General features: G+C 39.3%; 5 protein-coding genes and 1 long non-coding RNA gene across 13 annotated transcripts; 3 read left to right on the forward strand and 3 right to left on the reverse strand.

Annotated features, from left to right (window-relative positions):
* Positions 1-2,165: 2,165 nt before the first annotated feature.
* LOC134800338 (cyclin-dependent kinase 1) lies at positions 2,166-25,829 on the forward strand. Its single transcript, XM_063772839.1, has 7 exons — positions 2,166-2,585; positions 3,707-3,851; positions 4,785-4,919; positions 6,338-6,447; positions 6,935-7,048; positions 24,303-24,405; positions 25,626-25,829. The coding sequence occupies exons 1-7, from the start codon at positions 2,437-2,439 to the stop codon at positions 25,827-25,829; spliced, it is 960 nt and encodes a 319-aa protein (XP_063628909.1). The 5' UTR covers positions 2,166-2,436.
* Positions 25,830-35,676: 9,847 nt separating this feature from the next.
* Positions 35,677-43,973, reverse strand: LOC134800031 (oocyte zinc finger protein XlCOF8.4-like). Of its 6 annotated transcripts, XM_063772472.1 has the most exons (11): positions 43,902-43,973; positions 43,715-43,751; positions 42,526-42,703; positions 41,703-41,896; positions 41,307-41,449; positions 39,815-39,934; positions 39,047-39,265; positions 38,452-38,529; positions 38,039-38,104; positions 36,797-36,880; positions 35,678-35,826 (listed from the first exon to the last, which is right to left on the reverse strand). In XM_063772472.1, the coding sequence occupies exons 1-11, from the start codon at positions 43,962-43,964 to the stop codon at positions 35,710-35,712; spliced, it is 1,299 nt and encodes a 432-aa protein (XP_063628542.1). In that variant the 5' UTR covers positions 43,965-43,973; the 3' UTR covers positions 35,678-35,709. The 6 variants fall into 6 exon arrangements, with proteins under 6 accessions (XP_063628541.1, XP_063628540.1, XP_063628539.1 ...); XM_063772471.1 differs by lacking the exons at positions 43,715-43,751; positions 43,902-43,973 and adding an exon at positions 43,343-43,615 and having other exon boundaries at positions 35,677-35,826; positions 39,047-39,244; XM_063772470.1 differs by lacking the exons at positions 43,715-43,751; positions 43,902-43,973 and adding an exon at positions 43,343-43,615 and having other exon boundaries at positions 35,677-35,826; positions 39,047-39,250.
* Positions 43,974-44,883: 910 nt separating this feature from the next.
* On the forward strand, positions 44,884-46,514 carry LOC134799801 (dnaJ homolog subfamily B member 13-like). The gene is made up of 2 exons (XM_063772208.1): positions 44,884-45,184; positions 45,698-46,514. The coding sequence occupies exons 1-2, from the start codon at positions 44,941-44,943 to the stop codon at positions 46,468-46,470; spliced, it is 1,017 nt and encodes a 338-aa protein (XP_063628278.1). The 5' UTR covers positions 44,884-44,940; the 3' UTR covers positions 46,471-46,514.
* Positions 46,515-57,445: 10,931 nt separating this feature from the next.
* On the forward strand, positions 57,446-62,919 carry LOC134800032 (Golgi SNAP receptor complex member 1). Of its 2 annotated transcripts, XM_063772474.1 has the most exons (7): positions 57,446-57,609; positions 58,413-58,588; positions 59,599-59,688; positions 60,007-60,085; positions 60,242-60,326; positions 60,755-60,871; positions 61,450-62,919. In XM_063772474.1, the coding sequence occupies exons 1-7, from the start codon at positions 57,579-57,581 to the stop codon at positions 61,568-61,570; spliced, it is 699 nt and encodes a 232-aa protein (XP_063628544.1). In that variant the 5' UTR covers positions 57,446-57,578; the 3' UTR covers positions 61,571-62,919. The 2 variants fall into 2 exon arrangements, with proteins under 2 accessions (XP_063628544.1, XP_063628543.1); XM_063772473.1 differs by lacking the exons at positions 60,242-60,326; positions 61,450-62,919 and having other exon boundaries at positions 57,450-57,609; positions 60,007-60,152; positions 60,755-60,997.
* A 7,769-nt stretch (positions 62,920-70,688) lies between these two features.
* Positions 70,689-80,347, reverse strand: LOC134800083 (zinc finger protein 761-like). Of its 2 annotated transcripts, XM_063772551.1 has the most exons (6): positions 80,213-80,347; positions 79,002-79,160; positions 78,215-78,334; positions 77,406-77,477; positions 72,605-72,721; positions 70,689-71,465 (listed from the first exon to the last, which is right to left on the reverse strand). In XM_063772551.1, exons 1-6 carry the CDS (start codon positions 80,345-80,347, stop codon positions 71,214-71,216), a joined length of 855 nt encoding a protein of 284 aa, XP_063628621.1. In that variant the 3' UTR covers positions 70,689-71,213. The 2 variants fall into 2 exon arrangements, with proteins under 2 accessions (XP_063628621.1, XP_063628622.1); XM_063772552.1 differs by lacking the exon at positions 77,406-77,477 and having other exon boundaries at positions 70,690-71,465.
* Positions 80,348-94,667: 14,320 nt separating this feature from the next.
* On the reverse strand, positions 94,668-98,071 carry LOC134799802 (uncharacterized). Its single transcript, XR_010145466.1, has 4 exons — positions 97,533-98,071; positions 97,009-97,071; positions 96,868-96,927; positions 94,668-94,680 (listed from the first exon to the last, which is right to left on the reverse strand). It is a non-coding gene; the product is annotated as an uncharacterized LOC134799802 (long non-coding RNA).
* Positions 98,072-110,144: the final 12,073 nt, after the last annotated feature.

Below are 110,144 nucleotides of genomic sequence, written 5' to 3' on the forward strand. Positions count from 1 at the left end.
GTAGAGGTAGGATTTGGGTCAGGGGACAAACTTTCGTTGTTTCCTGTTTGAGGTGGAGGGCTCACCAAGGTGGAGTTAGGAGTGGCAGATGAGATTCGCGGCGGCCCAGGACTAGAAGTGGCATCGGGCGTACGAAACATATGTGTTGGGGGGGATGAAAGAGATTTGTATAAAATTCGTGAAAATTTAAATCAGAGTTGGGAGCAATGTTGCTGTAGAAAAATGTATTTATTTTTTGTTACTCGCAACTTTTTCTAGGAGGCCAAAGCAAACATAGAAGCTTTAGGCGCACACATGCGCAATTATATGGGGAATGATGGGGACATAACTTTCTTAGGAAGTGAACAGGCCTTGGTCTACTTACTCTTGAAAATGTTACGTGCATTAAAAAAAAAGAAATTAGCTCTTCTGCTATGTATTTTCTTGTTATTGGATAAAAATAAAAAAGAGTGTGGGAAAAGAAATTTGTTGGAGCACGTTGGAGTGACTGGGTGATTTTTGGTCACACAAACAGCGATTTTCTTCATAAATTTCAAAAAAATGGCGCGCACTGTTGTCATACGTCAAACACGGTAGTCCGTAACGTAGGACGACAACCCACACACAATCCTACGCGGCGGACTACAGCGGTGGGCGGGGCTTGTAGGACTTGTAGGACCCAAGAGGCATCCTACTTGGGTGTTGTAGGACGGCAAGTAGTCCGCAACCCCCATACACAATCCTACCCAACGAGGCGGACTACGAGGCGGACTACAAGGTACAAGGTAGAAGTGTGAATGGGGGGCTTAAGTCAATGTAATAGTAGTAACAGACTATCGCACCGCACCAAGGTCATTGTGCGACGCACCCATAAGTAAGAACGAGAAAGCGATATCTCTTTCTCGCTCTTACTTATCGGTGCGTCGCACAATGACCTTGGTGCGGTGCGATAGTGCGTTACGGCCTTAAGTTACGAACATAGATATATAATATTTAGAGATGACGTCAAAGCGAGCTGTCACTGTTACCACTTTTGTTTAGTATACGATTAACAATTTAACAACACCTTGCTGTAGCCATGTCGATAAAGGCATATCGATAAACTATCGACATTTCTTGCAATTTTAATTTTACTTTAAAGGTTTAACGATACTTACCTAAAATGAACAAAAACGCTTTTATTCTTTATTGTGGTTATCAGATCACAATTTTATCATCACGCCCCAGCAGGGAACGAAGGGAAAGTTCAGATATTTAATTAAAATACATAAATACCTACTAAAATATGTGTTCCGCAATAATTGAATTATTTTATTATATTCTAATATATTATTATTCATTAGCATTTCAATTATGTTTATGTTTAAAGAAGATATTGAAGCTTCAATTAATAGCTATTTCGTTCCGCTGTGTAGTGTTTATCGATATATAACATGATTAAAATCGACTTTTCACATCGCTAAAAGAGCACACATACACGTTTTTACGCAACATACACAGCTGCATGCAGCAAAAAAAGTTACACTTTGATTTGAAGTTCATCTTGTCAACAGTATGGTTGTCCTTTTTTGACAAATGGCATTTTTAAAAGAGCGAGGAGAGAGAAGTGATACTAGTTGCTGCGCCGTCAAAGTGAACAGATAACGTTGGGGCCTTGGTTTACGAAGTTACGACGTTAAACGGAAAAACAAGCAACATTGGTACGATTAACACCATGACACTTGCTCGACCAATGACGAGCTTTTTGCCCGGTGTTGCCAGCTTAAACTTGTAAAAAAGTAACTTTTGGTTTTATGAAATCGGGCCGCATAATATCGATCAAATAATCTTTCAGGATTTTAAACCGTTATTATTTATACAAATTGAAATGTCTAAAACAGACATGCAGGTCTTTGTCTTACTGACTGGTCTGATCTTAATGGCTTAAAAAATCTGCGTAAAAGGGATTGAATTATATGACATTATTGCCAGTATGGTTATGATCGAAAATGGATCGAAATGAGGTAAATTAAATGTCCAATGTAGTATTATGCATACGTATAAAAATAGTTTATAATCTTTCATTTCTAGATATTACTTCTACATTAAAATTTAAAATGCACTCTAATTTTCGTAATTTAAGCCATGAGCCATGACCAGTACAAAAACTATCATTAGTGTGGTATTTGTTACGGTTTATATGGTAACATTTAAGCGTACACAAACCAACTGCTCGTCAAGAGAATTTTAAAAAGTTTTCGTTTGAAGTCGTTACTCGAGTACGTTACCACAATAATTATCAGAAACAATAAGAATTGGCGGGATATTAACCATAAAAATAGAATTGCAGTTTGATCAATCGAGTTTGTGTACTAAATTATCCATGTGCTCGTAAAATTAAAAGAGATCTATTGCTTTGCCTCTAGATCTGAAGCTGACAACGTTTTTTCATAGGCTTAGAATTTTTTATTTAGCAAAATGGAAGATTTCATTAAGATAGAGAAAATTGGTGAAGGTACTTACGGTGTGGTGTACAAAGGAAAAAATAAAGTGACCGGCCAGTTTGTGGCTATGAAGAAAATTAGGTTGGAGGCAGATGATGAAGGCATACCCTCTACCGCGATCAGGTTAGTTTTCATCCCCTAGTTACATTAAATACATTCAGAGAACAATGTTGTATTACGAATGTCTACATCTAAAACTAAACCGTAGAAAATTTGTGTTGTGTTTTCCTAACCTAACTCATTTCATTTCCTGTTCAATTCAAGGATTTATCTATATCTTATTTTATCCAACAAAATTCAGACAATTATTTTAGTAATAAGCGTTAGAATTAGATTGTTATAAGCAAAATATTTTTGTTTATGCTTAATTTGCAAATGAAGCAGGATTAAATGATTAAGCTGACATAAGTATTGTTTTAATAGCTTAAGAAATGACATGCAATATTATGTTTATATGTTTACACAACAATATTGATGAAACGTGGTTTAAAATTGCTTTTAATGAGTAGTGATTCATCCATAATCCATGTACACTTAGGCCATAGTCAACTAAAAAAAACCACTACTGTCTTTGCCTTTAAATCTGCCAGTAGTAGGACTCCTATCTAGACAGATGGCAGATGGACTGCCATCTAGATGGATGGGATGGTATCCTTGTATTTGTCCTAGTATATTTTGTCCAGGACATGTCTAAGGTCTAGGAAAACTAGGTATTAACACATTGACTGCCAAAAACCCGCTGCGTGGGTTCATTTTGTATTGGAAATGGGGTGTTTGGCACTGAAAGTGTTAAAATCACCTGGGGAAAACTTTAATGTTTTCCGCGTCAGAAGTATGTGTAAAAGTATTAAGTCAGGGAAATTGTGATTACACTGTAACATCTGACTTCAATTTTTTTACTGGCATTTAGTGGTTACTTCGTTTAACCTCTAGCCACACAGGGGCCTATAAAAAGGTCTCAGATTCCATTCTATTTTGTATCTTATTTTGACTAATCAAAATTGCATTTGTGTTGGCAAGTTTTGATGTGGCTAGCGGTTAAAGGAACTTTACATTGCTTCTTCTTCTTCGTTACACTCTTAACAGAGTGGTCATGGCCGTTATGTAAACCTTTGAGTGACTTGTTTACCGACACATCACCATTCCTCCCGTAGAGCTGCTTTCCTGGCTAGCGGTGTGGTTAGCGGTTATTATATTGCACAATATAATAAACACATGTCAACTCTAACAAATGTTATTTACAGAGAAATATCCCTACTGAAAGAACTGAATCACCCGAACATTGTGAAATTGGAAGATGTGCTCATGGAGGAGTCCCGGCTGTTCCTCATCTTCGAGTTCCTCTCCATGGACCTCAAGAAATACATGGACTCCCTTGGCTCCGGGAGGGTAAGTACCTGATAATAAAGCTAAGATAAAGATAGTTTATTTTTCAAGTAGGCATATTACAATGCGCTTATAAACGTCAAATAAAGCTACATGCCTACACGGGCTCTAAGATTTAAGTTCTTCCTCAATTGGAGGATGTATGCCAACATGGGACTGGCAAATAATCAGCAGGGCACATCTTTTTAAGACACAATTAACATGCATTAATTTAAAAAGTAATTCTATAACTATTAAACATCCAACTGACTCTTATTTCAAATTTTTCTATAACACAAATACATTTGGTCTCATTTAGACATTAGACATATCCTGGGGTTTTGGGTGCAGGTAAAATCTAGTAGTACTAGGTAAAAACTGTAAAACCAGAAACTATATTAACATTTCTAAGCGCATTTGGAGCTTACTGTTGTTGTTGTTGTTATCTTATGGTACCTCAGAGGTGCAAAGGGCCTTCACGAGCTCGTGGCACGCCTTCCTATCTTCAGCGACCCTTCTGGCCTCGCTCCAGCTCAACCCGACCGCTCGTAGCTCATTTTTGACGGACCGCTGCCAAGGATGTAGGGGCCCCCAAGGTCACGGCTTCCGTCCGGCGGTTTCCAATCGAAAGCGATGGTTGCGTTATTAGTTTCCCCTCTTCGAATAGTATGGATACATCTCCATTTCCGTGTCGCGATTTCTTCGCCAATGGGTGTTTGCCGGCATATACGCCATAGGTCTTCGCAAGGAATAGTTTTTGGCCAGAAAACGCGAAGGATCGACCTGAGCGACTTGTGGAGATTACTGTCTGTTTTTAATTAATAGTTTGGTAACTTTTTTACAATAAACAAAGTTATAATTTACACGAAATCATTCCCGCACACAAAACCTCGGGGTATGGTCAAACAAATAACACCTTTAACATGCTCATTAGCATGACTTTTTTTGTGTAAACAGATGATGAGCCCTAACATAGTGAAGAGCTACCTGTACCAGATCAACAGTGCCATCCTGTACTGCCACTGCCGACGGATCCTTCATCGTGACTTGAAACCGCAGAATCTGCTTATTGACCAGACTGGGATCATAAAGGTATGCTCATTTTCTATATTGAAACATTTGAAACCTTAATACCCACACTGGCTGACTTTCTGCCTTCCTAATAAAGCAAAGAGAATAGAGTGTATAGAGGCGGATTGTCAAAGTAAATTATGTAGCCACAGTAAATTTACTCCCATCTTTCGACAGAAGATTAAAACTGTTAGAACGCCATTTGACTTTGATACTTTCTTTCACTGATATGTGTTAATTTGTTAAATATTGAAATCAACGCCATCTACTCGACAGTAGGCCAAAAGTATGGTGCAATCTTTTGGAGCGATGGCGCCATGACCTTCAGCCTTCTCTCGAGTAGATGGCGTTAATATTAAAATTTAACAAGGTAACACATATCAGTGAAATAATAATGATCGAAGTCAAATGGTGTTCTAACAGTTCTAATCTTCTGTCGAAAGATGGCAGTAAATGTACTGTGGCTACATAATTTACCATGACAGTAACTCTCTATTTCAAATTTTCTTTGTAATATAGTAAGGAAGCTAAGAAGAATTTCGTACATTGACCTGCCTGTTCCTATCAGACATAGGAATATAAGGGGCAGAATTTAATAACAGGTAGAGACATCCTATTTACGCCACAAGATGGCAGAACCTGCAGCGCGCATGGTTCCTATAGTTCGCGCGAATAAACAAGGAGCTCACGCTTCGTATTACATAGCACGGGAGTTGGCAAACTTTTGAGAAGAGCCAACTGCGGTTGAAATCGCCAGTTTAAGGAAGCTTTAAAGAGCCGAAAATGTTATTTTACAGTACATATGGTGCTACTTTACCGCCCTAGGGCGCGATTAAGGACAATACGTGCCTGGGTCAAAAATTTAAAGGGCCATATGTACTGTACAACGTTGTACAATACACGTGCGAAAAGGTAATTCGCAACTCGTGTTGATATAAAACAATCCCTTCGGTCGTATTTCAATGTATCGCCACTCGTTGCGAATTTCCTACTTTTCGCACTTGTATCGTAATGTACTATTTCTATAAGAACTACCAAGGGTAAATTTTATGGGTGACGTAAAGAGCCGCAATTGTACTTCTAAAGAGCATGCGGCTCGGGTTTTCCGACCCCTGACATAGCATTATATGTTGTGATTATGAGTATTATGACATTGTACAGACACAGGTGCGTGAATTTGAAGCCAGGCGACGCACAGAGCTCGACGTTAAGTGTGACGAGCTAAAGGCCAGACCAACTATGGCCATCACGTATAATTACGTCGGAGGGGTGCTGACCTGCAGCGAGTGCGGCCGCACATTTGCTGCAAAGATTGGCTACGTCAGTCACCTGAGAGCGCACCAGCGACGCTCTCAGCGGTAGAAAAGCAGTCGTTGTAGCCGAAAACGGCTAGGATATGATGGTGATGTGTTGTGATTGATGATGTGTTGTGTGTGCAGGTGGCAGACTTCGGTCTGGGGCGCGCGTTCGGCGTGCCGGTGCGCGTGTACACGCACGAGGTGGTCACGCTGTGGTACCGCGCGCCGGAGGTGCTGCTCGGCAGCCAGAGGTGAGCCATACCCTACCCCCCCACTACACTACACTACACCAGGGAGACCAGGGGTTGCCTCCCTGTCACACTTAAGTACGAATTTACAAGTGCGACAGAGAGGCAACACGTCGAACATGGTTCGCGGTAGGCCCTCAGAGACCAGAACACGAACCGGTAGGTGAGGCACGTCCGAGGCAAACCCGCATACGGCCGCGATGCCGTATATGGGCGGTAAGCTGTTAGAGTTAGACCAAGAAAAGTCTGCAGCGAATTTGACAGCCCTCGTAGTGCCAGTGTTTTTTTAAACGTCAAACTTCTATGAAATTATGACGTATAAATAACACTTGTACTGCGTGGGCTATCAAAATCGCTGCAGACTTTTCTTGGTCTAACTCTATCTCTCTAGGCGCATTTAAATATTTAAAAAATGCAGAAGGAAGAAACAAGCCTATGCGGCCATATTAAAATAGTTTTTTTGACATTTCTTGTTTTTTTTTATTTTCAGGTACTCGTGTCCAGTCGACATGTGGTCAATCGGCTGCATTTTCTCAGAGATGTCCTCCAAGAAACCTCTGTTCCAGGGTGATTCTGAAATCGACCAGCTTTTCCGCATCTTTAGGTAAGGTCGTTTTTAGGAATCCTAAACCCACTAGATATGTTCTATACGAGTAGACCTATTCTGACCTAAACAACAGTAAAAAAGTGGCAAATTAAAAAAATATCTAAGAAATATTTTATTTATTTAAATTTTATTGCACAAAATACAAAATAATTTACAAATGGCTGACTTATTGCCTAATGGTATTCTCTACCGGTCAATCATCGGACTAAACTTATGTAAAAATAGTGCAAGGAGAAAAGTAAGAAGATATTTTTTAGTAAATTGTTAGATTAGTCTGTCAAACAACTTTGTCAGTAGAAACAGGCGCGAACGTCAGATTTTCTATGGTACGAAAAATGCAGGAATTGGCCTGATGACAAATTTTGAAATCCCTTTTAATATTGTCGGTACACTTGTATTGGTTCCGAAAAACACAATATTTCAGCTATACTCATAAGATTTCACATAAATAATTGCATTTTATTATATAGTTCAGTGAAATTAGCTAAAATTACGGCATAATTAATAGAAGACTTTTTTTAATTGGGATATGTACGTTGTCGACCGAAGTTATTTTTCATCAACCCTCCCCTCCCCTCCCCCCTCTGCGTCACCCCCCCACACCCCCGCAAAGGGTCCAAAACCTAGTTTTTCTCAATTTTTAAGATAACCATTCAAGATACAGAAAAAGGGTGTAGGAACGAAGTGATCCATATTAAATTTTATATTTATCTCTTATACACACTATATTGCTATCACTTATAGTTTTTGCGCAATGTGCAGTCAAGCGTGAGTCGGACTTACGTACGGAACCCTTGGAAAACGAGTTCGACTCGCACTTGACCGGTTTTTTTTATTTAAGTAAATAGTTAATATGTTATTTAAAATGGGTATTACTAACATAATATGGGACTAGTCCTGAAATAAATATTATTCATTCATTCATTCATTTATTTATTGAAAGAGTTTGTGTATCTGGGAACCTTGTTCACTAAGGACGGTAAGCATGATAAAGATATTGAAAGGAGAGTGAATGCTCGAAATCGTGTGAATGGGGCACTTAACGCTTTTATGAGAAGCCAGAAGGTGTCGCAAAAAGCACGGTTGGCTGTTCATAGAGGGGTGTTGGTGCCTACACTTATGTATGGTAGCGAAAGTTGGGTATGGCAGAAGAGGCATCAGAGCCAAGTGAATGCAGTGGAAATGAGAGCGCTGAGAAGTGTGTGTGGTGTGAGATTGCAAGATAGAATTAGGAACAGTGTGATAAGGGAAAAGTGTGGACTGAATGTAGTGACTAAAATTGAGAAAGGTATGTTGAGATGGTTTGGACATGTGGAAAGAATGAGTGAAAGAAAGCTAACAAAGAGAGTGTATAAGGGAGAAGTGGAAGTGGGAGTTGGAAGGGGTAGATCTCGGCGGATTTTCTCTGATCAGATCGGGGAAATCCTGAAGAAAGGCCAGGTCAAGAGCACCCTAAACCGGCGAGCGTGTATGAGGAATGTAATGAAAGTGAAGGAAGCGAAAGAGGTATGTCAGGATCGTAGCAAGTGGAAATCCGTGGTCTCTGCCTACCCCTCCGGGAAATAGGCGTGATTATATATATGTATATGTTATTTATTATCAAACTACTTCATTTGACGATGCTATGCCATTTTTAAAATACATCGTCTTCAAATATTTTCAATGTTAGCTAATATCGTTATTAACCACTTGTCTGTATATGAAACGGATCCTGACCGAAATTTATAGGTAGGTACAGCACAACCGAGGGTGAACCCACGATTTTTGATCACCACACACATCTTCTTCCTCGCGTTAGTTGTCGCTTTTCGGTAAAGAAAAACATCGTGAGGAAACCGGACTAATCCCAGTAAGGCCTAGTATCCCCTCTGGGTTGGAAAGTCAGATGGCAGTCGCTTTCGTAAAAACTAGTGTCTACGTCAAATCATGGGATTAGTTGCCAGCGGACCCCAGGCTTCCATGAGCCGTGGCAAAATGCCGGGATAACGCGAAGAAGATGATGAATTTTTCATGTGTGTGGTGGTCAAAAATCGTGGGTTCACCCTCGTTTGTGTTGTATAAAATTCGGTCAGCGGGCGCAGCACGGTTCCATTTTTATCGCCTATCACTATGCGCGTCCCTTTCGCACTTACATACTTGTTAGAGTGTGACAGGCATGGTGAGGCAACATAGAGGTACAATAATAGAGAGGAAACGGGGTAGGGGCCAAATGACCGAACGAGACTTAAACTTATAGAACTTTCAGTAGGAGTAACAGAGAAAGCGGTACTATTGCTTGTCCTTGTCACAGTCTCACTTTTTGTTTGTTCCCCACCTTAAATTTTGTATGGGTTATGGTGGGCAACAAATAATCCGGCCGAATTACGTAGATTGTTTTTGGTATATTGTCAGGAATGTTAAAACGTGTTTTTAATATTGTCGCATTACGTATATTTTGTCCCTCACGGAGGCACGCGCACACCACTTCTATAGGCTACCTTCTATGTGAGGCAAGCTATAAAAACGCGACCGTGCGATCTGTTTCACAGTCAAGTGGTTAATATAGATGGCAGTGGCGGCGCGTGGAATTTTTCGCTAGACAACTCGGAGCAAAAAAAAACACCTACATGAAACACCTACATTATGTACTTATTTTTTCATGATAAGCGAAGGTAAAGTAAAGCGCTAGGTGTGTCCTTGGGTGCGTTCTTTTGCAGTTAGTGTATAACCACCTTTGCCATACTTGTCATCACTGACGTCACATAAACAGTGTGTATGTCGAGTATGACAAAAGCGGATTCCTACTCCTAAATTCCTAACAATCCTAACTAATAAGTTTTTTGCAAAAATTTCATTTTTGGTACAAGATTTTATCGCTGACTATACTTTTCTTACGACAGAAAACTAATACTCATCGAGACAATTCTAAAAACCCCTAACACAATTAGGTTGCGTTGTTTCATCACAGAGTTCTTATGGCGACCTCCTGTCTCCATCATCAGATCAGTTCGACAGTATGATATTATTGTATTGTCATCAGAACTACATACAGGTGCCTATTTTCATGACGCTACCACGGACTAGTCTACTAGGACGAGCAATCGCCATATTGAGTAGCGTACCCCGGAAGAAAACATTATTTTTGTATTAAACTTAGATGGCGTTTGTCATTCAGCGGGCTGTAGGTTGTGTAGTGTATTCCGCAAGAGGTCGCTGCCACTAGAAGAGTTGTAGACGTTGTAGTTGTTAGGTGTAGTTGGTGTAGTTCTTAGTTTTTCTTATACGAGCGGATAGATGGCGCAATAATTTGTATACTACCGCATCATTTGCGTTTCTATGTGTGAACAGCGCATCTGTACACGTGTCATTGTGTGAGTTAGTTGCTTTGCTTTGCAGTAAACATTCGATGTTTTAGATAAAAATGGTCTTCACTTCACAGCAAGATGTGTTATTGTTAATCGTGTAAACACTAGCAGAAGTAGTGACTGCAAATTTTATAGATTTCCAAAAGTAGTGAGGAAACAAGAACAGCGCAATAAATGGATAATTGCCGTAAGGACAAAAAAGTAAGTCACCTAACCTAACCTCTAAAATCATATTACCTTTCTTAAATACGCAATCATTTGATTTATGTTATAATCGTATGAAGTTTTAACGGTGAATTATTTTGTTACAGTCCCGATGGATCTCTATGGCACCCAATTTGCAGTGCTCACTTTATCGGTGGTAGAAAGGCTGATGAACAAGTCAGTCCCAGTTATGTTCCAAGGATATTTCCCCCGCAGTAAAAAACAAAACGGTTTGACGAAAATGCGGCAATATCGAGGTTTCAACGTTATATGGAACGAAGAAACGCGAAAAAAATAGAAGCAGTTAATGCTATTAATATAACTAATACAAGTGACTTTGAATTGCTGGAAAACAGTGTCAAGAATATTCTGCTCGTATGTTGAAGAAATAGCAGCTGGTACATCAAATTAGGTTTTTTGGCCAGACAAAAATGTTGTGCAGCAGACAATGCCAGAATGCTTCCGTCCGGAGTATAGTAACACTAGTCATTATTGATTGTACAGAGTTTCCTATAGAAGTACCATCAAGTGTTGATAATCGTGTGTATTGCTACTCACTCTATAAAAAGTGCTTATTAGTATTACTCCAAGAGGCTTCATTTCGTTCAAGTCAAAAGTAAGTGGTGAAAGAAAAAGTGTCTCCCAAATAACGGTAGTCAGGATTAGTCGACTACTTAGAAAATGGGGATATTGTATTGGCTGATAAGGGATTTCCGGCAATAAAGAAGGTAATTGATGAAAGTGGAAAAGAAATTGCTATTATTATGCCACATTTTCTCCAGAATAAAGGTGAATTTACAAGGGAAGAGACCGATGCAACTTATAAAATAGCTCGAGTCAGAATTCATGCCGAAAGAATAATGCAGCACTTAAAAATTTATCAGATACTACATAAAATACCTGTAAATTTATTTTATCATATTGATGATATATTACATGTTTGTTGTGTACTGGTAAACCTGCAACCACCTATATTTTCAAACAAATAAAACAACAGTTATTTTTTACAATATTTACATTATTTAAAAAGCTATTAAAACATTTTCAATTTAAATTTGTTTTTATTTCACACAAAACCTGTAAATGTTATGTGACTTTTCATGTCTGAAGGACCCTTATTGCACATGGAGCATAAGGAACCACAGACATTGACCGCCACATATTTATAACATGGGCCCGTGGACCTATGAAAATGTGTCAGTCAGGTTAGGGTTTAATATGACCAAGCACTGGACTGATCAACATTTTCATAAGTCTAATGTACAGTCAAGTTCATAAATGTGTGTACATTTTTTCACCATATTACAATGGATAAAGGTAAAGAAATTTATACATATTTATGAACTCGACTGTACATACCATTTGTCATATATTTCTTTATTTCAGTCACATGCATAAACTTACAGCTAAGGATGCCAAAACGCTTATGCGATAGGGACAATACATACATCAGAATCAAACATAGTCTAAAGATTCAAACATTAAAACAAAACAAAAACAATCAAATAAGGTCAGGTTAATATTTAGGTATGCTAGGATTCTAAGATATTAAAATGTTGAGTTCCTTACTTACAGCTAGGTATGTGTATTGCTAATTTTAACAAAGTGTGATACTGCAATATTCGGCTACTTTACTATACTTACATATAAAAAAAAAACAGTAATAAACATTTTGAGTTAACAACATTTAAACATATAAATTATTATTTTTAACTAAACTTAATTAATCAGTATGCTTCATGCCTGTATGACAATGATGCTAACTGTACTTATTGAGATCAGTAGTACCTTACCTTTTATTACATATTTTAAAAGTTAATTACCTAACATTGTATTGATTATATTTTTACCTGTAAAACTATGCTTTGGCTGGTTTTTCTCACTCAAAGTTTGGTTTGTTCTTGTAGAATACAAGAGCGGTAGATAATGAGCGAAGTAAAATTCTTCACTTTTTAGAATTGCTGCTTTAATAAAGTCTTCGTCTCTGTCTGCTCTTACTATACAATACAACTACCTTTTGGTGAATATATAAAGAAATCACACATATAATAGTCATACCAGTGTCATACACTTGCACTTGAATTTGGGTATAATATAATATGGTTTGCTTCTTTTTAGTTCTGGTTGATCATTCACAAACTGCAAATATTACACTAATTATATTGTTGTTTATCAAAATCTACAATAGGTTGGTTTTTACAAGATACAGGACTTCTACTAACATTCTGACACATTCATTGCATATGTATAACAACACCGTCTACACTAGTGCACAACCAAGGCTTTCTTAGTCTCCTCGCCGAGTACCACTCTTGACACATTGATTGTTCTATTGTGTCACTACATAATTTAAAAATTTCTTTATCTGCCAACACAACATTAGCTTCATAAAAGTTTTTTAATGTTTTTTCTATAACTAGACTAGCTTCACTTTGGTACACATCAAACTCTTTTCTAAAAATACTAAAGTTTTCAAGACATGTAACACAATCTTCTTTTTGAATATTAATATCAGTGTGTTCTACTAAATTTTGGATAACTTTGCTAACGGAAATTTCAATATCTTCTGTACAATTTATTTCAGCAGCTTCCAGTAAGTACACGTTTTAAGGCACAATCTTCCTTTAAATCTGAGACATCGAACTGAAAAGCTTCACACTTGTGTTTCTTTGATGTAGGATACATTTCGTGGAAGTATCTCCCTTTGGATTACTTTTCGTTCGTAAATTGTGGGACACTTGGCTTGCCCCATTTTTGTTCCTGGCTGGTTTTAGTGGTGGTGATTGATGTAGTAAATTAGTGCTGCAATGTGCTTGCATTTGCCACTTTTTTAATAAACACAATCGCATGTTACACTAGTAACATGACGATTGATATTAAGAATTAAGGCTGCCTTGTACGCAGTCGCCGTCACAGAGGCTTGACGAACCACTAGGGCTTTGATTATGTAGCTCCTGGCCTGGCGCCTTGCCAAATGTCTTGCACCTCCAGTACGTGCCCAGCTAACACCAAATTTTTGCCCTTATTCATTGTCTCGAGCTGGAACACAATTTCATGGGTTATGGCACGAAACCCTGTTCCCGTCACAAGCACGTTCATTTTAACTGAAAACCACAATGCTAATGTAATTGTCAATACAGCCATCGTCCAAAAATGTAGAATATACTGTAACATCATTAGATTTCATTGAAATTATTACGATGTTTACTTACTTCTCGTTTGAAAGTTTTGTGACAGAATATCTCGCGAAAGAAAGATAGAAAGTTGCGCTCGCTAGGTGGCGCTGTGGTCGTGCATGGTCGGTCCCAAATGTCCGAAAACATGACTACCTATTCGATTTTTCGAAGATATATTTGATACGTAAAGGTGTATCCAGATTAAACAATTTTTCGCCAATCTGATTAAATTGCCCGATCGAATCGAGAGGTGCGGACGCAAACGCCAATTTGGCTCGTCGAATTCACCCGCCGATAATGAACGATATTACCGATACAATGAGGTGCGGACGCAAGAATACCAATTTGTGAGGCCAGTATTTTCGTTCTGGGGCATTTTTTCAATTTAGAGGGCTCTAATATCACCATAAATCTAAACTTGGAGATTGACGCCAATTACATTTCTGATCAAATCGACCAATTTGATCAGGCCCGACAGGATAAATCACTTTTTGAAGATGTCAATAGGTATTGTAATTTGTGATGAATTGTATACATAAGTACATATTGTATTCATTTTCTTTAACATGACTACCTAGAGTCAGACCGAGAAAAGTCTGCAGCGATTTTGATAGCCCATACAGTGCAAGTGTCATTTTAAGGCACACAATAATTGCACACCGGCTCACAGTGTGGGATTTCCGATCAGTTTTGACTATCTTCATTTTTTAATTCATCGCATTAACCTCATCAAATTAATGCTCAAAGTGAAGGTCCAAAATTTTATCATGCATAGTTTTGGAGATAATCAAAAACTCGAGAAATGTCCATAGAAACCTAAGAAATGTAATTTCTCATTTTACGTGCATCTTTTTTAAATATTCTATTTTAGATCTATTAGGGCTGTTCTGAGGTATTCCATTCATCAAAAAAAAGTTTAATCTATGATCCAGAATGGCGATATATATTTTTTTTTACATATAGAAAAATATTTTTTTTTCTCGATTATCCTACAATTTTAGCATTTTATTTCTAAACAAAACGGTTCTATGCTACGATAGGCAGTACTGAAAAAAAAATTGAACGAAAATAACGCAGGATTGCCGAAATATGTATTTTTTAAATATTTGGGTCAGGGCTGTCACCTTTATCTCCGGTGGTGTACCTACATAGTTAAAATGTCTGTAAATCCAAATGAAACACAAGCGGCCGTATCTGAAAACCGTAGTAACACAATAAAATATTTATTGTTGTAATAATTAAGCATTTATTTGGTACATCAAGTATTTAGATTGTTTAGTGTGTTTTCGTTGTTGTTTGAGTGTAGAGTATTTTGTTGTTACGCTTGCCTGAAAAGCATTAACTCTATAGTAGAACGAACGGCCATATCAGGCCACTGTGACATATCTCTGATGAAGAATATGATGTGGTGTTGGGAAGGCGTCCCTCGTATATGTATTTTTTGATGTGAAACGTAAGTGAAATGTCTTTAAAAACCCGTAGGGGTCAGATCAAAAACTAAGTAATTAAGTCCGACTTACGCCTGACTGCATATTTCTAATAGGTTTTTCTGCCATCTATAGGTAAAGACCTATTTTGTGTATTTTTTTTTCAAAACTTTAGACCCAGTAGTTTCGGATCTAAAGGGCGGGGGGAATGGTCATTTTTTTAATCGTCTCATTTACCCCCCAAAAGTGCCCCCTATGTTAAAAATTAATTTATTTACGTTACATGTCCGTCTTCGGGTGACAGACTTACATATGTGTACCAAATTTCAACTTAATTGGTTCAGTAGTTTCGAAGAAAATAGGCTGTGACAGACGGACAGCCAGACACACGAGTGATCCTATAAGGGTTCCGTTTTTTCCTTTTGAGGTACGCAACTCTAAAAAATTGTTATCAAGTTCACACACGACTGTGAAGAACGTTACACAAATTGCTGTCGAAACATGTCATGGTTTTGTCAAAAGCAGCAAGATAGAAGAAGAAATTCTTATTCATTCGGATGATGATGATAATGATGATGAATTATGACAATTCTCAATAAAGAGTTAAATTCAAAATTTTCTTTGTCAAAAACTATACCTATTGAAGTATTATTTCTTAACTTCAAACTTGACAACCCTATTTCCATAGAAATCGGAAAAAAACTTAGAAATGTTATAAATCCTAAATCCCGCAAGATTAGCTTTTGAAATTTTGAGGAATTATAGTTTATAGTCTATTTTAGTTTAGGAATTATAGTCGGATACGTCATTACCAAACTCAAGTGGAGCTGGGCGGGACATGTTGCCAGGCAGAGTGATGACAGGTCAGAGGCGTATTTACAAATTTGGCGCCCCGGGCCATTTTGATTTGCCGCCCCCCTTCATCAGTGACGATAAAGTATTTTATTTAAGAAATAAAAAACCTGCAATAACAAGTACTTTTGGGGTGTGAAATAAAAAAAAACTAAACATTTACCATTTACTCACATAGGCATTTACATTGTTTTCCTATGTACAAATTGGTTGACAAAATCATCAATAACGCTGTCGTAATTTAAAACGTTTGTCAGCTCAGCTTCTATATTAAGAGCTAAGCTATTCAGGCGCTCTCCGCTGATAGTGGAACGTAGATATTTTTTTATTCTTTTGAGTGCAGAAAGGTGACGTCACTAATGTCACTATTCTAGATACAGATTAATTATATGGGCCGTTTTTGTCACTCAATGACGATGCGACCTCGTTATATTTGCCTGATCAGATCGGTGACCGGTGGGTACTGCTGGGTTTTGGCCATTGAGAATCAAGGTGAGACATGGCAGTCAGGCTGGATATAGCTAAGGAGTTCGGTCGGGTCTGGCATCGAGTCTGCTCGAGGGACTATATGTTATATAAATGGATCGCTTTTTTTTCCGGTAGACGCACATGAGCCGTATAGTAGACGGAAGCTGCTCCGATAGTGTGGACATTACCGCTGGCGTTGCACTAGGTTCTGTGCTGTCATTGCTGCATATCAATGATAATCATTGCTATGCAGACGACAGTAGTAGGGATGCGTATTACACAGGCTGTACCATTATCCCTCATTCTGTGGTGCTGGAAAGTCATGAAAAGTATTGTATTTGTACCTGATATCGAGAGCACTCTATCTGTACTGAGTTTCGGCATGGGATCGGAACAATTTAGTGAGATTTAATACCACGAAGACACAAGAACCGCCCGTATGTATATAGTCAGGTGGGTCACAAATAATGTTAGGTACGTAAGTGGAAAACGCGAGCGTAGCGAGCGCGAAATTATTCCAGAAAATAGTAGGTACATTTTTAGGGTTTCGTACTTTAAAAGGAAAAAAACGGAACCCATATAAGATCACTTTGTTGTCCGTCCGGCCGTCTGTCTGTCTCAATATAAAGGGTCTTGACATGACAGAGGGCGGCAAAATCGACAAGGCTTGTTATTTAAATTTTACAAATAAATAGGGGAGCGACAAAATTCTGGTCGACCCTATCTGAACAGCTAATAAAATATTTTTTTGACCCAAATTTGCCGCCCGCTAAAATCTGCCGCCATAGGCTTCAGCCTACTCAGCCTAGTGGTAAATCCGGCACTGCGCCGTACTAATACTTCTTGAACGAAAATGTTGCTTAATTTAGGTACTTGTTGGTAGATATTTTTAGCAATTGGTGGGGTTTGAAGCGTTCGTTTGTTTATTAATTTAAATGTCAATTAAAATATAATAAAAAATATAGCTAAGTTTGATTATAAAAGGCGCCCAGAAAAAGCCGCAAGGGGGCGGCTTCGCCGCCCCCCTGAGGCCTGCCGCCCCGGGCCATGGCCCCCTTGGCCCTATGGTAAATACGCCCCTGTGACAGGTGCGCCAAAATGTTAACGGAATGGTGGCCGCTTACAGACGAAAGGAGTGCCTGGCGTCCGTTGGCTCGTTGGGTGGATGACATCCGGAAGACTGCGGGTCACTTCTGGATGAGATTGGCTCGGGACCGGGATAAGTGGCGTACTCGAAGAGAGGCCTATGCTCAGCAGTGGGCGATAAAAGGCTGATATGATGATGATGTATGATGATAGTTTACCTTATTTTAATTACACTCTATAAAAAATAAAAGGCTAATATTGGAAAATATATGAGAAATAAAAAAAATGTTAAAAAACTTTAGCATCTTATAACTTTTAATTCAAAGGCACTATTAAGATGCTGATATTTTGTACAATTATTGAGTATCTTTCACTTAAACTCAGTAATAAAACTTGCGGCCACATTGACAATACTTTAGGAAATAAACCGATAAACATGATTTCTTAAGGTCATTGACCTCATCTACAAAAAAAAATATTTTACGTAAACTAAGCAAGATAATCACACGGGAGTTTTACAGTGGGATGTAAAATATTATAAAGCATATAATAAAAATATAAAACGAAGGTGGTCAAAACTGATCGAAAATCCCTCACTGTGCGGCTGCGTGTGCGTGACGAGCACGTGCGCGTTCGGCGTTGTAGTATACAGTAGGGCTACCGCCAATACCGAAAATCGTCAATTGCGGGCATTTTTCTCTGTTACTCTAATTACGCCTTCATTGGAGTAAAAGAGTAAGATCCCCGCAATTTGCGAATTTCGGTTTTCGCGGTAGCCCCTCTGATCCTTATGAGAGACGGCACACCGCTTGCATGACGTGTGCGTGTGCGCGGCGTACGCGCACGTGCACGTCACCATAGATATAATATACTTAAAGATTACGTCTAAGCGAGCTGTCACTGTAACCACTTTTGTTTAGTGTACGATTAACAATGTAACTCCACCTTGCTGTAGCCATGTCGATAAAGTCATAACGATAAACTATCGACATTTCTTGCAATTTTAATTTTACTTCAAAGGTTTAACGATACCTAAAATGAATAAAAACGCTTTTATTCGTTATTGTGGTTATCAGATCACAATTTTATCGTCACGCCCCAGCAGGGAACGAAGGGAAAGTTCAGATATTTAATTAAAATACATAAATACCTACTAAAATATGTGTTCCGCAATAATTGAATTATTTTATTATATTCTAATATATTGCGCTGACACGCTAGCGGCGTCCTACGTCCCATCGACCAGCAGGCGTGCTGGCGCGGCGGCGGACACTCGGGAGCGTCAAAAGGTAGCCAAGTACAGCTGTCTCGGCGCCCAATACGACTTCGTCGCGTTTGGCGTCGAGACGCTTGGTTCGTGGGGCAGAGGCGCACAGATGCTCCACAGGGAGGCAACGGGCGACCCCCGCGCGGGCAGCTTTCTCGCGCAGAGAATTTCAATTGCAATCCAGCGCGGGAACGCTGCCTGCGTGTTGGGCACCCTCCCGAGGGCACCAAATTTTGATAGGTATTTTTAATTTTTAGTTTTAGTTATTTTAATTGTAGTTAGTTTTAGTTGAGGGAGGCAACGGGCGACCCCCGCGCGGGCAGCTTTCTCGCGCAGAGAATTTCAATTGCAATCCAGCGCGGGAACGCTGCCTGCGTGTTGGGCACCCTCCCGAGGGCACCAAATTTTGATAGGTATTTTAAATTTTTAGTTTTAGTTATTTTAATTGTAGTTATTTTTAGTTTTATATTCTTATTGTTTGTCTTCTAATATATTCAGTATCCATTAGCATTTTAATTATGTTTATGTTTAACGAAGATATTGAAGCTTCAATTAATAGCTATTTCGTTCCACTGTGTAGCGTTTATCGATATATAACATGATTAAAATCGACTTTTCACATCCCTAAAAGAGCACACATGGGCCATTTTATTTAAAGTTGTCCCCTACACTTTTTTTTCAAAATTGGGATTTTTTGTGTTATTTCTACTCAGAATCATGTGCTCTTTTGATCCTAATAGGAGAAAAAAGTGTCCAAAGATTTCCATACATTTTTCGATCTTTCCATTCCGAAACCGCCATACAAAGTCTATGAAAAAATGGTAACGGAATGGGAAAAAAACCTTGGGACACTTTTTTTCTCCTATTAGGATAGAAAGAACTCGTGATTCTGAGTAGTTCATCTTGTCAACAGTATGGTTGTCCTTTTTTGACAAATGGCATTGTTAAAAGAGCGAGGAGAGAGAAGAGATACTAGTTGCTGCGCCGTCAAAGTGAACAGACAACGTTGGGGCCTTGCAAGTCACGCACACGCAAGCCGGTGTGCAAAGGCCTTTAAATGTCAAACTTCTATGAAATTATGACGTGTAAATAACACTTGCACTGCATGGGCTATCAAAATCGCTGCAAACTTTCCTTGGTCCAACTCTATTCGACTTTTCGAAGATATCTATCACTTTTTTGTAGGTAGTTAACTGTTACTATATCCAGCATTACTTACCTTTTTATTACATAATTAATATAATTATGTTACGAGTATAATATTTGAGGTTGTCATGGTACCCAGTGTAAATAAATAATTATGTCAGTAGAAAAATAGAACTTTAATTTGCGAAAAATTATCAAATATACTTGGTCAAGCAGATCTTGTCAGTAGAAAAAGGCGACAGATTTGAAAAATGTAGGCGCGAAGGGATATCGTCTCATAGAAAATTTGAATTTCGTGCCTTTTTCTACTGACAAGATTTGCTTGACCATCTATATATTACAAATAGGTAAAAATACTTAAATGTAATGTATCGTGTTACCGCGCGTCGGTAACATTAATATTATGTGAAAGAAAAATGTATTACAGTTATTAAAATTAATAAGACATCGCTAATGCTATTATCCGTATGAATATATTTATATATTTTTTTAATATCAAACAGCTTCAAAAAATATGCGTCAAACGAAACGCATTCAGAGGGCCTACTGCGAACCACGTTCGACGTGTTGCCTCCCTGTCGCACTTACGTACAAATTTACAAGTGCGACAGAGGGGCAACACGTCGAACGTGGTTCGCGGTAGGCCCTCAGTACGGGCAAGTACGGGTATGGTCGAAGCGCCATCTCACGAAATCTATTATCAACATTGAGGCAAGACGAGAGCATGACGATAGTTGTCATTCAAACCCGTCAGATGACATTAATACAGAATCACACTTATTGCAACCATTTGCAACATTTGACACTACTAGAGACATCTGCTGTACTTTTGGGAACTAAATATAAAGTCACGCTACTCAATATGGCGATTGCTCGTCCTAGTAGACTAGTCCGTGACGCTACGATCCTTGGAAGATGGTTAAATTAGTTACCTTAGATTCCATTACATAGTTACATACTTACAGATCGACCTAATAAAAGCTTGTTAAAAACAAGGACTGACCTTGAAACACCTGCACGAACAATACGCAACACTAATAACACTCAAAAATTCACTGCTTTAGTCTTTATATATAAATATATGCACAAAACTAAGTAAAATCTCATTAAAACCTATAAAACTCTAATAAAAACAACAATAACAACAAATCTTGGCAACAACCGGAACGGAAGTGTTGTCATAATATTATTCCATTTTCACCCACGACCTACGGACTTCCAAAATCTATTACTACAAATTTATAAACAGTACTTTCTTTGAAGAAACCCTCGTTATCAAATTACCTTAACTAAACTTGCGACTCCATAATATTCTTGGATTTTGTAATAAAATTTCTTTTTTTAAAGGTTTTTTGAAAATTTGGTATTAATGATAGCAAAATACAAAAAAATGTTACCCATTAATTCAATTCAATGTTTTGGTACGGCAACATTAACCACACGAGCGGCAAACGCGACTCGATTCAAAATTGTGAAACATTACACTCCAATATAAATCTTACCTATTTGTATTTAAGGTTTAAATTCAAATGAAGCAGCACTTACGCCACTCGCGGACATTGACTGTGCGTGCATTTTTCCAATATAAACCTTACCTTGTTACGTTTAAGGTTTTTATTTAAATGAATAACTCGATACAAAACCGTGTTATTTTGATGCGTAAATACGCGGACTTTCTTTAGCGAACTTTATGAGCGTGTGCGTGAGTTTTCGTATGTGTGTGGTGGCTCATGAGTGAATACTCAAGCTTAAACTTAGTCGCCCGCGCGCCCGCTATGATTAGTTGATTTAATCAATAGTGAAGCTTTAGTAAATCGTGTTATCGATTCCAAGGTAATACGTAGTGTTTTCATTATGGATATATATGTAGCAATAAATTTTAGGCAAGCCGGTGGGAATCGGGTTGTATGAAGCCGCCGCTACTGATAGATGGTCAAGCAAATCTTGTCAGTAGAAAAGGCGAGAAATTCAAATTTTCTATGAGACGATATCCCTTCGCGCCTACATTTTTCAAATTTGCCGCCTTTTTCTACTGACAAGATCTGCTTGATCAACTATAGTAACGATGTTCGGGGAGCTTAAAAATTTTTGAAGACAATGTATTTTCAAAATGGCATAGCATCGTCAAATGAAGGAGTTTAATAATAAATAATACACCATTTTAAAGAACATATTATCTATTTATTTAAATTTAACAAAATTTGGCGATATCGTAAGCATATTTTGAGAAAAATAACTTCGGTCCATGACGTACATATCGCAATTAAAAAAAGTCTTCTATTAATTATGCCAAGTTTTCCATATATTTTTTTCCAGAAGCAACGTACTAATAGCTATAGTTTAAACTACTTTAAACCTCGCGCGAAAACGCCTCGCACACCATTTGTGACGTCATAAATTACACTGATTTAAACTTTCACGATTATTGAACATTATCAAACTACACAACGGGACTTAATCGCGTATTTAAGTTTTAAGATTTACCTCCGACGTTTCGACTCAAACTGATAAACAAGACCAAGTGCGGGTAGTTCGAAAAACTCGCGCGGCTAGAAGATGTTGATGTCAACTCGAGCCAGTCTTCTCCGAGACCACGGGGACAACGCCGTCCTCGAAACGTCGGAGGTAAATCTTAAAACTTAAATACGCGATTAAGTCCCGTTGTGTAGTTTGATAACGTCATAAATTAGTTGGTGGTAGAGTGGTAGACATTGTTTACATACTTACAGTTACGAATTTCCCTTGAATCCGAATGATATTGTTAATTCAGCACCATATATTACGATTAGGGATGATAAATACATTACAAAAATTTATCACAATGACTCATTTTATACAAAAACTCACACGATTGCAATTTAAGATGAATTATTTAGATACATGTAAATTTTGAATGAAAATCACCGAGCGCCGGTTTTACTTTTTAATTTTTAATTTTTTCTGGTTACGACAGTCAACATGGCAATGGTAGTTCCATTCAGCCAAATAATTAATAGTTATTTGTTTTACAAGGGGGCAAAGTTGTTGTTTAACTGCTCGTGCTAATATTGATACCCGAGCAAGCGAAAGATTCCAAAATTGAACCACAAGCATAGCGAGTGGTTAGAAAAATGGAATCTTGAGCGTTGCGAGGGTTTCAAAGCACGAGGGTTAAACAAAATTTGCCCCCGAGTGAAACACAAAATTTTTCACCACACCAACCTGAAGCAAATATTAAATGTAAAATATCAAACAAAATCAAACCAAATCAAATCCAAATGAATGTAATTAAAAATGTATCATCCAAAATCATCATTTAAAAGTCATTTCTACCAGCAAACATAAGAAACCAACTCAAAATTTGCATTTGATTACTTTGTCTCACATGTGAATAAAATGCAACTTTGCTATCAGTTTTTAAAGTGCAAAGTAAGCCTTTCCGAGCTGGTGTGGTGAAAAAAAAATTTTTTGGTGAAATATCGTTATTATTTAGCATTTTATATATATAATAACAAATCAATATTTACTTTATATCGTGTAATAATATTTTTTGGACTTAATAAATGTTTAGTAGCGAAATAATAACTATTATTGAACCTCCAAACTCTTTGGTGACGACGTATGGATTACGGTCAATGAGGTTGTCTATGCTGGTTTAAGAAATATAGATGGTCAAGCAAATCTTGTCAGTAGAAAAAGGCGCGAAATTCAAATTTTCTATGAGACGATATCCCTTCGCGCCTGCTTTTTTCAAATTTGCCGCCTTTTTCTACTGACAATATCTGCTTGACCAACTTTATGTCATGGATTGATGACGTCAATCCTTAGCTCGCTTCTGATAGGCGTTTCAGTAAAAATGGCCGATTGGAGAATTTTGTACTTTTATTTTATTGAATATATGTATTAATAATCCTAATGTTTATACTGAGATTGGGCCATTTTTTTTAATCGTATTAACATATATGTTTCTTTGAAACCATTATTTCCATGATTCTTTGTTACTGTCATCAGGCCAATTCAAGATGGCGGACGGTTTTACTATTTTTGACCTCAGATTCATAATATTTAAAGGTCCTCTCGGTCTTTAACGGTCGGGTACCTTTAAAAAGACCGGTAAAACCGTTTTTAAAAGTACCTTTTCAGTCCCTGGGTACGATCGATAACCCTTCGCGCCTACGTTTTGCAGCTTTTTTCTACTGACGGAAATGACTTGACAGACTAGATATCGCGTCCGTGGGACTCATGGTGTTAAAACAAACGACCTATATATATAACCTGAATGCAAAATGTGTATGCTTGCAGGATGCTGCGTACACCGACGGAGGAGATCTGGCCCGGCGTGACGTCACTACCGGACTATAAGCCCACCTTCCCCAACTGGAACACCTTTAACCTGCACAACCACGTGAGTATTCATTCATTAGGGTGGTTCTATAGGTCGAATCTGTATTTTGTCTCACATTTTGCTTAATGAGATAATGAGACGCAAGCAACTATCGGCCCGCTGCGCTAAACAAAGTAGCCGTTTCGATCTCCGTCGAACAGAAATAGTTATTTGTTTTACAACGGGGCAAAGTTGTTGTTTAATTGCTCGGGCTAACAGCGAAAGATTCCAAAATAGAACCACGAGCGTGGCGAGTTATTAAATGTTTATCATTCAAATTCATCACTTAAAATTCTACCAGCCGACATAAGGAAACAACTCAAAATTTGCATTTGATTATTTTGCCACACATGTGGATAAAACGCAACTTTCTTAGTGGTTCTTGAATAATTAAGGGAGCCTTTACCAGCTGGTGTGGTTAAAAATAGTATACAAATATCGGGTAGTAAATAAGAAAGCTTAATTTGAGTAGATTACAGTTCAATGAATCCCTTATTCTTATATTATACAACAAGAATGCTTACTTTTCAACCAAAAAACATGACCTGGGGCCGATTGCATAACAAACTACAACTAATATTACAAGCGGAACTCCTTACTTAATAAGTGAAATTAGAAAAGGAGTTCCGTTTGTAATGATAGTTTAGGCGTGGCTCACTCTGCGATTTTGTTACGGCACCAATTTGGGTGTCTAGCCATAGTGGTTGCCGCGCACCGCTACGGAACGGACGCCCGCTCGCGTTTGCGCCACCTAGCGGTCATATTAGTCGTAATAGACGCGTTTTGTTAAACAGTGAATCTTCTGTACAGCCACCTGCAATAGTATGTTACACAACGAAGGCCGCAAAAATATGTGACACGCTTTTATGGCTCTAAAAATAAGATCGTGTTACTTGGTTGCAAATAAACATTGAATTGAATTTATTCTGTGAGCGTGTAAAAAGCTGTGGTGGCCGAGTGGATATGACGCCCGACTTTCAATCCGGAGGTCGCGGGTTCAAATCCCAGCTCGTACCAATGAGTTTTTCGGAACTTATGTACGAAATATAATTTGATATTTACCACTAGCTTTTCGGTGTAGGAAAACATCACGAGGAAACCTGCATACATCTGCGAAGAAATTCAAAGGTGTACGTGAAGTCCCCAATCCGCATCGGGCTAGCGTGGGGACTATAGATGAGAGGAGGCCTGTGCCCAGCAGCGGGACGTATATAGGCTGAATTGTTATTTTATATTATTAGGTACAAAACCTGGACGAGATGGGCATGGACCTCCTCCGCAAGATGCTGGTGTACGACCCCATGAAGCGCATCAGCGCCAAGGACGCGCGCCGCCACCGCTACTTCCGCGACGTGCGCCTCCCGCCCGGCCTGCCGCGCGACGCGCCCGGGGCTATACGGAGCGTGGACGCCACGGCCGCGGTCAACAGCGCCGTCGCCACGTAGTGACCACGGTATTCTGTACAGGTGCACCGGGTAGTCGGTCACTATCCGGTATCCGGCCCTTATTTTAATATCTATGCGGATACCGGATATTGACGTAACCATTATCCGACCTGATATTAACGTAGCCATTATTCGACTGGATATTAACGTAGCCCCTATCCAACCGGATATAAACGTAGCCCCTATCCGGCCAGTGACCGATAATTGACGTAACTTCTATCCGGCCGGATACTGAATATTGACGTGGCAACTATCCGGCCGAATACCGAATATTGACGTAGCCACTATCTGGCCGGATACCGGATATTGACGTAGCCGCTATTCGTCCGGATACCGGATAGTAACTTTACTTGATTTCGGGGTAATCAAATTGGATTTAAGAAACAGTCACTGTCATAATCGTACTCGTTCATTATTTTAAAACATTCCACTCTTGAACGCGCACTCATTTCGAACCTAGAAAAAAAACCGCGCGAACGTTCACTACAAAACAGGTCAAAACCTGCACCTGAAAAACCGAAATGTAAGTATAGTTCCGCCAGCTTAATATTCGACAGCCGAATACCGAATATTCGGCCGATAGTCAAGCCCTCAGGCCGAACATCCGGTATCCGGCCAAACAACTATCCGTTGCATCTCTAATATTCTGGACTAGCAATGATATTGTAGAAAATTGTCTTAGTGTAAGAAAAAATCATGCTTCAAAGACTTGATGTAGATGGCACTGTACGTCTCTATGTGGTATATAAGGGTCTCCCCACACCTACCGACGCGGAATCGGCAAAAGCCGATGGAAAGAACTTTATTGTCTACGCAACAAGAACGAAAGACGTCGTCAGGCGTCGACGGTGTCTTCGCTCTTCCGCGTCGTGGAAAAACCTTAAAGGCTCCGTCACACAGGCGCGATTAGCGGACGGCGCGTGAGCGGGGCGCGCCTCTTTTACATATAAAACGCTCACGCCGCGCTCACGCCCCGCCCGAAAACGCGCCTGTGTGACGGAACCTTAATACCGATGTAGTGCATAAATGTTTTCCTTCGTATTTTTTCGGAAACGTTCGTATTTGTCATGCTACTTCAATCAACCTACTTTTTCTACCGAGACTGACTGAAATAGCAAGACACGTTCGTACGTTTCCGTGAAAATACGAAGGAAAATAATTATGCACTACATATGTACCTACTGTCCTCTTAGTACTGATTTATCACATTTGAGCTGTTTTTGTCTTAACGCAAGACAATCCAGTCACAACAACACATGGCGCCTTACAGTGCCATCTAGAGTGGGACCACGGGGAACATAGGGATATAAGTACTTATCAATTTTCACTGCCTGCGGGCGCAGCATGGTTCCATTTTTATCGCCTGTCACTATGCCCGTCACTTACATACTTGTTAGTACGCGACAGGCATAGTGACAAGCGATAAAAATGCGACCGTGCTAGGGCAGGTTTGTGCAAAGTTAGCGTGGTCAAAGTCTTCATTTGTTAAAATGGCGGCATAATATTTTTCTTATACTTTACAACTGTTCTACAAACAATGGTGTTAGTAATAATGCCTTTGTCTCTAGGTGCTCTTGGTCACGCTGCGTACAGCGTCACACACGGGAAGCATAGAGTAATTTGTGACGTTATCTATGAAAAGGGACCTTATTGTCGATGGCGCTTACGCCATTATTAACGATGCTCCGATATAAATACAATGCCGCGCGACGCTGTGCGGCGTAAGCGCCATCGACAATAAGGTCCCTTTTCGTAGATAATGCCCCATATAAGTAAAAATGAGTGGTAACTCCATACATCAGTTTTCTTACCAAAACGCGCGTTATTTCGTAGTCGACATCTAACGTCAAGTAGTGGAACTATCAGTACCGCTACTTGACACCAGATGGCACACTTGTCGCTACTGACGAAAAATGTACTGCTAAAACAATTTACAACTAATATTAGAAGCAGAAGGAGTTGAAAATGGAGTTTCGATTAATCCGGTTATAATATTAGCTGAAAATTGTTGAGCATTACGGCTCCGCCACGACATCACGCGACTGGCGACGGCGGCAGCGACAACCATAGGTGGGAACGAAAGGTCCGATCGCTGTGTCTCGCTCCAACCTATGATTATCGTTGCCGCCGTCGCAAGTCGCTCAATGTCGTGGCCAAACCGTTAGTTTTTGTTCGCCGCGACATCTATTGTCGACTAGCAGTACTGATATTCTGCTACTTGACGCTAGATGTCGACTACGAAATAACGCGTGTTTTGGTAAGAAAACTGATGTATGGAGTTATATTACTCTATGCGGGAAGTTAGCAAAATGTCTTTGAAACGTGACGCTATAAGCAGCGTGAGACATTAAACGTATTCGCCGCGCATGCGTCCAGTTAGCGGCCTTAGCCTGACCGCACACGCACGGAATTTTCCGTACGGAATGACATGTGCAAGCGAGACAGCGCTATGCATTTGTAGAGCGACGTCCCGTTCCCACCTGTCAGTCCGGAAACCGAATGAAAATTTCGAACGTCTGCGGCCAAGCTTAAAGTCCGCAGCCAGCTCGGCCGAATTCCACCTTCCCATACAAACGGAGTTTCGTTCTCATTATAAAACTACGTGGTGGATTGTAATGAAACTGCACACACAATGACATGAGGTATATGGTAATTCGCCAGTAACTGGCCGGTTTTAGTAACTGGCCGCCCTAAACTAAAAATGTATTCTATTCACCTATAAACAGAATTCATTTTAGTATAAGGTTTCCATAACTGGCCACCTTATACTAAAATAAATTCTATTTATAGGTAAACAGAATTAATTTTTAATTTCGGGCCAGTTACTAAAAGTGGCCAGTTACTGGCGAGTTACCCTATCTAGTCCTGTAATAGGTACATAGCTCCAACTTATCAATAAAATAAACGAAATAGAGCAAAAACAAGTTTTGTATGAACTTAAATTCGCTGTATTTTTTTAACGATGGTATCTGAAGCTACATAAGCTAATTACGCATAGATATCATTTCAGCCTATATACGTCCCACTGCTGGGCACAGGCCTCCTCTCATGCGCGAGAGGGCTTGGGCTATAGTCCCCACGCTAGCCCAATGCGGATTGGGGACTTCACATACACCTTTGAATTTCTTCGCAGATGTATGCAGGTTTCCTCACGATGTTTTCCTTCACCGAAAAGCTAGTGGTAAATATCAAATGATATTTCGTACATAAGTTTCGAAAAACTCATTGGCATAGATATACCTTATCCTATTGTAAGTACAAAGTTTCAGAGCAGTCTGGCCATAAAATGGGGCATTATCTATGAAAAGGGACCTTATTGTCGATGGCGCTTACGCCGCACAGCGTCGTATTTATATCGGACCATCGTTAATAATGGCGTAAGCGCCATCGACAATAAGATCCCTTTTCATAGATAACGTCACAAATGAGAGCGTAACTAAGTTTGTTTGGAGAACCGAGCTTGCTGCGGACTCTTAACCACTTTATAAGACTTGAGAAATGTGTTCGGGCCGAAACCTTTGTAATCTTAATTTATAATTATAATTAGGGTGTTTTTGTTAGATGTATGGCTCTTTTTGACGGTGCCTCGTGTCTGGTACGCAGGCGTGTGTGTAGCAGCGACCGGCAACATGTTATATCGAGTTAGCACATTCAGGGCCAAGAACCCGACTGTCGGGTACACTGTTCGTAGCGACTACGCGCTCCATACGGCGAAACCGTGGCTACGCGCTACGAGCGTAACCCGTAGCACTTAGTGGCAATGAATGTGTTAGGGAACAAATCAAATTATTTTATGAAATATTTTTTGATATGATTTTTTAAAGTAGTCACACTACTATAAATAAATTATAAACTGAAACAGATATCATACACTAAAGAAAAAGTTACCAAAAGGTGAAAAGTGAGTGAATTTTAAAACTTTACGGGCCTGCTTTAGTTAAAATTTTATCCCTTTCTTACAAATACGTGAGTCAAAATGACAGATAAAGACAAACGGTTATTAGCGGTTGTACGTTGTTTCATATACTACATTTTCGTAGAATTGCGCTTCATAGAAAATGTTTCTCATATTATCATTTCATAGAATTATCAACTTCCAGTGCACTTACCTTGTAGAAGATGTACTTGTAGATTTTTTATAGTTCAGAAAATTAATGTTTCGAAATTCATGTCATAAAATTTCAGGTCATATATTATTATTCCTTATAATATTAAGTTTATATAAAACTTGTTTCCAAGCCTGCATATTCATAGAATTTTGTTTCACATTTTATTAAACTTAATATTTTCATTTCATAGAAGGCTCAGTAACTCAATACTTTGTCAAAAATTTAATCATAGATCTTTGTAACCTAACCTAACCTACTTTTCTGGCAACAGTTTGTTTCCGCAGGGGTCGCAGTTCTAACCTAACCTAACCTACTTTTCTAGCAACAGTTTGTTTCTGCGGGGGTCGCAGTTCTAACCTAACCTAATCTACTTTTCTGGCAACAGTTTGTTTTCGCAGGGATCGCAGTTCTTACCTAAGCTAACCTACTTTTCTAGCAACAGTTTGTTTCTGCGGGGGTCGCAGTTCTAACCTAACCTAACCTACTTTTCTGGCAACAGTTTGTTTCTGCGGGGGTCGCAGTTCTAACCTAACCTACTTTTCTGGCAACAGTTTGTTTCTACAGGGGTCGCAGTTCTACCCTAACCTAACCTACTTTTCTGGCAACAGTTTTTTTTCTGCGGGGTCGCAGTTCTAACCTAACCTACTTTTCTGACAACAGTTTGTTTCTGCGGGGGTCGCAGTTCTAATATTACAATTCTTTGCATTGAATTTCTTTTCAATAAATTTAAATGAAGTGCATAAGTTCTGAAATAATAATATTTGAAAAGAAAATACTCGAACTAAATATTATATTAAACAGTTCCTATGAAACAGCAATCTATGAATTCTGTGTCTACGAAACAAGAGTACACGAAACATAACTCTGCTGTTCGATAAGTTTCTAAATTTAAAAAGTTTGACAGTAATATACATTGAACTGAATTTCTGTGAAATATGTTTCAACCAAGTAAATAGTCTATGAAACAATAATATTGGAACTGAAAATAGAACCAAATAATATATGAAATAATTTCTATGAAACGACATTCTATGAAATTTCTGTCTGTGAAATAGGGTGACACCGTTATTAGCTAATTTAAATTTGTAGCGCGTTTATGAATAAGGGGGTTATTCTTAAGTGTATGATATCTATTTCAGTTTATGTTAGATCTAATTATGTGCCAAAGTGTGACCGTGGTCAAGCGTCTACACACTCGAGATAAATGAAAACTGATCAGTTCGTATGGTATTGGCACAAAAAGTGCCCTGTTTTAATTTATCCTGAGTGTATAATGTATATGTATAATTTTTGCCAGCCTTACAAAAATATTTTAGTTGAGATGTTAAAATGTCCGACGAAAGATAATTTTATTGTATAATGTTGTTATTCCATAGGACAGGAAAGTAGAGAAAATCGTATTTAGAGAAACAAATATAAAGACTGCTAATGTCCCTCTAAAAGCTGTAACACACTGGCGTACCGGACCGCGACCTTGGTCCGGTCATCATAACTCTTCTCGCTCTCGCCAGGGGTACGAAACTCCTGACTTCGGCCAAACTCGGCTCCGCTCGGCTCAGCATTGCTCCGAGCAATTATTAGGGTAGGGTTCCTTTGCGTGCACGACGGCACAGATAAGATAATGGGTTGAATTTTGACAACCCTAAATAGCCGAAAGGGATAGTGCCATATATTAGAAAGGGACAGCATGATTCGACCCTGAACCGCTGTCAAACTTCGGTTTTGTAGGAAGTTTCCTTTCTGTACGGTAGTACTATTATTTATTCTGTGCTCTCGCCTTATAGCTGCGTCCTTGACGGACGTACGGCGGGCCTTCCACACCTTCACACGATCTAACAGGCCTCGAGCGGACCAAGGTAGCCGTCCGGTACGCCAGTCTGTTATAGCTTTAACACTAATCTGAAGGATATTTCCACATTGTCTCTATTTTTAATTTGTCCCTAGATTTAATCAAATATGGAACAAATAATAATAGGTTTTTTTTTTCATGCGGGAAAATTGGTAATGAGAAATAATAAGATCCGGTCGCTGAATTTATGTTATTGGAATTATGGAATGAAATGCATTTTTTAACAAATAAGATTGATTTAATTTGTCGGTACTTGTAAAATATACTGTAATAATAATTGATATTTTTAGTAATCTGCTCTTTTATTTATATACCTATCACGTACATATGTATGTATAGTCAGCACCGGACAGGAGACATTTAGGGGCCCACAGATAACCGGTTCACCGGACGATATCAGCCTGTCAGTTAATCGCAAAAGGTGACAGTTCCGAACAACTGACAGGCTGATATCGTCAGGCGAACTGGTAATCTGTGGGCTCCTTTAACCGTTTTACCGCCAAAGAGGTCAAAGCCCAATCCGACCTTCCCACCACAACCTTCACGATGACGCGCTTCACCGATGGGCTGTTAAAGCCGTAACACACTACCGCACCGCACCAAGGTCGCCGTGCGGTGCGGTAGTGTTACGGTTATATAGTATAAAATAGTATCACACAACACTAGTTGTGCTGGTTCAATCGTAGCATATTACAAGTAAAATAAAGTTACACCCTTGGTGACCACAGAACAAAGAAAGCGCGGTGACCTAGGCTCGTTGCCATTTGTAATTTCTGCATTATTTGATTGCAGGTATTATAATTTAACGGTGTGTAATAAAACATACTGCATATTATAAAATATATTTATTGCTTCAATGAACACTACGTTAACGCATTCACTGCCAGGGGGCGTGGCCTAGGAACAAACTTGTATGACGGTGAACGCACATGTGCGTTGGGGGCAGTGAATGTGTTAAGTTATACTATGACTATGTAAACAGGGCATTTACTCCTAACTTAAACTACATAATCACGACCTCGTGTCAAATAAAACGTTTCCTTGTACTGAGAAATATAATAAATATTTCTTTAATAGAGTTGGACTAAGCTATGTTGGAAGCGATTTTGATATACCAGACTGTGCAAGTGTTATTTAACCTTTTAACCGCCGTAGACTGATATATAAAACATACAAAATCGGGCTCATTTCGCCGCGGTCTGATAAATAAGACAAATCTTCGTATAACTTCGTACCGCCGGCGACAGGAGCACGCTCGATGAAAAATTCTATGGCGGTTAAAAGGCGTCATTACTTCATAAAAGTTTGACGTTTAAAATAACACTTGCACAGTCTGGGCTATCAAAATCGCTGGCAAATTAGTTTGGTCTAACTCTATTAGGCTACAAAACTACTATAAACAAAATATCTACAATTTGGCAGTTTCCACTAGCTTTTTTGACAGGACATTATTAAGAATAGCTAACATTTTTTTACAGTGCATATGGTGCTATTTACCGCCCTAGTGCAGAATACGTGCCAGTCGAAAATTTAAAGGGCCATATGGACTGTAAAACGTTGTTCAATACACGTGCAAAAAGGTAATTCGCAACTCGTGTCGATTTAAAACACACCCTTCGGTCGTGTTTCCTACTTTTCGCACTTGTATCGTAATGTACTATTATCGCTGCTTGTAGAAATAGAAGGTGAATAGGTAGGAAAAGTCCTTAGCTCTAGACAGTGGACTACAGCCCTTGTAGTAACCGTTAATATGTGATATGGTTTATTACTAAAGTTATGTATATACTGATGTAAAAGGTATATTGTCTGTGTGTATGATGTATGTGTACGGCTTTGTGGTATATCAGTAATTTAACGCAAAATATGAACCAACGAAAATTGACATTCAGTCTTCGCAATAGCCAATAACTGAGCACGTGTAATAATGTTGTAGAGTCGGACCAAGCCAACTCTGCATGGCATTTGTAATGACCTAATGACAGTGTGACAATGTCATCATTAATGTCAAATTTCTATGAAAATATGACAACTCCATCACTGTTCTGTCCAAATTGGTGCAAAGTTAGTTTAGATGGACTCTATGTAAATAGGCACAGAATAGTCTTGATTAAATAACTGTTGTAATATAATATTGTAGTGACGGTATTACCCCTATTTTGTGATACTGTCGCTGTTATTGCACAAAAAGACTCTACGAACGGCTCTGTCTTATGGCATCTTTCTATTGTATAATATAAAAACCGATTCCAAGTAAAATGGTGTATCAAAAAGTGTTTAAACTAGTTTCCTGATCATGATCAGTGGTGTAAGCATACGGTAGAGTAGAAATTTACTGAGATGATTTTTTCGGCTCGGGCCCTAATCTGCTAAACAAATTTCTTTTATGCAAAGCCGTCTTCGGCAAGTGCCAAAGTAACAATGTTGTTTAAAAAGCAACTATTGCGTGATAAAGGTTGAAATTTATGTAACAGCTCATTCCGAGGACAATAATTACATTCGACCACACGTATTTGTGACGTTCCACGGCAAAGGGTACCGTATGGCGGCTGGCGCTTACGTCGCATAGTGCCGCAATAATATTGGAGCGGCGTTAGCGTTAATAATAGCGTAAGCGCCAACCGCCATAAGGTACCTTTACCAAACGTGTAACAAAACGTGTTTTCTCCGAATGGGCCTTGTCATGGATTTGAACCATATAAATAGGATAGTAAAATGCTTTGTGGGCTCCGTTCAATAATGATGGGGTTATTAGCCGTAGCCGTGATAACCACTGCATAAACGAAACAACACCTTTAGTTTTACAGATTAGGGGTTAGAGCTCAAGAAATCAACTCGGAGAATTTCAACTACAGCAGTTTGACAAAGTAGGCACGTGGGTGCCCCAGGCCCGAGATGATCGAGAGGCCGCAAGGTCGAGTCTCCATCGCTCTCCCAAGGGCTTCAATAGGGAATATTAGGCAAAGCTCTACGTAGGTGGCACCATTAGCACATACAGTAAACAAACCTCATTGACGTCATCAATGACACATCACACGTCACGTCAATCACATGGCCTACCACGAAACACGACAATCGAAACTTCGGTTTCTGCCTCTCTACCACTCTTGTTTATTCGATCGATAGAGAGGCAGATAAAGAAATCCCGATTGTCGAGTTTTGCGGTAGGCCACCTGTAAACAAACCGCCTTGGTGCTTGTCAAAAACTTGTTTAAGGCCTAGTATGTATAAGTTTACTAAACCAGTTAGTGCTGCACTCTGGCGGCAGAACATTGCAGTAATACTCCCTATTAGTATATTAAGATTCGATATGGTTTCTGATGACGATTCTAGCAACTGATCGAAATACATATAGCGATTACAATAGTCCGGGAGCCCAAGAATTTTTGTAGTTACTCGAGCGCGTTAGATTAATGTATGAATGATATCTTGCTACCCCGTGGAGTTTACCTTAACCACTTTTAGCCGTCTATGATGAGCAGTTGCTTGGTGGAGAGTTCAACAAATCGTTAATCACATTGTGGATTTGGTCATTTTAGTCCAAATTAATGCTATATTTGTGATGTTACAAAATCTGACAATTATTTGTACGCATTTCCTTAATCTGACGGAACTTGTGATCGTCAGATTAAGGAAATGTGTACAAATAATTGTCAGTTTATAAAAATTATAGCATTAACTTGGATCAAAACGACCGAATCCACAATCTACTTACCGATTTTTTTACCCTCCACAAACCCTCCGAAATTAAAAAAAAATCTGTAGACGCTTTCCTGCTCGCTAAAAAAAACTGTATAAAACCTTTTTTTCTTCCTATCATCTAATCTTTCGATTCCAAAGTCTCTACGACGCTCGAGTAACTACACATTTAGCATCGCCTCCCCGAGTACAATCATGGTTCATCATGTAGCCCTCCTGTGGCAGCCTAGTGGTGCAGCGTGTAGACGGCGGGGTGCTGCGGCGGCTGCAGGATGATGCGGTGCGCCACGCCGCCCAGGTCCGCGCCGCCCAGCCCCGACACCGCCACCGTGCCGCCGCCCAGCTGGAACACAATAACAGAGCGTTTTCACATTGTCCGATCCGACATCGGATGTAGGATCCTACCTCCGCGTAGTCAGGCCGCGGGGGCGCGCCCTCTATAGCGGTCACGCACACTACCCTCCTAAGCTAAAAGGACGTATTTTCAATGAAAATTTAATAATGGAAATACCGCTTTTAGGGCAGCTGAGCACACCACAATAAACATTATGCATACATATACGAACACAAACAAATATTATCGGTCCGACAGCTGCTGACATGGGGGCTGTCCATAAATTACGTCATCGTTTTTTAACGTTTTTGACCCCCCCCCCCCCCCCCCCCTAAAATCATCCAAAAATCATGCTTCGAATGACCCCGTTTCCTGCTACGTCATGCTACCATCATCCGATGTCCAGACCCCCCCCCCCCCTAATTTGAAATGACGTAATTTATGAATAGCCCCATGGCTAAATTTATCGGAAGCGCCTTTCGGATATCGGATATCGGAAGGCGCCTATGAAAAAAACAGCTGCAGAAGAGTGACATGTGGCATCAAGTCCACCTTTTTTGCCGTCCGCTGTTTTTAGTAATAATCATTTATAAAATTAATAAATATGTAAATACAGAAAAACACATGTCTTACATTTTAGTTCCATCCGACACCCGATACCGGATCGGGCAATGTTGAAATTGCTGAAACGCTCTCAGGTGTCTGATAAATTGATTGAGAGAGGGCACCAAAAAAGACGGGCGTACCGGCGTACCCCCTGCATAGAAATTTGTATGCAACGGTGTTAAGCTAAGGGTTCATCCACATATTACGTAACAGCAACAGGGGGAAGGGCGAGAGGGTCATGCCAAGTGTGATAGTACGTATTTAATACCTATCTCTATCCTATGAAAAAATTTGACAAGAGAACAGTCTAAAAAATCGAAATTTTATGTGATGTAATCAATGGATGACCCCTAATAAGTATTGGTGAGTGCACCTGCAGTATGTTGGGCAGCATGGTCTGACAGCTGGACGTGGCCACGTGCAGTTGCTGTTGCTGCACCTGTTGCACGCCCACCGCCTGCAACGAAATAAATCATTATATAAGTATGAAATTACGCTTTTTGCACTGAAAACTAATTTAAGTAAGTGACGGTGCAAAGTTTTGTTCAGAAGTAATAGTAATACTTTACGTGCCGTCGAAAATTTAAAGGGCCATATGTACTGTAAACCGTTGTACGTTACACGTGCGAATAGGTGGGGGTTTTCAGAAAAATTGGTACCATTTACTTTTAATCGAAAAACGCATTAACTTTTGGGTTATTTAGACTCAAAATCAAGAGTACTATTGAATTAGACAAAGAAAAAGTGTCCCCAGTTTTTCATAAAATTTTTGGGTGTCAGTTTTGTAACGGTCCATACAAAATGTATGTGAAAATGCGTTACAAAGCTGACATTTTTTTTGGGACACATTTTTTTCTTTTTAAATCGATAGTCCTCGTGATTCTGAGTGGAAATAAGTCAAAATAACCCAAAAGTTTATGGATTTAGGAAAAAAAGTAAATGGTACACTTTTAAGTGAAAATGCCCAGGTAGAGATGTAGTTCATAGTCATTTTCCATCGTGTTTTCACGGAAACGTACGAACGTGTCTTGCTATTTCAGTCAATCTCGGTACAAAAAGTACTGACGCTGACTGACTGAAGTAGCATGACAAATACGAACATCTCCGAGAAAGTACGATGGAAAACAATTATGCGCTACATCTGTAATTCGCATCTCGTGTCGTAATGTACTATTTTGATCTTCTTTATTAGAGAAATAATCCATAATTCATATATATTACATAATTCATATATTTATTGCATCCATGGTAAGTACACAGGTGTTACATAGGTAATAGTCGTTTCACATGGCCCTGATGGGGCACGGTAATATTCTTAAATCTAAGGATTGAGTTTCCAGGGTCACTGTCTAGCTTAACATAGTCACAGAATAAGTAATAGTATTATCATACAGAACGGCCACGCACCGCCCCGCCCCGACTCGCATTACCTCGCCCCGCGACCGGCCGCGACATGAATCTGGCGGACTTCTGGCGTCCTCTCAGTAAAGCGACTCACCCACACATACACAATGACGCGTGTACAGACGTGCCGCGCACACATATAAACACAAATGATTTTTGATGTATGGCGTGTCCGCCCTGTGACATTGTATTAAATGAAAGTTGCACTTACATGGATCTGTATCGGTTGGTGCTGGGGATGTATCTGTATGGTCTGCACCTGCAGTTGCGGCTGTTGCTGTAACACATTTTAGGTTGGTATTCCTGTCCAATTTCTTGGTCCAATCTGCATTGCGTCTCACTCTCTCACTAATCAAAATGTGAGACGCAAATATACATTGGACAGGTGGAATACCACCCTTAGAACCGTCAAAACGATTTGCCAATATGGGTATTTATATGAAAACTGCACAAGTGACGTCACGGTCAAGTCACCTACTTTTTTTAGTTATATCCGATTTATTAAATTCAAAATTGTGTCAAAAATAACTGCTGTCTTCGTCCTCTCGAACATTATTTACATGATAAAATTAAGGGCTAAGCAGTACGTATTTTTATTACTCCATAAATATGTAAAATGCGTACCGTGTTAACGTGTTGCTGCGTTTGTTGCAACTGCAACGATTGCACTGACGATATCACAGGGTACGGGGAGTGTCCAGCCTGTAAACAACGAGAAATAAAATCATTCGTTAACACAGTTTTAGTGCATAATTATTTTCCATCGTATTTTCACGGAAACGTACGAACGGGTCTTGCTATTTCAGTCAGTCTCGGTACAAAAAGTACTGGGGTTGACTGAAGTAGCATGACAAAATAAGAACGTTTCTGTGCAAGTATGACGGAAATTAATGCACTAGGTACATCTGTACTTGATGTGAGTGCAGAACTTAAGTTTAACTTTCTCTTTAGTTGGCGGCACACAGAATGAGCCGCCTCGCGAGGAAATGCATACTATAACGCGATTGGTTGATGAGCTCGCATCACGCGCGCGATTGGTCGCAACAAGTTGCGTTAGACTGCACGATTGGCTCGAATTCGTGAGTGACACCGTTGAACTAGCACCATTCTTAGTGCCCATAAGGCCCGTCCTTACATATATGTTAATGGCGGAGACCCCTAACATATTCTGTAACCTGTATTCTTAGGTTTAATACTTTTTACTATACTTTTACTTTACCTGGACGAATGACGGCTGCTGCGGCAGCGTCAGCTGCTGCACGCCGCCGACCTGCAGCACTTGCTGCTGCAGCTGCGCGCCGACTTGCTGCACCGACACTTGCTGCTGTTGCTGGACTTGTTGTTGTTGAACTTGGATTTGTGGGATCTGTTGCACTTGTTGTTGTTGTTGCTGCTGCTGCTGTTGTTGTTGTTGTTGCTGCTGCTGCTGCTGTTGTGACTATGGAATAATAAACGTAAATGAGATCAGATGGATGATCCAAAATTATAATATTTAATGCCCTTCCTGAAAGTATCAAACCCCTGCCTCGAAGTCTATTCAAAACGCGACTACATATACATGGCAAATAAAACAGGTGTTTTATTCTTTAAATGAGTTCCTCCAAATGTAGTAATATTAATTAGACACCACCTACGTATAGCTTTAAGTTAACATTTGCATACTTAACCAGCAAAATATGTCACTGTACGGGAAAATCTTATGCAAATAAAATAATTTTATTTATTTAGTAATCGTTGCGCATTTTTAAAAGCTATTTCCATATTTTAGGTTTCATGGAAAAACTGTTACAAATTTTATATCCCGATCCGAATTAATCCCGATGTCTGGAGAAAATTCGTCAGGTGACAAGCAAAACTCACTAATTACTAAAAAAAAAATAATTAAAAATCAACCTTATTTAGGTATTAATATGGTTCACTGTGGCTATTAACTTGTGGTAGTAATTAGTGAGCTTTGCTTGTCACCTGACGAAATATAAGTACTCACCTGTACGTGAGTAGCCATGTGTTTCTTCAAACTGTGCAGATACATGTACGTCTTCACGCAGATTCCGCACTTGTATCGTCGCTGCGCCTGCGGCACTTCTATTTCGATCTGCTCTTGAACCTGTACCATTTAATAGATAAGGGTTATCCATCTGTCTAATATCTTGGTCCAATGTCATTGCGCCTCACTCTCTCATTAAGCAAAATGTGAGACAAAATACACATTGGACAGATGGAATACCATCCTAAGTCATGTTTGAACGGACTTGACAGTGACATGAAGGGGTGTCAACGCAAAAATTCCATAAACGTCGAAATTCTTACGAAAGTATGACCAAAGATACATTGATTAAGGCCCACTTGCACCATCCCACTAACCCGGGGTTAAGCGGTTAAACCGTTAACCTAGTGTCAAATTGTACCGGAAACCATGTTAACTCCAGGTTTAACCGGTTAACCCCGGGTAAGTGGAATGGTGCAAGTGGGCCTAAGATGTGTAAAATCTAACTCAATTTCGTGCTTCGTATTTGACAAGTAAACGAGATGGCGCTGTACATCTCCGTACATTTTACGGAGTTAAAGTTGACGTTTGACAATTCAATGATCGCAAAACATATAGCGCAGTACAGCGCCATCTGTTTTGGGTGTCAACCTAAGGGGCACGTTTTTTTCTTAGAATTTACCTCTCTATTACAATCAGTTCTCTTTGGTACCTATTACCTACGTTTGTGGTGGCCCTGTAACACTTTGTCGCTGCCAAGTCTAATGTACGTGTGTAGGAATTGAACTGTTTTGGTGCCGCTTTCACACTCTGTCACCAGCCATACTTTATTTACTTCTAAATAGTTGTACAGTCACCTGCAATAATATATATGTTACTCTTCGAAGGCCGCAAAAATATCTGACACGATCTTATTTGTACAGCCATTAGAGCGTGTCACATATTTTTGCGGTCTTCGAAGAGTAACATATTATTGCAGGTGACTGTACATACAGCCGAATATGGGCGTGTATAGGTACAGTCACCTGCAATAATATGTTACTCTTCGAAGGCCGCAAAAATATGTGACACGCTCTTATGGCTCTACAAATAAGATCGTGTCAGGTATTTTTGCGGCTTTCGTTGTGTCATATATTAGTGCAGGTGACTGTACATATATATATACTTAATATAATGTTTAAGAACAAACAAGAAGAAGAAGAAGAAGTGGAAGTGGGAGTTGGAAGGGATAGACCTCGGCGGACTTACTCTGATCAGATCGGGGAAGTTCTGAAGAAAGGCCAGGTCAAGAGCACCCTAAACCGGCGAGGGTGTATGAGGAATGTTATGGAATGAAAGTGAAGGAAGCGAAAGAGGTATGTCAGGATCGTAGCAAGTGGAAATCCGTGGTCTCTGCCTACCCCTCCGGGAAATAGGCGTGATTATATTATGTATGTATGTATGTATAATGTTTAATATAAACACTTAAAAATATTAATTAATTCATACTAACGTCGGACTGAGGACTCTCCTGCTCTTCCCCTGTTTGGCTGTCTTCCTCCTCCCCCTTATCTATTTCCGTGGACTCTGAAGAATCTTCGGGCTTAACTTCGTGTGTTTTTAGATGCTTCTTGTACGAACCGGACTCCATAAAGCCTGCAAATTGTTTTCATTAGTATGGTTTCGGAATCTAACTTCAAAAACCACTTTAAACGGTGTATTCCCATTTTCCCAGGCACAGATGGGAATAGGTGCTGCATATAAATCATTCCCATTTGTTATATGGGGCGGAGACAAATGGGAATACACACTTTAAACCTAGGTTTAGGAGATAGCTTTTTTCGAAGTTTAAATATACTAATCTGTACACTCATCGTTGCAATTTCATGTATGTATCTATCGTACTAACCTCGACCACAAACGTTGCAGCTATATTTCCGTTCGCCAGTGTGATGCCGCCTGTGTACCGCGAGGTACGACGCCGAGCTGAAGCGAGCCGAGCAGAGCGTGCAGCCGAAGAGTTTCTCCCCTGTGTGTTTGCTGGAGTGCACGCGGAGCTCCGCGCGCGACGTGCAGCCCTTGAAACACACTGGGCACACGAACCTGAAAATAAATAGCAAATGCGTTCACACATGGAGAAATCAGTAGTTTATAAAAATAAAGATTTGCTCTACATGGCCAAAAAACAAATTAAAAGTTCGTTCAACTATGTACTTCAAAAATCAACATTTTTTTTCCAAAACCTAAATGATATGATAAGAATGAGGCAAATAAAGTAGATTTTAAAATAAAAATGAATATGATTCATTCGCTTATACATATTAGTGGCACATAACTGATGACGCCGGCTTCCGACCAAACTAATCAAACATAAAACATACTCTAGCTTCATAAGTATCCTGGTTACAGAACAAGAAATTGTAACTGAACCCCATGTTGCTATAGCATCCAACTTGAACCTTATGATTACACATCGGTAACTCGTGGCATTTAGGTAGCACTTAAAAGATTAGTGATGAGCACACATCGGTAACCCGTGGCACTTGACAGTTTCTAACAGACTAGTGATGTGACAATGTTCTTCCTATACGAGTCGAGAAAAAGAAACCACTAAAAAAAGGAATTAATTATACAAATCTTTTAAGTGCCTACCTACCTAAATACCTACCTAAATGCCACGAGTTACCGATGTGTACTTATGATAGATAAAACGTTTATTTGTCATTACTGACCTCTTGTTGCCCGTGTGTGTGACCATGTGGTTGTTCCTGGCCGAAGAGGTGGTAAACCGAGCTGCGCAGAGCTTGCAGCTGTAAGGTTTTTCACCAGTGTGCGTACGCCGGTGGTAGATCAGCGCGGACTGTTGGGCGAAGCGGCGTTCGCAGTATTGGCATTCGAATGGTCGTTCACCTGATAACACATAATTTGAATTTAGTTGAGTTTCAACAAGCTCAGGTTCGGAACAGCGTCCTATAATATAATTATATCTATTTATTAGGGTTCCGTACCTCAAAAGGAAAAAAAAGGAACCCTTATAAGATCACTCGTGCGTCTGTCTGTCTGTCCGACCATTCCCCCCCCCCCCCCCCTTTATCTCTGAAACTACTGGGTCTAAAATTTTGAAAAAAATACACAAAACAGTACTTTACCTATAGATGACAGGAAAACCTATTAGAAATGTGCAGTCAAGCGTGAGTCGGACTTATGTACGGAACCCTTGGAACGCGAGTCCGACTCGCACTTGACCGGTTTTTTTTTATAACTGTACTCATTAACTTTTTTTTAACTTTCTCTAATAAGATCACCTACAACAGTGATAAGAATGTGATATGGAATTGTAATAGTCTTTACTCAGACTCAGATACGGTCACAGGAGTTCATGGCATTTTTTTTTGTCAGGAGTTAAGTAATACATACATATTTAAATTTAGAATAAGTTAAATTAAGTGTGAAATTGAGAAAAGACATCCTATTAAGATAAGTTCCAAACACAAAAATGCGGGAGTCGAGAATTATGTGATTGGCTAAGTAATATAATATGTCACTTACCAGTATGAACCCTCATGTGCGCATTAAGCTTGGACACTTCGTAGAAGGCTTTGTTACACACATTGCACACGTGGTTACGGATGCCTCTGTGTTTCTTCATGTGTTGGCAGAGCGTTTTGTCAGTAGTTTTATACATTAAGAGCGTTATAGGATCTCTAGCTTACCAGTATGAACCCTCATGTGCGCATTAGGCTTGGACACTTCGTAGAAGGCTTTGTTACACACATTGCACACGTGGTTACGGATGCCCCTGTGTTTCTTCATGTGTTGGCAGAACGTCGATCAGTAGTTTTGTTATATTCTGAGCGCTATATCTATAGGATCTCTAGCTTACCTAGCTCTAGGTGAGTGTGTACAGCCGACATTACGTACCAGTATGAACCCTCATGTGCGCATTAAGCTTGGACACCTCTTAGAAGGCCTTGTTGCACACATTGCACACGTGATTACGGATGCCTCTGTGTTTCTTCATATGTTGGCAGAGCTTTATACATTAAGAGCGTTATAGGATCTTTAGCTTACCAGTATGAACCCTCATGTGCGCGTTAAGCTTGGACACCTCGTAGAAGGCCTTGTTGCACACATTGCACACATGGTTACGAATGCCTCTGTGTTTCTTCATGTGTTGGCAGAGCGTTTTATACATTAAGATCGTTATAGGATCTCTTGCTTACCAGTATGAACCCTCATGTGCGCATTAAGCTTGGACACTTCGTAGAAGGCTTTATTGCACACATTGCATACGTGGTTACGGATGCCTCTGTGTTTCTTCATGTGTTGGCAGAGCGTGGAGTGGCGGCGGAAGGTCTTGTTGCATTCGGAGCACTTTAGGGGCTTCTCGCCGGTGTGGAGACGGAAATGTACCTGAGAAGAATTGTATGTATCATCATCATCATCAGGCTATAGTAGTCCACTGCTGGACATAGCTCTCCCCTAAAGAGTGCCATAGCGCCCTGTCTTCAGCTTGCCGCATCCAGCACTGCCTGCAGTCTTTCGCAGATCGTCATCCCACCGATCGAGAAGAATATGCTTTTTTTTTTAAATATATAAGTAGACAAGTTTTTATCGCCGACTGTTTTGAAGCAGGTATATCGTCAGGTGACAACCGAAGGCCTATTGTATAATAAAATACAAGCTAATCCTATTAGTGATTTTACACATAAAATCACTAATAAATAGTAATTAGCTTTGTATTTTATTATGCAATAGGCCCCAAATCTCACAAATGACCCTATTTTTTTACATATTTCATAACCATTTATTTACAAACAATATATATACAGTGGTATTACTTTATTTTGGTACTAGCACTGTTCACTATGGCTCTTAACGCATTCACTGCCAGGGGGCGTGGCCTAGGAACAAACTTGTATGGCGGTGAACGCACGTGTGCGTTGGGGGCAGTGAATGTGTTAACTTGCGATAGAAATGAGCGAGTTTTGGTTGTCATCGACGTGATTATCAATTTAAAATAATTAAAAACCTTCTTATAAATTTTCAAACAGCTGGCCGTCACTACGAGACATTCGCTTGACATTTACGTCAGATTCACATAACACGTTTGACAATTTATTTTCCGTAATTTTTAACACATCGCAATGGGTTTCGACTACTACGGTATTTTAGGAGTAAAACGATCATGTACTCAATACGAGATCAAAAAGGCGTATCGTCGCTTGGCGCTGAAGTATAACCCAGAGAGGCATGACGGGGATGAAGGCATGAAGCGAATCTTTGCGCTGATCGGGGAGGCCTACGAGGTGCTGGTTGATCATAAGCATAGGGCAATCTATGACCAGTATGGTGAAGAAGGCCTTAAACGGGGGGTGCCGGGTCCTACAGGTATTTGGCAGTTTTATTACACACGTATACATGATCATATAACATTGCTTGATTGCTTAAACCATTGATTGTAAAAAAATTAAGCAGATATTTTTTAGGGTTCCGTACCCAAAGGGTAGAAACGAGACTCTATTACTAAGAATCCACTGTCCGCCTGTCTGTCACCAGGCTGTAATCTCATGAACCGTGATAGCTATAGACAGTTAAAATTTTCACAAATGATGTGTTTCTGTTGCCGCTATAACAACGACTTAAACAGGATAAAATAAATATTTAAGTCGGGCTCCCATGAGCATACAACAAACGTGATTTTTTTTCTGTTTTTTGCGTAAATTAAAAAGCGCTAGAGCCAGACCAAGACACATAACTTTGCATGGCATTTGGTAGCAATGTCAAATTCTATCAAAATATGACGGTTATTATAACGCTCCCTCACTTTGTTCAATTCCGTGCAAAGTTAGCTTAGACGGACCCTATTATGGCCTTTTTTTTAAATATACTTTAATTTTACAGAATACATCCAGCCTTACGCTTACCACGGCGATCCGCTTAAGACCTTCCACGATTTCTTCGGCACGGCCAATCCATACGCCAACTTATTGGACTACTACGAAAACCCGGCCCCAATATTCGACTCTCCTCTCGGTAGAGGCTACAAAGAAAAGGACGTCACTATTTTCAGACCCCTAGCTTTATCTTTAGAAGAAATTTACAAAGGAGGATTAAAGAAAATGAAAATTCAGCGTTTAGTGTTCACTGATGAGACTTGCTCAGAGCTTAAACTGCGAGAGAAAGTGCTTTCTATCCCTTTCGCGCCTGGTATCTATCCTAATACAGAAATGCTTTTCAAATCGGAAGGCGACCAAGGACCGACCAGGATTCCAGCGGACGTAATATTCGTAACGGAGGATCGTCCGCATGATACTTACGTACGATGTGGTTTGAGCGACTTACTGACCGTCAAACAAGTAAGTTTAGAAGAAGCTCTATGCGGTCTAGATATAACCTTAAAAACCTTAGACGATAGAGTGGTCAGAACTAAAATTTCTGACATCATCACACCGACTTATGTGAAAGTGATAGACGATGAAGGCCTCCCAGTGCCCGCGTGTCCTAAAAAAGCTAAAGGTAATCTGACCATTCGCTTTAAAATCGATTTTCCGATTTATTTAGCGCCGAATGCGAAGAAAAAGTTTGCGGAAGCGTTCAGGTTGAATGAGGAGGAAAATAAGAAATTTGACGACATACCGTGCGGCGCCCTCGCTTCTTCGGAGGTTTCGATTTAAAATAAGTTTTTTTTATCCATTATACCTGATTAATAACTGTATTTATAAAAATAAAAGGAATGTCTTTTTAAGGACATATTTATTATTTCTCAAGACGCTTTTGAGTTTGAGGGACTAGCCCAGATGACAATAGTATACATCGTCAAACGCCAAACAAAAATAATGTATCGGGATGACAGAGAGCCTACAGCCTACCCAGCCAACACCGAATTTCGCAAATTGCGGGCATCTTTCTCTGTCACTCTAATTGATTGGAGTAAAAGAGAAAAATGTCCGCAATTTGCGAACTTCGGTGTTCTTGGTAGGCCCTCAGATGCTACGTAAAGGCACCTATTTCCATACATTATTAGCCGGGTCCACACAGAGCGAGCATACACGCGAGGCAATTTCCTCGGGCATAGGCTCGCTCTGTGTGGACCCAGCTATTTAAGTTTCGGTTGGCATTTCGTGGCTGTTTTATAAAAGGACAAACCCACCTTTAAATCAGTCGGGTTGTAGAAGCTCTATGAGCACATGTAGCACACATACGGCCGCTCGCCTCGGTGCCGCGCCATGTGCGAGCGTAGCGCGTAGCCGCTGTAGAACCTACGAGGACAAACCCACCTTTAAGTCAGTCGGGGTGTAGAAGCTCTTTGAGCACATGGAGCACACATACGGCCGCTCGCCTCGGTGCCGCGCCATGTGCGAGCGTAGCGCGTAGCCGCTGTAGAACCTACGAGGACAAACCCACCTTTAAGTCAGTCGGGGTGTAGAAGCTCTTTGAGCACATGTAGCACACATACGGCCGCTCGCCTCGGTGCCGCGCCATGTGCGAGCGGCGAGCGTAGCGCGTAGCCGCTGTAGAACCTACAAGGACAAACCCACCTTTAAGTCAGTCGGGGTGTAGAAGCTCTTTGAGCACATGGAGCACACATACGGCCGCTCGCCTCGGTGCCGCGCCATGTGCAAACGTAGCGAGTAGCCGCTGTAGAACCTACGAGGACAAATTTACCTTTAAGTCAGTCGGGGTGTAGAAGCTCTTTGAGCACATGTAGCACACATAAGGCCGCTCGCCTCGGTGCCGCGCCATGTGCGAGCGTAGCGCGTAGCCGCTGTAGAACCTACGAGGACAAACTCACCTTTAAGTCAGTCGGGTTGTAGAAGCTCTTTGAGCACATGGAGCACACATACGGCCGCTCGCCTCGGTGCCGCGCCATGTGCGAGCGTAGCGCGTAGCCGCTGTAGAACCTACAAAAAGCAAGTACATTTAAAATAAGTATGCCTGCAACTCAGGTATGCTCCTGTTTGTGTGTGTGAAGTATGCTTCCTCATAGCCCACCCAAGGAAGGAAAAATAGGGGAACTAAGCAAATTTTGCTATAGTAGTAGGTAAAGCTTTTGCTTTAAACAACATACTAAAATTAAAGGACTGATGCATGGGGGTGAAGCTAACAGGTAGGGGTGTAAGTAAAGGTCCCTTTTTAGTTTTTAGGGTTCCGTACCTCAAAAGGAAAAAACTGAACCCTTATAGGATCACTCGTGCGTCTGTCTGTCTGTCCGTCTGTCACAGGCTATTTTCTCGGAAACTACTGGACCAATTAAGTTGAAATTTGGTACACATATGTAAATTAGTGACCCAAAGATGGACATGTTTTTTTTTATAATTTTAAAATACACAGGTTCGAAGTTATTTAAGAAAATAGCCAAAAAATGACCACCCCCCCCCCCCCCTTTATCTCCGAAACTACTAGGTAGCCCATAGCAAAAAAAGTATTATACATAAGTAATCTACATAAAATTTTCTAAAAAAGACTGTACGCTTTTTAGCTAGGACTAGGATCGAAGTGGCGACTGGGATGTGAGTGGGCTACATTTTATATGGTAAGGCTAGATGTTTAAGGCGGGACCAAAGAGAATATAATCACTACGTTTGCGGGACCTCTTCTCACAAACCGAGCACTGGTGTGTCTTCTGCTCGAAGTGGGTCTGCCTGTGTCGGTACAGCAGGGTTTTGGTGGAGAAGTTGCATTGGCAGACCGAGGTAACCTGCTACTTGTGTTTAGTTTCTTATATAGTACGAACCTTTTCTCACAACCGAGCACTGGTGGATCTTCTGCTCAAAGTGGGTCTGCCTGTGTCGGTACAGCAGGGTTTTGGTGGGGAAGTTGCGTTGGCAGACTAAGTTAACCTGCTACTTGTGTTTAGTTTCTCATAGTACCAACCTTTTCTCACAAACTGAGCACTGGTGGGTCTTCTGCTCAAAGTGGGTCTGCCTGTGTCGGTACAGCAGGGTTTTGGTGGGGAAGTTGCGTTGGCAGACTGAGCATGTTGGCTGCTTGGGCGGCCGCTGCTCGTGTGTTCGCATGTGCATTTTTAGCATCCCTGGGCCCTGCGAAAGAATGATTACATCAGTTGAAAGAATGATTACATCATAACACTTTAAACTCTCGCGTTTTGTACACATATTTAATTACACAAACGGGTCTACCGTGACCACAGCTGGTGCAACTCAGCTGAAACGTCGGAATTTAAGGTAAAAACAATGAAATTATATCGCGGTAGACCCGTTTGTGTAATTAAATATGATTACATCAGTTGAAAGTCGTCTATCGGTTATGAGCCCTGGTGGTCGTGTGGTAGTGATAGACTCAGACGTTTATAATGATATAAAAATCGATATAATACCGTTATATTTCGTTTGTGTTCAAAATTTTGTTCAAACCGTGTCGCTATTTATTCATAACATTATGATTTATTAGTAACATAATAACTAACTTTATGAATGAAACCGCCGTTACCATACTACATCTAACCGTAATAACTGGAGTAGGCAAGGCTCATCCTAGAAACTAATCATCTACAGCACGGTGGTCGCGATTGACGTTGTTAAAAAACTTCGCAAATGTGTACCTTGAAAGTTCTCTCACAGATGGCGGCTTCTTGCAGTTGGCCTTGATCCAGTTAGAGTGAGATCGCGTGTGTAGTTTCAACCGGCGTGCGTGTTTGAACTCCTTGTGGCACAGGTTGTCTCTGTCTCTCCATCTCTATCTATCTCTCTTATTATCTGCACGTACCTTGAAAGTCCTCTCGCAGATGGGACACATCGGTGGCTTCTTGCAGTTGGCCTTGATCCAGTTAGAGTGAGATCGCATGTGTAGTTTCAACCAGCGTGCGTGTTTGAACTCCTTGTGGTACAGGTTGTCTCTCTCTCTCTCTTATTATCTGCACATACCTTGAAAGTCCTCTCACAAATGGGGCACATCGGCGGCTTCTTGCAGTTGGCCTTGATCCAGTTGGAGTGAGATCGCATGTGTAGTTTCAACCAGCGTGCGTGTTTGAACTCCTTGTGGTACAGGTTGTCTCTCTCTCTCTCTCTCTTATTATCTGCACGTACCTTGAAAGTCCTCTCACAAATGGGGCACATCGCCGGCTTCTTGCAGTTGGCCTTGATCCAGTTGGAGTGAGATCGCATTTGTAGTTTCAACCAGCGTGCGTGTTTGAACTCCTTGTGGCACAAGTTGTCTCTCTCTCTTATAATCTGTACATACCTTGAAAGTCCCCTCGCAGATGGGGCACATCGGTGGCTTCTTGCAGTTGGCCTTGATCCAGTTAGAGTGAGATCGCATGTGTAGTTTCAACCAGCGTGCGTGTTTGAACTCCTTGTGGCACAGGTTCTCTCTCTCTCTCTCTCTCTCTCGTTATCTGCACATACCTTGAAAGTCCTCTCGCAGATGGGACACATCGGCGGCTTCTTGCAGTTGGCCTTGATCCAGTTGGAGTGAGATCGCATGTGTAGTTTCAACCAGCGTGCGTGTTTGAACTCCTTGTGGCACAGGTTGTCTCTCTCTCTTATCTGCCCTCCTAAGCTAAAAAGCCGTATTTGCAGTCAATTTGTATGAAAACTGAATGCAAATACGGTTTTTTAGCTTAAGAGGGCAGTTATAATCTGTACATACCTTGAAAGTCCTCTCGCAGATGGGGCACATCGGTGGCTTCTTGCAGTTGGCCTTGATCCAGTTAGAGTGAGATCGCATGTGTAGTTTCAACCAGCGTGCGTGTTTGAACTCCTTGTGGCACAGGTTCTCTCTCTCTCTCGTTATCTGCACATACCTTGAAAGTCCTCTCGCAGATGGGACACATCGGCGGCTTCTTGCAGTTGGCCTTGATCCAGTTGGAGTGAGATCGCATGTGTAGTTTCAACCAGCGTGCGTGTTTGAACTCCTTGTGGCACAGGTTGTCTCTCTCTCTTATAATCTGTACATACCTTGAAAGTCCTCTCACAGATGGGGCACATCGGTGGCTTCTTGCAGTTGGCCTTGATCCAGTTAGAGTGAGATCGCATGTGTAGTTTCAACCAGCGTGCGTGTTTGAACTCCTTGTGGCACAGGTTCTCTCTCTCTCTCTCTCGTTATCTGCACATACCTTGAAAGTCCTCTCGCAGATGGGACACATCGGTGGCTTCTTGCAGTTGGCCTTGATCCAGTTAGAGTGAGATCGCATATGTGTAGATTCAACCAGCGTGCGTGTTTGAACTCCTTGTGGCAGAGGTTCTCTCTCTCTCTCTTATAATCTGCACATACCTTGAAAGTCCTCTCGCAGATGGGACACATCGGCGGCTTCTTGCAGTTGGCCTTGATCCAGTTAGAGTGAGATCGCATGTGTAGTTTCAACCAGCGTGCGTGTTTGAACTCCTTGTGGCACAGGTTCTCTCTCTCTCTCGTTATCTGCACATACCTTGAAAGTCCTCTCGCAGATGGGACACATCGGCGGCTTCTTGCAGTTGGCCTTGATCCAGTTGGAGTGAGATCGCATGTGTAGTTTCAACCAGCGTGCGTGTTTGAACTCCTTGTGGCACAGGTTGTCTCTCTCTCTTATAATCTGTACATACCTTGAAAGTCCTCTCGCAGATGGGGCACATCGGTGGCTTCTTGCAGTTGGCCTTGATCCAGTTAGAGTGAGATCGCATGTGTAGTTTCAACCAGCGTGCGTGTTTGAACTCCTTGTGGCACAGGTTCTCTCTCTCTCTCTCTCGTTATCTGCACATACCTTGAAAGTCCTCTCGCAGATGGGACACATCGGTGGCTTCTTGCAGTTGGCCTTGATCCAGTTAGAGTGAGATCGCATATGTGTAGATTCAACCAGCGTGCGTGTTTGAACTCCTTGTGGCAGAGGTTCTCTCTCTCTCTCTTATAATCTGCACATACCTTGAAAGTCCTCTCGCAGATGGGACACATCGGCGGCTTCTTGCAGTTGGCCTTGATCCAGTTAGAGTGAGATCGCATGTGTAGTTTCAACCAGCGTGCGTGTTTGAACTCCTTGTGGCACAGGTTCTCTCTCTCTCTCTTATAATCTGCACATACCTTGAAAGTCCTATCGCAGATGGGACACATCGGTGGCTTCTTGCAGTTGGCCTTGATCCAGTTAGAGTGAGATCGCATGTGTAGTTTCAACCAGCGTGCGTGTTTGAACTCCTTGTGGCACAGGTTCTCTCTCTCTCTCTCTTATAATCTGCACATACCTTGAAAGTCCTATCGCAGATGGGACACATCGGTGGCTTCTTGCAGTTGGCCTTGATCCAGTTAGAGTGAGATCGCATGTGTAGTTTCAACCAGCGTGCGTGTTTGAACTCCTTGTGGCACAGGTTGTCTCTCTCTCTCTCTTATAATCTGCACATACCTTGAAAGTCCTATCGCAGATGGGACACATCGGTGGCTTCTTGCAGTTGGCCTTGATCCAGTTGGAGTGAGATTCGCATGTGTAGTTTCAACCAGCGTGCGTGTTTGAACTCCTTGTGGCACAGGTTGTCTCTCTCTCTTATAATCTGTACATACCTTGAAAGTCCTCTCGCAGATGGGGCACATCGGTGGCTTCTTGCAGTTGACCTTGATCCAGTTAGAGTGAGATCGCATGTGTAGTTTCAACCAGCGTGCGTGTTTGAACTCCTTGTGGCACAGGTTGTCTCTCTCTCTCTCTCTCGTTATCTGCACATACCTTGAAAGTCCTCTCGCAGATGGGGCACATCGGTGGCTTCTTGCAGTTGGCCTTGATCCAGTTAGAGTGAGATCGCATGTGTAGTTTCAACCAGCGTTCGTGTTTGAACTCCTTGTGGCACAGGTTCTCTCTCTTTCTCTCGTTATCTGCACATACCTTGAAAGTCCTCTCGCAGATGGGACACATCGGCGGCTTCTTGCTGTTGGCCTTGATCCAGTTGGAGTGAGATCGCATGTGTAGTTTCAACCAGCGTGCGTGTTTGAACTCCTTGTGGCACAGGTTCTCTCTCTCTCGTTATCTGCACATACCTTGAAAGTCCTCTCGCAGATGGGACACATCGGCGGCTTCTTGCAGTTGGCCTTGATCCAGTTAGAGTGAGATCGCATGTGTAGTTTCAGCCAGCGTGCGTGTTTGAACTCCTTGTGGCAGAGGTTGCACACGTGACGTCCCGGGGCAACGGAGGAAGTGGCTTGGAAGACTACTAGTTGGAGGTAGTTCTCTTCGTCGGAGTTGAGGCCGGATTCTTCTTTGCTTGGCTGTGATGTGTCAATCTGAGGAAATAAAAATAATAATCAGTTTTTTGTCAATGAACGAACGAATTTGAACAAATTAAATTTGATACAAGCTTTTGGGATATCCTTTCTACAAGCTTTTTTATTCTTCTTTATTTATTTTTCATCTTAGGCTAGGTCATTTATAATAATATGAATATAATTTGGTTAGAATTGTCTTGTTTCAACAGTTTCAACCAGAGATGTGCGAGGATGCTTAGCGAGGGATGTGTTTGTTAATAACCAAGTTTTCCTCGCTCATCGTGCATTGATTCTATTGGTTCTTAACAACACATCCCACATCCCGCGCTACGCAGCCTCACGTATGTCTGGTGGAAACGCAGCCTTAGTTGCCTGTGGAAAGAAAAGTACAGTCAGCGATAAAACCTTGTAATGGATGTACTGGGCGGCGTCCGGCACCAGGCCCAATACTTTGAAAAACAAATGACTACCTGCTTGTTGGGATCAACGAACTCCTGTTTGTCGGGCATCGGTTCAAACAGTCCGGCCAGCAGCTGCGGCGTGTTGTTCATCGGCAGCTCGATGTACTGGGCGGCGCCCGGCACCAGGCCCACGACTTTGAAAAAACAAATGAGTACCTGCTTGTTGGGATCAACGAACTCCTGTTTGTCTGGCAGCGGTTCAAACAGTCCGTCCAGCAGCTGCGGCGTGTTGTTCATCGGCAGCTCGATGTACTGGATGTACTGGGCGGCGTCCGGCACCAGGCCCACGACTTTGAAAAAACAAATGAGTACCTGCTTGTTGGGATCAACGAACTCCTGTTTGTCTGGCAGCGGTTCAAACAGTCCGTCCAGCAGCTGCGGCGTGTTGTTCATCGGCAGCTCGATGTACTGGATGTACTGGGCGGCGTCCGGCACCAGGCCCAAGACTTTGCAAAAACAAATGAGTACCTGCTTGTTGTGGTCAACGAACTCCTGTTTGTCGGACATCGGTTCAAACAGTCCGTCCAGCAGCTGCGGCGTGTTGTTCATTGGCAGCTCGATGTACTGAATGTACTGGGCGGCGTCCGGCACCAGGCCCAATACTTTCTCCTGCAACAATGTAAAGGTATGAAAACATTCTTTGATTTATGGCTTTTCTTCGGAGGTTTCTAAGGCCCTTTGTCGACTTGCGTGCATGGGGCGAGCGCAGGCATACTGGTGCTATTGTAGGTAAAATCCGTCACACGCGTTCGCGCCAGTTAGCGTTGCAAATACTATTTTTCGTTTACCCGTTCACCCGCCCCGTGCGTCCGCTCAAGTCGGCGAAAGGCCTAAGCTTTTGATCCTGGATAGAAGTTGGCATCAAAACATTTCTTTGTTAAAATTGATGATTAGGTTGCTGACTTGGCTGTACATTTTCCAAAATCTGTAATTGCCAATCGCCGTTAATTAATAACTATTACTTAAATTAAAAATTCATAAAAACATTAAACCATTTTATACCAAAAATGCCTTAGAATACATCATAAAGGAAAAGAGCTGATACTCTATTGACTGCTGGATCGATTTTCATGAAACATAGCTAAGAACCACCGCAAGGAAACTCGCTTTCACGTGAATAAAACCGCATCGAAATCGGTCTGCCCGTTTGAGAGCTATGATGCCACAGACAGACATTGGTGTCAAACTTATCCCTTCAAGAGGCAGGCCGCCGGCTCGTGGTTGATTATGTTAATTAAATTTGAAATTAAAGTTCCAATTACTCTAAAATGAGGTACCTTTGCCACTTTAAGGGCTTTATAACACCCCTCTTTTGCGTTGACCGTTAAAAAGGTAGGAAAGGTATTATTTTCGCGTAGCAGCACAGGATCAGGTCAGATAGCTGCCCTAGTGTCCCATTTAAGATCAGTATACCAACCTCATTGTTACGCGCCTCCTCAGCAGCATTCTTGGCGTGCTCGCGTAACGTCACGTCGTTCCGTTCCACGAGCTCCTTGAAGGCGTGACAGCGAGAAATCTGGTGCACGCACTGCAGGCACAGTTGGGATGGCAGGCCGTCGCCGACGGATACCTGGTTAAAAAAAATTATAGCATGGAAGTTGAAGGGTTAATAGTTATTTGTTTTATAAGGGGGCAAAGTTGTTGTTTAACCGCTCGTGCTAATATTGATACCCGAGCAAGCGAAAGATTCCGAAATTGAACCACGAGCGTAGCGAGTGGGTCGAAAAATGGAATCTTGAGCGTTGCGAGGGTTTCAAAGCACGAGGGTTAAACAAAATTTGCCCCCGAGTGAAACACAACATTTTTCACCACGCCAACCCGAAGCAAATATTAAATGAAAAAATATCAAACAAAATCAAACCAAATCAAATTCAAATGAATGTTATTAAATATTTATCATCCGAAATCATCATTTAAAAGTCAATTCTACCAGCAAACATAAGAAAACAACTCAAAATTTGCATTTGATTACTTTGCCTCACATGTGAATTACTGATAGCAAAGTGCAACTTTGCTATCCGTTTTTGAAGTGCAAAGTAAGCCTTTCCGAGCTGGTGTGGTGAAAAAACGTCAGGGTTCCCCAAAAGTAATAATAGAATAAGGTTTAGAAACCCATTAACATTTTAAAAAATCTCCACAAAAACTCTGATTACTCTGAGCCCTGACCACTGTGTATTTACTTAAAATTTTTTTAGGGAAGGGTAAGGATGTCAAGGTCCAACATTCTCTTGCAGAATTATTTTTCCGTTTTGTTTTTATTTTAATTGCCATGTAAAATTAGAATAATACGCAAAACTCGTGATATTTCTTCTATTACAGTCCATTTTATTTTTTAATGGAACTGTCTGACGCGACACCTCATTTCTAAATCCGAGTTTATGTTTTGCAACATCCATTTACCATTTAATTTTAACATATTTACCTAAAAACTGTATCGAAAACGGGATATTTTACTGTTATAATTATAATATACATACATAATTTCATTTAAAATGGTTTTACCTTCCAAAAGTTTCAAACAAGTTAATTCCCGCCATTCTTGTTATCAACTTATCACTCAGTTGTGATAAGGATGACAACAAGACATAAGTTACTCAATTAAATACCCGTCTCGGTCTCCCATCTCCCAGAAAATATTAAGTTATCATACATCGACGTTATACCATCTCACTCGCACCAATGACCACGCTCGCGCCAGACAGTGACAGAAAGATATTTCTCAATCGAATTTGGAGAATGAGCAATGCTGCCACAGTAGTACAAATTGGTTACTGAATTCTAAACAAAGATGACGCGATGCGTCGACTTCTGTCGGTCAACCAACGCTATACACTTTCCCCACGGGTGCGAAAGAGAGCAACACATTCCCAAAATATCACAATTCGTTATCTCACCTGCACTTTAGAAATGCCCATCAGCATCGTTGCAGTAAGTTGCTCGAATAAAGGCCTCATGTCTTTCTTGATTTGCAAGCACGCCCGACATATTCTATCAAATTGCAAAGGTTTGTTAGCAGCAGCCATTTTGGCTGGCTATTACGGTGATTTCGTCCTTGCCACTAAAACTACTGAAAAGTCAAGAGAACATTATGTATTACAAAAAAAGAAATGCCAAATCTTAGCTAAAAAGTAATACAGTACACAAAATAAAGTTTATCGTAATAATTACACTTTAAAATTGAACACACACCTCACTATGTATCGCACTACACTGCACTGCTTGCGAAACAGCCAAGGGGAAATCGACGTCGACGAATCGAAAACAAAGAACACACGGGTGGGTGGGGGAGATAACGAGTGAAAGGGAAAACGATAATTAGCAATATTGAAAAAAATATCGGTAGTAATGGTACTTTTCCAATGATTTTTTACTGGGTGTTTGCTAAATTTAAATCATATAAAGTGCCTGTGTAAAAAATATGCCTTTTTCATAACAAACCTAACAAAACTTTGCTAAAAATTGAACGAAGAAAAGAGATAGACAATGACAAGTTGAATCAGTTCAATACAAGATGGCAGGGGGTCAATGGTACATACATTTTTTAACCCTAAAAAGATCGTGGAAATCGGCTTTTTATCAATGTTTTGGTCAAGTTAATAAACTCACGATATGTAGTTAATTCAGAAGCAGTTGTTTCGTAGTTCAAAACATAAATTAGGTGAAAATACATATCGCTCAGTTAAGTTTAATATAAAAAGATGTTGTTGTCTCTTGTGTGTCTCTTTCGCACTACCATAATTGTACCCTTTGGTACGAGAGAGATATCACTAGGTATATCATTATAAGCAATATACGTACAAAAATACCACTCGCAAATATTATTCAACTTTTATTTACATTGACTTAAAAAAAAAATTTCATCCTGTTGATGATTTTTTAATTAAAAGTAGAGTAATAATAAAATAAAAATAAAATGTAGGTTAGTCAAAATATCTTTTTTGCTGAAATTACGATTTATTTCATATAAGGCAACATTCATTTACGAAACGTCATTTTTGCACTTTGTGTCTGTCAAAAAAATTATATATGAGTACTTTCTTCAGTTACTGGAAATGAATAAAATTTTCTCCTGAAATCAGATTAAAGTAATGTTTAAGAAAGATAAATCAAAGAATAAGTGATAATTGTGTTATTAAAAAGGAAAAATGGCTACTCTAGGAGGCTCCTCATGGGAAGGTACCGTTGTTCTATATTGTAATTTTATTGTTGTAAACAGTAATAAGTTGACATTATCTTATGACGTTGCATGAATCACTTTGGTCGTTTGATGAAATCTTACCGGTTCAAATGATTTTATAAGAATATTCAGCACAAATATTACAGAACAACAATTTTGTTGTTATATTTAGGCACCGTATGGTTTATTTATTTGTTTTGATTTTAGCAAAGAGTAAACATTAAAAGCTGTCAAAGTAATGGCCATCAAAAAGGTTTCATTCTCTTAACACTGGTGTAATCTCCCTTCGAGTAGTTCACTTGATAATTGATATGATAGCATTTCAACATACTTGCAAAGTGTGTCATCACCGAAACCCATCAATGTTGCAGTAAATCGAAAATAAGGGTGGCCAAAATTACGTACCCTAAATTCGCTTAGTACTGTCACATGCAATAATATGTTACTAATAAAATATGTGACGCGCTCCTCAATAGGAGCCAATGCTCTACAAATAAGATTGTGTCAGATATTTATGCGGCCTTCGCTGTGTAACATACTATTGCAGGTGACTACATAACTTTGCCATAACTAGCATGAAATGAAGTGTGGCCCACGACAGACCCCAATGGAAAGAGCTAGAGGAGGCCTTTGCCAATCGGCACACTGAGCTTAGATACATACTCTAACTCAGAATAAAAGGGCTTAATTGATAATAGATAGATAGATAGCATGCAAACTTAATTCCTCTACCAACATATTTCTATGTTAATCATAGCGGAAAAGTTATAGACAATCATGTAATAACATTCTAACCTTTCAGAGCTTCGTAAACAAGCTCGGACACTAGAAAATGACATAGACATGAAGCTAGTGGCGTTTAGCAAGCTGGGCATCAGTCCGGTGACCTCAAGTCTGAGCTCTGAGTCGATGCCACTAATAAACAGTGAGGACATGTTTGACACCATGTCTATGGAGCTGCAACAGTTGTTGAATAAGGTACGTACTGGCAGTAGGTCTCGACTGATGCAGATGGCGCTGCAATGGTTAAAAAAACATGTCTTTAGAGACTTGAGGTGAATGATTACACACACAAGAGTCTTCTTCTTCAATTTAAGACATCGGTTACACGCTAATTCTGGCGTCAGTTCAGTCCATCAGTCTGGTCAGACGACGGGAGAATTATCGTGTAACACGCGGACTGATGGACATGGTCTGGACTGATGAAAATTTAAATTTTTAGATAATATTCGTCAGTCCATTTTGAATGACATAAAACTGATAGGAGACTGATCGTGTAACCTGTTCGTGTCATTCTCGCGTCAGTCACCATATTAGACAAGACTAAATTACTGTGTTGCGTTCTGTGTCCAAACGGCGATTGTGTCGTAATTTTATCAGTCTGTTGTCAGTCTGGACTGATCGTGTAACCATGTCCATTTTCAATTATTCTGGCATCAGTCAAAACTCGAATGGACTGATGGACTGAACTGACGCCAGAATTAGCGTGTAACCGATGTCTAAGAGGTATCCTCTTGTCGGTGGAGTATTTTTCATTTCGCCCTCTCATAACATAATGAGCCATATTCTTGCCCTCTTCATACGACACAATACCAGCTTTTTCTTTTATGCACAATGCACACGAGTACTAATCGCAAAAACCGTCCTACTAGAAATGGCTTGCTATACCATTGACGAGTTCTTCGATAGCCACGGGTCATTGGCTCAATCGCTTACCTACTAAATTATATAGGAATATATGTATTTAATAAAATGTTATTATTAATTGTAATGTTTTGTAATGTTATATGTAAGATAATTGTAAATAAGATGACTTGTAAATGTAAATATTTACCAATAAATATCATATCATATCATATCATATCAGTATTGAAATATTGAGTTAAATACGCTATGGAATGTCCAGTTTAGCTAGAACCCTAAATGGCGTTACATTCCCGTGTGGTGACTGTACTTTTCACAAGTTAATTTTGTGTTATGTATTTCAGCTATCATCAATAAACGACAAAATGGGTGAAATAGCCCCAAATAGCACGGCGACAATGCACACTATCAAGAGGCATAGGGAAATCCTTATGGTATGTATTTTACCTACCATCGCTCACACTGCTAACTGTACGTCGCTGGACCGTATGCCTTTAGTAATAAGTTCCACCGTGGGTCCACCAATGTACAGTCAGCAGTTAGGAGTGTTGCTGTTTGAACATATTCTAATGAAATAATTTTTACTAATTTTGATGTTATTTTTTAAGTCTGTGTAATTGAATTTGATCTAATTCTAGCTTTTTGTTATTGTCGGCTGTCGCCTGATAAATAGATTCAATCTTATTAGTTATAGTTCCTCCTCTTATTAAGTTAGTTAAGAAAATTATCAGTAATAAAAAAAATTCTCTCAGGACTACCAGCAAGAGTTCTCCAAAACCTCAGCGCGAGTGAGCGCGAGGCGAGAACGTGAAGAATTACTGCGAGGCTCGAGTCCGCCTCCCGCCGCCGGCCTCAGCCGCCGCGACCAGTACACCAAGGAGGCCAACCATCTGCACAGGTAGCTGTAGATTATCAAACTGTCTCTTAACGACCAGCAAGAGTTCTCCGAAACCTCAGCGCGAGTGAGCGCGAGGCGAGAACGTGAAGAATTACTGCGAGGCTCGAGTCCGCCTCCCGCCGCCGGCTTCAGCCGCCGCGACCAGTACACCAAGGAGGCCAACCATCTGCACAGGTAGTTGTAGATTAATAAACTGTCTCTTTACTACCAGCAAGAGTTCTCTAAAACCTTAGCGCGAGTGAGCACGAGACGCGAGAACGTGAAGAATTACTGCGAGGCTCGATTTCGCCTCCCGCCGCCGGCCTCAGCCATGACAGATGCAACGAAAAATCACGTCACGATTTCCATAGATTACTTAAGTTTTCATTGGCGTTTTCCGTAAGCGATTGACAGTTGGTTAGGGTTAGGTTAATCATTGAAATATAGTCTGGCAAACCCAATCTGTCAGTAGGTAAATAAGAACAAAAAAAATTATACTCATCCATTTCTTTTGGATGCTCTAGTACTAGCGTAAGGCAAAGACAGTATGATTCTGTCTATGCTTGAAATGAGACAGTCCTTGGCCAAACTAAATATAATAATGTGCTTCTTCCTTGTTCTAGTTCTCACATACTAGTTGACGAGCAGATCAACATAGCCATGGAGGCGCGGGAGCACCTCACCTCGCAGCGGCAGACCTTCAAGAGGATGCAGACCAGGTTCAACGACATCACCAACAGGTATCGATAACAACAAGATACTTTCATCCAGTTCTCACATACTAGTGGAAACAGATCAACATAGCGATGGAGGCGCGGGAGCACCTCACCTCGCAGCGGCAGACCTTCAAGAGGATGCAGACCAGGTTCAACGACATCACCAACAGGTATCGATAACAACAAGATACTTTCATCCAGTTCTCACATACTAGTGGAAACAGATCAACATACAGATGGGGGCGGAGGAGCACCTCACCTCATAGCGGCAGACCTTCAAGAGGATGCAGACCAGGTTCAACTTTCAATCTGGAGGTAGCGGGCTCAAACCAATGAGTTTTTCGAAACTTATGTATCATTTGATATTTACCAATCGCTTTTCGGTGAAGTAAAACATCGTGAGGAAACCGGACTAATCCCAATAAGGCCTAGTTTACCCTCTGGGTTAGAAGGTCAGATGGCAGTCGCTATCGTAAAAACTAGTGCCTCTGCCAATTCTTGGGATTAGTTGCCAAGCGGACCCCAGGCTCCCATGAGCCGTGGCAAAAATGCCCGGACAACGCGAGGAAGACGATGCAAATAATATTAATGCCGTTTTTCAGGTTCCCAATGCTGAACAGCCTAATGTACCGGATAAACGCACGGAAGCGGCGCGACTCTCTCATAGTAGGCATCGTGGTAGCGGTCTGCACATTCTTGATGCTTCTCTACGCGTTCCACTGATTCCACTGTCTACAGGCGAAGTGTTATTTAGGGCCACGCTACACTAGCGTCTTGAGTGTCGGCGTCTAGCCAACTCTATGGCTCTTAAGAGAGACAATACTATGGTCTGTATCTTTAGGTTATTTAAAAAAGAGTAAACAAAATATATCAAATGGCTTAAGAAGGCATTTGAGGGTAGACGAAAACATTACATGATCAAATAATGTAGGTTAAAGCACAGAATAAAGAATAGTACTAGGTACAGAAGGTTCACTCTCTAAAAAAACGCGTCTGTTACGATTAGGACAGATATGACCGCTAGGTGGCGACAGCGCCATGCGCGGCTTATGGCTAGCCATCAAAATTGGTGTGGGACGGATGTACTTGTAGCTACCTGTTGAAGCGACGAAATCGCGGAGAGAGCCACGCCTGGTTAAAGTCAGGTCGTTCAGTGACAGATCCAGGTGGTTTTGTATTTGGTTGGTTAATCAATAAATGTTTATGAGTACCGGAAAATGTACCAATTATTTGTTTACTTTTATTTAAGTACCTAAAGATACAGAGTATAGCCTCTTTTGAGCGTGGGCGTTTAGTCAGCGCCATGGAAAGTGGTGTTGCTGCGCAGTTGCGCCAACGTTGGGTCGAGCAGCAGCCATAGAATTTACTAGACGCTAACGCTCAGCAGACGCTGGTTATCTATCTCTTAAACTTAAAGGACAATTTCTTCTTCCATTGACTGCACTCTCTTCTACACAGTTTACCGGAAAATCATTCGTTCAACCTCGTAAGGTCTGCCTTGTTGTATAGTTCGTTTTTTTAGCATTAGAAAGAACTTGAAAGAAGGTAAGCGATTTTGAAATGTCTTTTAATAGAAAAACGCATTTTAAAAATCAGTAACTATTACTTATGCAAGCAGAAGAATATAAATGATCGTATTAGATTCATAATTGTTACATATTTGCCGTAACTTATTTTTAAAATGTGTTTTTCAATTAAAAGACACATCAAGATTGTTTACCTTATTTCTAATGCTAAAAAAAACGAACTATAGTTGAAAACAATCTTGACATGATTGATACTTTAGCTATGCCAATAAGAGAGTGCTGCCCCCTACAGTTCATGCAACCTTAACTTGACACTGTATAAATTGGGAGCTTAGCACAGGAGTGCCGCGACCGTATCTCGCCCGCGAGATAGACTACCTGTCCCGCTCTAGTTAATACGATTGGAAAAAGAGTCCAACGCTCCTGTGCTGCCCCCTACAAGTCCTATAAAAGACACGTTCGTACGTATCCGTCAAAATACGATGGAAAATAAATATGCACTGCAACGCATTTATATTATAGTAGGGAAAAAGGGGTAACTGTTTGCATACAATAGGTGTAACTGGTTGCATACAATACAATTGTTAATGCGTCAATTTTCCTTAAATATTTATATTTCAACTATACAATCTTGCACACACTTTTAAAAATATGCGACATACAGATCAGATATACCAATGTTTGCTATAATTTTTTGGCATAAATTAATTTGTCAATATTAGTTTGAGCAAAAAGAATAGATAGTATAGAGGGGTCCTGTCATTGTAAATTTTGTAGTCACTGTAAATTTACTGCCATCTATCGACACACGACTAAAACTCAAAATGAAAACGTATAAAGTTATCAAAAAATGTATATATATGGATAAATGATTTTATTATTTTTATATCATTTTGATCCATATTCATTCACTGATATCTATGTGTTAAAATTGTTAAATATAAAACGGGGTCGTCACGCCATCTAGCCGAGGATAGGCTAAAGGTGTGTGCGCCATCTATTCGAGAATGACTTTTGCTTGAATTCCGAGGCACGTTTTTTCCTTAGACTTTATTCGTCTTATACGAAGTTACATATGTCTTTGGTTTGAGTAACATTTAAATACAACTACTTAAAAAATTTAAATTATTATATAAAAAAAATTCGTACCCTAAATTAGCCTAACCTATCAGGTAAAAAAGGATAGTTTGCCAAACAAATCGCAATAAACCTAGCGTTAAGAATGAATAAAATAATTGGGCCAATAAGTTAGCTCAAACATATGGCATCCCTTAATAACAAGTATTTTTGTAGTTGTGCAGTTAACAAAAATTAGAAACCCTTGGTGGTAAACAAGAATCCGTCTACAGTGCGACATAAAATAGTAGAAATTAAATGAGGGCGCCACTTTCTACGTAACTGTCACATTTTTGACATAAAATGCTTAAACATGGCAACATTTTAGTATGGAATTTTGTTCCATTTTATTTGATTTCTATGGGTGGATGGATACTCTACCGAACACCGTCTATACATCACCGACGATCTATATCATACTGGCCGTGTGTTATCCAACCTCGACACTGGCAGAATCATCAAGCCCTGATGGAGCCATAATACACAAAAATGTATTGATTGGATTTGATTTCTACTATTATGTCGCTCTATACGTCAAGTCTGAAGCGATAATGTTGGGCAGCGCCACTATAAACCGATTTTTATTTTTGTGGGATCAATGCGTACCACGTGCAAGTGGCCTGCTGACAAAGTTTACACTTTGGCCCGCCGGCAGCTCACGTGGCTTGCTGGTAAAGTCAATTAAAACTTATGAAGAATTATAGTGGCTTGCGGCATTAGAACTTTTGTGTGGCCGCCGGCATACAGTCAAGGTATAAAATGTCGACACGGACGAAGTACCAAAAATATTGAAAATATCACCTTTATGGTGGCAGGGTCACACTTTGTCGCTGCAGGCTTGATTTAGATTTAGGCGGACTCTAGTTAAATAATTAACTCGTTTACCTCTTAATTTGACTTCAATTCTGTGATATCTTCAAGACAATTTTATAAAAGTGCAACTCTTACCATAAAAATTATCTATCCAATTGTTATAATAATATATTTTTCTCAAACATGCAATGAAATATTGATGTTATGTTCCTTATAATAGGCTGCGAAGTATGACGTTTCAGGTGCGGCTAGGACAAAAGGTCGTTAATGGAATTTCATACACATCTTGCAGGCCTAGGCCGGCAAAGTCCTCTTTTTTAATTTTCATTTCACAGATATTTGTGACACAGCATCGTGGCATTCATCCATTAAAAAAAACTAGAGGCAGTATTTGCTTTATGGTTCGTAATGACACTCTGCCACTACGCCTATAAAAAAAAAACAAAAAACAATGTTTGCTATAATTTGCAGTTTTATTTGTATAAAATCAACATGAACTTAATAAATAATACATTCAATAATTTTATAATTTTAAATTATAAATTTAACTACACAAATAAAAACATTTAAAATATTTCATCTAAACGTTAGCGGTAAAAAGGTCTACTCAAACACGCGTAGTTATATTTTTTAAATTGTTATGGAGGTAAAGTTGAAAAATATTCATTCTGTTTTATTGGATTTATGGTGCGTTGTTGATTTTTTGACTTTAATATGAGTTCCGACGAAATAATGAAATAAATATTAATTGTAATCGTAGGTGTTGGAATTGGCAGCGTAAGCAGAATTGATTTTAATAACTTGCTGCCTCTGCCGCCAAGTCTAAGACGAAGTATGTATATGGTTGCTTATGGCAATTTTATTATTTGAGAAACTAAGAAAAATGCCTTACAGTTTATTAGAAACAGTTTTGTGGCATATTTTAAATGAATGTAACTACAAACTCGTCAACACTGTGGAAATTATACTTATTTACTCCATGCATAAAGCAACGATGTATGTGAAACATGATATCAACATGAAAGACTATGTAAACTTATGTGACGAAAACGACAGTCAGACGGATACAAGGCGAAAAAATCAAAGATACATGAAAATATACCGGTAGTAAAAATACACGACTCGTGTAAAACATACGCGTGATAATGATATAGGTACGTGTTGGTTATATTTTGGGTGTAGTTTACTTTTAGTTTTTTCTATAAATAAAACTTGGGTTTCGTGGATTTTTTATTTTATTTATTTCATTGCATGTTTGAGAAAAGCACTATACATACCTCGGCGGGAAATGGGGTTGCCCGCGCTCAGACCTATCCGGCCTCGCTTCGCTCGGCCGTCTATATGTCTTCGGCCGGCAACCCCTTTCGTCCCGGCCTCTGTAGTAATGTACTAATACAGTTAAATGGTCGAGGTGTAGTAATAATTCAATGTATTACCTACATGTTTATCCTTTTGAACGCTTTACGTCATAAACAAAAACGCCACTGACACGCCAAGGTCCTGGGCGCAAGCGAGCTAATGTAAACCTTAAGCCCCGCATTCTCACTCCTACCTTGTAGTCCGCCTCGTTGGGTAGGATTGTGTATGGGGGTTGCGGACTACGAGCCGTCCTACAAACGGCTAAACGGTAGGACGGCTCGTAGTCCGCAACCCCCATACACAATCCTACCCAACGAGGCGGACTACAAGGTAGGAGTGTGAATGGGGGGCTTTACTCGAAAGTGTGAAGGTTACTTTGACAGCGTACCCCATAATACTTACTAGTTGTCCTTGGCGCTGTGTGCACGACTAGTGACAGACGACTTGAGGTGTTCTTGGCGTTCAAAAGGTTTTAAGCATTTTCTCTTTAACCTTTTCGACGCAGTGTCAAACACAAAAGCTGTCACGCTGACGCCACGTCACCAAAGTGTCAAAACTGAAATTGAACTTTATGCATATGCACGTAGGTCTATGTTGCTCTGTAGTCTGTGACCAATTAATCGGTCTTTGGCGTTGACCGATATATGCGCACCGCGCATATACCGGTCATTGGCGTCCAAAAGGTTAAACATTACCGCAATCACTGAAATTCAGAAATTGTCTATCTTTTTAGATTATGTTGTTGCCATCATATATCGGAGCGGTCGAGATGCTCAAAAATATCTGAAGACGCACTCTAGCGCCTTGACAATAGAGGCGTGTTCAGATATCTGTGAGCACCTTGGCCGCACCGATATATCTGGTGGCGACTGTAAATACTTACTTTAATACAATGCATTTTACCACTAAAAGTGGAAAAATAGGTATAATATTTTGAAGAAATATTGTAAAAACAATCAGTGATTATAGTGGGATACGGAATTGGGTAGAATGTTATTGTAAATATTTATAATATCTATGTAAACTTAATCACAGTACCAAAATAAAACTACATTATTTATTAAAGTGTTTTATTGAAAGTATATTTCAAACAGATTTCGCCTAAATTAATGAGATTAATAAAAAAATAATAACAATAAATGCCCACCACCATAATGTAAAAAATCAGTCAGTCATAGACTTGAGAATACATCGAATTGGGTACTTGGATATTAAGTGCAAAGAGAATTTAGTATAGAGGGGTAATGTCAGAGTAAATTTTGCAGTCAGGCAATTTTATTTAAAGTTGTCCCCTACACATTTTTTTCAAAATTGGTATTTTAAATGTTATTTCTACTCAGAATCACGAGCTCTTTCTATCCTAATAGGAGAAAAAAAGTGGCCCAAGGTTTTTTCCCATTCCGTTACCATTTTTTCATAGACTTTGTATGGCGGTTTTGTAATGGAAAGATCGAAAAATGTATGGAAATCATGGGACACTTTTTTTCTCCTATTAGGATCAAAAGAGCTCGTGATTCTGAGTAGAAATAACATAAAAAATCCCAATTTTGAAAAAAAAGGGTAGGGGACAACTTTAAATAAAATGGCCCAGTCACAGTAAATTTACTGGCATTTTTCGACACATGATTAAAACTTTTAGAACGCCATTTGAATTTGATGCTTATTTTTTCACCGATATGTGTTAAATTTGTTAAATATCAAAAAGTGTCGCCATCTACTCGAGTTTAGGCCAAAGGTATGGCACCCACTTTTCGAGCGATGGCGCCATACCTTTGCATCTTTGGCCTTCCAAATACAATTTACTTTGACAATACCATAGTCTAATAAAACATGGTCTTCCATTCCCAGAGTGACACGGGCCTACGTCACAACAACATGGCCGCTATATATAGCGCTATCGCATATTATCATATAGCGCTGTCGCATGATGACGTAGGCCCGTGTCAGTTAGATGACCTAGAAAAGACGGGAATGGAGTACCAGGCGGAGTATATTATTATACCATGGACAATACGCCTATATTTAAAGTTTCTTTGTTAAGGTCGTCCGCTAGATGGCGCGGGTGCACGGAGCGGGATGAGCACACGATGAGCAGTATGAGACAATAACTGTAGGCCAAGCACATGATTGGCGCGACAGTATCTCGCCGCGAGATAGACTACCCTTCTTTTTCTCACTCGCGGCGAGATACTGCGCGCCAATCATGTGCTAGCCCGACTGGCGCGGACGCGTGCGACGGATGTTTACCTACAATGGCACCAATCCTCAAGTCCATACAAAGAAAAAAATAAAAATGGCACCCGCGCGCGTGCGGCCGCGTCTGCTAGCGGACGTCCTTAAGAGTCACTTTAGTTTAGACCACTCTTAGACAAAGTATATATGACCAAATGGCAGGAGTGCGAAACTCCTGATTTCGGGCAAATTCGGCTCCGTTCGGCTCAGCATTGCTCCGAGCAATTATTAGGGTTGGCACAACTTGACGTCCCTTTGCGTGCACGACCACAGATTTGAATTTTGACAACCCTAAATAGCCGAAAGGGATAGTGCCATATATTAGAAAGGGACAACATGATTCGACCCTGAACCGCTGTCAAACTTCGGTTTTGTAGGAAGTTTCCTTTCTGTACGTTAGTACTATTATTTATTCTGTCAATTCTGTGCCAATGGGGTTGGTCGGTCAAAGTCTTTTACAGATGGCCCCAGCATAGGCTTTACCTGTCAGTCCTAAGATACATTTCTAGTTTCTTTTTTTTATATGGTTCAAATTCATGAAACAGCCCATAACGGAGATAACACGTTTTGTTAGCTAAAAAACAAGACCACCCTGATTGTTGTCTGAACGAGCTGTCCCATGAATTTGAACCTTAATACTATCACGATAGTTGCTTTTTAAACGAAATGGTTGCTTTGGCACGTGCTGTAGAGCGCTCTTAAAAGAAACAAAGGCTTTTGTTTAACGGATTAGCACCCGAACCCGAAAAAACATCTGAAATAATTTATACTATACCATCACGCTCCGCGATTGTTGAGCCATTCAGGGTCCTAGCTAAATTGGTTGTTCAATACTTACGCTATAGAATTTCCAATTTAGCAAGAATCCTAAATGGCATAGCAATCCCGCGTGGTGACTACAGTCGGCGTCAAAGATATATTTACATTTTTCGCCTTATTACAAAGGAATAAGGCGCAAAAGTCTTACATATCTTTGACGTCAACTGTACAACAACAACAATAATATTATACTCAATTACACGCGGCGTAAGTAGTCGAAAGTTTTCAGTGTGACAAGGTACGAAATGGGTCATAAATTGTGACGTCCCACGGGTAAAGGTACCTTATGGCGGTTGGCGCTTACGCTATTATTAACGCCGCTCCAATATTATTGCGGCGCTATGTGACGTAAGCGCCAGCCGCCATAAGGTACCTTTTGCCGTAGAACGTCACAATTAATACTTTCGACCATACTACTCTGCTATATATTTTGAACATGCAAAACATTCACATTTACAATAAAAGTTGGATTTCTCTATGATCACAGATTCTCTGATAATGTTACCTTTTTCCAGGTATAGGTAATAGTTCGTTTTTTTAGCTATAGAAAAAAGGTAAACAATCATGACGTGTCTTTTAATTGAAAAACACTTATTAAAAATAAGACACGGCAAATATGTAACAATTATTAATCTAATACGATCATATAATTCTTCCGCTTTCATAAGTAATAGTTACTGATTTTTAAAAAGCGTTTTTGAATTAAGACTTATAAAGACCGCTTACCTTCTTTGTCTTCTTCCTTGCGTTACCCCGGCATTTTGCCACGGCTTATGGGAGCCTGGGGTTCGCTTGACAACTAATCCCAAGAATTGACGTAGGCACTAATTTTTACGAAAGCGAGTGTCATCTGACCTTCCAACCCAGAGGGTAAACTAGACCTTATTGGGATTAGTCCGGTTTTCTAACGATGTTTTCCTTCACCGAATAGCGACTGGTAAATATCAAATGATATTTCGTACATAAGTCCGAAAAACTCATTGGTACGAGCCGGGGTTTGAACCCGCGACCTCCTGATTGCAAGTCGCACGCTCTTACCGCTAGGTCACCAGCGCAGTACCTAGCTTTTTTGTAATGCTAAAAAACACCGGGCAAGTGCGAGTCGGACTCGCGCACGAAGGTTTCCGTACCATAATGCAAAAAAAAAAACGGAAAAAATGCAAAAAGAAAACGGTCACCCATCCAAGTACTGACCACGCCCGACGTTGCTTAACTTTGGTCAAAAATCACGTTTGCTGTATGGGAGCCCCACTTAAATCTTTATTTTATTCTGTTTTTAGTATTTGTTGTTATAGCGGCAACAGAAATACATCATCTGTGAAAATTTCAACTGTCTAGCTATCACGGTTCGTGAGATACAGCCTGGTGACAGACGGACGGACGGACAGCGAAGTCTTAGTAATAGGGTCCCGTTTTACCCTTTGGGTACGGAACCCTAAAAAACGAACTATAGTACGATTTATCGACAACATAATTTTAACACGATTTAAGGTTCAAATTAGATTGTACTTTCTCAAAATGAGATCCGTTTTCAAATGAATCATCAAAACTTAAATAAAATAAATAATTATCTCTCACTCTCTCTCTCTCTCTCATTGATAAAAAAATACTTATATTATGCATAATTTGTTTACTGTGCATTTTTAAACATAGGTACATAATTAAATTATACATAAAGTAAACCCTAGAACTTTCCCCCTGCTGTTATTTTCGTACCTACTACAGGTACTTATTCCAAAGTTACAACGTGACATATCGGCGGCCGATCATTAAATCCGCCTGATCATGAAATTCCCAGGGATATAATAAAACGTCGCCATTTCAACTTTATTATACAGTTTATGGATTTGTTTAACAGAAAACACAATTCCCCTAATGAGGGCGCCACTGAACGGTCGGCGCCCTCTCAAGGGGTTGGCCGGTGGAAGTTTTTAGCAGATGGCGCCATCATAGCTTGCCCTGTCAATCCCTAGAATTGTGTCAAATTTTTGTTTTTTTAATACCCTGGATTTAAGCCAAATCTCATAGAAAAAGGGGCAAGCTATGATGGCTCCATCTATGCAAACCTTTGACAGTTGCCAACCCCATTCTTTCCTCAAATTTTAACAACCTTGGGCTGTAGTGACTATAATTCGTCATATTCTGTAGGTTCTACTTTTTTTTAAACCTTAATTTATTGGCACATGACATTAATTTTATCAGACTGTCTGAACCTCTCAACTAAAGAAAAGACGACTACAAGGATTTTCGTACATTGACCCGACTGTTTCTATCTCTATTGCACGCGCATAATTATATTGCTATCACGCTCGTACAGTGACATTGACAGCGGGCATCATGGGCGGGACAGCAATATAACTATGCGCGTGCAATAGAGATAGCAAGAGGCGGGTCAGTGTACAAAAATCCTTGTGGTAAGTGTCCAAGTCTTTAGACCGAAGTCTAAATCAACAAAATTGATAAAACTTCAAGTTTTCTCTGAATATAATAAATGTGATTTATCAGTCATCATCATCATCTTCATCGTGTAAGCTTGAAATATGCTGCCTTAAGCTCACGCGCTGCGCGAAGCTCTTTTTACACTGTTTGCACTTAAACGGTTTCTCCCCTGTGTGTGTCCGGATATGCTTCTCCATATCGCCTTTGGTGGCGAACTTTTTGCCGCAGGCGTCTAGGGGGCAGAATATTTTCTTGTTGTGAAGCCTCTGGTGCAGGTACAGTTTTTTGTATTTGTCGAAACTTTTGTCGCAGTCCTGGAATAATAGTGAATATTACGCGAAACACTGCGTAGGGGGCGCAACTACCACTATCCATCACAATCTGGGGGTCTACCGCGAAACAAGAAAACCGAAATTTCGTTATCTAACACTCTTGCAAATTCGAGCGATAAAGAGGCAGATAACTAAAGTTCGATTTTCGCGTTTCCCGGTAGACCCTTGTTAACAAACCGCCTTGATGCATCAATGTCATATTTTATTGTCTGTGAAACCTTGTCAAAAAACAGTTTAAGGCATATACATACTAATGTATAAGGTACCCTATGGTTTACTAGCTAGCTTAGTGCTGGACTCTGGCGGCAGAACATTGCAGTAATACCCCCTATAATAAGCGTTTGGAAAATATTTATTTCATTTATGGCACAAGGTTTTATCGCTGACTGTACTTTCCTTGCTATAGGCAACTAATAATCATCGAGACATTTCTAAAAACCCCATACATAATCTAGGGCCTTTTGCATAATAAAATACAAGCTAATACTAGTAATGATATTATTACATACATAATCACTAATAGTATTACCTTGTATTTTATTATGCAATAGGCCTCAGATTATGGACTTTACATACACCTATGAATTATTTCGCACATGTATGTTTTCCTCTATCAAAGATCAACTAGTAGATTTTCCCTCCCTAGGTATTTTTCTAGTTCCGTAAAATCAGGTAACAATAGTCCTTAAGTACAACTATGGTCCCGTTATTAACATTGATTCTTAACGAGCCTTTATGATTTACTTGTTACATTTATTTTGGAGCTTAAATACACTAATGCTCTTTCTACACTCAACATAATTTGTATGTTCTTAAGTTTTGTACATATTGTGAAATGTATCCTTTGTGAGAGAAATAAAATTATTAAAATATTTTTTTTTGTAAAATACTTAGGGCCACTTGCACCATTCACCAACCCGGGGTTAACCGGTTAAACCTGGAGTTACCATGGTTACCAGTACAATTTGACACTGGGTTAACGGTTTAACCGGTCAACCCCGGGTTAGTGGGTTGGTGCAAGTGGCGCTTATACATACATATTTTACTGGAACTTGAATTTGGACCATGGTTGTAAGTTGTGGACTAAAGTTACCCGATTTTACGGTACCTACTGTACTTACATTACAATGAAATATGACTGTTTCATCATCATCCCCTGTCTTGGTCCGTTTACATCGATTTTCTTCTTCCACTTTTACTTTCAATATTTTATCTGGAGTTTTCGTTTCAGTAGGACTCTGAAAAAGTACTGTACTTAAGTTACATGAATATTTTTATCATATTATTCACTCTTGGATTATTACATAAATCATTATATGAGGCATTATCTATGAAAAGGGACCTTATTGTCGATGGCGCTTACGCCGCACAGCGTCGCGAGGCATTATATTTATATCGGAGCATCGTTAATAATGGCGTAAGCGCCATCGACAATAAGGTCCCTTTTCATAGATAACGTCACATATATACATATTATTATATCATTACACCTTATAAAACAAAGTCCCTCGCCGCGTTTGTCTGTTTGTGTGTATGTAAGTATGTTGATAAACTCAAAAGGTACTGAACGGATTTTCACGCGGTTTTCACCTATCAATAGAGTGATTCTTGAGGAAGTTTTAAGTGTTTAATTTGGGTTTAGTGTAACCCGTGCGAAGCCGGGGCGGGTCGCTAATGTTATATGGATGGTCATCGTTAGACATTGTAAATTTTATAGCATTTTCGGTGCACCGGAGTAGTGTTAACGGAATTGGTATAGATAATTCCAACTGAAATGGTAAATTAAGGTTAATATTAAGGCGCTCTTATACTCGAGTTTTACGTTTTCAAGGGGGTGAAGCAGACGCGTGGTAGAACGGGCAGGCGGGCGCCCCGCGCGGCGCACCGCACCATTCCCGCGCAGCACGTCTACGTCCTTATTCTGACGACATCGGTATTCTGAATGGTCAGTTCCGGGATTTTTAGTTCGGCAATTAATATTGAATAAGATTTATTAGTAAATTCGAATTTTGATGAGTACTTAATGAAATTAAAAACCGGACAAGCGCGAGTCGGACTCGCCCACTGAGCCCACCGAGGGTTCCGTACTTTTTAGTATTTGTTGTTATAGCGGCAACAGAAATACATCATCTGTGAAAATTTCAACTGTCACGGTTCGTGAGATACAGCCTGGTGACAGACGGACGGACGAACGGACGGACAGCGGAGTCTTACTAATAGGGTTCCGTTTTACCCTTTGGGTAGGGAACCCTAAAAATGGTAGGTAAGACGGTGAGGTCGGTGAGTGTACCTAAATAATTATTAATTATATACAATATGAGTGTATACTTGACTGATCATGTTTTTGTAAAAATCGATTTCGACTGGCAAAACATATTATTTTTTGGCAACCGGGTTTTTTAACCTAATTAGACCCCGCTGAATCCGAAATTGCCGGTTGCTTGATCGAATTCTTGACTGGAAGTGAGATAGTTGATATTAAAGGTCCCTTTTTTTAGTTTTTCGTAAATAACTTTTAAACGGTGGCGCATAGCAAAAATTTTCTTAAACATAAGTAATCTGCATAAAATTGCCTACAAGAAAGATTCCGTACAATTTTTCGCTTGGATCAATATTCAAAGAGATATTAAGGCGGGAAAGTTAATTATAATCACTTTTTGAAGGTCCCTTTTTTAGTTTTTCGGAAATAACTCGTAAACGGTGGCCAATATAAAAAAAAATTTGTTAAACATTAATAATCGACACAACATTTTCAATAAAAAAAGATTTAGTACATTTTTAGCAGGGATCAATATTTAAAAAGATAATAAAGAGGGAAAGTTAATTATAATAAATTCTAAGGTTCCTTGTTTTTATTTTTTCGTTAATAATTTGAAAAGTATGACTCATAGCAAAAACAAATTTTACACAAATAATAAACATAAAATTTCCTACAAGAAACATGTAGAACACTTTTCGCTAGGATCAATATTTAAAAAGACAAAGCATACGGTAAGTCAATCAATTTTAAAGTCCCTTTTTAGTTTTTTGTAAATAACTCGTAAACGGTGTCCCATAGCAAAATAGGTTTTTATGAATAAATAATCTCCATAAAATTTTCTGCTAAAAACATCTGAACACTTTTCTCTAGGATCAATATTTAAAACGATATTAAAGGAAGAAAGTTAATCACAATCAGTTCACAGGTCGCTTTTTTTTCGTAAATAACTCGTAAACGGTGCCCCCGTTGCAAAAAATATTATACATAAATATTGAACATAAAATTGTCCACAAAAAAGGTTTCGTACACTTTTTCGCTACGATCAATATTTAATGAGGTATTAAAGGGGGTAAGTTAATTATAATCAATTTCCAGGTCCCTATTTTAAGTTTTTCGTAAATGACTCGTAAACGGTAGGTTCTTGACTGGAAGTGAGATATGTGATATTAAAGGTCCCTTTTTTAATTTTTCGTAAATAACTCGTAAACGGTGGCCAATATAAAAAAAAAGAACTAATAATCTACACAAAATTTTCAATAAAAAAGATTCAGTACATTTTTAGCAGGGATCAATATTTAAAAAGATAATAAAGAGGGAAAGTTAATTATAATAAATTCTAAGGTTCCTTGTTTTTATTTTTTCGTTAATAATTTGAAAAGTATGACTCATAGCAAAAACAAATTTTACACAAATAATAAACATAAAATTTCCTACAAGAAACATGTAGAACACTTTTCGCTAGGATCAATATTTAAAAAGACAAAGCATACGGTAAGTCAATCAATTTTAAAGTCCCTTTTTAGTTTTTTGTAAATAACTCGTAAACGGTGTCCCATAGCAAAATAGGTTTTTATGAATAAATAATCTCCATAAAATTTTCTGCAAAAAACATCTGAACACTTTTCTCTAGGATCAATATTTAAAACGATATTAAAGGAAGAAAGTTAATCACAATCAGTTCACAGGTCGCTTTTTTTTTCGTAAATAACTCGTAAACGGTGCCCCCGTTGCAATAAATATTATACATAAATATTGAACATAAAATTGTCCACAAAAAAGGTTTCGTACACTTTTTCGCTACGATCAATATTTAATGAGGTATTAAAGGGGGTAAGTTAATTATAATCAATTTCCAGGTCCCTATTTTAAGTTTTTCGTAAATGACTCGTAAACGGTAGCCCATAGTCCATAGCAAAATAGGTTCTTAATGTTAATTAACCCCCCTTGGCTAAAAAGTGGCCTCCATGTTTAAAATTCATTTGTTTACGTAAGATGTCCGTCTTTGGGTCACGAATTTACATGTGTGTACCAAATTTCAACTTAATTGGTCCAGTACTTTTGAAGAAAATGGGCTGTGACAGACGGACAGACAGACAGACAGTCGCACGAGTGATCCTATAAGGGTTCCGTTTTTTCCTTTTGAGGTACGGGACCCTAAAAACTTAAAAAAAGTGACATGTGAATTGATTGTAATGAACTTTCTTCCTTTAATATCATTTTAAATATTGATCCTAGAGAAAAGTGTTCAGATGTTTTTTGCAGGAAATTTTATGTAGATTATTTATTCATATAAACCTATTTTGCTATGGGACACCGTTTACGAGTTATTTACAAAAAACTAAAAAGGGACTTTAAAATTGATTGTAATTAACTTACCGGCTGCTTTGTCTTTTTAAATATTGATCCTAGCGAAAAGTGTTCTACATGTTTCTTGTAGGAAATTTTATGTTTATTATTTATGTGTAAGATTTGTTTTTGCTATGAGTCATAATTTTCAAATTATTAACGAAAAAATAAAAACAAGGAACCTTAGAATTTATTATAATTAACTTTCCCTCTTTATTATCTTTTTAAATATTGATCCCTGCTAAAAATGTACTGAATCTTTTTTATTGAAAATTTTGTGTAGATTATTAGTTCTTTTTTTTTATAATGGCCACCGTTTACGAGTTATTTACGAAAAATTAAAAAAAGGGACCTTTAATATCACATATCTCACTTCCAGTCAAGAATTCGATCAAGCAACCGGCAAATTCGGATTCAGCGGGGTCTAATTAGGTTAAAAAACCCGGTTGCCAAAAAGTAATATGTTTTGCCAGAAGAAATCGATTTTTACAAAAATGTGACCAGTCTAAATTATTCAATTTGATTAATTTTATAGCCTTTTAAAATATGTTTACACAATTTATCAATCGTGACTGAATTCCGGATTGGTTAGATGGGTGTGTGCCTTTGCTGCCCAACTTGTTATAAAATGACAATATGACGGACGAATGTCTGAAATGTCACCGTATTTAAGAATTATTTTGCTTTTCTTCGTAAGTATGTTGAAAAACATTGTGTGTATAACATATTTATACTGTGATTACCCATTTTATGAAACGTCCGCTAAACTAGCACAGGTCCGACGCTGACAGTGGTCACGGGCGTACTGGCGTGAGGAATAGGCGCAAGGTATTGCCGCGTAGGGTGTAATTTAGTAGGCAAAATGTTGAATTCATCAAATGATGAATGAAAAAATTAACGTATCGATAAAAGGACAAGCAATAATGAAGATTTACTTAAAAGCTATCGACTGAAGTAAGTTTCATATACATTTTCGTCCTAGTACTTCTAACATAAGGAAATAAAGACAGTGTTAGGCATGTTTTCAACTTAAGATTCTATCGAGAAAATAATGAGCCGTCGTGTTTCTGACAAGCAATAATGTAGTTCAAGGACTGAAGTTATACATACTAGAAAATAATGCATGAAATCCTTGTAAAAGTCTGTAAATATGGTGACAAAAAAGTGCATTTTACTACACACCGCGCCTTAACGTAATTAACGCTAATTAATCATTAGGGTTGAAATTGTTTATATCAATACCGTTAACACCACTCCACTGCACCAAAAATGCTATAAAATTCACGAAGTCTGTTTATCGTGCATAGGTTACTTACTGAAGCAGACTGAGATGAAGGTGGAAACAGATCTTTCCTCAAAACTATTGTCTGTCTAAACATTGGGATAGCCTGCAAAAATTGAATGACGATTTATAATTAGGTACTGATGATTGGAATCATATCATATATAAATATATTATGATGATAAGGTCAAAAAACTGGAATAGCCTTAAGAAAATTATCATCAGAAAGGTAACACAAGTTGAGGGGCTACGATCCTCGCTCTGGTTTGTATCTGGTTCAGCAGGTCGGATCCATTGCAGTACAGCGGGGAAACACAGCGGGAATAATGGGGACATGTGACCCTGTACACCATGGGCCAGCGCCGGCCAGTCTAAGGGACGCAGACATGCGGTAGAATGAGATACCAATATCACTTGAGCACTCTCTAACGCATAAATGCGTCCCCAAGGCTGGCCCATTGTGTTTTAATTTTATTAATAATGAAATTGTATGTAGGTATATGTAGATTGTATTTTATAGTTTTAGAATTAATTGCTAATTTATTTCTTTTGTTTTTAGGTATGTAGGTATTTATTATTAATTGTATAATTTTTGACATTGTAGTATTACCTACATAATATCCAAATAAATCACGTAGTACAAAAAAAAAGTTGATATTCCATAATTTGAAATTAAACATAAATTCTAAACCAGTTTCATCACAGATGATCTGAAATGTCAGGTGACTATTTCCATACATGAAAAGCTTCAATTGTTGTTTTCTATCAACAATTGTCTTCTTGGCTGGTCCCCTTATGCAGACGTAATTCTGTAAAAGTGTATAATGATTTAATGATATATACCTTAGTGCTGTTTTCTTCGCCTTCTTGTAGGAGAAAACTTAATTTCTCTTTTGAGCTTTTAGGCTCTGAAGTTTCAGACCCTGCTTTTGATGCAGTCTCATGGGTTGTCCGAGTGCTAGGCTGCAACGAAATACCACAGTTTACGGAATAATCCTGATACAAAATTGAACCCTATCACTTCAAAATAAAGTTCGAAATCAGGTGGGAAATATGTTCCAGATGTAGTACAGATGTAGTGCATAATTGTTTTCCATCGTATTTTCACGGAAACGTGTCTTGCTATTTCAGTCAGTCTCGGTACAAAAAGTACTGAGGTTGACTGAAGTAGCATGACAAATATGAACGTTTCCGAGAAAATACAATGGAAAACAATTATGCACTACATCTTACACTTACACTATATAAGGCAGAGGAAATATATTTCCCACTTGATTTCGAACTGTATTTTGAAGTGATAGGGTTCAATTTTGCATAATTTCTGACATACCATTATAAAGGGTTAAATTGGTTTGTTAAAAAAAATCCAATCTAATTGTAAAATTAGAATAGTATTGGATTTAGATTTCAATGAAGGTTAATGTAATGGGGTGTTAGAGGTGTAAATGTCTCTAAGTGTCACAAGTATATAATTAAAAAAAAAACTAGTACAACAAAATATTATCCTTAGATCTCTCTAAGGATAATTAAATAAGGGTCTCCAAGAGTTGAAGTCTTTTTCTTTAGTTCCCAAAGTATGTATATTTTTCAATAACCTATTATTTATTTTTATGATACAAAATAAACATACCTCAAGGATAACAGTTTCAGCATCAGAATCAACATCGCCAAATAAAGTGCGGAGATGTGCATCATTCTTCTTAGCCAGTATTCTCAACTCCTTAGAGCTTTTCACTATGTCTAGACATTTTGTACACACTTTGTGTGGTAAGTTATCCGCATGAGCAAGCTGAAATAAATGAGAGAGTGAGACGCAATGCACACTGGACAAAAAAAATTGACAATTAGGGGAATACCGCGTTTTATATGTAAAACGCTCACGCTCCACACGGATAACACGCCTGTGTGACGAAGCCTTAAGACCTTGTTCAGAAGACGGAGGCCTTGTCCACAATTTATTTTAAATATGGTCAATGTGGCAAGTCCGTCATAGGGACTATTCCGTCCACTAGCGTTTTTCTCGAACAACATTGATAATTTCGTTGACAAAGCAGTGATTGCTTTTAGTTTCGGCAATCAAAAGCAAATATTTTTCCTACAATTTAAAGTCAAAGCAATATACGCTCGTGGATGGAATTGTCCCTATGACGGAATTAGCCACATTAACCTTATACATCAAGCTTGTGAAGGTACCTTAGGCAGGTGCCTTCACAAGCTTGATCAGTATAATCATATAAATATTAAAATTAGTATGAAAGAGATAAACCCTAACAGTTCGCTATTTGCCATTTTAAACTTCTCACATATAAAGATGTGCTTAAGCGCCATATGAAGAACTGCAACATTGACCCATTTCTGTGGGAGAAGCAGGCGGCCGACTGCCCTGTATGGAGATCTTTTGTCATTAAACAAACTGGTGACTTTGAATCCCGTCGACTTATGGAACTAGATATCAGACAGGATGAGCTGAAAGCCCGACCACCAGCGGCGTCCTTACCTGCCCGTTGTGTGCACGGGTCTTTGTTAATAAGATCGGCTATGCAAGCCACACGAACGTATTCAGCAGCGGAGTTGAAACAGTCGCTATGGTCGTAATCGGCCGGGAGAGTATATATTTGCCATTTTAAGGCACATATACATACATCTCAGTAGAGCATGTTGGCTTTCCTTTTAGAAAGGCGGCGTAACATCTCTGTCTGTTTACTTTTTTATCAGTTCTTAACTAACATTTAGGGGAAAGTGGCACCGACAGAAACTATATGTAACCTTTAATAAACCGGCATTTTAGTAGCTCACGTCGCCATGTAATTGTAAAGCAATTTTTTTCGCAATGCGACTTACTTTCACCCCTGTGCACGCAAAAATGTCTTCAAGGAACTCTCCGGACTCGAATACATCAGTGGCGCCGGCATTCTCTAGGCACAGCCTGCATAACTCATAAAAGAAAAGATTTCTCGGTGCTTCGGTACTCATCATTCTTATATGATTTTTATTAATCACAAAACAACTGAATAAACAAATCAGCACTTTCCAGTTTCTAATTATGCCATATGCCTATGCATGCCTATTTATGTTGTTTGCTTTGCTGTCATTTTGACAGTTGCTAAATATCTATTCTCTTTGATGCACAGACCAACCCCTATAGACATAGCTTATATAGACCAGCGGTGGAACAAAAATGGGTTTTGATAACATTAAAGTTTTTTCTTTTTTGATATGTTATTGCATGCATGTTAAATAACATTTATGTAAAATATTAGAAAATTATAGGTGGAGCGTTCGGCCATATTTAAATATTTCAATTTTGCTAAATAACTATGTAAATATAAAATTAAAGTTACAAAAAACTGTAACATGTTCAATAACACTTTAATTTATTCACAATATTCGGTTTTTAGAAATCTGGAACAGCTGCTTTCTGGTGAACGTAAAAACACGAATTACTTTGTCAATAAAGAATTAAAGTAGCTGATATTGTAAAATTACGATATTATCTATCAACTTAGTATACTTGTAAAAAATTAGAAATGTAGACAATGTGCTTGTCTAGATATTGATTTCTGGTTAAGCAGTATAGCCAATATTGAATTAAAGTTTGTAGAGTTAATATTACACAGTCATAATAAAGATCTTAGTTCCCACACAAAATATTAGAAATATAAAATCACGGCGACACTAAATACTGATACGTAAGTATGCATTCCGCGCTTATATTGAGTTACATTTCAAACGCGCGGCGTTTTCGCGCGCCGCGCTGTGCGCCGTGGCAGGAGGCAGCGATCGACGGTGGCGGGCTAGCGATTAGCGCGGTGCCCGTAAAAAATACGCAAAACGTTTATAAAATTATTATCAATGGTAAATAGTTATATTGTTAATAGTAGGTACACTAATGGAAACTTACCTACACTTATTTATTTCTATATGTACTAGGGATTGCCCGCGGTTTGGTTTACGTAGAATTCGTTATCGTGTTAAGTATAGAAATAATAGATACATTTGAAAATTATTTTAGGTGCATTGTCATACAGATAACCACCCTTGTTAAAGTATCCTTCAAATTCAATAGACAGGTGTCATTCCAATATAATTTTGCGTAATTTGGCGCTTTTAGGTTATAAATGACTAGCGACATATATTTTTTGTTTAAGAGCGATATCCGATATATAATATATCTCCGATAATATTTACTTTATCATTTAAATCAATTTCAAACTAACGTTATTCAATATTTATCATTTTAAAGTCAATTTTACCAACCAACTGAGCTTTACGAGTATACCTACGGAAACAACTCAAAATTTGCATCAAATTAAATGCCACTCTTCTTATCCGTTTCGAACAATCAAGAGGGCCTTTACGAGCTGATGTAGTGAAAATTTTATTTAACCCTCGTCCCTTGAAACCTTCACTACGCTCGAGGTTCAACTTTACGAACCACTCGCTACGCTTGTGGTTCAATTTTAGAATGTTTCGCTTGTTTGGGTATCAATATTAGCATGATTAATCAACAAATTTCCCCCTTGTAAAACAAATAAATAAGGTAGGTGAGGTGCAGGCATATGAGGCCCGGCGGGTAACAAGGCCCAGCATTCAAAAATAGCAGTTGCTCCCTATTATTCTGAATTTGTACTTGTTGCTAAGAAGATCCACTGTCAGTGCAGGTAAAAAGGTCCAGTCCCGGGCCTTATTGAACGTATGAGATTAAATAATAGATTAAAATATTTTTAGATAATTTTGAATATTTTAAATCTCATTAATAAGGCCGATTTAAAGAAACTTCTATGAAATTATGACTTATAAATAACACCTTCACTGCGCGGGCTGTCCAAATCGCTGCAGACTTTTCTTGGTCTAACTCTAATAATTTTTCACTTGCTTTATTTACCTAAAGACGTTTTAAAGAATCAAAAAGTCTAATAACTAGACACTTATACTTTTTAAAGGCAGTAACTACTTACTTATATTAGGGTGTTTCATTTTTCCGAATTTTCGATTTTCATCTGACTTTGCTCGAATTCTTGTTCTAACTGATAAAAAAATATTATACGTTAAAAAAAAATAAAATCGGTGAACATTTAGAGGTTGCACAACATCAACAAAGATTTTTCAAATAACCAACGACTCTACATCGGAGGGTAGAAAGTGGTTTAAGCGGCTACCATCAAAGTGGAGAGTAGAGTGATACTGAACCTTCTAAATATAAATATATTTTAAAATTAGTGGGAAACTTGGATTTTGGTTACTCGATAAATGTTCTAATTAAGATTTTTCTGTTTTTCCACCTGTTTCCAAAGGAAAAGTGCTTTTATCGTATTTTCGACGCAAAATTTACTTTTGTCATTCGATTTTAGTATCAGTTAATTATATTTTGTCATTTTAGAACATAGTTCATTTTCACGCAATGTATGGGGTTCTCACTCTACCTTTTCAACTTGTGCAACCTCTAAACGTTATTCGATTCTTTAGAAAATCGAAATAAACCTAGATAGTTTTTAGTGTGGGGAGACTCCATTGGTGAGCAAAGTCAGGAAAAATATTACAACTTTTTTTTCTTCATACAAAAGTGAATCACCCTAACTTATATAGGTAACTTTTTTTATTAATACATAGGTAGTTATTTACGATAGAAGTGCGAAAAATTGAAATTTTGCAACGAATGACGAATTTTAAAACACGGCCAAAGGGAGTGTTTTAATGTGCTTATTATAGCACCGGTGTCGTAATGTAGCACCAGGGCCCTATTTCACCAACGTGACATTGTTGCTGACGTCACAGGCATCCATGGGCTACGGTTATAGCTTACCATCGGACGGGCCTTATTCCTGCTTGTCACTATCATTGTATTATTAAAAAAAAACTTTATTATATCGGCAAAAAACAGGTATCTTTCTTGTGATGTTTATGATGATAATGATGACAATTGACACAAGATTTCAAAGAACTTTCGGTAATTCATGACAGTAAATGAGTTCTGTGTCGGAATTTCGTGACAACTGTCTAGGGATTGCAATCCGGTCTGGTTTTGAATCCGGCCGGATCCGGCCGGATTATGGCCTCAATCCGGCGGATCCGGCCGGATCCGGCCGGATTGGTATTGCGGATTAAAAATTCATCAAGTCACGTATTTTATTATGTTTTTTAGCGTTATATTATGCGGAGTTAAGGATATTTTTTAATGGATCAATAAAACGGCTGTTTTAAGTTTCAAAAATCAACGTTTTTGTTACTTTACCACTAAGTCTTACCACTAAGTTTTGACGACCGGTCTGGCCTAGTGGGTGACCCTGCCTGTGCAGCCGATGGTCATGGGTTCGAATCCCAGTAAGGGCATTTATTTGGGTGATGACACAGATATTTGTTCCCGAGTCTTGGTTGTTTTCTATGTATTTAAGTATTTATATATTATATATATCGTTGTCTGAGTACCCACAACACAAGCCTTCTTGAGCTTACTGTGGGACTTAGTCAATCTGTGTAAGAATGTACATGTCTATTTATTTAAGTCTTATTACAATAATCAGTGATGACACAGATATTTGTTCCCGAGTCTTGGTTGTTTTCTATGTATTTAAGTATTTATATATTATATATATCGTTGTCTGAGTACCCACAACACAAGCCTTCTTGAGCTTACTGTGGGACTTAGTCAATCTGTGTAAGAATGTACATGTCTATTTATTTAAGTCTTATTACAATAATCAGTCTCACAAATAAAATCTTCTTTTTCATTTAAAATATCTATAGCCCAACCCACATTTCCCACAAAAAGGTGCTTTCAATTCAACCATTTTAGTTTGAGCAAACAAAATCAATGAACGTGCATACCTATACAAGTATACATTAAAACATTTATTCACACAAAACATTTAACATTTTTAACGGGATAAGTTCGCCTTTGTACACATTTATGGTATTCTCTCTGTGTTATGTACTTCTTTGTGCAATAAAGTGTTTACTACTACTACTACTACTACTACTACTAAATTTTCCCGCTTTATTTAGTAGTTATCGATTCCTCACCCTGCGGCCCTGACCACCGGCAGCTTGGACCCTGCCCCGCTGCCGGCGGCACCCTAGGTTAGGTTTTTTATAATGTGTTTATATATTTTTGTTATGTTTTGTTAGTGTTTTTATATTTTACTTTTATACTCACATTGTAAAACCCTAACCTAAGACCCTAATTGAATAAAGAGAACAAAATAACATATAAATAATAATAATAAATTAATATTATAGGAAATTTTTACACAAATTGACTAAGCCCCACGGTAAGCTCAAGAAAGCTTGTGTTGTTGGTACTCAGACAACGATATATATAATATACAAATACTTAAATACATAGATAACAACCATGACTCAGGAACAAATACATGTGCTCATCACACAAATAAATGTCCTTACCGGGATTCGAACCTAAGATCGCGGCTTCACAGGCAGGGTCACTACCCACTAGGCCAGACCGGTCGTCAAAAGTCAACATATAATCCCTATAATTACTTTTAATTCGACAAAACATTGGTTAAACTGCTGAAGTGCTGAATGAAGTTTTATAAATATTTATTCATTATATTTTAAATGCAGGTAACACTTATTATAACTGGGCTATAATGGTTTGTACAAAATAAAACGAAAGAAGATGTACATTAAATTACAATGTAACAACACAATAAATTGAATAACCAATTCAGTACTTACGGTGCACGGAAATCTTAACGCTACGACGACACATATTTCGTCGGCTAGAAGACTGGCGTCAACTAACAAACAAGTTGTTGTGTTGCTGTTTGCGAGCTAGAAAATTCGAATATTGGCAAGAACTTTTAAATTTTAGCAGTGTTTTAAGCTGTTATTTTATATTTTAGCGCTTTGATTCACTTTACCGGATCCGAGACCGGATCCGGTGAAATTTGCCGGATCCGGTAACGTGAAAAATGTGACGGATCCGGCCGGATTACCGGATCCGCCGGACCGGATTGCAATCCCTACAACTGTCGTATTTCTTGTGACAATTGTCCAAGTCCCAGCCCCCCCTTTGCTACAGTCCAACCCGAAAGGCACCTTAGGTCGGCGCTTACGTCATTATTACCGGCGCCCTAATACTAATGAAATGAAAATGAAATGAAAAATATTTATTTCGAGCAACTATGGACTCATACAGATTTGTTAGTAGACTTACGTTCCTAATGTTAGTACCTAATTAACTATTACAATATATATACACTGCTGGAAACATGCATTTCGCAGCTGTCTCATATACGGGCAGTCAAGTCTGTCCGCTATCACACACAGGATAGGGTTGGGGCTGGCCCGCACCCGGCGCACCAGGGATGTGCATCGTGCAAACTAATGCGGTGCTACGCGACGTAAGCGCCGACCGCCATATTCAACGTGGTTTATCACATAGTACCCTGTAAAGGTATGATTCCAGGGATAAAAAATATGTTATAACGTTATCCAGCGTATAATGGAATTCATAAAAGTTTTTCTTTATAATTACTACAAGTAAATTTGTTCATATTTGCATATTATTAAAAAGGTAAATGAAAAGTAATTGAGTAATTTAATTACTAATTAATGTAATCACAATTGCAAATTACACAGAAAAAATAATTACATGTAATTAAATTTTATGTAATTAAATTTTTAGTAATTAAATTACAAACATTTTAATTACATGTAATTAAATTACACGAGTAATTAATTACATGTAATTAAATTACACGAGTAATAAATTACATGTAATTAAATTACACGAGTAATAAATTGCATGTAATTAAATTACACGAGTAATTAATTACGCCCAACACTGGTTGGTGGCCAACAACCACACCGCTCGTCTGATGGTAAGCGGTTACCGTAGCCTATAAAGGCCTGTGACGTCAGTAACAGTGATGTCGACAAATGTCGCACCTGTCACGTTGGTGAAATAGGGCCCAGATGTACAGTAAAAATCATGTTAAAAGATAATACTAACTGTTACGAATAAATATTTATACTGTAAAAAATTATCCCACCAAAAACATTTTCATGTAAAATGTTGCTAAGGCGAAACCATAAGCCTAAGACTCGCACTGTTAAAAAGTTATCAGATCTCTTGTCGAGCCAAGCTTCAAACTCTACAAGCCCCTTCACTAACTCTACACCTTAGTCAAAATATGTGGCTTGGCTGTTTTGCTACCGCCACATGGGCATAAGGCGAAAAACTTATTATAATCATTATTTTTAGGGTTCCGTACCTCAAAAAGAATAAAACTGAACCCTTATAGGATCACTCGTGTGTCTGGCTGTCCGTCTGTCACAGCCTATTTGCTCCGAAACTACTGGACTAATAAGTTGAAACTTGTCTATAACCCAAAGACATACATGTAAAGTAAATATGTAATATAAATTTAAATAAAGGGGTCACTTTTGAGATGAATGATAAATAGAAGAAAAAAAACTATATCTTTGTTATATATCAAATGAAGGGGCTCATTTTAGAATTAGAATCTCAAATATATTTTTTTCATAATTTTAAAATAAATAGTTTAGAAGTTATTTAAGAAAACAGGCAAAAAATTAACATTACCCTTATCTCCGAAACTACTGGGTCTTTTTATTATGAAAAAAATACACATATTAGCTCTTTACCTATAGATGACAGGAAAACCTATTAGAAATGTGGAGCTAAGCGTGAGCAGGCCTATGGAACTCTCTGCGCGAGCTCGGATTAATACCTACGAATCCGCTCCCGTTCACGGTAGAAAAGCAAGCCAGTTGGTTGCCACACGCGCTCACGTACGCACGTCACCGCGCGCCGCACTGTCAATTTTTACGATAGTTACACGGACGGCGGGATTCGGGAAATGAATTAGAGATGCACTAGATAAGAAATAGTAAAGATATGTGACGTTCCACGGCAAAAGGTACCATTGTCGGAATATTAGGTATAATTTAAGATTTAGCTTTCCTTTTATTTCACTCCTCTGTTTAAGTGGGTATTTATTTATCATTTCTAAGCGTCAGCAACCCTAGCGTTGTGCCGGTGCGCGCGGTGCGGGGAGCGGCGCGTTGAAGGTCACTCCATTGTATTTTTGTGTAGGTATCAAAACGGTAGGTACTTGCGTTTTGTTTGAGAGATAAGTATCTGTTCGTAAGAACTATTGTATAATCTGTGGCGTGAGTTGGACTTAAGTACTTAGTTTTTGATCCGATCCCTACGGGTTTTTAAAAGACATTTTACTCACTTTTCACTAAAAAACATATTGTTAAAAATTGTGTAATGTACGGAACCCTTGGAACGCGAGTCCGACTTGCACTTGGGCGATTTTTTTATTATACATACAATAGTTCTTGTAGAAACGAAACGGCCGAGCTACATACTTTGACTAAGGTGTAGAGCTAGTGAAGTTAGGGCTTGTAGAGTTAGAAGCTTGGCAAGAGATCTGATAACTTTTTGACAGTGCGAGCCTTATGGTTTCGTCTGGGCAACATTTTACATCAAAATGTTTTTGGTGGGATTTCACTTCTTTTTGTAAGTTGCTTATGACAATCTTCCATCCCCTAATTTAAAGGGTTGGGGGTGATTTACTATTAAAAATCCTGAAATAAGTATCTGGGGGCATCTGTTACACAATGTACTTCTTACTGATTCCCCATATAAACCCTTCACCCCGTAAGGGTAAACTTTGGGGTTGAAATCTGCCTTCAGCCCGTAAGGGTAAACTTTGAGGTTGAAATCTATTATATATCCTTCCCCATAACAATACCTATCTACATACCAAATTTCAACTAAATCGGTTCAGCGATTATTGATTCCCCATACAAGATTAAACCCCCTCATCATCCCCTTAGGGATTAAAAAATTCAAGTTTTTGAATTTATTTGTTGTTTGTGTACTAAAACTATCTTATATATCAAATTTCAGCTTCTTAGAGGACTTCAGGAAGTACCCTAAAGGTATTGATAATCATCAAGTGAGTGAGTCAGTGACGATATCGAAGTTTTTAGATATGAATAAAATGTAAAGTATAAGAGCTATGCAATTGATATGCTTAATAAGTCCGAGAACTTTGTTTATCTAGTATAATCCAACCCCAAGTTATGAGGGTTCCAAAAAACGACGAAGCGCTTCGAGAAAAGGTAGATAGTGCCCTTGCGCTTTGCTCGTCTTGGCGGGGGCACTGCCGTGCCCCCAGATGTTAAAACATAATAATAATAAAGCTTTATGTTTAGTGACTTTAGTTACCTACTATTTTCGCGTAAACTAGACAATTTTTATATCTTTAGTTAATAAGGCCCAAAATAATTATTTTTAACTTATTATAAATATCCTCTTGTTGTGAATACCAAATATTGTTATTTGTATATGTATAACTCTTAAGTTAAAAACAATAAAATCTGTTATTGTCTACTGTCAAAATTATTATTTTTTGCGGGATTAAGTAATACCCTGCTAGTGTTCAATAAGGCCCACAATAGGACTTTTATAAAAGGTATATTTTCCAAGAGTATCGTAATATTTTTATAACTATTTTGGTATAATGAAGAAACTTCAATAAATAAGATACCTATTTGAGTGAGATTTTCATACTTAATATCCTGTTTATTAAAAAAAAAAAACATTTTAATTTAAGGTGGGCCGTATATAGGCATATACGGCCGACACGGAATATACAATAAGGTGAGGTCACTTACCTTATTGTATATTCAATATGTATACGTGTAATATTGAGCAGTTGGTTTATAATATACATAATATGATATTGACGTTGAATAGGACAGGACATGACAATAGGAACCAGAAATAGGTATAGTCGGTCAAACCAATTTGTCAGTAAATAAAAACAAAAAACTATATTCAACCTTTTCTTTTGGGTGCTAGTACTAGTGTAAGTCAAAGATAGTATGATGATTCTCTCTATGTTTGAAATGAGACAGTCCTTTGACAAACTATGGTAAAAAATAGTTGTGAATATCATGTACATTTTTATTACAATTTCGAAATTCAAATGTACTTCCTAATCAACTCGGCCACTAAACTAACTGATAACTTGGTATCCGATCCGCTAACTCGGCGAATGAATCTCCAATTCGCCAACTCTCCGAGCCGAGTCAACGCTATCACACTGCTACTAAGGCCATTCAAAAATAAACCTTAATTCGAGAGCCCGAAGGTTCTTATATGACAAACAATACATTACGACTTAAAACTTTATGGGAAACAAAGGGACCCCTTTAATTTCACGTAATGTCCGCATCTAATTTATATATGTCCACAGTAAACAAACAAATGAATGATAAGAAAAGACAGACAGTGCTGTGAGCGGCAGGTGGGGCGAGGCGAGGGGCGAGGTATATAGGTAGGCTATGATAGGGTCTCGGGCGCCGCGCCGGCGACACTGACGGACCAGCGCGGCGTATGTATGAATTTCGCGCCTTTTTAAATATATTTTACTATTACAATGCAAGCTACACACCGAAATTTCTTATTTTCCATAATATGGCTGCGTATATTATTTTATAGTAATAGACTTATTTTTACAGACTCTAATTCAATATTAGATATTATAGGACAAAAAACGCATATTAATTCTAAAGCATATATCTTATTCTTCTAAATTTTTAGCTTGCCTATTAACTTAAGAATTTAGATATGTTGTTGTGGATTTATTAAACTTTAATTCAATATCGACAAAATAATAAGCTAATTTGTAGTTTGACTAAGAAGCACGTTAAAAAAATTTCTAATAATTTTACATTATAAAGCGTCATACATATTATAAACGATGGAACTTAAACATTGCACTTTAATTCAATATTAAAAAATCATTACTAAAAATATATAAATACCTAATTTATATCTAACGCTCGTTCTAACTTTTCGTCATATTTTACAAATATGCTTAAAAATATGTCCCATGTCAGATAAGTATCACTTTTTCATCTTTAGAATTATCAAAACTTTTAGTGCAAAAATCCGGTCCCACTATTGGTCTAATAGGACGACTCGCGGCCTCCACTCGTGCGAGCAATAGCGCTTATAAAATATTTCACGCGCGCCGCTCCGATCAGTTGCGTCCAAATTCACGACCTGTTAACAGTGTGCGCGTGTTTACGAAAATAAATCGCAATTTATTCAAATCATGGGATTTTGCAGTGTGAAATGGTGTGGCAAGTCACCTAAGACTTCCAGTTATAAAACAGATGGAATAACATTCCACAGGTAAGTCAAAATCACTATTTTGTTGAAAATTATTTCTTGTCCGCGGGGTTCATTTTATACTGGTCAATATGGTTGTACTGAGCGGCAGTGAAGTAGCCCGTCCTTTTCCGTCAACTTGAAAATGCAATGTGCTATCCCTTTCACGTCAACAACTAGTGATGTGACGGTGATGGTTTTGTCAATTGCGGTAAATTCGTGCTTTCGCTCGAACCATATTGTACCATTTTAAGAAATGTAAAAGATAATTGTGATTCTCTTTCATTTTTAATTGAGAATAAATAAAATTGATCTGTAAAATCTATAGTTTTAATTAGGTAGTTGGTAGTTTATCTTAGTGGGTATATGTAGTATGTAGTTTAGTTTTTAGTTAGTAGTACCATTATTGAGGTAGCATCAAAATAAGAAAATGATCATATTTTAGCAGGTTTTCAGAGCAACGCCCATGTGACATTCTCCTAGTTGCAAGCGCCATTAGTTAGTAGTATAGTTTCCATAGGCTGCGTTTGCCACCAAAGTGTATTTTTGAAATTCATGATTGATTTATTAATAATAAATGAATGATGTAATTTGTGATGGTTTGTGATAGACACATGTTGTGTGGGTTTGTTAGAATCCTCTAGGTGAGCAGTACGGTGGGGGGGCACGAGATGGACCTGATGATGAACTTTGAAGAAGTGCGAGGGAACTCGGTGTTGGTTTGTGATAGACACATGTTGTGTGGGTTTATTAGAATCCTCTAGGTGAGCAGTAAGGTGGGGGGCCACGAGCTGGACCTGATGATGAACTTTGAAGAAGTGCGAGGGAAATCGGTGTTGGTTTGTGATAGACACATGTTGTGTGGGTTTATTAGAATCCTCTAGGTGAGCAGTAAGGTCTTGGGTCACGAGATGGACCTGATGATGAACTGAAATGGACTCCGACGAAATGTGAAATTTATTACACATTTATATTATTTTATATTTGTTTATGTTATTGCCGTAACCAAACTAATTTTAAAGATGTGCTGGGATCATATACAAAATTGTCGCGTCGGTTTATTCGTAAACGTAGGTACTTATAGATGCTTTAAATAGATTATGCATGGTTGTTTAGTATGAATTAGACTAGGAAAATAATACAGTATTTTTCATTAGCATGCATGCATTGGTGTATAGCGGCTTTTGCCTTTGTGTCAGTGACGTGGTGCCTCAACGGTACTACTGTAGAAAACAGCGTTAAGGCCGTTCCCGTACCCAAATGAAATCTACAATCGAGCCTCCCCTCACGCCACCCATCCCGCCCCTAGATACAATGACGATACAACAGCGCCACGCAAGAAGTAGCGACTTAAATGAACTAACAGGACACTGATTTGTAAAACGTATTACTAAATACTGAAAAAAGCATGCTGCATCTCATAGATGGCGTTAAAGTTAAATTGGAAAAATAAATGAAACATAGTGCAAATTAAATATTCATTTTAATGAAGTCAACTCTTATTTCAATAATATTTAATTATGAGGGTGTAAATACAGTTTATATTTAAACAAATTAATGACTGCAAGTTTTCTATAATATCATTATTTATTAGGTATACTGTGCAGGTATATCATCGATATTTATTAAAAAAAAACCGGGCAAGTGCGAGTCGGACTCGCGCACGAAGGGTTCCGTACCATAATGCAAAAAAAAAAAAAAAAAAACAAAAAAAAGCAAAAAAAAAAACGGTCACCCATCCATAATACTGACCACTCCCGACGTTGCTTAACTTTGGTCAAAAATCACGTTTGTTGTATGGGAGCCCCATTTAAATCTTTATTTTATTCTGTTTTTAGTATTTGTTGTTATAGCGGCAACAGAAATACATCATCTGTGAAAATTTCAACTGTCTAGCTATCACGGTTCGTGAGATACAGCCTGGTGACAGACGGACGGACGGACGGACGGACGGACGGACAGCGAAGTCTTAGTAATAGGGTCCCGTTTTACTCTTTGGGTACGGAACCCTAATTAGGGCATACCGGTACAAGTGCGAAAAATAGGTAATTCGCACATGTATCATACAACGTTTTACAGTACATAATATGGCCCTTTAAATTTTCGACATAGTTACGTAATGTGCTAATTATCGCACTAATGCGGTAAAGTAGCACCATATTGTAATAGTACTTACCTACATTACGTTTACAAGTGCGGCAAATAGGAAATTCGAAACGAGTGGCGATAAATTCGAACACGACCGAAGGGAGTGTTTTGAATCGACACGAGTTGCGAATTACCTATTGGCACATGTATCGTACAACGTTTTACAGTACCTACAGTCCTACATACTAGGGTTTGCTCCCGGGAAATACCGGTACCGAAAGTACCGGGAATTCCCGGGATTTAGAGCCAAGCAAAGAACCGGGATTTCAAAATTAAATTCCCGGTACTTTCGGGATTTTCGGGACTAATATTTCCGGTACAATATTTGACTGTTTTCTGTTACTTAGCATGAAATATCATGTTTTTTAAAGAAATACATTATATAAATCCATTGCTGACGCTAATACTTTTACGACTGACCATATATTAAAGCAAAACAAAAATAGTCAATGGGTTTGACAATGCCAACAAAATAAAATAGCTTATTTTGAAACTATACGAGTGTTTCTACGATAAATAATTTTATACGAATAATTAGTTAGTTGTATACTAAATACGAGCAAAAACTAGAGAGAATTGTGTTATTAATAAAATATTTCTTTTAATTCGAATACGGTATAAGAAACTCTTATTGATAATCTGAATAACATTTTAAAATGAATTAAAATATGATAGTGACATGTCCTCTCCTTGGTAAATTCTTAATTCTGGCTGCAACAACTTCTTGATCCTTCCTATTGATAATTTTATTACCATTTTTACCTACTCACATGCAATTTTGCACATTTATTCAAGCCCCTTATCTTGTCTAGAATACAAAATTTCGTAAACGTAGCTCTAACAGTTTTTCATAAATTAACGTTTTAAAACCGGCATTTTTGTGACTGACTGACTAATAGATCAAAAACCTAACCCACTTCGAGCTGACCTAGAAACTTGAAATTTGGCACTAAGGAATGCAAATCGGTTATTTTTTGTATGGAAATAACCGCGGTTTCGGTTAATAACCGACTATTTCCATACAAAAAATAACTGATTTGCATTCCCTATTTGGCACCAAGGTAGACTATTAGGAGTTTATAGAGGGAACAATCTAAAAAATGAAAATTATTGATAATTTGATGAAGAAAAACATATATACTTATCGATAATAGATGACTAATTTTCATTTATGGTATCAATCAATCAGGTTTGTCTTTAGGATCAAAAGTCTATATGGGATCCATTGCATTAAAGGAATACAAAAGTCAGAAATGATAGTCAAAGTCCGACAGTCGTACTTCACTCGCGAAACGCCCCGAACAAAACGATATGTGACCGTGACGTCAAGGTCACAAAGAGTCCATCTTGAAGTATGAACAAAACAAGAAAATTGCGATTTTGTCGGTGAAATATTGCGTTTATGTATATAGTTTCCATACAATCTTTTATTGGATAAAATGCGAGGAATCGAATCGAATGGTAACTAACTGCGACAATTCTTCGACCGACGGTTTTGTCAGGAAGCTCTTCTTCCACATTGAACGATATTTGTAACTGAAAATAAAATATATTGTATGTGTTAGCATTTACAATTTGTCACATCATGTACAGTCGACGTCAAAGATATGTACCTATTGCAGCATACTCCTTTGTAATAAGGTGAAAAATGTATACATATATTTGACGTCGACTGTACATATAAAGCACCGGTGGTAAAGAACCAACGAGAGAAATAAAAGTAAGACCCTGTATAATGACTACGAATCGTGTGATAAATCAATTTACGATGGAATTCTGGCACACGAAGTTGAAACAATGTTATTCTAGCTAGGTAGTTAGTACAAAAGGTAAAATTGTTCTCTGCTCTACAATCAATAAGCATAATTAGCATGAATCACCTACCTCATGGGTATCTTCTTCCTCTAATATACTAGGAACCCGATAAGTGTCATCCACCTGTGCAATGCGTGGGTTCAAAATGTTTCAGCCGGTCGCCTCACTGTCAAAACCAAAATTAAATAAATGTATGATGTTTTACAGCACATATGGACTTTACCGCACTAGTGCGATAATGCACACACACATTACGTAACTATGTCAAATATTTAAAGGGCTAGTAGTAGTAGTAAACTCTTTATTGTACAAAAAGACATATTAAAAATAACATACAATTAGCAAGAAGTACAAAGGCGAACTTATCCCTTAGAGGGATCTCTTCCAGTTAACCTATAGGGCTATATGTACTGTAAAACGTTGTACGATACATGTGAGAATAGGTAATACGCAACTCATGTCAACTATTTTTCGCTTTTTTTTTTATCATCAAGTGATGATGAACAATAACAGCCACATTTTGCCTCTCATTAAGCATCCGGACAAATCTGTCGGTCGAAGAATTGTAGCAGCCAGTCATTTCTTTACAACATCACTCAATTTATAAATTAGTCCATTACTATTTCATAAATTGATCATGGACCCGCAAAACGCAGCATTCCAGAAATGCAGTTATTTCGAAAAGTGAGACAGACTAATTTCAAAATTTTTATGTAGGTACCTATATTATAACAAGTGATGACAACGGAGAAAACTACTTGAAAGTAAATAAACCATTGTGCTGGTTACAGGTACAGTCGGCGTCAAATACTTTGTAGCAACAAAGTAGCCAAATAGTAACATCTAGCAAGTAACATAATAAAATTGCGGTTTATGACGTAAGTATTAAAAAAACTGCTTACTAGATCTCGTTCAAACCAATTTTCGGTGGAAGTTTGCATGGTAATGTACATCATATATATTTTTTTTTGTTTTATCATTCTCTTATTTTATAAGTTAAAGGACACACATTTTACCACTTTGGAGGTGGTCTCTCGCGCAAACTATTGAGTTTAGAAAAAAATGATATCAAAAACCTCAATATATTTTTTGAAGACCTATCCATAAATACCCCACACGTATGGGATTGATGCAAAAAAAAATGTTGAGTTTCAGTTATAAGTATGGGGAACCCCCAAAATGTATTGTTTTTTTCTATTTTTGTTGGAAAATCCAAGTTTCAACAGTACCTATAGTTCTTATAGTTTCAGAAAAAAGTGGCTGTATATACGGACGGACAGACAGACAGACATGATGAATCCTTAAGGGTTCCGTTTTTTGCCATTTGGCTACAGAACCCTAAAAATGCTCTATCACAGGTAAATGAGAAATTGAAAATGGAAATAATTGCCCAAGATTATTAGTTTTATTAAAATAAAAAATCGGTCAACACGCTCAAGAAAAGGAAATCATTTACTATTGTGTAGGGTAGGTATAATATAAAATAACTACCAGTTCATTAAAAAATACGTAAAAGAATAACGAAAGTACGGACAATCGGTAAATCCCGGGATTTAAATTTCCGGGACTTACTCAGGCAACCCTATTACATTCTATCAGTGTACATTTTTAGGGTTCCGTACCCAAAGGGTAAAAACGGGACCCTATTACTAAGACTTCGCTGTCCGTCCGTCCGTCTGTCCGTCTGTCATCAGGCTGTATCTCATGAACCGTGGTAGCTAGACAGTTTAAAATTTCACAGATGATTGAATTTCTATCGCCGCTATAACAACAAATACTAAAAACAGAATAAAATTAATAGTTATGCAACAAACGTGATTTTTGCCGTTTTTTGCATAATGGTACGGAACCCTGCGTGTGCGAATCCAACTTGCACTTGGCCGGTTTTTTTAAATTAAGTACCTCTTGGAGAATATCAAATAACTGATGAGGGCAATGTATCTCGTACGATATTATTGATTGGCGACATTTTATTTAGTTTTCGGCGAACATTTGCTAAGTAGGTAGTACTAATACTACTAATAGCCATCTAGGAAAATAAGTACAAAATATGTCCAAATAATTGAGAATATCAATTCAATTCATAAAAAGATATAAGCATCTGCACTGATAGGAAAACAGTAGGTATCTAAATCTAACTAAGGTCTTTTCGTACGCCGCCGCTGTGAGTACTTGAGTAGGTAGGTATTTGTGACGTTATCTATGAAAAGGGACCTTATTGTCGATGGCGCTTCCGCCATTATTAACGATGCTCTGATATAAATACCACGCCGTGCGACGCAGTGCGTCGTAAGCGCCATAGACAATAAGGTCCCTTTTCATAGATAATGCCACAATTAGAATTAGAACTTACTCGTTACTTTGAATGTCAGTGGTTGATGAAATCGGAGATTCCATTTCCATATTTTGCAGTCTGTAAATAAAGATAAATTGTAGTAGTGTATTGTGTTACGTAGGTAGGGCTAAAAAGCACAAGTCAAATAATTATACTCACTCGATGTAGTCTAAAGATATAGTATCATGTTCGGCTGTGAAATTATCCAATTTTCTTCTTTTCCTAGAAAGACAAAAAAGTAAAAAGTTTAGACGCATGACAAATCACGAGCTGAGGTTCGAACCCTCGATAGGTGGATGGATTGCTAAAAGAACGCTTTATGCGTCTAATTGTGTGCGTTACATGTATCACTGTGTGCTCGTATTTATAGGAAGGCCCACTACACCGCAACCGCGTAACTACGACCAACTACGACTCACGGAGACGCACACATAGACGGCAATGTTTTCTGTCTTTGCCGTGCAAGGCAACGGCGCTAGTGCCGCGTGGTGTAAACTTCGTCGCGAATCGCGATATCCTTTTAAGCTATTTAGATGATGACAATGTTTACCGGTAGATGGAGCGATTATTAATTTTTAGAATGTTTCAAGTTATATGGATTACTAATTAGTACGATCAAGTATATATTAAATTAAGTAATAATTACGTATTTCACTGTGTAATAAATATACATTTTTACTTACGTTAGTTCCATTGTTTGTTGGAATCTTCCGAGTTGTCTTTTTCGAGATGTCTTCTTTTTATTCAATTGCTTGTTACCCATTATAACTTAAAGGTTTTGGTGCACACGGTATATCACTAGGACACACAACACAGCACAGTTTTTATAAGTAAATCTTATATTTGTTTTGGGGACACCTAGTACAGGTCCGTCTGGCACGAGCGCTCAGCCATCACTGTCTCATTTCGAAAGACGGACGGAGATAGAGCATGCAGGCCGGAGTCGATATTTTGTTACGATAGAATTAGTTGATGTTTATTTATTTTAAAAATATTGCCTCTAATTATCGTTTTTCTAAAGCTGTCAAATTACTGTTATACTTATGATTGATTTTTCTCCTTTTTTTGTTTCATAGTGTCACATAGTAAAGAAACGAGTAAAGTTGGAGTAAAAATTCGAATTGGAGGTTACTTTGGGAATAAATTGTATCGAGCGAAGTGTTATGAATCGTGTATCGAAAGCTGTGTTATTAAAGATAATATAATCAAGAATTATATTTATTTTTCCCACGTCTGCAAATATCACCGTTTCTTAGAAAAATAGGATAATTATTGGGGTATTTTTACATTTCTGGCTCAGGGAACGGCCTTAATAAAAACTGAATATCTGAGAGACCGAGCTTTGCACAGCAAATATAAAAAATCTAAAATGCGCGTTTTCCTAGAGTTAAAACGCCTCGCCTCCGTAAACCCCCATATAGCAAATTTCATCGAAATCGTTACAGTTTTTCTTATGTTTACAATCTTAGCTCATTAATAATATGCAAAGTAACATTTTTAGATACATTTTTAAAGTACCTAATGAATGATTATATTGTATGAATATTCTGAAGTAATTAATCTGTGGACTTTATTGATAACAATTATTTTACCACAACAGATTACGGTACCATTGGTACCAGTACCACTGCAAGTAATGAACATGTCCCATCCCTACGCTTACACGTGTCAGCGCGCCACGACCAATCGCAACGCCGGGAGCACCCCTCCCGCGCCTCACAGTTTGGTGATTTGCGTCGCGAACAAAATGGCCAATATTAGGTTTCTAGTCGGGTGTTCTGTGCTTTGATGTCAGGCTGTGAGTACTGGCCACGGGACTCTCGCCGCCGAAAGAAGTATCAATCCTCGAATGACATCAATTCAAATATATCTTTCTGTTATTGCTGTCAATCATTCATTCATTGTATGCGAATAAATAACATTGTGCCTGTGCTCCGTAATTTCCCTATTTCTCCAGCTGCCCTCTCATATTCCCTCACAAATGGTAGCAGAGCGTGGTTCCTGAAACGCCGCGCCTGGAAATAATCGAGATGGCATCGACAAGTTATAGAAATATTGAAACATTGAACAAGTCAAATTATGACACATGGTGCTTACAAGCGCAAGCCGTCCTGATAAAAAACGATTATTGGGACATCGTCAGTGGCGAGAAAGTATTGTTACCAGAAGCGGATGAGACGACGAAGTCAACATTCACCAAGGAAGATGTGAAGGCAAGGGCTGAAATTTTTCTTTTGCTGTCACCTTCCGAACTAAAACAAGTGAAGACCTGCACGTCATCAAAAGCCGTATGGGACAAATTAAAAGCGATTTATCAAAGCACCGGCCCTGCGAGGAAAGCAACCTTGCTAAAACAATTAGTTCTAAAACGGATGACCACAGAAGAAGATATCCGTGATCACTTAAATAATTTCATGGACATCAAAGACAAGCTAGCCGACATGGACATAAAAATACCGTCGGAATTGCTGAGCATAATGTTACTCTACAGTTTGCCAACAACATATGAAAACTTTCAGGTAATAAATAAAAAAAAAAAAATAATAATAAAACTTTCGCAATTGAATCAAGAGACTCCCTGCCCGATCCTGACGACCTGAAGGTAAAAATTCTTGAAGAATATCAGGCCAGGAGTGCCAGTGAACAACCAGAGAGCTCCGAAGCGTACCATTTCAAGAAAAAGAACTCGAAACCGTACTGCAAGAGCTGCAAAAAGAAAGGTCACACTACTGAAGCATGTTGGAACAAGAAGAAGACTTCAAATGAGAAAAATAACAGTAAACAGACTAGCAACTTCAACGTCTGTCTGAGTACCGTAAATTCAAGCGCCAGAGAAGACATTTGGTGTTTAGATAGCGGCTGTTCTTCCCACATTTGTGGCGACAAATCTAAATTCTCCAACGTAACTTCAGAAAACGGCACGCTCAAGTTAGCATCAAAGAAATGCACAAGTAACATTGAAGGAAAAGAAAGAGTAACAGTCAAGACAGAAAAGGGTGATGGTTACAACATAGATGACACCTTATTCGTTCCTGACGTATCAGTAAACCTAATGTCCGTTGGAAAGATTACCGACAAAGGATTTAAGGTAATCTTTGACAAAAACAAAGCTCTTATCACGCGGATGAATGGCAAAATATTACTGACAGCTCAGAGAAGAGATGAACTGTACTACCTAAAATTCATGAAAGAAGCAACTGCAAACTACACACCCAAAGGGCATAGTGACATCATGGAGTGGCATTTAAAACTTGGCCACATAAATGAAAAGGACCTTAACAAGATGGCCGCAGAAAACCTTATGTACGGATTGAACCTACGTAAAGAAAAATTAGACACCTGCGAGACCTGCATCAAAGGCAAAATGTCAAGATTACCTTTCACAAGACATGATGATCTCTACACGACGCAACCGCTAGAAATCATACACAGCGACGTTTGTGGACCCTTCGAATGTGAGTCACTGACAGGCTCAAGATATTACGTCACATTCATTGATGATTTTACCCGCTACTGCTACGTATACTTCATCAAGAAGAAAAGCGACGTATTCAAATGTTTCCAAACTTACAAAAATGAAGTTGAGACGCTCCATAACAAGAAGATTCGACACCTGCAATCTGACAACGGGACAGAATATCGCAATAAGGAGTTCGACAACTTTCTCGCTTCGCATGGCATTCAAAGAAGATTGACCACTGCTTACACGCCCCAAATGAACGGGATAAGCGAAAGGAAGAATCGTTCTTTGTTAGATAAAGCCAGATGTCTGTTGATAGACGCCAATGCTCCCCAAAAGCTCTGGGCAGAAGCGGTCTCTACGGCAAATTACCTTATAAACCGTAGCCCTTCGAAAGCTTTAAATGGCATCATACCGTTCACGAAATGGATGAACAAGACACCGTCCGGAAACCATCTTCAAGTTTTTGGCAGGAAGACCTTCGTATTGAAAAAGAACAGACGAGGTAAACTGACACAAAAAACCAAAGAGGGTGTATTTATAGGATACTCGTTGACCTCAAAAGGCTACAGAATCTATATGCCCGAAGATGACGACGTGGTGATAAGCAGGGATATAAAGGTCATAGAAAAAATGTATTATGAAGATGAAAATACAGGCTATGAAGGCCTTGTACGCGAAGAGGAGCGCAACATAAAGAAACCTGAAAAAGGAAACAGAAATAAACATCAGAATAGTCATGACAGACGACAAATAGAGGTAGAAATCACGGAGCACAGGCATGAAGACCCCCTCAAAATTCCAGTGATATCCGCTCAAGAAAACAGGCACAATGCAACAGATTCCATTCAAGAAGACGAGCCAGAAGAAGCAGATAACTTCGATGACGCTCCAGAGGTTGCTGAGATGCCCGAAAACGAAAGGCAGATACCTGAGAACGAGAAGCAAATACCTGAGAATGGGAGGCCCCAAAGAGAAAGGCACCAACCTTCATGGTGGAAGGACTTCATACTAGGTGACAGAGAAGAATGTCACATGCTCACGGAGATAAGCAACCTTTTTGACGAAAATGAAAATGACCAATACTGGCATGATGCAATAAAAGCTGAAATTCGAGCACATGTCAAAAACGGGACTTGGAAGATCGGAAAGAAAACCAAAGATATGAAAGTTGTTGATTACAAAATGGTACTTAGAAATAAAATTGGACCCGATGACAGCGTTACTAGAAAAGCAAGACTTGTTGCACGGGGCTTCACACAACGACCAGGTATCGACTACAACGAAACATACGCTCCCGTCGCAAAATTAAGTTCGATCAGATCTGTCATTAGCATCGCTATGGAAGAAGGGTTACAGTTGAACCAGATGGACGTAACAACGGCGTACCTAAATGGAGAACTGGAAGAACAAATCGTTATGAAATACCCAGACTACCTAGAAGATTATCTGACAGAAATTATGGTTGAAGAAAGTACAAAAGATGATTTAACTATCTTCAATAAGACGAAGGACATGCTGATAGACATAAAGAATACTCCAAAAGAGAAAGTATGCTGCCTTATTAAAGCACTTTATGGACTCAAGCAGGCAGGGAGGCAGTGGTACAAGAAGCTCGACACAGAATTACAATACATTGGATTTAAAGCATCAGAGGCTGACCCATGTGTATACGTACTAGAGAAAAGAGGAGCCAAAGTCATAATAGTCATTTATGTCGACGATCTACTAATTGCCTACTCGAGTCCAAAGATACTTAATGAAGTCAAAAATCTACTAAACTCCAAATTCGATATGAAAGATTTGGGAAGACCGAAGAGGCTTATCGGCATAGACGTGTCATATAAGAAGAACGAAATAAAAATAAACCAAGAAAAGTTTATTGAAGACACGCTTAAGAAATTTAGAATGGAAGACTGTAAACCAGTATCCACGCCATTGGAGCCCGGTCTTAAATTAGAAAAAAGTGAAATGGAGGAGACTCAGCATCTGCAGCTCCCTTACAAAAACCTGATAGGTACACTCATGTACATAGCAGTGGCGACACGACCCGATATTATGTTCGCCATAAGCTACTTATCACAATTTAATGATTGCTATAACGAAGAGCATTTTAAATGCGCTAAAAGAGTACTTCGTTATTTAAAAGGAACAAAGAGTGTGGGCCTGACATTTAAGAAAACCGGCAACGATTTGCATGGAATGGCCGACGCAGACTGGGGCTCATGTAAGCTCGACCGAAAGTCGTTTTCAGGCTATTGTTACAAGTATGCTGGTACATGCGTAAGCTGGATGTCAAAGAAACAAAAGAGCATTGCCTTGTCAACAGCAGAGAGCGAGTACATTGCATTGACTGAAGCCGCGAAGGAAGCCATCCACTTGAAGAACCTTTACAAGGACCTAGGGGCTAACTACGAGCGCATAGTCATCCTAAATGACAATCAAGCTGCTCTAAAGCTAAGCCAAAATTCAATGGTAACTTCAAAGTCGAAGCACATTGATTTGAAGATGCACTTCATCAGGGACTGCATCCAAGAAGGAGCAATAGAGGTGAAGTATCTGCAAACCGAGGATATGGAAGCAGACCTTCTCACTAAGGCTTTGCCTGGCCCAAGGCTGATGAAACTGAGGATCAGCCTGGGGCTCCACTAACAGCTACGACAGTGCCGTGAAGAGGAGTGTGAGTACTGGCCACGGGACTCTCGCCGCCGAAAGAAGTATCAATCCTCGAATGACATCAATTCAAATATATCTTTCTGTTATTGCTGTCAATCATTCATTCATTGTATGCGAATAAATAACATTGTGCCTGTGCTCCGTAATTTCCCTATTTCTCCAGCTGCCCTCTCATATTCCCTCACACAGGCTGCTGTAGTAGAAGAGCCGGCCGCAAATTTTCTAACCGACTTGATACCACGATGAAATGCACAATGGTTTCCCATAAAAGTGATGCTAAGTCCGAATTCGATAGTCTGCCACGGCGGAACTTGCCGAAAGTATGAAAAAGAAGGCCACTTCCGGTGCGAAAAAAGGGGGCTGATATAACCCATCAGATACCGAAATAATAGTTATGGCAGCAGTTAGAAATTTACATGTAGACACAGAAAAGCGAATTCTGCCAGTATTTTTTTGCCGGAAGTGCTTGGCAGACGCTCTCAAAGGTGGCCACCGGGACCCCTAATTTAACCCATCTGATACCACCATGAAACCAATTCCTGTGGGTAGGTATGAACCCTCATGTCAGGAATATATAAGTCTGCCAAGGCTTTTCCTGCCGAAACACCTTGGCAGACGAGATTATGTGAGCAAGGTAACCATCGGTTACCCTACACTAACCCATCTGATACCACCATGAAACCAATTCCAGTCAGTAGGTATGAACCCCCATTTTAGGAATATATAAGTCTGCCAAGGTTTTTCCTGCCGAAACACCTTGGCAGACGAGATTATAAGCAAGATGACCATCGGTTACCGTACACTAACCCATCTGATACCACGATGAAACCAATTCCAGTCGGTAGGTATGAACCCTCATTTCAGGAATATATAAGTCTGCCAGGGCTTTTCCTGCCGAAACACCTTGGCAGACGAGATTATGTTAACAAGGTGTACATCAACCCATCTGATACCACCATGAAACCAATTCTAGTCGGTAGGTATGAACCCCCATTTCAGGAATATATAAGTCTGCCAAGGCTTTTCCTGCCGAAACACCTTGACAGACGAGATTATAAACAAGATGGCCATCGGTTACCGTACATTAACCCATCTGATACCACCATGAAACTAATTCCAGTCGGTAGGTATGAACCCTCATTTCAGGAATATATAAATCTGCCAAGGCCTTTCCTGCCGAAACACCTTGGCAGACGAGATTATGTTAGCAAGATGTACATCAGTTACATGAAACCAATTCCAGTCGGTAGGTATGAACCCGCATTTCAGGAATATATAAGTCTGCCAAGGCGTTGGCAGACTTGGCAGACTGGACTTGTCAAACAAGGTATCAGATGGGTAAATGTAGGGTAACTGATGTACACCTTGCTAACATAATCTCGTCTGCCAAGGTGTTTCGGCAGGAAAAGCCTTGGCAGACTTATATATTCCTGAAATGAGGGTTCATACCTACCGACTGGAATTGGTTTCATGGTGGTATCAGATGGGTTAGTGTATGGTAACCGATGGCCATCTTGTTTATAATCTCGTCTGCCAAGGTGTTTCGGCAGGAAAAACCTTGGCAGACTTATATATTCCTCAAATGGGGGTTCATAACTACCGACTGGAATTGGTTTCATGGTGGTATCAGATGGGTTAGTGTACGGTAACCGATGGTCATCTTGCTTATGATCTCGTCTGCCAAGGTGTTTCGGCAGGAAAAGCCTTGGCAGACTTATATATTCCGGAAATGGGGGTTCATACCTACCGACTAGAATTGGTTTCATGGTGGTATCAGATGGGTTGATGTAGGGTAACTGATGTACACCTTGTTAACATAATCTCGTCTGCCAAGGTGTTTCGGCAGGAAAAGCCCTGGCAAACTTATATATTCCTGAAATGAGGGTTCATACCTACCGACTGGAATTGGTTTCATCGTGGTATCAAATGGGTTGATGTAGGGTAACTGATGTACACCTTGTTAACATAATCTCGTCTGCCAAAGTGTTTCGGCAGGAAAAGCCCTGGCAGACTTATATATTCCTGAAATGAGGGTTCATACCTACCGACTGGAATTGGTTTCATCGTGGTATCAAATGGGTTAGTGTACGGTAACCGATGGTCATCTTGCTTATAATCTCGTCTGCCAAGGTGTTTCGGCAGGAAAAACCTTGGCAGACTTATATATTCCTAAAATGGGGGTTCATACCTACCGACTGGAATTGGTTTCATGGTGGTATCAGATGGGTTAGTGTAGGGTAACCGATGGTTACCTTGCTCACATAATCTCGTCTGCCAAGGTGTTTCGGCAGGAAAAGCCTTGGCAGACTTATATATTCCTGACATGAGGGTTCATACCTACCGACTGGAATTGGTTTCATGGTGGTATCAGATGGGTTAAATTAGGGGTTCCGGTGGCCACCTTTGAGAGCGTCTGCCAGGCACTTCCGGCAAAAAAATACTGGCAGACTTCGCTTTTCTTTATCTACATGTAAATTTCTAACTGCTGTTATAACTATTATTTCGGTATCAGATGGGTTAAATCAGCCCTCTTTTTTCGCACCGGAAGTGGCCTTCTTTTTCGTACTTTCGGCAAGTTCCGCCGTGGCAATCGAATTCGGATTTAGCATCACTTTTATGGGAAACCATTGTGCATTTCATCGTGGTATCAAGTCGGTTAGAAAATTTGCGACCGGCTCTTCTACTACTGGTGTTATGGCCGTAAAGCCCCGCATTCACACTGTATGGGGGTTGTGGACTACGAGCCGTCCTACAAATGGCTAAACGGTAGGACGGCTCGTAGTCCGCAACCCCCATACACAATCCTACCCAACGAGGCGGACTACAAGGTAGGAGTGTGAATGCGGGGCTTAACACACTATCGCACCGCACCAAGGTCATTGTGCGACGCACCCATAAGTAAGAGCGAGAAAGCGATATCTCTTTCTCGCTCTTACTTATCGGTGCGTCGCACAATGACCTTGGTGTAGTGCGATAGTGTGTTAACACTATTATAAAAGCCGTAACAGACTGCCGCACCGGACCGCGACCTTGGTGCGGTCAAAATATCTCTTACTCGCTCTAACTTACAACTGTTTTAACGCACGTACGGCGACCACGGTCAGGGTGCGGTGCGGTAGTCTGTTACGGCTGTTATAAAAGTTGTAACAGGCTACAATCGCTAGGTGCACACGGGTCCCCTGCTCTCATTTTCTACGTTCAGGGTTCAGGCCTCATACGCACGAGAGTTTAAAAGCGTCGCGTTAAAACCTGACGTGAGAAGTTCCGCACGCTAAGATCGATTTAGACCAACGCATAAAGTCGAAAATCCAACAACGCTCGATAAAAAAGAGCCATGGCCATCGTGTGAATACACACGGGTATCCATTTGTGTCATTTAAACGCTTTTATAACGCGCGCTGTAAAAGCGCTCGTGCGTATGAGGTCTTAAGCTTATGTATCTGTAACAGACGGGCGTACCAGACCGCAACCTTGGGCCAGTCCGAGGCTTGTTCGATATAAGGTGGTCTGCCGTACGTCCGTTAAGGACGCAGCTCTATGTGACAGCCAGAAAGAGATATTTTGACCGGTCCAAGGTCGCGGTCCTGTACCTACGCCCGTCTGTTATAGCTTTTAGTACTATCGCGAGGTGTAGGTAGTCCCTGATAGCAATCAGGCAAAGTCTAATTTTAAGTAGCTAACACACTATCGCACCGCACCAAGGTCATTGTGGGACGCACCCATAAGTAAGAGGGAGAAAGCGATATCTCTTTCTCCCTCTTACTTATGGGTGCGTCGCACAATGACCTTGGTGCGGTGCGATAGTGTGTTAAGGCTCTTACAAGTGATGAGGAGGAAGTGGTCACAATATGATGAGGCATGTGCGGAACAGTCGGGGTGTTATATGTATAAGGTTGCCAGTCTTCCATATTAACTAGTCTTTGGTCAACGGTATTGCATGGACTCATTGGCCTCCATGGAGTTTCAAATAGAAAGATAAAACCTTTTTAGAGCAGAATTTCTATGTTTTCATGTTAATGTCATTGTCATCCTTTTGTCATCACTCAAACTCAACCTAAAGGGCTCTGCGTTACGAAATTCACCGTTAAACAATAAATCATAATATTATCATAGGAAATGTGAAAATTACAATGATTGTGAATTATTGGAAACTTATTTAAAGTTTTAGGAGTCCAGACGTAAAGTTGAAAAAATAGACAACGAGGGTACGAGCTTTGTAGGTAAGTAGTACCTAGGTAGTAAATAAACACGTTGGCTGCCCACCATACTACGAGTACAGACAGCTATAGTATCAGGTACTCCCACTCTCCATAGGAATTGACTGATCCCACCGATGATGCTCAAAGCATCGCTATAAGTCAAATGAACAACGACGTAAGACAAAAGTAAACATACTTTTTAGGGTTCCGTACCCAAAGGGTAAATACGGGACCCTATTACTAAGAAACCACTGTCCGTCTGTTCGTCTGTCGTCTGTCTCTAGGCTGTATCTCATGAACCGTGATAGCTAGTTTTAATAACAAAACTTCCGTGAGACACAGACATATTAAATATATTAAAAACGGGTCACTCACGTATTTTGACGTGATACTAGCTAGGTTGAAATTTTCACAGATGATGTATTTCTGTTGCCGCTATAACAACAAATACTAAAAAAGTACGGAACCATCGGTGGACGAGTCCGACTCGCACTTGTCCGGTTTTTTATAATGTCAACATCCAGAGAGAAAAATGGGGACTATGTTTTTAAGGAGCGGTTGTCCCCTTTCCTCTTAAGCATAGCTTAGTCACACGGGCGTCATTTCTTTGGCGACGGGCCAAATAGAACCCTATCTTTTGTTTACCAGTGGCTGGTCGCCAAGCGACGCCCTACAGGCTACGCATCGATCGAGGCTAGCTCACTTCAAGGGACTAGGCTAATTACTGTGCTCTCGATTTAGGAGCATTCTATGAAATTTTCTACTATTGTACCAGTGTCAATAGTGTCATTAAAGTTTGCATGATTTGCAGGTATAGGAGTTTCTGTTATCTGTACGAAAAATGTAATGTTTAGATAAATAATCATACTAAGGGATATAAACTTAAAACACTGAGAAAAATTCGAATAAATAATAGTAGGTACATTACGATACAAGTGCGGGAAATAGGAAATTCGAAACGAGTGGCGATAAATTAAAACACGACCGAAGGGAGTGTTTTAAATCGACACGAGTTGCAAATTACCTATTCGCACATGTATCTTACAACGTTTTACATTTCATATGTCTAACGTTTTACATTAGGTACATATGTCTAATATTATAATCTATTGTACAGCCAGCAGCAGAAGTTGCTAAGCGGGCCAGGTGTTCAAAATGATCTTGACGCGACTTTATTGTTAAGATAATATGAGCGTGTCAAGGTAATTTTGAACACCTGGCCCGCTTAGCAACTTCTGCTGCTGACTGTACAAACAGCAACACTCCTAACTGTACATCTGTGGACCTTATTACAAGAAGCATAAGGTCCACCGATGTACAAACAGTGTGGACGATGGTACCAACGTCATATCTGTATAGGGATATCACAATAATGAAATTACAATGTTTGATTAAACCCATATAAATAGATAAGCTCACTCGATGTTTAGATAAAACGGAAACTACACTTGAAATCCGTTATTCAAGGCTATCTCTGTTATCGGGGAAATTGCATATAAGCCGACCCCTGGCAATGTGAAGGCGCAGATTAGTAAATATTCGCCAATCTGATTAAATTGCCCGATCGAATCAGGAGGTTTGGACGCAAACGGCAATTTGGCTCGCCGATTCGATTGCCCGATCAAATCAGGAGGTGCGGGCACAAAAATGCCAATTTTCGAAGCTAGTGTCTATGGAATGCTAGGATCTGTACGTGCGTTTGTTTATGGTTCTAAAATTGGTGATTAAATTGTGTTCGTGTGGACGCTAGATGAGATTGGCGCCAATTATTTATGGCGTCTGAATACCACTTTATTCTAAACTAAGGACACGCACATTAAGAGCCCATCAACGTGCACACTAGCGCCACTGCTAAATAATCGTGATTATTTAAATTTACTTACATAAGAGAGCGCCACTCTGCCCTATTCTGCGCCTCTGACACAAGAGAGCGCCACTCTGCCCTATTCTGCGCCACTTCACGCCAGTTGGGTATTCCGAGGGCGGACCATTGACATAGATATCTTAGGACTGGCCTTACGGGCAATAATAATGAGGCATGACAGGGGCCAATACAGCGGTGTGACACCGCTACAACGCTATTGGTTGATGAGTTCGCATCACGCGCGCAATTGGTTGACGAGTTCGCATCACGCGCGCTATTGGTCGCAACTAGTTGCGTTAGACTGCACGATTGGCTGGAATTCGTGAGTCACACCGCTAAACTAGTACCATTTTTAGTGCTCGTAAGGCCAGTCCATAGATATATACGTTAATGGGGCGGATAGGTCTTTTTGCGCTTCGTCACTCCAGCGGTATCCGGGACGCCCAGACGGACGTTTCCGCCCGGGTGCCCCACATACGCTCTTCTCACAGCACGATCCTCCCCCATACTCTCCAGGTGACCAAGCCAGCGGAGTCGTGTGGCTTTGATCTCACCTTATAACAACAGGCACCTATTTAAAAAAGGGGGCCGCTACGTACTGTATTCTGTATTTGTATTTACGTACCCAAGTAACAATTTGTGGTACTATAGTGGTCAATAGAACGTTTCCTAAATACCACCTAAGGTCCTATAAAAGACCTAAGAAGGTTGTATAAAGCCGAAATGGCGCATCTTTAGTGCCATTCAGTGATATAGTAGACCTGTAGCAGTGTCAGCCGTGACGTTTTAGGTCTATAAAAGTGATGTAATGCATGACTCTTGTGCTAATTTGTTGTCAGAAACGCCATTATAGTGTTAATTTATACTATAGTAGCATTTGAGATTCCATTATAGTGCTTGTTTTATACTATAGTAGTATTTGAAATTCTATTATAGTGCTTTTTTATACTATTGTAGAATTCATAGTTCCTTTACTACTTGTTGTGTGTTTACTTCACAAAAACGGTACTAAGTAAAATGGTGATAAATAAAGACGTTATATTAATATGCGCCATTTAGATGTCGAATAATTCGGTCTTTAGTGCAAAAAGTATAT

The sequence above is a fragment of the Cydia splendana genome, chromosome 19 (assembly GCF_910591565.1).
Source record: "Cydia splendana chromosome 19, ilCydSple1.2, whole genome shotgun sequence".
In the NCBI taxonomy this organism is placed as follows: domain Eukaryota; kingdom Metazoa; phylum Arthropoda; class Insecta; order Lepidoptera; family Tortricidae; genus Cydia; species Cydia splendana.

Bases quoted from the DNA above. Each gene is read 5' to 3' on its own strand.
- LOC134800338 (XM_063772839.1), top strand. From the start codon at position 2,437: ATGGAAGATTTCATTAAGATAGAGAAAATTGGTGAAGGTACTTACGGT. The intron at 2,586-3,706 runs GTTAGTTTTCAT...TGTTATTTACAG, and splicing joins ATACCCTCTACCGCGATCAG to AGAAATATCCCTACTGAAAG. The intron at 4,920-6,337 runs GTATGCTCATTT...TTGTGTGTGCAG, and splicing joins ACCAGACTGGGATCATAAAG to GTGGCAGACTTCGGTCTGGG.
- LOC134800031 (XM_063772466.1), bottom strand. From the start codon at position 43,478: ATGTATAAAACTACTGACAAAACGCTCTGCCAACACATGAAGAAACAC. The intron at 39,935-41,306 runs GTTAGTATGAAT...TAAATGGTACAG, and splicing joins AGGAGAGTCCTCAGTCCGAC to GTTCAAGAGCAGATCGAAAT. The intron at 36,881-38,038 runs GTAAGTGCAACT...ATTTCGTTGCAG, and splicing joins ACCAACCGATACAGATCCAT to GCGGTGGGCGTGCAACAGGT.
- LOC134799801 (XM_063772208.1), top strand. From the start codon at position 44,941: ATGGGTTTCGACTACTACGGTATTTTAGGAGTAAAACGATCATGTACT. The intron at 45,185-45,697 runs GTATTTGGCAGT...TTAATTTTACAG, and splicing joins GGGGGTGCCGGGTCCTACAG to AATACATCCAGCCTTACGCT.
- LOC134800032 (XM_063772474.1), top strand. From the start codon at position 57,579: ATGGCTACTCTAGGAGGCTCCTCATGGGAAG. The intron at 57,610-58,412 runs GTACCGTTGTTC...CTAACCTTTCAG, and splicing joins AGGAGGCTCCTCATGGGAAG to AGCTTCGTAAACAAGCTCGG. The intron at 59,689-60,006 runs GTATGTATTTTA...AAATTCTCTCAG, and splicing joins GGCATAGGGAAATCCTTATG to GACTACCAGCAAGAGTTCTC.
- LOC134800083 (XM_063772551.1), bottom strand. From the start codon at position 80,347: ATGATGAGTACCGAAGCACCGAGAAATCTTTTCTTTTATGAGTTATGC. The intron at 78,335-79,001 runs GTATGTTTATTT...ATTTCGTTGCAG, and splicing joins CTGAAACTGTTATCCTTGAG to CCTAGCACTCGGACAACCCA. The intron at 71,466-72,604 runs GTAAGTACAGTA...CTATTATTCCAG, and splicing joins CAGTCATATTTCATTGTAAT to GACTGCGACAAAAGTTTCGA.